The sequence below is a fragment of the Bos mutus genome, chromosome 16 (genome assembly GCF_027580195.1).
Source record: "Bos mutus isolate GX-2022 chromosome 16, NWIPB_WYAK_1.1, whole genome shotgun sequence".
NCBI classification, from domain to species: Eukaryota; Metazoa; Chordata; class Mammalia; order Artiodactyla; family Bovidae; genus Bos; species Bos mutus.
In genome coordinates, this window is record NC_091632.1 from 61,781,522 (window position 1) to 61,925,700 (window position 144,179).

Below are 144,179 nucleotides of genomic sequence, written 5' to 3' on the forward strand. Positions count from 1 at the left end.
GCCTCTGTGTAGCCCACTCACTTACCTTTCAGCTGTCAGTGTAAAAGACGCTTCCTCAAGGAAGCCTCCCTTGATTTCCCAGCTAAGTTAGGTCTGCCCCTCCTTTGGTCCAGCCTCTAGGTCTGAGTACCTCTTGGAAGTGGCCCTCATCACTTGTCCTCTGCCTCTCCTCCAAGGACAGGGCCTATGTTTATGTGCCTAGCAAAGTGCCAGATACACATTAGGTGTTCAAGAAACATTTGTGGACAAGTTTATGGTTGAAATAATGGGTTGGCTCCTTGATTCCATATCTCAATTGATTCATCTTAGTCTCTCGCGTCTGCTGCCGCCCACCTGTTCTCTTGCCTTTGTTCCCTTTCTGTGTATGAAACTAAGTCAACAGACAGAGAGGTGGGAAGCAAGGCTCCCTTCACTCCTTTTACTCAAAACTTGACAGTTTCCTTTGTTCTTGCCACTGAATGGGGCTGTTGACTTAGTGGGAGAGTCTGCTTCCTCACACGTGGGTCTTCCCCTTACCCAAGATATTTTACTTTATACAGCAGTACCAATAGACTGCAGAAATATGACAGGCAAGAGGTTAAGTAAGTCCCCTTCTCTCTTTGCAATCAATTTCATAGAAAATTGAAGGTTATGAAAAGTTTTCAGTAGTATAGGAAAATGCACTACATGTTCAAGTATTTTTATTAGCATTATGAGCTGAACTCTACTAATACATGCATATGCATACAGAAAAGATAGGTGAGTATCATAGTGAACATCTGTTATCTTTTTATTTGTTTATTTATTTGCTTGTTTGGCTGCACCAGATCTCGGTTGTGGCACACAGGATCTTTGTTGCAGCATGTGGAATCTAGTTTCCTGACCCGGGATCGAACCCAGACCCCCTACATGGGAGCTCAGAGTCTTAGCCACTGAACCACCAGGGAAGTCCCCATCTGTTACTTTTTTGATCAGTCTAGCATGCTCCCTTTTGGAAACAACCCAACTTCTTCCCCAGAGTTTGAGTTGTGAATTATGGGACCCTGCACGGGACAGGTATATGACAAGTTTATGAGAGTGGGACCAATCAGAGTCCTTTTCCAAGATGGATGGAGATGATGAAAAACAGGATCTCTCCCTTTCCCCAGAATTACCAGTTCAGAGAAAAATACATGTCTGGATGCCCAGCTTGCCATTAGGAGAAGAAAACCTATCCGAGAGAAAACCCAAGAAGAACTGAGAGAGAGAGAGAGGCTTGAATGTCAGCATCTAATGTTCTTTGGGCTGCTGGGTGGGATTCATGGCCTTCCTTTGTGAACTACACTATTGTGCTATCTATTTCCAGGGCTTTGTTGCTCCTGTTGAAAATCGTGGGATTTAATTTGATTTTTCCTCTGTTTCTCATTGCTTTTGATTTGGATAACATTCTGTAATGTGAATGTGTAATAATATATCATCCCTGTATTGATGGGCATTAACTAGGTTTCTAGTTGTTTCTCCACTATGATCACAATCAATTCTGCAAGAAGCACCATTGTGTATCAGTCCTTATATACTGACTACTCTATTTCTGTTTTAAAAAAAAAGATTCCCCAAAGTAAGGTTGCTGGGTCAAAGGGGACATAAATATATAATTATATTTTAATTATTTTTATATAATTAATTAAATACTGTTATATATATTTTATCTGAATATCTATATACACATATTAAGTAGACATTGTCAGATTGCTTTCTAAAATAGTTGTAACAATTCACATTTCCACTGTTAATTATAACATTATCTTTCTTCCCCACAGCCCTGCCAGCAATAGACATTGTTTTGGTCTTTTTAAACTTCTGCCAACTTGATGGATATGAATTGATATCTCATTACTATTTCAATTCACATTACCCCAACTTCTCACAAGGGTGCCCAATTCTCCTATTCTCTTGTTCCATAGATGTTCACAGACTTTAATGATTGCAGCTCTAATTGGTAAAAACACATAACTCTTCAAGCACCCTATTTTCAACTTCCCCTTGTCAGAGGAATCCCAGCTCCACAAGCCCTTACATTAGCCTGAAACCTCTTTCTCTCTCTAGCATTCAGAGCACATGCTTTTTCTTGCCTCCCGCTTTTGGTATCAGGCTGCCCATGATCAGAATTCAATGAGGGCAAAAGTCTGTGTCCGGTTCATGAGCAAAATGAAATCCTTCAGTTTATACTCAGGTGTCGGTGCACTACTAAAAGTGAATCACCCTGAATACTTAAAGTATCTGACCAACTAGGTACGGTTTGGAAACAGGCCTAGGAAGGCCTTGATCCAAACCATCTCACCCTCCACTCCTGCCCTCAGCTGAACATCCAGGTCACCTTTTTCCACTGCAACTTGAGAGCGGAGTCTATTTTGGTGGCCGGCAGAGCCCCAACTCCACCTCGATGACTCTGGCTCTGAGAATGCCTCTCAGCTTCAAATGTCTCTCTCTCTCTCTAGCACCTACCCCTCCTCCCTCCACCCCACCCTTCTCTCCTCAGCAGCCACGTGTGATGGAGAATTCACAGGAAAAGTGCAATCTGAGGTGATCAAAGGCTTCTCTGGTGGCTCAGCTGATAAGGAATTCACCTGCAATGTGGGAGACCTGGGTTCAATCCCAGACCTGGGTTCAAGCCCAGAAGCCAGCATCTCAGACGGCAGTGAACCTCAAGCTTCGATGCAGGCATGGCGTGGACAGTTACCCCAATCTGTGGGAAAGTTTAAAAGGTTTCAACTATCCTCTCTTTTCCTTTGCCCTTCTCTCTCTTCTCCCATCAACTGTCCCATTTAATCATCAAAGTCATGGAGAATCTTCTGAAATTTCTCACAAAATGATCCAAAGTGAAAGTGAAAGTTGCTCAGTCGTGTCCAACTCTTTGCGACCCCATGAACCACACAGTCCATGGAATTCTCCAGGCCAGAATACTTGAGTGGGTAGCCTTTCCCTTCTCCAGGGTATTTTCCCAACCTAGGGATCGAACCCAGGTCTCCTGCGCTGCAGGTGGATTCTTTATCAGCTGAGCTATCGGGAAGCCCAAAACCTATTGCCAACAGCCCTGGGTCAGATAGACACAAATAGTGAGTGCTGCTGCTGCTGCTAAGTCGCTTCAGTCATGTCAACTCTGTGCAACCCCATAGACGGCAGCCCACCATGCTCCCCCATCCCTGGGATTCTCCAGGCAAGAACACTGGAGTGGGTTGCCATTTCCTTCTCCAATGCATGAAAGTGTAAAGTGAAAGTGAAGTCGCTCAGTCGTGTCTGACTCTTAGTGACCCCATGGACTGCAGCCCACCAGGCTCCTCCATCCATGGGATTCACCCAAAAACAAACTAAGCACTTACAGACATCCTCTCACTTGATTCAGAAAACAAGCCCAGGAAGGAGCTGTCCTGTGTTGCCATTTCACTTGGGGAAGCAGAGTTTTAAACGCTTAAGTAACTTCCCTAAGCTCACAGGTAGTAAGCCATGTACCCTGGATTTGAACTTGCTTTTTTGGCCACTATGGCCCATTCTCATCTCTTCTCTGGCCTTTCTTCTTTTTGTTGTTGTTCTTTCTGTAGATAATCAGTCAGGAATTTCTCTCCTAGGTACCACTGCCTCTTGAATTGTAGCCCCCTGCTTAGGAATCCTCTCCAAAGGGGACTTCCCTGGTGGTCCAGTGGCTAAGAATCCACCTGCCAATGCAGGGGACATGGGTTTAATCACTGGGAAACTAAGATCCCATATGTCATGGAGCAAATAAGCCCAAGCGCCACAGCTAGAGAGTCTGTGCACCACAACTAGAGAGTCCACACGCTGCAGCAAAAGATCCCGCGTGATACAATGAAGGTCCCTTGTGCTGCGTAAGACCGAGGCAGCCAAATAAATAAACAGAAATGTTTTAAGTTTTAAAAAAAGAGAAAATCTTTTTCCTGCATTTCATATCTGAAATTCTCCATCTCCATTGACTAAGCCAGATTCCCTTCACCAAGTCAAGTGTGTTCTCTTTTCCTACCTGGCCCTCGGATTTCACCTCCTTTCATCCTCCCTTTTTCCCTGGGCTTCAGCCTGTCTGCCCTTTCTGACCGTACAACATGCTAAGCTCGGTGACTTTGCATTTCCTGTTCTTTCTACTTAGGACACTCTTTCTTGACTTTTGCATGACTTGTGCATTTTGTGTCACTCAGAACTGAACTCAACTGTTATCTTATAAAAGAGCATCCTTGCAACTTCCCTGATGGTCCAGTGGTTAAGACTCTATGCTTCCAAGGCAGGGGCGTGGGTTCGGTCCCTGGTCAGGGAACTAAGATCCCACATGCTATACGGTGTCGCCTAGCCAGGAGAAATATCAATAACCTCAGATATGCAGATGACACCACCCTTATGGCAGAAAGTGAAGAGGAACTAAAGAGCCTCCTGAGGAAAGTGAAGGAGGAGAGTGAAAAAGTTGGCTTAAAGCTCAACATTCAGAAAACGAAGATCATGGCATCTGGTCCCATCACTTCATGGCAAATAGATGGGGAAACAGTGGAAACACTGTCAGACTTTATTTTGGGGGGCTCCAAAATCACTGCAGATGGTGCCTGCAGTCATGAAATTAAAACGCTTACTCCTTGGAAGGAAAGTTTGACCAACCTAGATAGCATACTCAAAAGCAGAGACATTACTTTGCCAACAAAGGTCTGTCTAGTCAAGACTATGGTTTCTCCATTGGCCATGTATGGATGTGAGAGTTGGACTATGAAGAAAGCTGAGTGCCAAAGAATTGATGCTTTTGAACTGTGGTGTTGGAGAAGACTCTTGAGAGTCCCTTGGACTGCAAAGAGATCCAACCAGACCATTCTAAAGGAGATCAGTCCTGGGTGTTGTTTGGAAGGACTGATGCTAAAGCTGAAACTCCAGTACTTTGGCCACCTCATGCAAAGAGTTGACTCATTGGAAAAGACCCTGATGCTGGGAGGGATTAGGGGCAGGAAGAGAAGGGGACAACAGAGGATGAGATGGCTGGATGGCATTACCGACTCGATAGACATGAGTTTGAGTGAACTCCGGGAGTTGGTGATGGACAGGGAGGCCTGGGGTGCTGCCAGTTCATGGGGTCGCAAAGAGTCGGACACGACTGAGTTACTGAACTAAACTGAACTGAAAGATTAAAAAAAAAAAGGAGGTCATCCCTGAAGCCCGCTTGTTACTCTCTGTCACACTATCCTATTTTCTTTTCTTTTTTTTTTTTTAAATTTCTTTCCTTTCATAAACAACTGGAACTGTTTTATTGTTTTGCACACATGTTGATTGTTTATCTGTCTCCACTCAACTGTAAACTCCATGAGAATAAGTCTTTATCTGCCAGGTCACCACTGTTTCTCTTATAAGATGCACCAAGCACATAGAATATGTTCAACAGCTTTTGTTGGTTGACTGATAACCAGAATGCACCGTAGTGTCTTCCTCATTCTAACATCTCCACTGAAAAACATTCATCCTCCCAAATCTATATCCACCATTTCTTTCACAATTCGGACTAAGCTCACTTGTGAAGATCATCTTGAGGAGTCCCTCCTGGTGATACCTGTTCAATGTCTCTTTTATAAAAATCTACAGAAGCTCTGATTCCATGCTCACCACTTTCCCATGTGTCACTTTTCAGATGCCTTGCCATTTTCAGATGTCTTATACACCCTATTTCTTAGGGGTGCTCTTTCTCTAAATATTCCAAGAAGATGAAACATACTAGGTAGTTTTAAAGGAAAATATAGATGTAGCTATCAAAACAGTTTATTTATAGCTTTGAATGCTCTAATTTGCAATGTTTTAGTTTTCTATATGACATCACAAATTCCCACCAATTTATTGGTTTAAAACAAAACATCTCTTATTAGGCTACCATGGTTCTCAAGGCCACTCTTTTAATTCTGTAATTGATTTTCCACAGACTTGACATTTTCACATGGTTGTCTGTTGTTTTCGGTTTTCTTTACTTAAGCTGTTGTTTCTTGATGTTCACTCATTTCTTCCTGATGACATTTTAATGTTTTTCTATTGGTAGTCATGAACTTTTATTTATTGAAGATGCCTTATGACTTTTTTGTCATAGTTCCTTATCCCAGTTATGGGAGTTGCCTTTATTTGCTTTATCCCTGTCCCTTAACCTCCATGAGAGCTTGGGACCTTGCCGTACAAGCCCAGGTGTCAAAGGGTCCACATCCTCCTCCCAGCCTCTGCTACACTCCTTACACTTGGGGAACAACCCCTCCTTCCTTGTCAGACTTGTCCAGTGATGTCTGATTTCCTGTGCTGCCTACTATAGTCTAAGGCTGCATCTTCTGTATATAGCAAGAGCCTGCTGTGTCTACTTGCAGACCTAGTTTCCTGGCAACTGAGACTTTAGTCTGCTTAGTTTCAGTTTCAGCTGTTCTCAGGTAACCTCTCAAGGCTGAATTGAACACGTCAAATATGTAAAACAAAGGGAGGGGACAGTGACCCTTAAACTATCCCCAGCCAAAAATCTATGGCCAGTCATTTGATGAGTTTGGTGGTCACAACTCATTACAGATGGCCTTGAAATATGTTTAGTACAATTGTTTAACAAATTTGATTGTTGTTAAATTATTGTTGTCTAACAAATTTGATTGTTGTTAAACAAATTAAATAATTGTTTAACAAATAAACACAATGTTATTCTTGTGTCTATTGAATTATTTTAAATAGTTCTTTTTAATGCTCTCAATAGTGTTTCACTATGAGGGCTCTTTGTTTCTTTGAAGCTGGTATGTCTCAGTACTTTTTTTAATATAGACATTATCTAATAACTATAGAAAATGTAGGTTTTATGGAAATATCATAGGAAACTATGTAACTTCACTCTTATGAAGAGACTGTAAAGGGGGGAGTATATCTCAGAAGAGAGGGATGTACGATTCTCAGAGCAAACTCCACACTTAACAATTGTATTTACATAACTCCAGTGAAAGAAAGGAAGACCCCCACATGGGTGTATGGGGAGGAGGAATGCTCTACAATAGGTTTCCATTTTTAAAACATCATGTACCAAAGCTTAAAGTTACCAAGATCAAGACCAAAAGAGTGGTAGGAACTTCTAAATGTAGTTGCAGAATGGCTAGAGCCCATGGTGAAATTAGATTTCTAAGAAAGAAAGAAAAAAAAATAGGACTTCCAAGTCTGTGTCTAAAAAGGATGAAAAAACAGCATGCTTCAGTGAAAATCATGTGATATCAGCTGATAACAAAGAGAAATCATAATTATTCAACTCATTTTATTCACTTCTTCTTCAGAGAGAATGATTTTCAAAATTTTCAATAGCTAATGTAAAGTCGGAGTTCCAATACAGTATACTCTTCTACAATCTCTTCTTCCTTGGAGGTACTAAAAAGTAGTTACCTTAAATTAGTTCGGTTCTTGAGCTTAGAAATACTATATCCCAAAGTGCTAAAAAGCATTCAGATATGATATTAAATAGTTGCTAACTATATCATTGGGAATTTGTGAGGAATGGGAGAGTTACCAAAATCTAGAGACAAAAATTAGCCCAAATTTTAAAGATTTTTAAATGTTAGACTGGTAAAGATGATGATGTTCTCTAGGCAAGTTGATAATTTGTCTGATTTTGAAAAACATGATTCCACTGAAACAATATGGATTTTTAAAAGAACAAGTCATGTCAAACTCATAACATTTTTCCCTAAAAAGTTATTAACTTGATAGAATAATTCATTCATTTCATTCACAAATATTTATTGAGCCAGGTATTACATACCAAGAACTCTTCTAGGCAACCTAGCAGAACAAAACAGATTAATCCTTGTTTTAAAAAGCATGCTTTCTACTGGTGTGGCAGGCAAAAACTGAATCGATATGTCATATCTATTAATGATGATAAATGCTGTGGAGAAAAATAAAGCTGGGTAAGGGGTTAAACATAAAAGAAAGTGAAAGTTGCTCAGTCTTTATGACCCCATGGACTGTTGCCTGCCAGGCTCCTCTGTCCATGGAATTTTTCAGGCCAGAATACTGGAGTAGGTAGCCATTCCCTTCTCCAGGGGATTTTCCCAACATGAGAACTTCATTTTGATAAAAGCAAAATATTCAAACAGTGGCTCATAATATATATTAGGACAAGACGGTGAAATGTGAATTAATGATGTGATGCTCCTGGTTGAAGTTTTCAACCAACCTTGTCACACAGTTGTTGACACAGACAAAGAGGGATTGGTTGAAGAATACGCCTCAGACTATTTCTGGTCCAGTCCTGATCAACACTGCTATCTATGATTTGGATGGAGATATAGAAGGAGTTATATCAATGTGCAGTGCAACAAAGCTAGGAAGAAAACTGAACAAAACCAACAGAAAACCGAAAAAAGGGCAAAATAATGATATAAGACCTCTGAGAACTCACTCCCTTATAAGCACAGCAAGAATATAGGCAAAAATGGTCAAAATGAAAATTTTCAGAACTCTAGAAATTAACCAAAACCTTGCAATAATTTGAGAAATATTTGAGAAAAATAGCTGAATCTTGTTAGCAACAGTGTGCTCTGTGGCACTTTACCTTGCCATATTCTGAACCCCTTCTCCCCATTTATGCAATAGCCATGAAAACCAATAACTTTGCAATCATACTACAATGAAAACCAGCAGCCTAGCAGCCATTTGACTAAGTTAAATAATTTTGGGCTCCCCAAAGTCCTATCTCCAGAGAAATGTCACTATTTGACCTCTCTGGCAGTTTACTGGAAACCTCCACTCACAGGTGGAGAAGGCGATGGCACCCCACTCCAGTACCCTTGCCTGGAAAATCCCATGGACAGAGGAGCCTGGTGGGCTGCAGTCCTTGGGGTTGCTAAGAGTTGGACACGACTGAGCGACTTCACATTCACTTGCACTTTCCTGCATTGGAGAAGGAAATGGCAACCCACTCCAGTGTTCTTGTCTGGAGAATCCCAGGGACGAGGGAGCCTGGTGAGCTGCGGTCTATGGGGTCGCACAGAGTCAGACACGACTGAAGCGACTTAGGAGCAGCAGCAGCCACTCACAGGACTGATCTTTTTTTCCTTAATATTTTCCCTTTTTAAAAAATTATATGTTTTAGGTGTAAAGCATTATAGTTCTTCATCTATATACAGTACAGAGTGATCACCACCGCAAGTCTAGTGAACATCTATCATCATAGAGCTGACTCCTTTTACCCCTTTTGTCAACCCCCTAACCCCCTTCCCTTCTGGTAACCATTAACCTACTTTCTGTGTCTATGAGTATGTTTTGGTTTTATTTCATTTGTTCATTGGCTTTGCGGGTTGTTTTTTGCTTTTAGATTCTACATATGAGTGAAATCATATGATATTTGTCTTTCTCCACTGGACTTATTTCACAGAGCATAATAATCTTAATGTCTATCTATGTAGTTCATAGGCAGTATTTCATTCATTTTTATGTTTGAGAAGTGAAGGGTGAAAGTCGCTCAGTCACGTCTGACTCTTTGCGACCCCATGGACTGTATGGTCCATGGAATTCTCCAGGCCAGAATATTGGAGTGGGTAGCCTTTCCCTTCTCTGGAGGATCTTCCCAACCCAGGGATCGAACCCAGGTCTCCCACATTGCGGGTGGATTCTTTACCAGCTGAGCCAAGAGGGTGGGTATTTAATCTTCTTTGAATGCCTTGTAGAATTTGCCACTGAAGCTATCTAGGCCTGGGTTTTTGTTTGTTGCTAGTTTTTTGATGTGCTCCAATCTCCTTATTCCTGGAAGAGGAAATGGCAATTCACTCCAGTATTCTTGCCTGGAAAATCCTATGGACAGAGGAGCCTGGCAGACTACAGGCCATAAGGTCACAGAGTTGGACACAAATGAGCACGAGCAATTGCCTCTTTAGTATCCAGATTTTTGGCTTTCTATCAAGATTTTCTATTTCTTCATGATTCAGTCTTGGAAGACTGTATGTTTCCAGAAATTTATCCATTTCTTCTAGGTTGTCCAATTTGTTGACATATACTTGTACTAGTCTCTTATGATTTTTTTGTATTTCTGTGGATTCAGTTGTAATTTTCTCTCTTTCACTTTTGATGTTAATTACTTGAGCTCTCTTTGTTTTTTCTCTTGTTAACCTAGCTATTTTTTTTTATCAGTTTTGTTTCTCTTTTCAAAAAACAACTCCGTTTCATTGATCTTTTCTATTTTTTTAACCTGTCATTGATTTTTTTTTTTTCTTTTTACTTTGATCTTTATTATTTCCTTCCTTCTACTAACTTTGGACTCAGTTTTTTTTCTAGTTCTTTTAGGTGTAAAATTAGATTGCTTATTTGGGATTTTTCTTTCTTCTTGAGGTATGCCTGTTTGCTATGAACTTTCTTCTCAGAACCTCTTTTGCCATACATTTTGGTACGTCATGTTTCTGGTCTCACTTGCCTCTGATTTCTCCTTTGGTTTCTTTGAGGAACATTGTTTATTCAATAGCGTGTTGTTTAATCTCCATGTTTTTATAAGTTTTCCCTTTTTTTCCTTATGGTTGATTTCTAGTCATAACATCATGGTTGGAAAAGATGTTTGATGTAATTTCAGTCTTCTTAAATTTATTGAGACTTATTTTGTGACCTAAGTTGTGATCTATTCTGGAGAATGTTCCATGTGCTCTTGAAAAGAATGTGCATTCTGCCATTTTTTGGATAGAATGTTCTGCATATAAACCTAAGTTTATTTGGTTAATGTGATTGATCCACATCTTTATTATATATTTACCTTATCCAGTGAAATGTTTATTTATTTTTTATTATAAATTGGTGCTACTTCTTTTCAGGTTAAGGAAATCCCTTAATATCTCTTGTAGGGTTATTTTGATGTTGGTACACTCCTTTAGCTTTTGCGTACCTGGGAAACTCTCAGTTTCTTTGTGGATTCTGAATAACAACCTTAATGTGTAGAGAATTATTGGTTGGACGCTTTCTCCTCACAGCACTTTGAATATGTCATGCCTCTGTCTTCTGGTATGTAAATTTTCTGCTGAAAAATCTGCTACAGCTCTATGGGGTCTTTCTTATATGTAACCACTTGTGTTTTCTTTTACTGCCTTCAGGTTTCTCTCTTTATCCTTAACTTTTGCCATTTCAATTATAATATGTCTTGGTGTATCTCTTGGATTCATCTTATTCAGAAAGCCAGAAATCAGTAGGATGCCATATTCATGGTGTAGAAACAAAAAAAAAAAGATTTTCAAGAAAGAACTCTGTGTCAAGCAAAAATATCATTTAAAATTAAGTAGAAACTAAGCTATTTCTAGATACATAAAACATGAGAGAATCATTGCTATCAAACATGCCCTACAAAAAGTACTAATGGAGATCCTTCAGAATAAAATGAAAGTTTTTTTCATGTATGTTAAAAATGCACATGAAGAAATAAAGAGCACTGGTAAAAGCAGCTACATGCTGCTACTGCTAAGTCGCTTCAGTCAGTCCAACTCTGAAGGACCTCTTAGATGGCAGCCCTCCAGGCTCCCCCGTCCCTGGGATTCTCCAGGCAAGAACACTGGAGTGGGTTGCCATTTCCTTTTCCAATTCAGGAAAGTGAAAGTGAAAGTGAAGTCGTTCAGTTGTGTCCGACTCTTTGCAACGCCATGGAGTGTAGCCTACCAGGCTCCTCCATTCATGGGATTTTCCGGGCAAGAGTACCGGAAAGGGGTGCCATTGCCTTCTCTGAAAAGCAACTACATAAATAAATATAAAAGACAGTATAAGTGTAATTTTGCTTTGTAACTTTTTCTTTTAACTTATTTAAAAGATACCTGCATAGACCAATAATTAGAAAGCTATGTTGCAGGTTTACAATGTATAAGGCTTAATTTGTGTGACAATGATACCACAAAAGAGAGCTATTTAAGATCAAAGTTTAGGTATATTATTGAAAGTTAAGTTTGTAATAATTCAAATTAGGTTACTAGATTGTTATAAATTAAGATGCTAATTGTAATCCTGAAGGTAACCAATAAGAAAATAACAACTATAAATATATGAAATATATGTATATACAAGAGAATTAAATGGTGTAGTATAAAATGTCTAACAAAATATAAGGAAAAAAAAAATAAGGCATCAGTGGAGGAATAGAGGAACAAAAAAACTTATGACATGTGTAAAACAAAAACAAAAGGGAGATGTAAATCTTGCCTTATCAGTAATTATATTAAATGGAAAAGGATTAAATACTCCAATAACATGGCAGAAATTGGAAGAACAGATTTTTAAAAACATCATTTACCCATGCTGTCTACAGAAGACACAGTCAAGATTCAAAGACACAAACAGGTTGAAGGTTTAAAAACTGAAAAAGATACACGTTGTTTGAACAGCACCAAAATGCTATGGAATGCCTATCAGCCAAAACAGATGTTAAGGCAAAAGTTATTACTAGAGCTAAAGAGAGACTTTTTACAGTGACAAAGTGTCAATCTATCAAGGCACAATTATAATCACATAGGCAGTTAACAATAGAGCCCCAAAATATGTGAAGCAAAAGCTGGCAGAATTGAAGGAAGAAATAAATAATTCAACAGTAATAGGTGGGGCTTCAATCCCACTTTCAACAATGGATGAAACTAGACAGAAGATCATTGAGAAAACTGAAGACTTGAATAACACTATAAATCAACTAGGTCTAACAGATGTCTATAAAACACTCAAGCCAACAACAGAAGAATATACATTCTCCTTAAGTGTGCATGGGGCATTCTCCAAGATAGATAATGATAAGCCATAAAACAAGTCTCAATACATTTAAAAGGATATAAGTCATAAAAAGTATGTTCTCAAACCACATGAAACTAGAAATCAATAACAGAAAGAAATTTGGGGGATTCACTAATGTGATAATTAATTAAACAATACATTCCTAAATAACCAATGGATTTTTTAAAAATAAATCACAAGGGAAAATAAAGAATATTTTGAGTTGAATGAAATGAAAATACAACATACCAAAATTTATGTGTGCATGCTCAGTCACTGAATTGTGTTTGATTCTTTGAGTCCCCATGGACTGTAGCCTGCTAGGCTCCTCTATCCAAGGGATTCTCCAGGCAAGAATCATGGAGTGAGTTGCTATTTTCTCTTCCATGGGATCTTTCTGAACCAGAGATCAAACCTGCATCTTTTGCATTGGTAGGCAGATTGTTTACCGTTGAGTCACCTGGGAAGCTCACCCAAATTTATAACATATAGCAAAAGTGGTGCTTAGAGGGAACTATACAGCTATAAATATCCATTCTTTTAAAAAAGTAAGATCTCAAGTCAAAAAACTTTAATGAAAAGGAAAAAGAAGAACAACTAAACCCAAAGCTAGCAGAAGGCAGGAAATAATAAAGATTAAAGCAGAAATAAATAAAATAAAGACTAGGAAAATAATAAAGAAAATCACTGAACTAAAAGCTGGCTCTTTGAAAAGATTAATAAAAATTGCCAAACTTTCAGGTAGACTGACCAAGAAAAAAAAGTCTCAAATTACTAAAATCAGGAATGAAAGAAGTGACATTATTACTTACCTTATAGAAATAAAAAATACAAAGGAATATTATGAACAATTATATACCAACAACTTAGATTAAATAACTAGCATCCTAGAATGACATAACTACCAAAACTCATTCAAGAAGAAACAAATTTTCAATAGATATATAACAAGTTAAGAGATTGAATTAGTAATAAAAAAAAAAATCTTCCCACAAAAAAAAGAAAACTTGTCAAAAAGGCTTAGATGGGTTAATTAATAAATTCTATCAAAAATTTAAAGAAGAATTAACATCAATACTTCACAAACTCTTCCAAGACATAAAAAAGAGGTAACACTTCTCAACTTGTTCTACGAGATCAAAATTACCTTAATATAACAAAATTGGACAAATACATCTCAAGAAAAGTACACAGCAATCTCCCTTATGAATACAGATGCAAAAATTCTCAACACCATACTGACAGACATAATCCAGCAACATATAAATAGAATCAAATGCTATGGCCAGGAGGAATCCAGGAATTCAAAGTTGGTGCAACATATGAAAATGAAACTTTATTAGTAAAGTTAAAGGGAAAAAGGATGTGATTATCTCAATAGGCAAAATAGCCTTGAAAAAGAGTAAATTTGGAAGGTTCACACTTCAAGTTAATTTTAAATCTTACTACAAAGCTATAGCAATCAAGACAATGAGGCACCAGCACAAAGACAGACATGCAGACCAATGGAATACAACTGAGAGTACAGAAATAAACCTTTACACAAGTCAATAGATTTTGACAACAGTACCAAGTCAATTTAATAGAGAAAGAATAGTCTTCAACAAAGGGTGTAGGACAACTGGATATCATTTGGAAAGAATGAAGCTAACACACACTATATACAAAAATTAACTCAAAATAGATCTAAATGTAGGATAAGACTACAAAATTCTTAGAAGAAAACATAGGGCTAAATCTTGATGATCTCGTGTTGGGCAATGGTTTCTTATGTGACACCAAAATATATTCAACAAAAGAAATAATTTAGACATTGTGCTTCAAAGGATAGCATCAATAAAGTAAAAGCAACCAATGGAATAGGAGAACATATTTGCAAACCATGTGTCAGATGAAGGGCTCAGTGGTAAAGAATCCACCTGCCAATGCACTAGACATGGATTGATCCCTGATCCAGGAAGACCCCACATGTCAAGGAGTAACTAATTCCATATGCCACAACTATTGAGCCTGTGCTCTAGAGCCTGGGAGCCAAACCACTGAGCCCACATGCCACGATTACTGAAGTGTGTGCACCCTAGAGCCCATGCTCCACAACAAGAGAAGCCTGAGAAATCTGTGCACCTCAACTAGAGAGCTGCACTCAACTAGAGTGCACTCGCTGAAACTAGAGAAAAGCCCACACAGCAACAAAGACCCAGAACAGCCAAAGGTAAATAAATAAATATTTTTAAAAGAATATATAAAGAACTCTTACAATCAACAATAAAAGACAAACAATCCAATTAAAATGAACAAAGGATTTGAACAGATGTTTCTCCTAAGATAAGCATATAGCCAATAAGCAGATGAAAAAATATTCAACATCATTAGTCATTTCAGAAATGCAAATCAAAACCACAGTTATCACTTGACATCTACTAGAATGACTAAAATTTAAAAAAAAAAACAATAACAAGGATTGTTGAGGATGTGGAGAAATTGCAACCTTCATATGTTGCTAATGGGTTATACAGTGGAAAGACCATTTTGGAAAACAATGTTCAGTTCAGTTCAGTTCAGTCACTCAGTCGTGTCCGACTCTTTGAGACCCCATGAACTGGCAGCACACCAGGCCTCCCTGTCCATCGCCAACTCCCGGGGTTCACTCCAAATGTTATTAACAGTTATATGACCTAGCAATTCCACTCTTAGGTATTTACTCAAGAATACTGAAAACATATGCCCACACAAAAAAGTTTACATAAGTGTTCACAGCACATAACTCATAATAGCTAAAAAGTGGAAACAGCACAAATGTCCATCAATTGATGAATGGATAGTCAAAATGTGGTATATCCATCAATGAAGTATTATTCAGTTATAAAAAGAAGGGAAGAAACCTGATTGTGGTAATGATTGCACAATTTTGTGAATGACAGGGCATTCATTTTAAAAACCACTTGCACAGGTACAGATTAGGGCAATCTACTGTAGCAGAAGTTTATATGAGGAAATTCTGTGAGCTAACTGCTTAACACCCTTGAAAACAAGATGTTTCCCCTCATTTTGTTGCATTTACACATGCTATTTTTCTCTCTGAAGCATTCTTCATCCCCAACCAATACTCTATGTTCTTGGCGAACTGCTGCTTGTCCTCCAGAACTCATCCTACAAGACAGGTCTTCCTGAAAGTCTTCCCTGACTTCAATTCCATTCAGTATTTGATGAATATTGGGAATTTTCCTCTGGAGTTCCAAAGCAGTTTGCATTTACCTTGGTCACAGCCCCTATACACTCACAACTTGCTCAGGATCCCTTCCGAGCAGGGACTGTCTTATTCATTCTGTATGCACCGTTCCTAGCACATGGACTGACAAATAGTAGTTTTTCAATAAATGATTTTCAATCACTTAATGAGCCAACAGTGCTACTGAAACAATAAATAAAGGCGTTAACAAAACAAACTGATTGCATTTACAATATTAAGTGAAGGTGTAGTTTTCTGAACTCACTGTGCATTGACCAACCCATCAGATAGATTCCTACAAAAAGAGAAAGACAACGGCGAATAATGGAGGGCTCAAGGAATAACATAGAAGGTAAAACATAGGATTCTATCTCACATAAGGAAAAGATAAATCATTGGCATGTTGAGTCCAATAGGAGAAGCAAGGACTATGCACAGGCATGATGCCTGTCTTATTTGGCCATATATTTGGAAAAGTATTGGTATAAAAGACAGTAGGTTGATTCTAGGTTCTGAGATTGGGGGAACTACGACAGGGAGTTGAGGCAGTCATTAATAGAACCAGAGAGAAACATTATCTCAAAGCAAATTTCAGTTCAATAAATCAAAAAAAGATTTTTTAAAATTCCAAACGAGCTTCTTTGCAACTTCCCTGTCAGGCACACATAAAATTAATGGTAATAATAGTTGTTAAATAGTATTTATTCTGGAAGGCTTCCCAGGGGGGCACAGTGGTAAAGAATTTGCCTGGCAATCCTGGAGACATGGGTTTGATCCCTGGATCAGAAAGATCCGCTGGAGGAGGAAATGGTAACCCACTCCAGTATTCTTGCCTGGGAAATCCCATGGACAGAGGAGCCTGGTGGGTGACCGTCCATAGGGCAGCAAAGAATCAGATGCAACTGACCACACACATTTATTTTGGTGCCAGGCTCTGCATCAAATCCTTTACTTGTATTATATCATTTAATTCTAATAATTTGAGTAAAATACAACAAAAATCATTCTTACTGCTACTTTCTTTAAATAGATATTCGACAATGTCCATTTTAATATATTCTATAGAAGAAATCCCCCCAGAGGACAATAGTTTCTTTTTTAAATGGTTGAATATGCATGCACATTAATATTTTTCTAGTTTATTATTTTTTATTTTTGTATTGATTAGCTTTTTTGTTATTGCTATTATTCCTGAATTGAATGCTTTGGTTATTTTTTAATCTTTCATTTTCTGAAAAATAAATGCAAGTTAAAACTACAAAATTTTCTCTGAGTATGCATGCTTGCTTTGTGAGACTTTGAACAGTAGCCCACCAGGCTCCTCTGTCCATGGGATTCTCCAGGCAGGAATACTAGAGTGGGTTGCCATGCCCTCCTCCAGGGGAATCTTCCCAACCCAGGGATCAAACCTGCATCTCCTGCAGCTCCTGCATTGCAGGTGGATTCTTTACCCACTAAGCCATAGGTGCTTTGGTCATATCTCATTTGTTTTGATAATTGACCTTCTTATAGTTTATTTATAAGTAGTTTTGACTTACTTTCAAACTCAAGAACTTAGAAGGACATTTAAAATTTTTCAAATAGATTTCTATGCATGGATGTGACAATCATTTCTAATTATTTTTATCTTTAATGCATTGCACACAGAGAATGCAACTGGTATGATTTCATTCACTTTGGAATTTGTTTCTTCTATTTTCTCTGGGGCTCAGTATATGTTCTAATTGTTTTTAATATTCTTAAAAATAATATGTGTTCTCTATTGAATATCAAGTTTTACACAGATCTATTAACTATGTGTGTAATTTTAAATGGTACTATAGTATTACTTACTTTATATTTTTCATCTTATTTTTTGTCTATATCAGTTTCTTCTTGAATTTTTATTGGTTTTCTTTTGTATATTTTGATGTTGTTAGATGTTGATGCTAATGTCTTGTTTGCTTTTCAACACTTTTGGCTCTAAATGTCATTTTGTCTCATACTAATACTCTAATACTATCTTATTTAAATTTAATTTAAAATTTTTAAATAGTGTTATATATTCCAGCCTTGAAAAGAACAAAAAAGTATTTTCAGAGAAGTTGCCTTTTCACTCGAACTTTCCTCAGCTGCAGAATTTCCCTCCCCAGACACAAGTGTTATCAGTGTGTTAAATGTAAGTCAGTATTTGGGGAGGGTCTGGTTAGACATCTTGATTCAGCTTCCATCTGGATTCAGTCTCTGAATATTGTTCCAATGGGGGGAATGCAGCTAGAATATGTTCTCTTGCATCAGTCTAGAGTTGCAAACCCTAGAGAGGCCCCATGTGAGGCCCAAAGAGAATATATTGTGATCTTGTGGTTAGGGAAGCCCTTCCATATTGCTGGCCCTAGACTATTTTCTTCAATACTTGTTGGTCAGGTGGCAGAAAAGGGTGGTAGGTGCACAAGTGTTGCCATAGGTTTGAGCCTTGATTTACCTTGTCTTGAAGTTTTCAATTTTTTAGTTTTTCTGGCTACACTGGGTCTTTGTTGCTACGTGCAGACTTTCTCTAGTTGCAGCAGGCAGGGGATTCTCTCTAGTTTCAGTTCTCAAGCTTCTCATTGCGGTGTTTTCTCTTGTTGCAGAGCACAGCCTCTAGAGCACGTGGGCTTCTGTGGTTGTAGTGCACAGGCTTAGTTGCCCCGCAGCATGTGGGATCTTCCGGGACCAGGGATTGAACCTGTGTACCCTGCATTGGCAGGTGGATTCTTAACACTGGATCACCAGGGAAGACCCAATTTTTATATCTTGAAATACCCATGCGTGCAGGTCTTCTGACATTTTAAGACAGTATGATTCAATCAATTGATTGATCAATCAATCACCAGTGTTGGCTGATGCTTATTTGTCTTAATGTGGATAACCATTAGATACACAGCCAGTTCTTACCCTAGGGAGCTTAAAATTTAATTGGGGCTAAAAATACTTATGAAACAAGGAACAACACGAAGAACATAAAACTAAGTGTATGCCTCAGGGTGATCCTGTTGGTCTTAGTCCTCTTTGGACAGTTTATAGAATAGCCAGCTAACTAGAAAGCTAGACAGACATGTGCATGTGTGCTCAGTCACTCTCTTGTATCCAACTCTTTGTGATTCCATGGACAGCAGTCTGCCAGGCTCCTCTGTCCATAGGATTCTCCAGGCAAGAATATTGGAGTAGGTAGCCATTTCCTTCTCCAGGGAATCTTCCTGACCCAGGGATCAAACTGCCATCTCTTGTGTTTCCTACACTGCAGGCAGATTGTTTACCACTGCACCACCAGGAAAGTCCTCCAAACAGACATAGATATAGTTATATATATTCTTTATGTAACTTATAATTTATAGTGCTATAGAACTCATATATGTGCATATTTCTATATATATCTATTTCATAGAACTCTGATATATCTTTTTCTTCTTATATGAAATTCAAATTTTCTTTTTCTTGTATATATTTCAATATTTATTAATACTGGGGAAGTATAAATTATGTTAATGAAGAACATTCAAGAAATGGGATTAGCTCTTTAAATTTTAAATAGAACCACTATTTTTAAATGGAGCATTTATATCTTTAAATAGAGGATTATTTCCTGCTGGCCATTTCTTACACATAGTGTTTGAAAAACAGCCCCCCATATATAAATAGGTAATGGGACTCACACCCAAAGCACAATTTATGTTAACCGACCATGTACAGTTGCTGAATATTTTGTGCCACAGATGGAGAATTAACACTTCTCCCTTTCATTTAGCACTCTTTATCCCTCCCCCCTCACCCTGCCCCTGTCCTTTCTTAATCTTGTCCTGTCTTTTCTTTCTCTCTCCCACCCCACTATCCTTCTCCCGCCAGGTCTGATGAGTTCTTCCCAGCAAGCACTCTGCACAAACCCTCCTCTGTGGGCCTCTCTCCTGAGAAGTTAGGTGGCTGTGTCAGTGCCTCTGATGCCTATTTTTACACTCGTGTTTGTCCGGAGTCTGACGTGGTTTATCACAGTCTCTCCAAAGACCCATTGTTCAGCACTTCAAGAAGAATGTTGTTATATTGACTGCTAGTGCGTCAGCCCGGCTCTCTCTGGAGGAGCTCTTGGATGAAATTAGATAATTTCCATTAGAAGACCGTGCATTATTAGTCCCTGGTGCCAAACCGGAGAAGGAGCCAAGATGACTATTTCTGGCCAGGCTCACCTCAGGAAGGAACCTTCTCAGCTTTAATGGGATTTTGCTATTGTTGGTTGCCTTCTGTTTGACACCAGGCCAGCCCAGGGTTGGAAATTGTTTAGAAAGCTGCATGAAATATAATAGAACCCCAGCCATTTGCTGAGGCACATTCCTGCACAGTGTTTATTTTGAAGAAGGGAAAAAAATATATTGTCCTTGGCAGACAACAATAAAAAAAAAAAAAGCAGTAACTTGAATCTCTGACCATATGCTTCTTGTTGCCAGTTGTGTTTAAAAACTCCCTGCCGGTATCGGAGAATTTCACACTGAAGTGGTAAATCTCTTGTAATATTTATAAGCATCTTCATTACAGACCCAGGAAGATATTTAAAGTCATCAAGGCCTTCAAGGCTGAAGCTATTTTAAATGGGTGGGTGCTGAAGAGAAGATGGAAACTGAAAGAATATTCCAGAATATCCCAGTCTGGCCCCAGATGTGGACCCCCCCAAAAAAAAAAAATCCCTCCACCCTCCTATCTAGCCAAAACTTTTCACCCCCAACAGCTGTAGGAGCTGAGCCTTTCTGAACTGCTTGTGTTCTGAGCAGACTTAATCACTGAAGCATTAGAGGACAATAGGAATAAATGCCTCTTTAGTCTTGAGAACATTGTAAAAATCAACCTTTGATCACAATGGTAGGGAGTTTTGTTTGGCTTTATTTTTGTTTCCATTCTCAAAAAACTAGCTCACCATCACAGTTGAATTTGGAGAAACAGTTGTCTCTGTTTTGGCAGGACTATGCCATGAACTGTCTAATGATATTAAAGGTTGGACATTTTTAAATGAGATTAAAATCCCTAAACTGCTTTCTTACAAATTTACTCAGTGTCACACACTTAGCTTTCTTTAATGGTCCCATTCTTTTTGGGGTTGTGTGTGTGCGTGAAAATCGTAAACAGAATAAAACAAAAGAAAGGAAAAAAACCTAAGGTGGGGTTTCAATAGACAATTCTTGAAAAAGCAATTCAACTCCATTTATAAGAGTTCCTTGGTTGAGTTAAAATGCAGCTTCCCAAGACAGCTTAAAGATAAAATCTTCAAGTCTAGGAGCTGATTCCATCAAATGACATTTAGATGCCCTCAGACACGTTGCTTCCTTTCAAGTATTTGGCCTTAACCTTGACCTTTTCCTCTTTATTTAATAAATAATATGTCCAACAACATCTTGACCATCAACAACAATGGGAGAGAGGGGAAGCAGAGCTAATTAAAAAATACTCACCAAACCTGATCACCAAGTCAACTTCTGGCATAAATGTCACCCCTTTCCCATGAAATTTTTCATCAGAAATGCTGACCCATGGCCAAAACTGACTGAGGGGTGACAGATGGGCCCTTCACAAGGGAGAACTGGAGAGAAAATTTTCAAAGTACATGCAGTCAGTAAACAGACTCTGCTCTGGCCCTGCCTAGACAACGGGGTCCTGATTTCATCTGAGGGAGGCGGGTGAACCCATGGGCACCAGCAATGAGTTTCAAGCGGCGGGTAGAATTCTAAGACAACCCCCAAATTCCAGCCCCCGAGTGTGTATGTCCTATGCAATCCCCTCCCCTTGAGTAGGGACAGAACCTGTAAACGGGATGGGACGTCACTCTTTGACTAGTGTCCCTTATATAGAAAAGAAGAAGAGACTTTGCTGTTGTAACTGAGATCTCAAATCAGGTGAAAGTGAAAGTCACTCAGTCATGTCCGACTTTTTGTGACCCCATGGACTATAGAGTCCATGGAATTCTCCGGGCCAGAATACTGGAGTGAGTGGCCTTTCCCTTCTCCAGGGGATCTTCCCAACCCAGGGATCAAACTCAGGTCTCCCGCATTGCGGGCAGATTCTTTACCAGCTGAGCCACAAGGGAAGCCCAAGAATACTGGAGTGGGTAGCCTATCCCTTTTCCAGAGGATCTTCCCAACCCAGAAATTGAACCAGGGTCTCCTGCATTGCTGGCAGATTCTTTACCAACTGAGCTATGAGGGAAAGGGAGATTATCTTGAGCGGATCTGACTTACAAGGGGGATTGGGTCCTTCCCCAGGGGCATTCTCTTTCTGGCCTTGAAGCAGCAAACAGCTCTACTGTGAACTCCAGTGGTGAGGGGGCATTGTCCAGGCGCTGAGGAGCCCAACACCTGCACAGAATTGAATGCTCCCAATCCCAGGGACGGCGGAGCCTGGTGGGCTGCCGTCTACGGGGTTGCACAGAGTCGGACACGACTGAAGCAACTTAGCAGCAGCAGCAACAATCTGAATGAGACTGGAAGTGGATCTTCAGCTCCACAGGAGAATGCAGCAGGCTCATAGTCTGATTGCAGCCTTGTGAGAGCCTGAGCAGAGGACATAGCTAAGCAGTGTCCAAGCTCCTGACACATAGAAACTGTGAGATCAGAATGGTATTGGTTTAAGCCATTAAACTTGTACTAATTTTCTATGAAACCATAGATGACTAATACAAAAGCTCTACAGACAGCTTGACCAGTTTTGAAATGCTGGACACTCTACCTGAAGTCTGCTATTGCTACAGGCAGGTCATCTATATGTGTGTGCCTACAGTGGTCTGGAGGCTTTTCAGGATCCATGCCTGAGATCTCCCAGTACCTTCAGTTGGATATGACTGCCTTCCTGCAGTTCCAGAGGCTCTAAGGTACCATTCACTGGCCATTTGTTTTACTTAAGGCAACATCATGGACACTGGGGGAAATAACATATTTTGAGACCATACTAGGCTGGGTTTGAGTGCCTCTTTTGACATGTTTTAAGCCAGGTAACTCAGTCAAGTCATTTACACTTTTTGAGTCTCACATTTCTAAAATGCAGATGATAATATAACTTCCAGAGTTTTCATGAGAAGTAAACGAATTACCTGTATGAAACACCTGGCCCAGAGATTGGACTCTAGCATGTGCTAAATACGTTCATTTTCTTCAAGACTTAGCTTAAGATCTACCAGAAAGCTAGCTTTGATGTTGCCTCTGCTGCCTGCTAGTAAGTTACTTAACTGTACTCTGCTTCCACATTATCATGAATAAAATGAAAATAGCATTAGTACTTATTGGATACCATTATTGTAAGGATGTAAATAAAATAATCCATAAACAAATCACTTATCACCTGCATGGTACACAGTAATGTTAGTGTTTTTAATTATCATTCCCCTTCCACTTACCAAACTGGAATGCCTCACTTCCTTCTCCATGGTCTCATGAGCTTTGACTGGATTTCTAAGATAGCTCTTCTCATATTCTCAGATATGGGTATTGTAAGAAATTGTATGTATTTCTTTCTCTCCCAATTTACCTTTTGCTTTCAGGGGACAGGAGCCATGACTAATTCATCTCTGTAAGCCACTCAAAGCCTTGCCTCTTGCCTTCCAAATAGTAGATGGTCAAGAAGTATTGACTTGGGACTTCTCTGGTGGTCCAGAGGTTAAAACTTCGTCTTTCAATGCAGAGGTGTGGATTCAATCCTTGGTCGGGAAGCTAAGATCCCACATGTCTCATGGCCAGAAAACCAAACATAAAACAGAAGCAATACTGTAACAAATTCAATAAAGACTTTAAAAATGGTCCACAACAAAAAAATCTTTTAAAAAAGTACTGACTTGACCAAATTTTCAATTGACTTGGACAGAGCCAATACTAGATAAAAGCTAATTACAGAACCCAAGCAAAGTAGTGACCTTGTAGGCTCATTTGGTCCCTCCTGCTCGGGAGATCAAGTCAGCCAAGGTGAATGTGTCTCAAGCTTGGTGGAAAGATCCTCATGTATAGAGTTGGTATTATCGTTCATTAATTAATCCCTTGAACATTAATTTTCTCGGAATGTGTGTATCTAGTAGATGCTATATGCTCAAACACTCAGTTGCATCCGACTCTTTGTGACCCCCTGCAGAGGACCAGCCAGGCTCCTCTGTCCATGGGCATTCTCCAGGCAAGAATACTGGAGTGGGTTGCCATGCCCTCCTCCAGGGGATCTTTCCAACCCAGGGATCTAACACAGGTCTCCCACTTTGCAGGTGGATTCTTTACCATCTGAGCCACCAGGGAAGATAGAGCGGTACAAACCAAGAAGTAGATGACAGATTCCTTCTCTCAGAAAAGCTTCCTGATCTGTCAGCCAATACTATCCCCCTGGGCTTTGTAGGTGGCACTAGCGGTAAAGAACCTGCCAGCCAGTGCAGGAGTAAGAGATGGGGCTCAGTCCCTGGGGGTACAGTAAGTACTAATGCACCATCCCCCTTGACGGGGAGCTCTCTCTCGGCTCTCTCTAATATCCATCTCTCCTTGCTGAAATTCTGCCCACAGTCTCTGCTCTGAACTCAGGAGAGGGCCCGGAGGACAGCTGTTCCCCATCCTCAGCCACGTGACCCTCACATAGTTAAAGCCCATTACTGAGTCACCCCTCAGCTTTTGCCTCACTTAAGCTGTGCCTCTAAAGCAGGGATATTGATGACGACCTGACTGGTAGGGCGACTGTGAGAAATAACTCATTAAAATGGCTGCAGGGTGCAATGAAAAGGCCAGAGAACAGGGCCAAGCGGCTTCCCCCAGCACTCCATTCATTTTCAAGGGAAAACAATTCTAGATCAGAGCTATAAAAAGAACGCTGAAGATAAAGTGTACCTCTCTCCCCACCTCGCTATTTGTCTTCTATGAGGATCCGGGCACTTGCCAGGCCTCCTTTTCAGCCTTTGTCACAGAACAGTTCTCATCTGTTCTTTTATTCATGCTGGGCCCTTTTCATTGTCTCCTGCTCAGAAATGTGTGATAAGGATCTAGCTGACTGGCATTAGGAAACTCAGCTGTTCAACAAAGGAACCTGTCATTGTGCCCCAGGCACTTCAAAGCTCTCACAATATCTTATTTTAATTATTTGTTGTTTTTTTTTTAAAAGTTTGAACAATGTGTTTTGCATCCTAGATTGTCTGTGGGAAAATATATTTCTTGTTAGTTGGAGCCAGAGCTGCTGACAACTGCGAAAATAACTACACAGTAATTCATGCTAAAGTTTGTGAAAATACTTGAAATTCTTTTTTAAAGAATTAGAAGTATGCTTCTATTGTGTACCATAGTACTGATTAGACCTCATTGTGGGCATCAGTAGAAGCTAAGGATCTGGATGGCGCAACTAGATTATCCAGACTCAATATTAGCACATTTTTGCTAATATTAATTCAATGTGACTGTGTAGTATTATTGTAGAGGTAAAGACAGTGGAAGGAGCTTTCATTCTCATAAGAGGGGCCTGATGTGTCTACCAGACACTACAGTAACAGGGGCCTGATGACTGGGATGGACAGTGAGTATAAAGTTCAAGTGAATTTTAGACTTGAATTCCCAGCTCAGGCCTCACATTTCCACGCTTAACACTACAAAGGGCTATTTAACAGATCAAGTTAATCAAAACAAAACTGATAATACACTATGGACACCAGGAATTAGGAGGGAATACTGCAAATGGCAAGGAAGTATAAATTGAGAGGAAATGATAAAGTGGCTTATTGTGATCCATTCATAGAAGCAGAAGCAATAGCGCAAACTCAGCAAAAATGGTTATTCTGGACTTTTCTTCATCTCCAACACCACTCGTGGCCTTCTCCAGTGGCAGATGATTAAGACTCACTCTTCTAGGCCAGGTCCTGAACTGCAGTCAACAAGAGAGGTTCCTATCTTATTCAGACTGCTCACCAAGCATCTAACAAGGTGCTTTCATACTCACTATGTTCTGCATTAATGAGTCAATACATAAAAACTTAAGTCTAAGAGGCATCTTGAAAGGCACTCAGCATTGCTTTGTTTTGTTTTGGACACCAGTGGCAGGTATTTGATCCTATTTTTCTGTCCATGGTGTACCATCATCATCAGTCCTTGCAAGTCTCCTCTCTTATTTTACGTCTACTTTATTATTATTTCTTTCCTCTGCTCCTTCAGCCTGAATCCCATTTTTCTCTCTACCATAAGCACCCACCCCAGAGTATCTAATTTATGTTCTTAGTTATATGCATATTTATAAATATCATGATATTATTGTGTGTGTTTAATTTACACATAGTATTAGCTGTGTTATCTCATTATATTTCTTACTCTAGTCATGCAACAGTATCTTTTAAAGATCTACACATGTTGTTTTATGTATATACATGTTTTTAATTTTGACTGCTGCATTATATACCATTATTTTTGTATATCATCTTACATTTATCCAAGGGAATGGATATATGATTGCCTTTAACCCCTGCAATTTTAATCACTCTTCAGTTCAGTTCAGTCCAGTCACTCAGTCGTGTTCGACTCTTTGCGACCCCATGAATCACAGCACGCCAGGCCTCCCTGTCCATCACCAACTCCTGGAGTTCACTCAGACTCACGTCCATCGAGTCAGTGATGCCATCCAGCCATCTCATCCTCTGTCGTCCCCTTCTCCTCCTGCCCCCAATTCTCTTAGTAATAATCAATCCTTTCCCCATTTATTTTGTTGATAACTTATAATTTTAATATAATTTGAAACAAAGAAAGGTGAAAAGAATAGTACACAGAACTCCCATCAGTATACCCAAATTTACCAACTAATTACATTTTGTCCCATTTGCTTTCTCATTATCAATTTACCTATATTTATAAGTGTATTTTTTTGATCATTTAAGAGTAAGTTAGAGATATGATCAAGTCCATCTATCACTAAATTTATCTACTAAAAAGTCAATGGTCAAAAAATAAATCAAAGAGAATATCATGAAATACCTTAAGACAAATGAAAACTGAAAACACAGCACTCCAAATCTATGGAAGACACCAAAAGCAGTTCTAAAAAGGAAGTTTGGTGATACAGGCCTACCTCAATAAAGAAAAACCTCAAATAAACAATCTTGCTGCTGCTGCTGAGTCACTTCAGTCGTGTCCGACTCTGTGCAACCCCATAGACGGCAGCCCACTAGGATGCCCCATCCCTGGGATTCTCCAGGCAAGATTTACCATCTAAAGGAGTTAAAAAAAAATGTTCAAAGTCAATAGAAGGAAAGAAATAATAAAGATCAGAGAGGAAATAAATAGAAATTTTTACAAAACTATAAAAGATCAGTGAAATTGAAAACTGGGTTTTGGCAAAGATAAACAAAATTGATAAATCTTTTGCCATTTTATTGTCATGAAGTGCCTCTCTTATCTCTGACACTATGTCTCGCTTTGAAGTTTATTTTGCCTAATTTTAGTATAGCCATTCAAACTTTCTCATACTTTCGTTTGCCTCATATGTCACTGTCCATTCTTTAACTTTCAATCCATCTATTTTCTTATACTTAAGGTACCTCTCTTGAAGATAACAGACACTTTTAGTCTTGCTTTTTTTATCCACTCCTACAAACTTTGCCTATTTAGTTGGTCTATTTACATTTAGTTTAATTATTGCTGTGTAGGATTGAGGTCTACCATTTGCTCTTTGCTTTCTGTTTCTCCTATTTGTTGTTGTTGTTTTTTTTAATTTTATTTAATTAGAGGCTAATTACTTTACAATATTGTGGTGTTTTTTGCCATACATCGACATGAATCAGCCACAGGTGTACATGTGTTCCCCCATCCTGAACCTCCCTCCCACCTACCTCCCCACTCCATCCCTCAGGGTTGTCCCAGAGCACCAGCTTTGAGTCCCCTGCTTCATGCTTTGAACTCGCACTGGTCATCTGTTTTACATATGGTAATATACATGTTTCAATGCTATTCTCTCAAGTCATCCCAGCCTCATCTTCTCCCACATAGTCCAAGAGTCTGATCTTTACATCTGTGTCTCTTTACATCTGTGTCAACTCTGCTGTCTTGCATATAGGGTCATCATTACCGTCTTTCTAAATTCCATACATATGTGTTAATATACTATATTGGTGTTTCTCTTTCTGACTTACTTCACTCTGTATAATAGGCTCCAGTTTCATCCACCTCATTAGAACTGACTCAAATGCTAAAGCTGAAACTCCAGTACTTTGGCCGCCTCATGCGAAGAGTTGACTCATTGGAAAAGACTCTGATGCTGGGAGGGATTGGGGGCAGGAGGAGAAGGGGATGACAGAGGATGAGATGGCTGGATGGCATCACTGACTCGATGGACGTGAGTCTGAGTGAACTCGGGAGTTGGTGAGGGACAGGGAGGCCTGGCGTGCTGCGATTCATGGGGTCACAAAGAGTCAGACACGACTGAGCGACTGATCTGATCTGATCTGAATAGTCCATTGTGTATATCTCCCATTTGTCTTTTATTTTTCTGTGCTCTACCTTCTTTTGGTTAATTGAATATTTTTTACTATTCCATTCTTCCACTGGCTTTACCTCCTTGCACTTTTTTTTTTTTTTTGCTTTTGTTTTTGTTTAGTAGTTGTTTTAGGAATTCTTAACTAGTTACTTAGAGCTAATATTGTATGAAGTGTTAAAAAAAATCCTTGCCAACCGTATAGTTCCATTCATCCACTCCCCTTCAACCTTTATGCTATTATTTCATACATATTACAAGTCTACACCTTATAACCCTTATATATATTTTAAATTAAGAAAGAAAAAGTAGTTTTAATCCAAGTGCTGAATTCTTTATTTTTACTGCTAGATTTTTCATACTAAGACCTAAGAGAGCTGATATGTAGTTCTAGCCCAAGTCCAAAGGCCCAAGGACCTGGAGAACCAATAGTCTAAGTTCCAGTCCAAAAGCTGGCAGGCTCAAGACCCCAAAAGAGCTAATGTTTCAGTTTCAGTATGGAAAAGGCTGATGTCCCAGTTGAGCAGTCAGGCAGAAGGAATTCCTTCTTAGCCTTTTTGTTCTATTCAGGTCTTTAATTGGACGAGGCTCACCCACATTAGGGTGGGTAATCTGCTACTCAGTCTACCAATTCAAACATTAATCTAATTCAGAGACATCATCACAGATACATTCAGGATAATGTTTGACCAAATTTTTGGGTTCTGCATGGCTTGTCAAGTTGACACAAAAAATTAGTCATCACATCCTGTTTGTCCTACAGTTTCTCTCTTAGCTTCTGACATCCATCAACTTCCTCTCACTTCTCCAAGATTTGGCTCTAAATGGAAGCTGGCACCCTTTGCTAGTTGATCATCTTTTGTGGAAAAGAAAGCTTCCAAAGTATTATTTAAAAATAGTCAACTTATTTAGGAAACTCCAAATTTTAGGATTGTTCCAAGACATTTCTTTAAAAAGCATGGAAATCTCCTTAGCAGCTTTTTTTTTTTTTAACATTTCTCTGGTTTTGCTTCTTTACATTATTTTAGTCTATATGTGTGCTTAATCATGTCCAACTTAAAGAAATTTAAGAGGAAAACATGGGCTTGCTATCTACCAAGTTTTGTTTGATTATTTGCAATTTTATTTATGTTTTGTTTTTAATAAACAAGTGCTAATGGTTGAAATTCAATATATTAGCCATATAAGATATATGACAAGTTATGGGCCAAAAGAAGTCAACTATAGGAAGAGGAAGTTCTGAATAAGACAGTTAATGAGACTCACTGCATGATAAATATAGTACATTAAGCGATCTTTGAATCCCAGAGGAAAATTATATTATAGACTGAATGTTCTTGATGGTGCCTGATTTCCCCTTCCCCCGAGGAAGCATTCTTCAGCTCTTTTTCCTAATGGTTATCTCCAAAGCCCCAGTTAGAGAATGCTGCAGGGTCAGTGGAGAGGCGCAGAGTTTAAGCCTTCAAGTACTGAAATCGAGATAAATATGCCAAGCATCCAAGTGCTGTTAAAACCTCCAGAAAGGCTCTGGAGTGGTCTGTTTATTTCTCAGTATTTTTGAGTCAGTCCCTTGGTTCTCAAGGAAGAGGGAAGGACGTGAGAATTCCAGTGCACTATTATTCATTCTTCTGTCCTGTGGGGAGCAAGGCTCTGATCACTCTTGGAGAGGGAGGCAGACATAGGCTGGCTTACAGATTTCTTTCTTTCTTTTTTTACTGCCAGGTTAGGTGATCTCAGAAGAGGCAACTGGTTGCCAGGAATCACAGATTTTGTAAAAGCCAAAAGTCACACTGGAAATACTCTGATCACCTCTCAATTTACAGGAGAAAGAAACAGGCCCAGATGCAGTCAGTAGGTTGCTCCAGATCTTACAGTGGGAAAGGTGGACAAGAAGCCAAATGATCTGACTCCTGAATCAATGATTTTCCCATGACACTGAGACTTCACATGAATACCGATTTTTTAAATCTGCTTTCTTTAATGGTCTCATCTCTTCAATGGAGTATGGTACTCACCTTGACATTTTTTGAATGAATGAATGACTTTAACTCTCAGAGATAATACTTTCATTCGTATTGATTTCTATGGTTTTGCTTCTTTACATTATTTTAGCCTATGTGTGTGCTTAGTCGTGTCCAACTCCTTGCAACCCTATGGACTATAGCCTGCCAGGCTCCTCTGTCCGTGGTATTGTCCAGGCAAGAATACTGGAGTGGGTTGCCATTTCCTTTTCCAGAGGATCTTCCCAACCCAGGGATCAAATCCACAACTCTTGCATCTCCTGAATTGGCAGGCAAGTTTTTGGCCACTAATGCCACCTGGGAATGGAGAAGGCAATGGCACCCCACTCCAGTACTCTTGCCTGGAAAATCCCATGGACAGAGGAGCCTGGTAGGCTGCAGTCCATGGGGTCACTAAGAGTCAGAAACGACTGAGCGACTTCACTTTGACTTTTCACTTTCATGCACTGGAGAAGGAAATGGCAATCCACTCCAGTGTTCTTGCCTGGAGAATCCCAGGGACGGGGGAGCCTGGTGGGCTGCTGTCTCTGGGGTGGCACAGAGTCGGACATGACTGAAGTGACTTAGCAGCAGCAGCAGCAGCCACCTGGGAAGCCCTTATTATGGCCTATTTTAGGACAATTAGCATTTGCTTTTTTTCTTGACAAAAGAGTTTAAAAATCTGGGGTTGAAGGTAGGAATAGAAGCTGGACACAGGGAGACCCTTCTTTGCTTTCACTGCCCTGAATGACCCATGAGTGGGTGAGTGGGCTGCTTACTCACTTGTCAGTCCTTAAGCTTTTCCAAAACCACTACAATGTGTTAGGTCCTGGGTCAGGTTAGAAGCTGGGGGTACAGAACTGAAGTATATGGTTCAGGTAGCAGGTAAGTTGGATGTCACAGAGCTAGGAAGACACAGCCCAGCAAAATGTGAGTTTCCAGCCAGTGTGTTCAGTGCACAGGTGCTATGGGAGCAGAGGAGAGGTTGATCCAGCTGGACACAGGTCACGTCACACTGACATTCCTTATGTAGGGATATATTGCATCTTGGTTATCTGCTTTCCCTAACTCCCTGTGTAGTACCAGCTCAGGAGAGATGAAGAGAATTATCAAATGAATGAATGCATAAAGTATTTCAGGTTTTGTAAATGTAGAAGGTGCAAAGAATCCACTACTTTGCCTACACACACAGGTAGCAAAGCAGCCACAGATAAATCTGACCCAGACTTTTGTTTTGGCCCATGTCGTGATTTTTAGAAACTTGAACCACACTGTGTTTTAAAATATTGACATCTGACTTCTTTTCAAAAATCAGCAGAATATCTGACAACACTGTGCACTTATTCCAGAATGACTGGCTGGTTGGCGCTGGTAGAACCTATATTTTCCTACTGAGCATAAGCCTTGAGGTGGCCGTGTCCCCATTGGTCATTCTGTGTGGGCCTGTGCACCTCACCCGGACATCTACTCTCGCATTCTGGGTCTGGACATCCACAGGAGTGGAGATCAGTGTGGGGAACAGCAGGTGTACCCGAGGGAACCGGGGAAGGATTTCTGGAGTTCCAGGGACTCTCGGAAGTGCAGCATGTGAAGCTGGGGAGAGAGGGCTGGCCTGACGGGAGGCGATCCTTCCTGATACTCAAGGTGGGCGCTCCACCAAGGGGATGGCTGAAGACAAGGAGACCATGCCTCCAGTTTTCCTCCTGAAAAAGCAGATATTTTCTTTTGAGAAATTAAAAAATACATTTAGTAAGTCTTCTAAAAAGCAATAATCAGCTCACTACACGTTAGCATGAATACCATATTTTTAAAAACGATTATATCTCCCCTCCAAAATTTTAGTGCTAAGTGGCATTATCTTATATTTCTGCAAATATCTTTATGTTTTGCTTAACAGAAGACAGCTGGTGTTCATTTTTATATTCAGTCTACAGTGGTATACTGTTTTCATTGAAGTATATGAAGAAAATAAACACACAGAGATGAAATCAGAAAAGAGGAAAGTATTTTAATAGTCTTTTCATATAACTGTGGCTGTCCTTCTGTAAATGGAATATATGGCATCATGTCCTTTCCCAGGGAAGAATATGTTCATATGTAGGTTCCTTTTGCTGGGAAAGTGTCTCCCCACATCTAATCCTAACCACCACCACATCCTGCATTGCATGAGGCGGTTATCCTCCAGGGCTAGGCTGAAATGGTCTCTTGGGACCCTGAACTTCCCCTTGGTAATGTTCGTCACACTTGCAATTAGTTATTTGTGTCATTAGCTGCTTCGTGCCAGGCTTTCCCACTGTAGGGGAAGCTCCATTACTGACTGCAGCGCTGTGTCTGTTTTGTTGATGACTGTGTGGAGCCCATAGTAGGTGCTCAATAAGCATTTTATGAACGTCTTTAAGATGTCTTCCATGGGACTTCCCTGGTGGTCCCGTGGTTAAGACTTCACCTTCCAATGTAGGGATGAGGGTTCGATACCTGGTCAGGGAGCTAAGGTTCCACATGCCTCATGGCCAATAAACCAGGACATTTTTTAAAAAAAAGCAATATTGTAAAAAATTCAATAAAGACTTTAAAATGGTCCACATCAGTAAATTGACACAACCACTATTGAGAACAGTAAAAAACTAGGACTAAAACTACCACATGGGCCAGCAGTCCCGCTACTGGGCGTATACCCTGAGGGAACCGTAATACAAAAAGACACATGTACCTCAATGGTTATTGCAGCACTATTTACAGTAGTCAGAACATAGACGAAACCTAGATGTCCTTCGACAGATGACTGAATAAAGAAATTCTGGTACATATATACAATGAAATATTAATCGCCCATAAAAGGAATGAATTTGAGTCAGTTCTAGAGGACGGAGGAGCCTGGTAGGCTGCCGTCTACAGGGTGGCACAGAGTCAGACACGATTGAAGTGACTTAGCAGCAGCAGCAGCAGCTAGTGAAGTGGATGAACCAAGAGCCTGTTGTTACAGAGTGAAGTAAGTCAGAAAGAGAAAAGCAAATATCATATATTTACACATATATATGGAATCTAGAAAAACTGTATTGATGAACCTATTTGCAGGGTAAGAATAGAGACACAAACATAGAGAACAGCCTTGTGGAGAGGGTGGGATGAATTGAGAGAGTAGCCTTGAAGCATATACATTATCATATGTAAAATAGATAGCTAGTGGGAAGTTACTGTATAACACAGGAAGCTCAACCCAGTGGTCTGTGACAACCTAGAAGGGTGGGATGGGGTGGGAGGTGGGAGGGAGGTTCAAGAGGGAGAGGACATATGTAGACTTATGACTGATTCATGCTGTTGTATGGCCAAAACAACACTGTAAAGCAATTATCCTCCAATTAAAAAAATATTTAATGGTCCAAATTAAAAAAAAAAAACTCTCTCTGGCCTCTAACGCCTCATCATCTTTAGGGAGCCTATTCAGCGGGCAGCTAAGCAGGAGAAAGGCTTTCAATAAGCTGCTCCTAGCCTGCCCTCTCTCTAGATAACTACCCTGGCACTTCACATTTTCACACTGCTTAGAGAGACAGGCCTCACAGACGGGGAGCTCGTTGGACCGGGCCTAAACAAGCAATGCAGAAAGAACGTCTATGTATAGCTGAGTCATTTTGCTGTGCAGCAGAAACTAACACAACATTGTAAAGCAACCATACTCCAATAAAAATTAATTTAAGAAAAGAAAGAAAGAACTTATAAAGGCATTGACTGCTGTGCAAGAGGTGAGTTGAGGGTGGGAATCTGCTCCCTGGTGCAGACATGTGTCTGAGCAGGAGAGAAAGGCCCCAGGGGTGGACTAAGAACAAAGTGATTTCAGATGTGACCCCAAAATGCCATCCCAAGGTTTTCTATTGAGGTGCTTCTCTCATTTATTTATTTATTGGCCGTGGCCCCACAGGATTTAGTTCCAAGACCAGCGACTGAACCCACGGCCACTGCAGTGGAAGCATAGACTCTTAACCACTGGATGGGCAGGAAAGTCTCAAGCAGCTTTTCTCTTAAGTAACAAGCATTGAGGGTTAGCTAATTTTTATTAGGATCTTGATTTTCCTTAAAGATTCTCTAACATAAAAGTAAAACATTTGCAAACTGGAGTTCTGTGCATTCTCTGTAACAATTTTCTGCCCACACACCCTAGCAGACCACTCTGATAACCCCTGCCATAAAGTTCCCAGGGAGGCGCTGTGCAGTTCACAAAGTACTTTTACATACCTGCTATCAGATAGTCGTGTATACATGAGGCCTCAGTAGTATCATATGATGGATGGTGCGTTAGCATACTCATTCCTGTTTTATGGCTGTTTCAGTGAAGACCCACAAAGGTTAGGAAGCCTGGCCCCCAGTCACTCAATCAGCACAGCCAGCGCTGAGGTCTGAATAGGCAGTTTTCCTGGTCACCTTCCAGTTCCCTCTCGCCTATCTTATGGGGCTGAAGTTTTTCCAAGGGAACCAGATGACTTCCAGCAGGCTGGCGGACCTGAACTTTAGCACTTCAATGTAGGGCCACATCTGATCATTTCTGGTTATGATCCAAAGAAACAAAAACCTCTCCGAGGGTCAACAACATTGTCATGAACCTCCCTGAACCAGTTCCCTGACAGGGACACGGCATTTGGTGCCCCTGGTGATCCAGCTGGACACATCTCCTTGGGCACTTTGCACTTGTAGAGGTGGGGGTGGGGGTGGGGGTGGGGGGTGGGAGCATGTAGGAATCCTGCCACAGGCTGGTTTGGGGGGGCAAGGTCACTGCGAGAAACTAACTGGCTATGGGGGAAGGAGGCAGGAGCCAGGCCCCGTTTACAAAATCAGCCTTCAGGCTGTTGTCTGCAGCAGAGGAGATCTCAGGGGCGACCTCTTCCAGGCACAAAACAAAAGGGTGGAGGGGAGGAAGCAAGTGAGCTTGCTAATCTCAGTTGTTTATTTTTCCTCCCTCATTTCCTCCTGTGTTCCTCCAACCCAAATCCCCCAGCCTCTGGTTTCCCGCCCCTATCTGGTTAATAACCTCCCAGGGCAGCCTCCTCAGCAGCCCTCCTTGGCTCCCCCCTGTAATCTCTTCTCCAGGCTTTGCTGAGGCTGTATTTACCACCACACAGGATTTCCGTAGGTGATAACCGCAGGGCCTGGTGGCTCCGGGGCAGTCCCCCCTCCCCTCACGGGGGTCTATTTACGGCAGGGGAAGAATTCCAATCTCTCCCAAGAATATGATTGTCCTGAGGGGGTCTCACCTACACCAGTGGCTGATCCCGCCTCTTGGTAAGAGTCACTCATGCTCACACCCCTCCCTCCCTGACCTCCAAGTGTGTGGGGGCCCAAATGCAGAGACAGGAGAGAATGTTCAAAGGTGAATTGTCTGAGGCGAGTCGCTCACTCACAAAGATCACAGGCACAGGGTCTTGGGGCGGGACCTCCGAAAGTCTCCACCTCTTCCTCCTGGACTGGCCTTGTCAATCCAGGTCCCGCCGGAAGTGGGTATGCACCAGCCACCCCGCGTTCACTCATTTCAGGGCTGGTCGCTCAACACTCAGAGAAGTATCCACCTCCCAGGGTGGTTTGTTTTTAAACTTGGTATTGATGAGGAATGCACATGGGGTCACCAATTCAATGGTTTCACCATATGGACTTACTGAGGGAAGGAGCACCCAGATCAGAATATTGGCCGCACTCACAAGCCCTTCGCGATACCCCAACCTAGGCACTGCCACCTCCTTTCACTTCCAGCCCCCAGGACCACTGTCCTGACTCCTGACACCACAGATCCATTTTGCCTCCTGAGGTGTACACTGAAGAAGCTGGATTCCAGAGTTGCAGAGATAAGACTTTCGTTTTTCTCAGTCAACAGTATCTGGGAGGCAGGAGGCTTGTGGAGCCTGATCTGAGTGTTCTATTTTATTTTCAACTGTCAAGATCGCTAATTCCTTAACACCACATAACTGTGAGGAATTTTAGGGAAGGAGTTATCTTTAGTAAGAAACCCTGCAATGGGCAGCATGCCAAGTGTGGAGGAAAAGTGGAATGAGACAAGTTAGACGAAGGCGTTGCAAAGAGATAGGGACTGCGTGAAGCCGAGGCCTCCAGGGGCTTCAGGAAACGTGTTAACATTTTCACCAAAGGGAGAGAGAAAAGAATTCTAAACTCTCTCAACCACCTTCAGTCCATACTTGCCTCTTTCCACATTTTTCTCTATTTCTTGTTGTTGTTGTTCAGTCACTAAGTCATTTCTGACTCTTTGCAATCCCATTGACTGTAGCCCACCAGGCTCCCCTGTCTGTGGGATTTCCCGGGCAAGATAACCAGAGTGGGTTGCCAATTCCTGGGGACCTTCCCAACCCAGGGATCGAACCCATGTCTCTGGCATTGGCAAGTGGATTCTTTACCACTGACTCACCAGGGAAGCCCTCTGTATTTCTAGAGACACTATTTTAAGCAAAGCCATACCCCCTACCTCTTTACTTTAAACATGTGAAAACAGAAAGATAATATAAGCCACATATGTAATTGTGTGTGTGTGTGTGTGATAAAATACACATGACATAAAATTTACCATTAGTGATATTTAGTACATTCACAATATTGTGCAGCCATCACCACTACCTGGATCTAGAACCTTTATATCATCCTAAAAGGACACCTCACACTCATTAAGCTATCACTCTCCTTTCTCAAAACCATGTTCAGATGTTACCAAATAGGTGGCAATGTCTTAACTATATGTGTGTTGTCCAGGCCCTCCCCTACTCTTGTCAAAAAGAATGCTAATCTTCTTTCTTCATACAAGATCCACATAATATCATTTTAAATTTTCTGGTAGTCATGCCAAAAAGGTAAAAAAAAAAAGTGAAAATAATTTTACTAATTTATTAATAGCCAATCCATTTTTATGGCTGAGTATTTCATTGTATATATCTTCTTAATTCGTTCATCTGTTGATGGACATTTAGGTTGCTTCTGTTTACAGAAACATGGATGAACCTAGAGATGATCATGCTAAGTCAGAAAGAGAAAGACTAATATCATCTGATATCACTTATATGTGGAATCTAAAATATGACACAGAAGAATGTATCTATGAAACACAAACAGACTCACAGACATAGAGAACAGACTTGTGGTTGCCAAAGGGAGAGGGTAGGGAAGGATGGCTTGTGAGTTTGGAATTAGCAGATGCAAACTATTATATACAGGTGGATAAACAATAGGTCCTACTGTATAGAATAGGAAACACCACTCAATATCCTGTAATATTCATAATAAACCATTTAGCATATGAAAAAGATTATATATGTATACATATACATGTATAACTGAATCACTTTGCTATACAGCAGAAATTAACGCATACAGCTATACTTCAATAAAATAAATTTTAAAAAATAATTAATTTAATCCAATATTTCCAAACTGTTGTCATTTCAATGCATCATCATTATAAAAATGATTGCTGATCTATCTTGCACTCTTTTATTTGCACTAGGTATTTGAAATTGGGTGTGTATCTCTCATATATTGTACATCTCTGGGGGGACCAGCCATATTTCAGGAACCCCACATGGCTAATGGCTACCATGTTGGACAATGTGGCTCTACACAATTTGTAGAATGCTACCAAAATCCCAAATCATCTTTCTTAAAGGTGATTGTTAAATACTCAAACTTTTTTAAGGCTACAATTATGTTTTGAATATCAATTTACTTTCTCCCATTATGAAAAATAATACACCTGGAAACTAAGGAAATAAAAATTACCACTAAGCGCCAACACAAGAAAAACTATAATTGCTCTTTGGCACTCTGTACGTCATGATTTCTTTGTAGTTTTTTTCTCATTGTTTTGTGCACCACACAGCAGCATTACCACCACTTTGAGGCAGAAGCTCAAGGCCAACATAACCACTTACCAGAGGCAATTGTGCCACTCTCTCCAGGGTCATGAGGAGGTTGGTGAACTAGCTTGTGTCTAAGAGTCTCTCCAACCCAGACATGCCAGGGTAGTAGGATGCCATTCATCCCTGCCATTTAACAGACACACACGGACACACACACACACACACACACACGTCCCAGGCCTTTCCTTCTACCCCATAGAACAGCCTGCAAAGGAGCAAGAACATCATCAGTCAGCCTTGCTAACTTGCTGGGAAAACACAAGGATCTCAACAGAAGCACTTTTATTTAGCATTCATACTCAGAAAGAAGAAAACCTAGCAGAAACCAGACTCGGTATGCAAGAATGTAAAAATTTTTTTTTTTTTTTTTTTTGAGATTCCCAGAAGCTTCATGCCACAATGCCCCAAGCTGGGAAAAAACGTGCCATTTCATATGTTTATAACAACATCTGATTTAATATTATACAATTTTGCTTAGTCAAAACCAGAACAAATACCTTCAGATTTATTACATCCTTCTATTCAGTAACTTAAGTTATCATAGTTAATAATCCAACCATTTCAGAGCCCAAGAAAAAAAGCTTTCTAATTCTTTGGGATGAAAGATTCTGGAGATGCAGGTTTTTTTCATGGAGGATTTTAGGTTTTCAAGCTCTCAATGAAGCTTGAAATTCATCTTTTCCAGTTCACATGAAAAGAGTTTCCTCTGAAGCTTGGCTGGAAGGTAGAAAGAGAGGAAAACCAGTTGACAGACAGAATCTCTGTGGGCTTTTAGAGAATGTGGCAATTTCTCACCAGCATCTCTAACTCTTACCTTGTCTGGAAAAATAAAATAAACACAAAGAAACAAACACACAAAAAAACCCATACCAATGGCCCCATGTTCTTTACATTGGTAATGCTGTATTTTGGACTTCCTTCTTACTTCTTGATTCATTAAAAGGCACCAATTGATTTTTGCTTCGATTTGTTTTGTTCACACAGCTTGTAGGATCTTAGTTCCCTGACCAGGGATCAAACCTAGGCCAACTGTAGTGGAAATGCAGAGTCTTAACCACTGGACCACCAGGGAAGTCCCATCAATTGATTTTAAAAAAGAAGCAAATGCCACTCTCTCAAAACATCCTACCCTCGCCTTCACCCACGGTGTCTGAAAGTCCATTCTCTATGTCTGCTTCTCCATTCCTTCTCTGCAAATAGGTTCATCAGTACTATTTTTCTAGATTCCATGTATGTATTAATATATGTATTAATACACAATATTTGGGCTTTCCTGATGGCTCAGACAGTAAAGAATCTCCCTGCAATGCAGGAGACCTGGGTTCGATTCCTGGGACAGGATAATCCTTGGGAAAAGGGAATGGCTACCTGCTCCAGTACTCCTGCCTGGAGAATTCAATGGACAGAGGAGCCTGGCAGGCTATAGTCCATGGGGTCGCTAGGAGCTGGACATGACTGAGCGACTATCACTTTCACTGATACTTTATTCTGACTGTAAGGCCCACACAACAATTACCTTCCAAGTAAAAATAAATTTAAAATAAACAAAATAAAAAGAAGCAAATATGCTTACAAAGCACTCTTTCTCATTATTTCCTCATGCATACATTATCACACAGGCATTTGTTACACAATTTGTGCACAATTGCTCAGCCCCAAGCATTGCCCCTTCCTGCCCAATTGAACTGAATTGAGCTGAATGATGCAGGAGTTGACTCAGTTGCCTGAAGGTCCATCCAAGTTTTGCCTTCAGAGCTCTGCTGTCATTCAGGACACAGGTGGTCTCCCACTGCCTCCAGATGTGGGCGCTAGGGTCCTCAGAGAGCTGGGAGAAGCGTGTTTGGATCAGAATGAACCGATCACCCAATGTGGACATATCCGTGTTTTACCACAATGTATGCTAGTGAGTTCCATTTCTCAAAGAAAGCTAACATTTCTTTACACACCATTAGAGAGAATGACAACATTAGAGTGGGGAGAGAGAGGACTCAGTAATGAGGTAAGAGTTTAGAACAGTTTGAGGCCTTCCTAAAAAGGAGGATTCCTAGGTCCCACTGCAGACCCACCACATGGGAATATCAGAGTATCAGATACAGGAATAGCCACTTTGAACAAAATCATTAGGTGATTCACAAACCCACTACAATCTCCACACAACAGTCTTAAATTTCCCTTCATTAAGTCACAAGTGAATGTTTCAAATGTAGGATTAAACCAGATTCCACTTGAAGATACTTTGAATTCTTGCCAACAGATTTTTTAAATTTTTATTGGAGTATAGTTGATTTACAATGTTGTGTTAGTTTCAGGGATATAGTGAAGTGAATCAGTTATACACATACACTGCCAACAGATTTTTAGCAGCAAGTTGCCAAAGTCAAAAGCCTTGAGTTCTGTTCTAACCCACCACCTATAACATGTTACTTAACTTTTTCAAACCTCCTTGACATGAGTTATGCAACTAAGGGCAAGTGTGATTATAATACTGAAATAGCTTACGGAAGGCTTTCCCATCCATCCACCTCACTGGATCATCAGGAGGATCAAGTGGCATGCAGTGGATGAACTTGTTCTGCAGACTTCATGGCACCTGGCAAAGGCGGAGCACAATTAGTGTGTGGACACAGTTTTAGATCAAACATCTGATTTTTTTGAGGTCACATAAATCAGTCAGTCCTAAAGGAAATCAACCCTGAATATTCATTGAAAGGACTGATGCTGAAGCTGAAGTTCCAGTACTTTGGCCACCTGATGTGAAGAGCTGACTCATTGGAAAAGACCCTGATGCTGGAAAACATTGAGGGCAGGGGAAGAAGGGGGTGACAGATATTGAGATGGTTGGATGGCATCATCCACTCAATGGACATGAGTTTGAGCAAACTCCAGGAGATAGTGAGGGACAGGGAAGCCTGGCATGCTGTAGCCTATGGGGTTGAAAAGAGTTGTACATGAATGAGAGACTGAACCACAGATATCTGTTTTATTACTGAACAAAAAACAAAGCTAGCCTGGAGAATGTGCTTGAGGGATATAATATAGAAGTAATTAGACAACAATTTCTAATATAGACTCTCAGTAGAAAATTTATTCACCAAGCCTCAGGAAGCACTGGACAGCTACAGGCCTCTCCCATCTAGGGCAAGGTTTTTCTGCCAAGTTTACCACTTGGACCAAGGAGACTTCCCAGCAGTTTGAAGGTGGGCTGAGCCCAGGAAGAAAGAGGAAGGAGGAGGAGCAGAGTTCAGTTGCTACTCCCGAGTTTACCAGTCATTTTTCTCCTAAGAAGAAGGATGAGAGGAAATGGGAGGGGCCAAGACTAATTAATGCCTCTTCATTGGATGCATAAGAAATAAATATGAATACTCAAGCAGCCTGAGAGAAATTACTTTATCTGTCCCCAGATTCCTACCTGCCAATGCAGGAGATCCTGGTTTGATCCCTGGGTCAGGAAGATCCCCTGGAGGAGGAAACGGCAACCTACTCCAGGGTTCTTGCCTGGGAAATCCCATGGACAGAGGAGCCTGGTGGGCTACAATCCATGGGGTCACAAAAGAGTCAAACATAACTTAGGGACTAAACCACAACAGTGGTCAACCAGAAGGGGCACGGCACCTTCAGAGAGGGAATCAGCTCCCTACCACCACCACCAAACCAGCCACTGCTCCACTAGAGACCTTCCCCTGCAGGAAGTGTGGAGTTTTCCCCCGTAAGTTTCTGAGAAGGGTCAGTTAAGTACATTGTGTTTCTCAAGGCCTTTCTATATTCAAGATGAAAAATGTAGCTCTTCTTCAGTTTTCCATCTCAAATTATTTCAAGCTACATTGACCAACATAGCACATCAGAAGTTATGCATTAAAACCAACATATCTTAATTTATATCATAAAAGCATCCCAAATATAAGATGTTCTACACTTGAACTTACCCTTCTCAGTATCAAGTTACTAGTGAGTCCCAAGACCAAAATTTAATCCTCTTACAAGATCCAAAGAAGTTAAAGCCTGAAATTAAATTATCCCACTCTCAGTCAAGTTCAAAGACATTACATGTCAAATTCTTATTCTCTTTAGCTTCAGTAAGAAGAGTTCTTGATGTCCTGGGGTGTGGGGAGGAGAAGGTTGTGGCTCTGACAGCAGCTGTAGCCTGTGCTGGCTTTCCAGGAAGGGGCCTTAGAGTTTGGATTAATTCAACTCTAAGCCTCTCTTGTACCTCATTTTTTTTAATATTGTTTTTTATTTGGTGTAGAATACACATAAAACTTATGCTGTTAACAATTTCCAAGTATACAATTCAGTAGTATTATGTATTTTCACATTGTTGTGTAACCATCACCACCATTCCTCTCCAGAACTCTTTTCCTCTTGCAAACCTGAAGGCCCACACTCATTAAACAATAACCACCATCCTCTCTCCTCCAGCCCCTGACAATCACAACTCTTCTATCTCTATACATTTGATTATACTAGATACCTCGTATGAGTAGAATCATACAGCATTTGTCATTTTGTGACTGGCCTTTTTCACATAGCATAATGTCCTTAAGGTTCATCTGTGTTGTAGCACATGTCAGAATTATTTTCCTCTCTGAGGCTGAATCACCTTCCATTGTATGGATACAATTTGTTTATCCATTCATCTGTCGGTGGACATTTCATTTGTTTTCCACTCTTGGCTGCTACGAACTTGGGTGTACGTGCCTCAGTTTCTGTTGTTGGATTGGCACATATACACTATTGATACTATACTATACTAATAAACAATTGATGGGAACCTATTGTATAGCACAGGGAACTCTACTCAGTGCTCTGGGGTGTCCTAAATGGGAGGGAAATCCAAAGGGAGGGAATATATGCATATGTACGACTGATTCATTTTACTGTGCAGAAGAAGCTAGCACAACATTGTAAAGCAGCTGTGTGTGTGTGTGCTAAGTCGCTTTAGTCATGTCCGACTCTGCAACCCCATGGACTATAGCCTGCCACACTCCTCTGCCCATAGGATTCTCCAGGCAGGAATACTGGAGTGTGTTGCCATCTCCTCCAGCGGATCTTCCCAACCCAGGGATTGAACCCAAGCCTCTTAGGTCTCCTGCGTGGCAGGTGGGTTCTTTACCACTAGCGCCACCTGGTAAACAATTACACTGCAATAAAAAGTATTTTTTAAAAAGTGCCCCATGTGTGTTTTGACAAAGGCCATAGCAAATTGAGAAGGAAAGATTCTTCTCAAAGGACTCCTTTAAAGGAAGAAGGGTAAATGGTTTTATTTGAGGTGCTCATCAATCATTGCCAGGTGACTGTAATCCACAAAGAGGTTAATGATGGCACCATGTTTACTGTATCTGGGGGAGATGAACTCATCCCTATAAACAGTCTGCTCTCTCGGGGGTAGCATGTGAGACATTACCGCCTTAAACACATTTTCATGGTTCAGTATAAAAACATGATGAGAAAGGGCTTCTTAGAACAAGTATTTATTTTCTGCCTGAGAAGCTTGAAATGTGGATACTACTAATAAAGACCCACACTTCTAAACGTAGCGTAACAAAGAGTAAAAGTATTGGAGTCTTCCGACAGCTCATGTCCAGAACATTATCTGCAAATATACTCATTGCCAACTGAGATGATGCAAAACGTCAGACACGCATCTGTGGGAAGGCACCTCCTCCCACAGGAAGCAAGATGTTGGGGCAAGTGAGATTAATACAATTAAAACTTTAAAACACAGTCTGAAACAGGGAAATATGGTTGAGCAACACATGGCTGAGACTTGAGATCTGTATCTCCTTTCCTTTCAAAAGCCCTGCGAGCATAATGAGAGTACAGCTTTAAGAACTAAGATTCACCCCACCAGGCATTAATGGTGTCCAGAAACTATGTGAACAATCTGATTTGACATCCCCAAGACGTTAATATCTGTCCAACGCCAAACCCGAGGGGGAAACATGTTAATTTTCTCAACCTTCTGATAGCACGTATACAAGATCTCTGAGTCCCACAAAAGGCTCCAAATATATTCTCTAGGACTTCAACTGCCTTAAAATATAGGCTTGCATTTATCTTGGCCACATTAACGAGATCTGTTTGACCAATACATTTATATTTATGATGACTGAGGGCAGATTATGGTTGTTAAAATTTGTCCTTGGGACATGAAAACACTCCTCTGTCATTAATACATTCTGTAATATAAACTATGATGTCAGGTCAACGTAAAGGGTAAAAACGTTCCGAAAGTATGCACACATCATTTTTTAAAGCAATTGAGCCTAATGGAATAACAAAGGTCATCATAACAAACCATTACAGCCTTGGTCTTGGCAACTCTGGCCACAGAAGAATCTCCAAGAAACGATCATCATTCCTCCAATGTTATGGCATCCAGACGACAGGAATGGCTCGCAAATGAGTCATACGGGCTCAGATCCTCGGTAGCTATGTGAGCTCGGGACGATCAATTATTCATGTGTTTACAAAGAGCTTTCCCGGTTGATGTTAACCAGAGCTGCTTGCAAAGAAGAGCTCTCCAGCTGTCCTTGGTCGTCCTGGGCCTCCGACTAACAAGCCACTTTAATTGTTGGCAAGTCATCTGGAAGATGGTCCTCCCCTAGACCAAGTACATGCCATCACTTTGAGACTTTATTAGGTGTAAAAATATTAATCAGAAATAATTATGACAACAATACCTTATTTACAATACTCCCAGAAAAGCCCATAGAGGTTTGAACTTGACTTAGATCCCACCAAGCTCCATATGGACTAGAACCTTGACCATTGAAGACACAGGCAGAGAGAAGAGGGGCTTCCAAGGATGAAGAAGAATCAGGGGCTGTGGGCCTCATGAGGGAGGCAGAGGGAAGAACCATTTAAAATGCTGTAGGAGGGGGCTTTCCTGGTGATCCACTGGTTAAGACTCCACACTTCCACTGCAGGGAGTGTGGGTTCGAGCCTTGGTCAGAGAACTAAGATCCCGTGTGTTGCAAAGGGTGGCCAAATAAATAATTTTTAAAAATTAAACACAAAAAATTTTCAAAGCTAGTATAGTATTAAAAGTAAATACAATAAACTAAAATGCTCTCTAAAGGTAAAGGAGCATGACAGAGGATCACCAAGGGTGAAGAGATGAGATCTGCCAATAATCAAATATGAATGAACTTGACCCATCGAATAAAACCAGCCTTGCTGCTGCTGCTAAGTCGCTTCAGTCGTGTCTGACTCTGTGCGACCCCATAGACGGCAGCCCACTAGGCTCCTCTGTCCCCGGGATTCTCCAGGCAAGAACACTGGAGTGGGTTGCCATTTCCTTCTCCAATGCATAAAAGTGAGAAGTGAAAGTGAAGTCGCTCAGTCATGTCCGACTCTTAGGGACCCCATGGACTGGAGCCTACCAGGCTCCTCCGTCCACGGGATTTTCCAGGCAAGAGTACTAGAGTGGCGTGCCATTGCCTTCTCTGAAAACCAGCCTTGGAAGAAGTCAAATGGGAAGTCACTTCTCAGGTCCCTTTCTTCCTTAATACAGCTGACTGTCTGTCCGGGAAGACTAATAACGTGATTAAGGCAACTCCTCTTTCTGAGCTAGACCGTGGAGCGTGGGACCAGGTGGTCCCCTCGGTCCCCTGTCAGCTGTGTTTTGAGGGAGAGCAGGATCAGAGTCAAGGCTGTGGCCTGAGCCTTCTCCTCTGAAGACAATCCAGTCCATGCAGAAAAGGAATGCCTCAGGTACATTTTTATTATCCCAGTTCTAAGAACATCATGGTACTGAGCCAGATCCTTCCCCTTTCTTGAAACTGGGTAACTTGAGACACTATCATCACTCACTCATCCATTTCTAAGAAAGCGGTAGAAGCAAGTAATGTCTGTTCTTGCTGGTATGAGATCATAGTATAGAGTGAATGTGTATGTACAGTCGGGAGCACTAGCACCCCTGGGGTAATTCTGCTTAATGTGGTGGGAGGCAACTTTGGTTGAGCATAGTTGCCAAAGAAAAGTGAAGCTGGCGGACAAGGGATGGGGCCTCCCTGGCCCATGAAGCATGCTGGAGCCCTTGTGTTACATACTACTGTAAGACCAGGACTGGAGAGCCTGGGTTTCCGCCTCTCACTCTGATCCACTCCATCTAACCACGAAAACAGGTTTGGAAAATGAGTCCAAAGAAAGGAACTGCTTCTTCCTAAGGGCTTTGGCAGGAGAGCTGGTCTAAGACACCCTCTCCACTCCTCCCTTTAACGTTTTAGTCCAGTCCCATCCTTCTGGTCCAGTGAGAGAGGCCTCTTCCACGTGGCAGGGGCCCTTTATCGTCTTCCCTCTTCTAATGAACAACCTCTGGCTCAGCACAGACCTCATTTCTGGCTGGTCCTCCCTCTAGAGATCAGTGCAAAGCTTCCCAAAAGGTGACCAGAAATAGACCTCTGAGGAGGGCAGTGTTAAACCCAAACAGAATTCTTCACTGCAGTTCTCTCTGGCGCCCTGTACTGGCTGCTGGGCCTTTGGAAGAGGAGTGAGGCATGCCAGACTTCCCAAAGTTATTAGTCCAGGGAATTCATTTTTTAGTAGCTTCCCTGCAAGCTCCGACAGTAAAGAATCCGCTTGCAATGCAAGAGGCCTGGGTTCGATCTCTGAGTAGGGAAGATCCCCTGGAGAAGGGAATAGCTACCAACTCCAGTATTCTTGCCTGGAGAATTCCGTGGACAGAGGAGCCTAGAGGGCTGCAGTCCGTGGAGTGGCAGAGTCGAACACAACTGAGTGTCTAACACTGCAAGCAAACTTTCAGAACATCCCGGACCCAGTCAAACTTAGTGATGTGCGGTGTTAAGGTATCAACAGGCCTGAGAGTCACTCTGGCATCTTTGAGAGACTCCACAGTATCTGTTCTTGGCCACCATGGATTGCTTTGATTTGTCACTGAGTTCTGGGGGGTACCTGCCTACCGTCACTGCTGGTGACAGCCTCCAGATGGTTTTCCAAAGTCACACTTGGCTAAGTCAAGCTTGCCTGACCTTTTCACACAGTTCTAGCAAACCAGCAGCCCTCCCCCAAGGGCATCTCCTCAACCGTTAGGAGACGAGGAGTTTTTCGCATTGTCCGGCCTAATTTCCATCAGGCCCACCCTGATTTCTTTCTGCCCTTGTGTGTAAGTTGCTGTTTCTTGCTCCTATTTGTGATGATCTGACCTTTTCTGGGGAGTAGCTGGCAACGTGGCCCTTTAAGCAGCCTGCCTAGGCTTTTTCCCACACGGTCCTTTGCAGGGTCCCCAGCTGTTCTGTAATTCTCAGGCTGCACAGTGTGGCTGCAGAAGACACTGCCACCCAGAACGAAACACACACCGACAGTGGCTGCTTTTGTCTGACCGTGAAAGCCCATCGTCCACAGCTTTAAGGAGACCTCTCTGACGGTGTGCGATGGTCTCTACTCCTGACCCTCTATTTCAAGTCGAATTGTGTGCAAAGGTTCAGTCTCCAAAATAAACCAGACTTCAGTCCTGCCTTTGGCATTAACCAACTCATTAAATATAAAATAAACACAAGTAAATGGTTTTTAAATCTCACTGACAGAAAGCTTGGCAACGACTCTGAGATTCTAGAGGTCACTGGAACCTCTGTCTTAAAACTGGAATCTTCCTCACACTCTGAGGAGCAGGAGACTCTGCACAAATGAGGAGGGGGTTAGGGTACCCCTTCAATTGGAAGGCTGCCCTGCAATGCAAAGGACAGAGTCTGCATGAGTGTGGCCTTTGACACACACTGAGTCCCTTGGGAAGTGGCTGTTACTATTGAAAAGGGGTTAGAAGTTCCGGTCTAAGGCATTCACCTTGCCCTGAATACTATCTAGGGCCAGCCACCAAACCAACCTTGAGTTTCTCATCACTGTCTAAGTATTGGCTGCTCTCAACAGAACTGATAATCACATGGTTCCCTAAATCCTGTGTGCATTCTGCCATGGATTTCCAAGGTCCAATTAGTAATGCTACTTGCTGAATTCTTTCTGGGTTGGCCAGAAAGTTTGTTTGGGTTTTTCCATTGTATTGGCCAATCCAATATTTTTACTTTAATTTATCTGTAGTTTCAGCATAAAGTGAATTTATTGGGGAAGGTGATGGGCCAAGGATGACTGATTAATTATTTTAATTCCACTTCACTTCAAGCGTGGGGAAAACAAATTCCAATAATTCACCAACCAGAAAACATATATACGTGCACCTGTTACCTTATAACTTAACCTCAGAACTAGGCTAGGTTCCAACCATTACTAACCACTTGTATAAAACCAAAGTGAAACATACACGGCTTTAGGTTAAAAAGTATGTTTACATGACAGCCCTTCAAAGACGAGAGTATGCCTGAAGATGTTGTGTGTGTGTGTACGTGTGTGAGGTGACAGAATGATTGGTTTTGCCCATTCACATCTGTCAGCTTCAAAGTCTGACTTCTTGCCAAGAAGTGAGTACAACCTGAAACTAGTCAAAGCAGCTTCCATTTATTTACAGTTTAGAAACACATTTTTCATGACTTAGCTTCCTAATACAAAGAGCAAAATGGCAATGAAAGATAAACATCATCAGATACTAGAGTTATATAATTTGATGAGGAGAAAAATTAGATACTGGTTGTTAAGTGAATTGACATATGTTTTGCTTTTCTCCTTTGAAAGATTTTATTCAAAACCTGAAATAAAGTGGTTTATTTCAAATCACACAATCACATTTCTTCTCATCCATGGGTCTCAGGGCTTTTTCATCCTGGTTTTGAGGAGGAGCAACCAGTCTTGAGTTGATGGGACCAGCAAGATCCAGAAGGACCCCGTGACAGCACAGCCACGCTTTTAGGGCCAAGTTCCCACAGCAGAGAAGCAGAGAATACCTAGAGGTTATCTCAGTTTCTTTCAAAAAATTTTTTTTAGGCTAGAAAACTAAAACCTATCGGTCCGTTTCCCTCTTTTCAACAGCATGGCTGAGCTGTGACAATGCCACTAGGTGGCATCATGTCCCCTCCTGTCCATTTCTTTGGGCATCGTTTCCCAGGGTGACATCAACAGCATCTCAGACAACAGGAGGCAAGGGTGCCTCGCCTACTTAGTGTGACTGTTCCCTCTTGTATACTGGGAAAAGTTTGGTCTCACCAATGGGATATAGTTGATATTCTGTTCCATGGCAAGGAAGATTTTGTCTTCCATTCCTCCTACTCCATATCAGAGTCTGACAGCAATGCTGCTCTCTTGAGTTGATTTTCTTCCCTGACATCTCTGCTGTCTTGCCGCCCAGAGGCACAGTGTGCCCTGAAGGATCCATCAAATGCCATGGACACTAAGGTAATAGCGCCAGATCCAAAACGATCTAGGGGAAACCAACGTCTGAGTGTTTACTGAAGGCCAGGCTCTTTATACCCTTTTAAAAGCCTGTCTAGGACTTGAGGGGGAAAAGTGAAGTGACAGTCCAGCCTTATTTGGAGTGCTATTTAATTTCCATTGCATGCTGAGGAACGGGGTAAGAAAATATTCCAGAACATTTCTCTCGATCCCCCACCCTTTCTCTTCTCTCCTTTTCCCTAAGGCATAGCAGTAAGATGATGGAGGTTATGAGTAGGTGAATGGAGAAGAAGGAGAAAACATTATTCCACAATCATAGTTAAACAAGTGATTTTTAGAATCCTGCCTTATCATTTAGATGACTTACTGAAGTCCTATTAAGTTATCAAACCTTTCTTTGCTTTGTAGGCTGGGATGCTGGAAGCACTGGGACACAAGGAAGAAGTCCAGAGAAAGATGAAAAACTTGGAGATCACAGTTCTAAAGAAAATGCCGAAGAGTCAAATGCCCCATTTCAAAATACTGTGTTTCAAGTGTTGTCAGTTTTCAGGACATTTTTTTAAACGCATCTGCTATTCCAGGACATATGATTCCTATTCCTGGCCGAGCAGGTACACAGGGTCTCCCACGTGGATGGTCCCTGGGTTTTCCAGGACAAAATATTGTCCAAAGAGGGGTGATTTTCCGTATAACTTTCGTTCAGAAGGGTCACACAGGCGGTAACTGCAACAGGAAAAAGACCATAATGAGTCACAGCCAATCAGAAGGAAGAGCTCAAACGGTACGTGATCTGTTCTCAGCGGACGGATCCACACACAGGGCCGCCATGTTGCCCCGCTCCAGCGAGCGCGTTCCCTTCAAGAAGTCAGAACAGCGCCTCCTGGGATTGTGCCCAGTGCACAGACTACCAAAGTGTTACCAATGGCCACATTCCCACCTCTTTTCTCTTTGGAATGTCCCCTTTTTCGGCATTAAGGAATTAGGGACTCAGTATGCTTCAGTTCAGTTCAGTCGCTCAGTCGTGTCCGACTCTTTTCGACCCCATGAATCGCAGCACGGGCCAGGCCTCCCTGTCCATCACCAACTCCCGGAGTTCACTCAGACTCACGTCCATCGAGTCAGTGATGCCATCCAGCCATCTCATCCTCTGTCTTCCCTTCTCCTCCTGCCCCCAATCCCTCCCAGCATCAGAGTCTTTTCCAATGAGTCAACTGTTGACTCATTGGAGGTGGCCAAAGTACTGGAGTTTCAGCTTTAGCATCATTCCTTCCAAAGAAATCCCAGGGCTGATCTCCTTCAGAATGGACTGGTTGGATAGACATTACTTTATCACTTCCCTCGGCATCTCTCCTCCTGACTCCACATCTGTGATCAAAACCACAGCCTGAGCAGTCCGTCAGGGTGAGAGGCCTGGAGTCATCCTTTGCACTGGTTCCCTCCCTTTCCAGTGTGTTCATAGCTGCCAGGTCCTGAGGTTTTTCCTGTACCAAGTCTTTTGAATTTTCTCACTTTTTTCTTCCACTGTCAATAATCTCACTTTATGCATCCTCAGATAACTCTAATAACTCTTTTCTACCCCCCTGGCTTGGTGGCTCCTCTCTGGGCTCCCCTCCCCCAGTTCCCCAAGCACTAGAATTCTACCTTTTCTTCAAGGCCCAACTCCAAAGCCACATGTCCTAGGAAAGAAACTCAGGATCCCCGGGCTAGGAGCGGTCTCCCCATCCTGGATTTCCTCTGCTGCCCCTTGAACACACATGTGCTGTGTCCTGCACTGTTAGAGCATGTCTGCCTGTTCTACAAGACAGAGAGTCTGTGGAGAGCAGGAAATGTGACTAACTCCCTTGTATCACTCACACCCAAGGCTGGGCCCTGTATGTCACCGGTGACCCACAATCATCTGTTGAACAAATTAAACGTGTTGGTATAAAACCCTCTGTTAGGAGCAATATTCCTATCTTTGGAGCTTCCCCAGTGGCTCAACGGCAAAGAATTTGCCTGCAAGGCAGGAGAATCAGGTTGGATCCCTGGGTTGGAAAGATCCCCTGGAGGAGGAAACGGCAACCCACTCCAGTATTCTTGCCTGGGAAATTCCATGGCCAGAGGAGCCTGGCAGGCTACAGCCCATGGGATCACAAAAGAGTCGAACACGAATGAACAACTAAATGGAAACAACAAATTCACATCTTTTTCTGGCAAAAAATGCAAGAATCACCAGGAAAAGTGTACATGGGATGTGCATGAATAACATGGCAAGATTCTCCCCTCCCCCACCTCCACCAGGAGAAAGGTTTCCTTCTGTCTCTCATTTAATCTAACTCCAACTTTAATCATTTTTATAGCATTTTGATGGAAAGCACTTTTTCATTCTACTGTTTTCTGAGAAAAACAACCATTGCAACAACTCAGGTCTAATTTTGTTCTGCATATCAGAGGTGGCTAATGAGAAAATGGGGAGGGTGAAACCTCTAGCCTCTGCCCCCAGCTGCAGGCGCTATGTCTGTTCTGGTCATTGTTGTATGCCAGCAGCCTGGCACCTGGTACATTGAAGCCACTCGAAATGAGGTTGGTTGAGCCAACAAATAAATCAACAGGTGGATGGGAACCATGAGCCGCTGATCCAGCCGGTCCTGCCTGGCCAACAACATTCCCCTGCTCTGCAGTCAGGTCTGCACTGATGCTGGACCCTGGGGACCAGGCACGTCTCCTAGCCTGCCTCTCCAGTCTCAGCCTGCAATACCAGGGACATTTGGAGATGTGTCTGTCGGAGGGTGACTTCTTCAGGATGGAGGCAGATCGGGCACTTTATGACTCGGGATTTCTGCTTCTTGCAAGCTGGGTAGCCTGAAGCTCTGATTATCTCAGAGAGGGGATTGAGAGTCAGTTCTGTGCAAACACTGACAGTTTACAAAGAACATCACACAGATTATCTGTTAATCCCTACAATGTGCCTATGTGGGAATATGTATCGCCCCCACTTCACAGGGAGGTCTCAGAGGAGTAACAGACTTGCCCAGGATCTAAGTGGTCAGGCTCAGGCCAGAACTGAGGTCTGGCTCACTTCAGAGTCAGGACTTTTCCCACCAGGGATGTGACCCCTGGTCATCTTTGTACCTCCTGGGTACTACACACACACACATGAGAAGAGGTGAGGGGGTTAATATTTATTCTGCACAAACCTTCAGCCATGCATGGGTTTCCTTGCCCCTTGACATCACCACCCACACACACAGGTACTCCCCCTCCAGGTAATTTAGGAAGGGAGGACCCACAGGGGTTGCCACCCCTCCCAGCCCAGCCCCTTAACCTGCTCAGGGTTGGGCCAAGGAGTTGGTTTGTAGGCACGGCACCACCAAAAGCCCCCAGCTCTGTCCCACTGACGCTCCTGCTGACATTGTCGCCATTGATCTGTGGGGAGACTCGACAAACGAGATCAACAGCGACCCCTTGTGGGACTGAGGCAATATTGTCCACTGTCTGTGAATTCACATCCACACCAAGCTTTTTGTTCAAGAGACTGAAAACAAGGCATGATCTCATACATGGATCTTCCTTGATTTTTTTCTTCCAAATATACAAATTTTGCTTTTGCAGCTGATGATAGGATTGTGGTGCTGGTAACCCCATGGACTGTAGCCCACCAAGCTCCTCTATCCATGGGATTCTACAGGCAAGAATATGCGAGTGGGTTGCCATTTCCTTCTCCAGGGGATCTTCCCAACCCAGGGATGAAACCCAGGTCTCCTATTTTGCAGGCAGATTCTTTACCATCTGAGCCACCAGGGAAGCCCTGATGATGGGATTAATAAATTGCAAATCCATGTAAAATCACCTTTCTTGGGCTTCCCTGGTGGCTCAGTGGTTAAGAATCCACCTGCCAATGCAGGAGACACGGGTTGGATCCCTGGTCTGTGAAGATTCCACATGCCACAGAGCAATTAAGCCCATGCACCACAACTACTGAGCCTGTGCTCTAGAGCCCAGGAGCTGCAACTACTGAAGCCCGGTGCCCTAGAGCCTGTGCTCTGCAACAAGAGTAGCCACCACAGTGACAAGCCCAAGCATGGCAGCTAAAGAGTAGCCCCCACTCACCATAAGTAGAGAAAAGCCCTCATAGCAATGAAGACCCAGCACAGCCAAAAAATAAATAAAATCGCCTTTCTTAGTGAATTTTCTCTTCCAGTGAATATGAAACACACTACCACATTAATGGGAGACACACATTTTGTTTCACTTAAAACAAAGGTCTCCATCCTTAAGGGTGTGGTGTGAGTGGAAACTGTTACCTGTAAAGTGCTGCGGACTGGTGAGAGCTGCTTGCTTTACTCACTTATTGGTCAATGCCCAGACCATGGTTTGCAAGCAGGGTCTCTGATCACCACTGGGTCCCCACCGAGGGCACAGGATACTTCTGGGGACACCCAACTTGCTATGTGTATGAGCAGGTCAGGAATAAAACAGCACTGTGAAGACACCACAGACAGGAGGGACTGAAGGCCAAGCAGGTTGGGCTACCTTGCATTTAATGCAGCCTCAGAAAACGGAAAGAAGTGTCTCCAGGATTTTCCTTCTCTCAGAATGTGCCAAGCTCATAAGCGGAAACTATCAATAACCACAGTCTACATGGTCATTATGTATTTTATCATCTATTTTAAAAAGTAGTGTTTATTGCTTTATTCTAACCAAGGGGGAGCATAAACCAGGAGAGATATACAGTCCATGCGTGTGTGCTCACTCTCAGTTATGTCCAACTCTTTGCCACCCCGTGGACTGTAACCCTCCAGGCTCCTCTGTCCATGGGATTCTCCAGGCAAGAATACTGGAGTGGGTAGCTATTCCCTTCTCCAGGGGATCTTCCTGACCCAGGGATTGAACCCTGGTCTCCTGTGTGTCCTGCACTGGCAGGTGGATTCTTTACCACCAAGCCACTTACTCTTATTAGGTCCGTTTTTACAAATAAACTGAAACATCAAGCACATAACTGACTTGCCAAAGTCACACAATTACGGGGGCAGGGGAGGACAGAGCCTGGTGGGTGGGGGGAGCTGTCTCCTTCCATAGTATCACTCGCACCAAATCCTTCTGTCTTTACTTCAGCACAGCACAGCCTGACACAGGCAGAGAGCAGCAAATGTCATTGTCCAAGTCCTCCTGCATCTAACAAAACATATGTTTCGACAGAACGAACGAGGTGATTCTTCGTATTGAAAGGAACAATGACAGACCCACACCGCTCCTGTGGGATCAGCATGGGAGTCACTCTCCCTCCAGCAAGAAAATAATAATTCCTTCTTCATATTTTCCTGCCAGCAGACCAGCCTCCACTGTGAGTATTTCACAGACAAAGATTCCTCTGGGCCTGTGATCAGCAGCCATTCAACACTGGTCTCCCAGCTGAGAACCTGCCTTCCTGGAGCACTGCCCTGGGACACAGGGGACCCGGGAAGAGGGAAAGCAGAGCTCCCAGGTATCCTGCCCAGGAGGAAAGCCAGGGAGCAGAGAGGAGGCCCCCGAAACCACTTTGCTTCACTTCTTTGATTTATGTCAGGCGGCCCAGGCCTTTCTCTTCCCAATTTATGGCCATCTGTCCTGGGAGGGACATAAATTACGGCATCTATGGCAATTTAAATCTCAGTAAGATACAGGAGAAGACACCTAGGCTGGCTGTCCCGTCTCCTGGGGTATTAAGAGCAATTAGGGTGGACTGGTTGGGCTGCTGAGGGGCTGCAGGAGATCCAGAAGGCTGGGCTACTCCCAGGGGTCAATTTTCCTCCTTCTATAAACACAAGATCCCAGTGGAAGGAGGGGCACCAAAGATTCAGAGGACTGGCCCCAAAGACACTTTCTGAATCCAGAAGGAAAGGTACCAGGCACCAAGCACTGTTGGGAGGAGAGAACAAGATGATGTATACAAATGGATAACAGCCAATTTTCCAAATCATTTGGCTGGCTTCCACACAGAACCCATGGAGGTCTGTCCTGCTCCACTGACTTCATAGGGAGGAACAGCCAGGGCCTGAGCTAGAGAAGAGCCTGCTGATCAGCTGGCAGAACCAGGACTCTAACCCCATGATGGGGGGCTTTCCCCACCTGCCCTGCCCTCCTCCTCCACAGAGCTGCTCAGTGATCACAGAAAAGTGGGAAGATGGAAGATTTTCCAGTTTGTGCTAATAGTGAGTGAACCAGCACATTTGGAGGAATCACTAGTCCTTCACTGCAGCTTCTCTGACTCGCTCCCCTCCGGAGTGTCCGGTCATGTCTAATAAAGTCTCCTCTAACATTTCATTACTATCATCCTCAAACAGATGGGCTTCCCTGGTGTCTTGGACGGAAAGAATCTGTCTGCAATGCAGGAAAGGGAGTCTGTTTCATTCCATCTTTCACCAAGCTTGTTAGTCCAAGCTCTTTGGACCACCAGCCTCCTTTGATCAGCACCCATCCCTCTCTTGGGCTTCCCTGGTGACTCAGATGGTAAAGAATCAGCCTGCATTGCAAGGGACCTGGGTTCGACTCCTGAGTCAGGAAGATCCCCTGGAGGAGGGAATGGCCACCCACTCTAGTATTCTGGCCTGGAGAATTCCATGGACAGAGGAGCCTGGTGAGCTACAGTCCATGGAGACACAAAGAGTCAGACACGACTAAGCAACTACACTTTGATCATCAAACAGGCAGATGAGTTCAAAGAATTTTACAGAGAACATCCAATTGTCAGTCATTTGACCCAAAACATAACATTTTACTGTATTTCCTTTATCATATGTATTTATCCATCCATCAATCCATCGTCATTTTTTTTCCATTTCCAAGTAAGTCACAGATGTCAGCAAATTTCACCTTGAAACAGTTCAGCTGGAATATCATTTCCTAGGGTTAAAATTTCTTAACTATTTTTGAGGGATGATAAAATTTACATAGAGTGAAATGTATAAATCTTAGGTGTTCTATTAACATTTTGTTGTTATTCAGTTGCTAAGTCGTGTCCAACTCTTTTTTTTTCCTTCTTTTTTCTTTTTTTTTATTGAAGCATAGTTGATGTACAATATTATATGTTCCAGGTGTAGTGATCTATGATTTTTAAAGATAATACTCCATTTATAGTTATTATAAAATATTGGCTATGCTCCCTGTGTTGTACAATATATCCTTGTAGCTTATTTTTTTAACTTTTTATTTTGTATTGAAATATAGCCAATTAATGGGACTTCTCTGGTGGCTCAGATGGTAAAGAATCTGCTTGCTAAGCAGGAAACACAGGAGATTCAGGTTCGATCCCTGGGTTGGGAAGATCCCCTGGAGAAGGGAAGGCAATACACTCCAGTATTCTTGACTAAAGAGCTCCATGGACAGAGGAGCCTGGCAGGCTACAGTCTATAGGGTTGCAAAGAGTCAGACATGACTGAGTGAGTAAGCCACACATACACACACACACACACACACACACACACAGTCGATTAACAATGTTGTGATAGTTTCAGGTGTACAGCAGAGCGACTCAGCCATACATATACATGTATGATTTCTCCCCCAAACTCCCCTCCCATCCAGGTGTAGCCTCCTCTTTGAATGTTTCTGCAAATTTGCACTCAATGGTGGGGATCCAAGAAAAAGCAGCCATTTGCCCTTCACCTCAGTAATCTGGAATCTCCCCTCCCAACCTCCCTCCAACCCACCTCGTTTGACTCTGCTCCTGACCTCCCTCTCTGCCATGTGGCCTGGCCCTGGAATGACTGTCCACCTCGCTGTAGCCTGGTCTTGATGCAGGACGCTGGTCTCCATGGACCGCAGGTGCTGGCTTCATGCCTGGGGGCAACATGCTGTCTGGGACAGAGTCCCCACCCCCAGGCTTCAGCCTGCCAGGGAGGGGCCGATAGTAGTTTCTGGGTCAGCAGAATCAGCAGAGAGGGATGTATGTGTACACAGTCAGCCGTGTCTGACTCTTTGCAACCCCATGGACTGAAGCCAACCAGGCTCCTCTGACCATAGGATTCTCCCGGCAAGAATACTGGAGTGGGTAGCCATTCCCTTCTCCAGGCGATCTTCCTGACTCAGGGGTTGAACCCAGGTCTCCTGCATTGCAGGCAGATTCTTTACCATCTGAGCCACTAGGGAAACCCAGGAGAGGGATGAGTGCTGATTAAAGGAGACTGGTGGTCCAGAGAGCTTAGACCAATGAGCTCGGTGAAAGATGGAACGAAACAGACTCCCATTCCAGGGGAACAAATTTGGTCACACAAGTCCCAGTATAACCTCCTCTTAATGTGCTCTTCATGATGCCTTTTATGTCAGATGGCCAAAGTTCACTTCATTCCTTCCTCAAGTCTTCTGGGGCTTTGACTAAAGCAGAAGTTACCAACCACCCCCCCCCACTTCTTCCCTCTCCTCTTCTGCAAGTAATACCCAAGGATTCATGTCAGGGTCCAAGCTGAGGGCCTCGGAGGCTGAAGAAATGAGACCTGACACCTGACCTGTGATCCTGCATTCAAAATGGAAGACCAAGGAAGATGAGCATCACTTTGAGGGTTTCCACCATGTCCTGGCTCCAGATTTGGCAGAAAACAGCACAGAAGGGCATGGATCATAAATTGTTGTTTTAGCTAAAGTACTGCAGCTTGCTTATAGAAAGTTTAGAGCCTACATATCAGAATATATATTTCCCCATAATTCCATTACCAAAAGAGCACCTCCATTAATGTTTCATTTTACAGACTTCCAGCCTTTTAGCTACTCAGATTCATTTATATATTTTAAAAAGGAAAATCAAATTAAAAAGTCAATGCTATATATGCAGTTTTATAATCAGCTTTTTAAAATGAACATTATCGTAAATATTGGTCTATGCAATTTAAACTTATCTGTCACTGTCTTTCATTAAAAGAATTTTACTGTGAAACTTTTAAGATAAAGAAAAAAGTAGAAAAAAAATAATGCAATGAATCCCCACCTAATTATCACCCAGATTCTATTTATCAAGATTTGACATATTTTTCCATGTGTGCTTTTGCTAAAATAACAGCACACCCCAGGTATCACTTCACTTTACTCCTGCATGCTTCAACATGCTCCTCCAAAACAGTCGGGCCTTTCTTAAAGCACCGGAAAGCCCTTATCACACCTAATGAATTTGTGAGGTCACCTAATGGGAAGTCCATCGTAAAGTTGGTCAAAATACCTAAACCATATATTGTTGCTTTTTAACTGGTGTGCTCGGATCACAAATTCTAAATGAAAAGTAAAATTAGTTGTGCAAGTAGGCATTCTGATACCAAAGCACCCGGAATATTTCCTAAATTACCCAGTCACTAGTACCCTCTTCTGCTTCAAGAATACTCCCGCGTGGTGTTCTCCCTGCTTCTTCGAAGAGATATTAAATTGCATAGTCTTACCTCTTCAGGGTCTCCAGTGGCTCCTTCCTGCTCATGACGCCGGTGTCCGGGTCCACTGTGGTTAAAATGCACCTGCACACACACACACAGGGCATCATACACTGGAAAAAGCAGACACTCCCCCCCTTCTCCCCGCTTCTCGAGCAGCAGCGCGTTTGTCTCACCTGGAGCAAGCCATCACCCTTTTCAGTTCCACATCACCAATAAGAAGCTCATTCCATGAGTCCTGGGGCCAAAGCATATAAATCAGGTGAGCACTTTGGAGCCCCAGCCCTGACTCACCCCTGTAGGGGGGACATCACGGGATTTGACAGCTAAGCAGCCATTTCCATCAGTGACGGCTGGTTTTACATCATGCCTTCCTGTTTCCGCCCTCTGCCTTTGATCTGTCAATTCTTTCCCCTGAAATGAAACCCTCCCCTTCCTCTCACTTGTAAAACCGGAATTGAAACTCATCTCTGAAGAATAAATACTGTATGGTATCACTCATATGTGGAATCTAGAAAAATGGGACAGACAAATTTATTTGCAGAGAGATGCTGATGTAGAGAACACATATGGATACCAAGGGGGACGAGAGGGTGAAAGGAATTGGGAAATGGAGATGGACACATATACACTATTGATACTATGTATAAGGTAGATAGCTAATGAGAACCCGCACAGGGAACTCTACTCAATGCTCCTACACTGGAAGGAAATCCAAAAACAGAGGGGATATAGGTACAAATATTACTTTGCCAACAAAGGTCCGTCTAGTCAAGGCTATGGTTTTTCCAGTGGTCATGTATGGATGTGAGAGTTGGACTTTGAAGAAAGCTGAGTGATGAAGAATTGATGCTTTTGAACTGTGGTGTTGGAGAAGACTCTTGAGAGTCTCTTGGGCTGCAAGGAGATCCAACCAGTCCATCCTAAAGGAGCTCAGTTCTGAGTGTTCATTGAAAGGACTGATGATAAAGCTGAAACTCCAATGCTCTGGCCACCTGATGTGAAGAGCTGACTCATTTGAAAAGACTCTGATGATGGAAAAGATTGAAGGCGAGAGGAGAAGGGGATGACTGAGGATGAGATGATTGGATGGCATCACCGACTCAATGAACATGAGTTTAGGTAAACTCCAGGAGTTGATGATAGACAGGGAGGCCTGGTGTGCTGCAGTCCATGGAATCGCAAAGAGTCGGACACAACTGAGCAACTGAACTCAACTGATAGCTGATTCAATTTGGTATACGGAAGAAATTTACACAACATTGTAAAGCAACCTTACTCCAATAAAAATTTAAAAATAAAAATGAAATTCGTCTCCTTCAGGAAGCCTCCTTGACTAACCCTGCCTGACTGGAGGCTATAGGGAAGGCAAGGGTGGGGGCTGAGGCAGGCAGCAGGTGAAATAGAGGAGGGATTATGGAGAGGGGGGATTACTCTAGGTTGTAGGAGAGCTTTTCCTGCTCGCCTAAAATGGATTAAGACATCTCCCCTGGCTAGACAGGAACAAATCTAGAGGAGGCCAGTAACCTTACTTCCCTCTGCATCTCCAGAGGAGCATTTATTAATACAAAGCTCTCAGGCCCAGGAAGTTCCTCGGGCATTTGTCTACGGCCTGGGTCACTGGTGCCCACTTTAAGGACAAATCAGATAGATGGACTGTGCCCCTCAAATCCAGCAGGGGAGACAGCACATACACATAAGAAAAGTGAATGGTCAGTATTCCTTTTAAAAGGTCCAGAAAACCGGAGAGAAAGCATTACAAGACCGCACCCTTGTGCTGGTTGATCTGTGCAGGAAAGCCTGGTGCTGGTGGTTTAGAGAAGAGATTTTCAGGCTGCCCTGCTCTGGTCAGGGGAGGTTTTAAGGAAAAGGTGGAATCTGAATTGAGTCTTCCAGGGTGGAAACTTTGAGAGATACAAAAAAAAAGGGTGAGGGACTCGAGGCAATAATAAGAAGGACATCTGATTGTGGTCCTGACCATCTTACCCTCACAGGGAAGGGGCTGAAGACAAGAATCCAGAGTTAAAACAAACCCGCCCAGTCCTTTGTTGATCACAAGCCAGAAAGTTCCAGACCCAGAATTTTGACTCTGATAGTGTGCATTATTCTTCACATGTAAACTGCGGAGTTTCGTTTTTGCTTTTTTAATCATAAAATGAGTCTCTTGTATACCCATTCCAGTATTCTTGCCTGGAGAATACCATGGGCAGAGGAGCCTGCAGGCTACAGTCCATGGGGTTGCAAGACTTAGCAGGACTTAGCAACTAAACCGCTTGTATGTTTCACAACAGTCCAAAATGCTGGGCACCTCAGCTTAGAGTGCCCCAGCCTGTTCTGTGTACATTTCTCCACCAGGAGGCACTGTAGTCTTCCCCCAAAATATGCATCCTTCAGAATAATCTAATCAAGCATCAAAGACTCACACCTTAAAAAAAAAAAAAGTTAAGTCCAAGGAAAGGAGCAAGGAAGGCATAGTGTTACCTCTGCATAGACACCACAGCCTGAAATTACGATATTGGGCCTGAAGTTGGCTATTTTAACTTTCTTCTCTAGCCTGGAGTTGAGATCTGCCAATGATGCCTCAGAAAGGATCAAGAAAGGGCTGGCATCTGAGTATGGGATCTGAGGAGGAAAGAAGAATTGTTAGAGCATGACACACACAAAGGCATTTCTCAGAGGTCACAGGGGTCTGGTTCCTGGAACCTTCCACCCCTCCCTCACCCTACCTCCCCACGCAATCTTTCTAAGTATTTCTCTATTCCTTTTTATAGCAAAGTCACAGCAATTCAGAAGCTTTAAATAGCCTTGCAGATAACAGGAACTGCATGATGGAGTGAAGAAAACGGGGTCTCAGAATCTTAGAGCTTCCCCTTTTCTCATCCTCTGAACTCTCATATGTTGATTTTAATAAGGTGGTTGGGTTTGATGACCTCATTAGGTATGATAAAAAAATATCCACTGGTTCTATGGATATGTATTTTTCATGCAACCTGCAAATCAGCATTCAACATGGCTGTGGCAACGGTGCCACGAAGCCTTGTATGTTTCACTCTTAGGATGAATTCTTAAAGCCTTATTCCTTTAAGGGCCAGTCTGGTCATTTAAAATCTGTGGATCTCCATAGCCACACTCATTTGCCCAACTGAGATCTGACACAACATGGCAATCCCAGTATAAAAAGGCTGGATTCCTCATGAAATTACAGAGGGATTGGGAAAGATGCTGACCTAGAAGAGTTTTGAAGCCATGTTGGCACCAGAAGCTTCTGTAAATAGGAATTTTTGCTCTCAGGCAAAAATGCAAGAGTCCTCCAAATCAAGAAACACAGATGATGCTCCCAAGGGAAGGGCTTTATTTTTTTACCAATAGCTTATGGCAAAAGTAACAGCTTTTGTCATGAGAGATCACAAAAGATAAAAGATGAGAACTGAGCTCAGCAGATATGTGCCATGCTCTCCACTTCCAAGGAAGCCTGCCTTCCTGACCTGGTCCGTGGGTGAGAATGCGTCTTCTACTTGGTGAGAATTTCTCGGTTGCATGTGGGGTTCAAAGTGCACCAGCCTGTAGGGCTGTGTCTTCAGGAAGTTAGTTATCCACTGGGCCGCAGCCTCACCACAGTCTCTGCCCTCGATCTCCAAGCCGTGCACTCTGCAAGGGACAGGGACAAAGAACAGGCATGACTTTGACAACCTGGATACCCTGCCAATGCTGCACAGATCCAAAAGGTTGCACCTCGCTGTGACGTCGCTGTAATTCCTTCATTACCAGAAGACATCATTTTAGCCTGGCCCTTACTCTGAGCCACATGGAAACCCAAATAAAGACAGAAGTTCAATCCCTCTTTTCTGCATTTTTTTTATAGTTGATTTACAATATTGGGTTAATTTCAGGTGCACAATATATTGGCTCAGCTTTTTTTCAGATTATACTCCATTATAGGTTATTGTAAGATGTTGGATGTAATTCCCTGTGCTATAGAGTAAATCCTCATTGCTTATCTATTTTATAAACCTGAGATGCAGATGCAGTCTTATGATTCCTTGCCTGGAAGGAATGCAGGCAGAATAAAATGAGATCATGTGTTTGAAAAGAGAAGGAGTTCTCCAGAAGAAATCTAATGTATTAGTATAAAATAAAATTGCTGCAAAAATATGGTTCACTCAGTTGGACAGAAATCTTTATTAAAAGGCTGGTATAATGATAATAGGGGCTTCCTAGGTGGCTCAGTGGTAAAGAATCCACCTGCCAATGCAGGAGATGCAGAAGACCTGGGTTGGATCCCTGGGTTGGGAAGATCCCCTGGAGAAAAGAATGACAACCCATTCCAGTATTCTTGCCTGGAGAATCCCATGGACAGAGGAGCCCGGCGACGTACAGACCACGGGATCGCAGAATCAGACACAACTGAGCAACTAACCCTTCCTTCCATATTTCAGGTTTTTTAAAAGTTGAATAAATTTAAAGAAAAACATCAAGTAAGTAAGTAAGTGGTTTATAATTTAACGTAAATCATGATCATGTTTCAAAAATGCTGAAGTTTGGGAAAGAGGACAGAGTCAAGGGACCTATGTCTTCTATATGAAATGTCTACTTAGTTCCTCTGCCCATTTTTTAATTGGACTGTTTGCGTTTTTATCCTGTTGAGTTATTAACCCCTTACCAGATACATGTTTTGCAAATATTTCTTCTCATTTTGCTGAGAGTTTTCTTTTGTTGTGCAGAAGTTTTTTAGTTTGATGGAGTCCCATTTATTTATTTTTGCTTTTCTTGTTTGTGCTTCTCATGTCATATCTAAAAAATCTCTGCCAACCAGAGAAGCCCTTTCATCACATTGATTGATAGAAAATCTCTCCCAGATTTGGAAATTTCTTAGCTTTAAATAATCTTTCTCCCACCTTCTATTTCTCCTCTCCTGCTGCTGCTGCTGCTACTAAGTCACTTCAGTCGTGTCCGACTCTGTGCGACCCCATAGACGGAAGCCCACCAGGCTCCCCCGTCCCTGGGATTCTCCAGGCAAGAACACTGGAGTGGGTTGCCATTTCCTTCTCCAATGCATGAAAGTGAAAAGTGAAAGTGAAGTCGCTCAGTCGTGTCCAACTCTTAGGGACCCCATGGACTGCAGCCCACCAGGCTCCTCCATCCATGGGATTTTCCAGGCAAGAGTACTGGAGTGGGGTGCCATTGCCTCCTCCTCTCTTCTCCTATGGGAACTCCAATAATTCACAAATTGTTTCTTTTAATGATATCCCCATAGACCGCGTAGGTTTTATTCACTCTTTTTGTTGTTCTCTTCTGACCAGATAATTTCAAAGATCCTGTGTTTATTCTCACAGATTCTTTCCTTCGCTTGATCCATTCAACTGTTGATGCACTCCACTGCATTTTTAATTTCATTCATTTTATTCTTCCCCTCCAGAATTTGTTTGGTTCTTTTTTTTGTTTATGATTTCTACCTCTTTAACTTCTCATTTTGTCCACTTATCGTTTCCATGATTTAATCAAATTGTCTTTCTATGTTTTCCTATATATCATTGAGAGTCTTTAAAACAGCTATTTTCAGTTAATTGGGCACATCACAGATATCCATGTCTTTGAAATAGATTAGTGAAAAATTATTACGATTCTTTGGCGATATAATGTTTTAATGATTTTTTTGCATTCCTTAGAGTTTTATGTTGCTGGCTTTGCATCTGAAGTAGCAGTCACCTCCTCCAGTCTTTACCAACTGTTTTCCAGAGAGAAACACCTTGCCTCAGTCCTGGTGGGTATTCTGAGACTTTCTCAGGCCTTCTCCGGATACACCTACTCCATGCTTCTTGCTCTCTTATATGGCAGGATTCTTAAGCTTGTATGCTTTCTCTCAGTCCTGAAACCCATGAGACCAAATGCTGTCAGATTCCCTTTCTCCCTTCAAAAGTGGCACTAACGCTTATGTTTGTGGGCTTTCCTGGGCCTGCAGATTTAAGCTACCTACCTGTACCTGCTCACTGTATGTACTGTCTGCCAAAGTGTGCTGGAAGTGCATACCGGGAGCCAGCCAGAGTTGGGGGTGATGTGGGTGAGGTATACTAAGAGCTGGGGGTACCTAGGGGGCCAATTGGGGGTGTCAATTGAAAAAATGCACAACATGAGGGCTGCGAGTTCAGTTTAATTTGGGGACTTACTGAGGACTATGGCCCAGGAGACAGCCTCCCAGATAGCTCTGAGGAAATGTTCCATAGAGGTGGGAGGAGGTCTGCTCCTTTGTGATTTTGGTGACAGAGCATTTGCGCGATCAAGCACACATCTTAGTAGAAGGTTGCTGCAAGTCACAAGGGGCAGAGTTTATTGCCTTTTTTAGGTATGAGAAGATACGAGAATTTGGGCTCATAAAACTTCTGAAAACATCTATCTGAAGCTGTGAAAACAAGTGTAGTGACTATGATCATGAACTTTGGAAAGTTTTGGCCCTCCAAACGCATCACAAATCTTTAGGAAAGTGAGCTGAAGTTACAGCTCCTTCACAAGATAATAGCCTGGGTTGCTAAAGGAAATCTAAGTTCAAAGCATTTTTGGCATCTTTCATCTATAGCATGTCTAAGCCTCCTTATTTTGCAATTTCCCAACATGCCCTTGTGTAGTCTTTGGGGGAATGGACCAAAAGCCTGTATGGGACCAGGAAAAGCTTCCATGTGATTCCAAGTGAACCAATAGTTAAATGAAAAATGGTTAACCACAAGAAATTATGGGTAAATATCTCACCCTAGCAGGCAAGCAGGAACCAGATGATGGAGAAACATGAAATACACAGTGCAATAGGCATATTAAAAAATCTGCCTCAGACAATCAAAAATACAAATTAAATCATAAGAAATTACCGTTTTTTCTCACAAAAATGGCAAAAGATTTCTTAACATAATGGTCAAAAAGAAATGAGACACATATACTTATAAACTGCTGGTAAATATATACCTGGTATAACCACTCTGCAAAATGATTTAGCAGTATATACGTATATATGTATGTATATACATACAAATGCATGTATATACTCTCTATGTCTACAGGAGGGCTTCTCTGGTGACCCAACGGTAAAGAGTCCACCTGACAATGCAGAAGACACAGATCTGGGAAGATCTTATATGCTGCAGAGCAGCTAAGTCCATGCACCACAGCGACTGAGCCAGCCCTCTAGAGCTTGGGAGCTGCAACTACCGTAGCCCGCATGCCCTTGAGCCCATGCTCTGCAACAGAAGCCACCGCAATGAAAAGCCCGCGCACCACAACTAGAGTAGTCCCTGCTCACCACAACTAGATAAAGTCCACGCAACGAAGACCTAGCACAGCCAAATAAATAAATCAAAGTCTACAGGAGTCATACTCTTGTTGTTGGTGAAACCACTGCTAAAAATTTTCCCCTAAGGACATAATAAAAGATATGAACAGACATTTATGCCAAGTTATTCATCACATTCTTCTTCATACCTAGAAAAAAACTGAAAACAATCCAAATGTTTAATCTTGGGGACTTGTCAAAAGGCATTCAAAGACATTCATGGGATGAAATATCACACCAACATGAAAATGGTATGTTTGAAGACTTTTTTTAACAATCTGAAAAATACTCAACATGTCCACTTAAGTATGTGAATCATATTCAAGACAGTCTTCTGTACTATTTCAATGGTTTTTAAAGTATTAACGATTAAAGACAGAAAGAAGATACATCAAAATACGAATTATGGTTGTCTCAGAAGGGTTTTCTTTTTTTTGGTATTTTCCAATTTTAAACAATGAATATGTATAACTTTTATAATCAGAAAAACCACCAAAATGTTGTTGAGTCACTAAGTCATGTCTGATTGTTTGCAAACCCATGAATTGTAGCCGCCAGCCTCATTCTATCCATGGGATTTTCCAGGCAAGAATACGGGAGTGGGTTGCATTTCCTACTCCAGGGGATCTTCCTGACCCAGGGATTGAACTCGAGTCTCCCGTATTAGCAGGCAGATTCTTCACTGCTGAGCCACAGGGGAAGCCCCAAATTAAAATTAAACATTATATTTACAATTCTGATATTATGGAAATTATACTAATTTTGCATTTTATGAGTTTTGGGGGTTTTTAGAATTTTTTAGGTAACCTCATTTTCTTTCCAGTCAAGTAACTACATTTTTTTGATGTTTATTATTCTCTATAATAAGCTGTGGACTAATTTAGCATTCATGTTGCATTTTAATTCAAAATGCAGACATTATTACAACAGTATAATCAGATCACATTTTGGCTTTCCCATAATAAGATTTAAAAAAACCCAACTCTAGACATGATTTCTTAAGACAGAGCCACTTTTCCTGGAATAATTGCCCCCTTGTCCTTCTGATGTTAAGGAAAGAGCCTCTGTATAGAGCAGCCTCCTGGCTGAATATCTACTCTCACTATTACAGGGACCCCTACGCATCTGCAGGTCAGATCACTCTTCTGATCACAGACATTCTTTTCTATTCTGGAAGTTCCTTTCATTAGGACTAAATATCATGGGTCATATAGCCATTTGTGACTCCTTCCATAACTCAAATTTGGAAAGTTCCCAGTCTTTCCAAGCAACACAGAGATGATCCTAAGGTAATACATGGATCTAACCTCACCTCTTCTAGGATCCTCTCTCCACTCCTTCTGCCCCGATTTGCATCCTTTATCCTCTGGTGATGTTATGTCAATATGCCTTTGTTCCCATAGTTTACTGCTAAAGACATTTTTTTCTCTGTCCCACATTGACGCATATTTTTCTGAAGTTGCCCCCTTTCCCACCTTCTTTTAGATCATCAGCATGTTGAGAACTTGACCCTACATATGGTACATTTGCAATCAATAGTCAATTACTGATAACATTTCTCTGAATTCCCTCCACAGCCCACAATTTGCCAAAACTGTACGAAGAAATATTCACTCCAAGATTAAGATCTATCCTTTCCTTACCTGCACCTGTGCACCACATTTGTGGTGGGTGTCTTGACGGGCAGCTGCAGGTCTTTGGTGTAGGCTGCACTGAGGGTCAGCGTGTCACCCTCACAGGTCAGGGAAATCAGGACCAGGCGGGGTTCCTGTCGAGCTGTAACCATATTCCCCTCCTTGTTGATCACAAGCCAAAACCTGCCATTTTCAAAACACAAGATATTCACGGACCACCATGACAGACAGCCCATCTCTGGGGGGGCTTCAGGGGTGCACCATCATCTTTGATTTCCTCACTGTAAGCCTCGTGTGTCTGTGCATCTGTCTGTCCTAAACATCAGTTCATCAGTCCAGCAAGACCGAATCTGTCAGTTCATTTCATAGTGTTTAATAATCACTCATGCATCGAACAAAATATCTGCAGAACATTCTGAGCTCCTTGATGGCACAAAAATCAAAGAAGTTATATCTTCCTCTCAATTGCCTTAAGTAGATGATATCTCAGAGAAAGACGAGGAAGCATGGTGCCTGGCACCAGGAGGCATTCCTGCTGATGGAAACAAGACACTGCAGTATTGTCCACAGACTGTGGAGTCGAGCTGAACAGCAATCAATGCCACTTACACTTCGCCAAATCCACTCCCACCTTTCAAAAAAAAGTTAGCTGTGACTTCTGCAATTTATCAAAAGGGCTATTGTTAATGTGGACAATATTCTTTTCTGGCTCAGTACTCAGGGTCTAGAGGTACTTCCCAGAACAAACTGAAATAGAGAAAGAAGAGCAAAAGAAGAACTGTTTCCAGGAAAAAAAAAAAATGATGCATTTGCATAGAGGGCGCTTCAGCTATCCAGGAAGCTAGACACACTAACATTTTGGTCATTTCTATTCATACTGAACGGAAAGACCCTGATGCTGGGAAAGACAGAAGGCCGGAGGAGAAGGGGACAACAGAGGATGAGATAGTTGGATGGCATCACCGACTTAATGGACATGAGTTTGAGTCAACTCCGGGAGTTGGTAATGGACAGGGAGGCCTGGCGTGCTACAGTCCATGGGGTCACAAAGAGTTAGACATGACTGAGTGACTGAACTGAACTGAAGATTCACACTGAGTGGAATGATTATGACTGGAGTCAGCTTGTGTTTCTTTTTTTCTTTTTCATGTATCTTTTTTTTGGCCATTCATATTTTTTTATTTTTCATTTTCTTAATTTTTATAATGTTGTGCTGGTTTCTGCCATGTGAGTGAGTGAGTGAGTGAAGGCGCTCAGTCGTGTCCAACTCTTTGCGACCCCGTGGACTGTAGCCCACCAGGCTCCTCCGTCCATGGGATTCTCCAGGCAGGAATACTGGAGTGGGTTGCCATTTCCTTCTCCAGGGGATCTTCCTGACCCAAGGATCGAACCCAGGTCTCTCGCATTGCAGGAAGACTCTTTAACTTCTGAGCCACCAGGGGTTTCTGCCATACAACAGTGCAAATCAGCTGTAATTATACACACATCCCGTCCCTCCAGAGCCTCACTCCCTTCCTGCCATCCCATCCCTCCAGTTTATCACAGAGTGCCTGACTGGGTTCCCCATGCCACACAGCGACTTCTCACCAGCTATCCATCTTACACCTGATAGTATATATACACTGATGCTACTTCTCCATTTGTCCCACTCTCTCCCTCCCCTGAGATCCACAGACAGAAGTAAAAAATATGGCAGATACTCAAGATCACCACCTCCAGCAGGTGGCTGAGTTGCTCAGCCCTGCTAAAAAATAAACTTCGTGTAAGTCCTGTCCTAAAGGAACTTCCTCTTAGCAGTTCTTCATCCTGGACACAGATAGTTCTATCCTGTCCCAGATCCCTAGTACCAGCATTTGAATATTCTTTCTGCTAATCCTTCCTTGTAACAGTGATAGTCTTGTATTTCTAAAATACAAATCTAATCATGTCACCCTCATACAAAGTTCCCCATAGTTCCAGTTTTTAGAATAAATCTCACTCTTCTGCAAGACCTTTTACAATCCAGCTGCCCTTCCAGTCATTCTCACCGTCTGTGATCTCACATATGCCAGCCTTTCTTTTCCTTTTCAATTTTTTCACTGTGGTAAAATACACACAGCATAAAATATCCAGCATATTCTTAGGTATATACCCAGAAGAACTAAAAGCAAGGACTCAAATAGGTACTTGCGCACCAATGTTCACTGCAGCATTATTCACGATGCCAAAAGTAAACACAGTGTAAATCTCCAACAACAGAGAATGGACATGAAAAAAATAGGGTCTTAGACACGACTGAGCGACTTCACTTTCACTTTTCACTTTCATGCATTGGAGAAGGAAATGGCAACCCACTCCAGTGTTCTTGCCTGGAGAATCCCAGGGATAGGGGAGCCTGGTGGGCTGCCGTCTATGGGGTCGCACAGAGTCGGATATGACTGAAGCGACTTAGCAGCAGCAACAGCAGCAACCATATTTAAGCACAGAATTCAGTGGCATTAAATAATTTCACAATGTCGTGCAACCATCACCACTATCTATTTCCAGAACCTTTTCATCATCCCAAACAGATACTCTGTATCCATGAAGCAATAATTACCTATTTCATTCCCATCTGGCCCCTGCCCCTGGCTATCTCTAGTTCACTTTCCCTCTCTGTGAATTTGCCTATTCTAGATATTTCATATAACTGGAACGATATAGTGTTTGTCTTTTTGTATCTGGCTTATTTCACTTAACATGATGTTTTCAAGATCTATGCTGTAGCATGGATCAGAACATCATTCCTGGGTAAATAATAGAGTGTGTATAGACCACATTTTCAGTTCCAGCTAGGAAGTCCTTCCACCCGTTCCTTCCTCTGGCTTCCCTGGCACTTGTCATATTGAGTCAATTATCATCTAGGACTGCAAGCCTGTGTTTGCTTTTCTTTATCACATTTTCTGATGCGATGGTAACAAAAACAGCTCACCTTTCCACTACCTCATGAATTACCCTCTGGGCAGCCAGAAGAGGGAAATGTACAGCCTGCATCTGTCCTGCCTGTTCCCTGCAGAAACTGAGGGCTGGTCTGGGAGGGAGTCTGAAGGGCTGGTCTGGGAGGGAGTCTGAAGTGCAGCCTTACAGTGGGGCTGAAGCCAGACCCAGAGGAGGACAAAGCTGCTTGCTTGGGGCCCTGGCCATCTTCGCTGAACCCCAGGAATTCACACAGGTCATGACCACCCAGGTAGAATAAAACCACTGTTTACAAAGCACCAGCATGCTAAAGGAAACAGGAACCATGATTCCACTCAGGGTGGTGTGGCTCTGAATCTCAGGGTTTTTTTTGTTGTTGTTGTTGTTGTTGTTGACTCATAAAAGAGTGCATGAGAGAATTAGAGAAAATAACATAAGCAATAGCACTTTTTAAGCTGCAAGAAGCTCAAGCTTTAACTGCTGTTATTACGATTATGTGCTCCACCTTGGTGTGCTCCTTGAAGGCTGGGCTCCATGGCTCCTTGTGTCCCCAAGTTCTCAAGAGATAATTGCTAAAAATAGAGTGGCCAGGACTAAGCCTGTGAAGCTCGCGTTTCCCGCTAGACTACGTTGAAGTTTGCTCGCGCACCGGCAAACACCTGGGGACAGATGAGAAGATGCCGCACTTACTCTGGAGCGCAAGCCCTGAGAGAGCCGGTGGGAGGTGGAAATACAGCTATATCCCGAAGGCGGGTCGGGACCCTGGGTCTGCCGTTGGGAGGTGATGGCCGCCTTTTCTCTATTTCCTTGCCTGCCTCCGTCACCCACCTCGCCATATCCCATTTTGTAAGGGAAAGATCCTGCAGGCCTCCTCCGCTCCCGCTGGCGTTCCGAGCCCATCCCGCGCTGTTCCCGCGCCCAGCCCTACCTGTCCCGCAGGTGGCCGCTGCGCAGCCCCAGGGCCGTGCACTCGGCTGCGTCCACCGACACCCCCTTGCAGGACTTGATCGGGTAGATCCACAGCTCGCTCACCGTGCCCACCTGCTGCAGCCGCCCGCGCCGCCGGGACCGCGCGCGGCGCCAGGCGACGGCTCCCAGCGCCACAGCGGCCAGTCCCAGGGCGGCCACCCCCAGCCAGCGGGGCCCGGGCGGCGCGGGGAGGCCCGGGCGGGCCAGAGCCGAGGAGCCGGCGGCGCCCATGACCCAGCGATCGCTGGCGCGGCGGGGCCCACCAGGGACGTGCCAACTTGAGCCCGGCGGGAGCGCGCCCGCCGCCCGGGGCTGCTGGGGGAGGTGCGGTCCTTGGCCGAGAGTCCAAAGGAAGGACGACTTCTGAACCCCTTTCCGGCCGATCGGAATGTCGCGTCCTTCTCCCGAGGGGTGGCCCGGGGGATCTGAGGGTGGGAGGTGGGAGCACCTCCCACCGCCTCCTCCACTTCCGCCGCCTACGGCTGCAAAGCGAGGTACCCTCCCGCATGATCGCTACAAGGGACCATTTTATTTACGTATTTGTGGGTTGTTTATTTAACCTAAATTTTTTTTTAAAGTTCGCAGTACTCATCAGGCAGCCGGCAGATCCCTTTCTTGGTAATAGGGAGCAACTGGCACCCGGTGGCCTTCGCAGGGTGCCCGGCTGCCTTCAGCCACTCTCCTCATCTACGGCTGCTGGGGCCGGGGAGCTTTGGGCGGGTGGGAATCTGAGGGCGAGACACGCGACCAGGGTCTCGGGACCTGAAAGCCCAGGTATTCAGGGCCGCAGCCCGCAGCTCCGAACAGCAAAGCCGAGCGGAGACTGCCCTCTATAGGACTGCACACTTGGTTGGCTCCTCCAGGCACAAAGCCTCAGAGATGCAGCTGCATTTGCCAGGAACCCCGGCTACGACAGAGGATACTGGCACAAGGTCCCGAGGCTTCTTCAAGGCAGCAGGGGATGTCCTCGATAATCCTTTCGAATTGTGGTGCGGAAGACTCTTGAGAGTCCCTTGGACAGCAAGAACAAACCAGTCAATCCCAAAGGAAATCACGGGTGAATATTCATTGGAAGGACTGATGCTGAAGCTGAAGCTCCAATACTTTGGCCACCTGATGCGGAAGAGCTGACTCACTGGAAGAGACCCTGATGCTGGGAAAGATTTAAGGCAGGAGAAGGGGCAGCAGAGGATGAGATGGTTGGATGGCATCACTCACTCAATGGACATGAATTTGAGCAAACTCAGGGAGATGGTGAAGGATGGGGAAGCCTGGCGTGCTGCAGTCCATGGGGTCACAAAGAGTGGGACACGACTTAGCAACTGAACAATAACAACAAATCCTTGTAAGGCACTGACGTCAGGCTCTTGTCACAAAATCAGGCCATGTTTGGGATTTTCCTGGTGGCTCAGTGCTAGTGCAGGGGACATGGGTTCCATCCCTGGTAGGGGAACTAAGATCCCACATGCAGCAGGGGCAACTAAACCGGGGCGCTGCAGCTAGAGAGAAGTCCACACGCTGCAGTAAAGAGCCTGTATGCTGAAACTAAGACCAAACGCAGCCAAAAATAAATAAATAGATAAGTAATTTTTAAAAGAAATACCAAAGAAAAAGTACAATTGAGAATCACATTTATTCAATATATTCAATGATATTCAAGAAACCACAAAATTATAGGTGAGTTCATTCATTCACATGTTACATCAGTGAGAATTCTTGTTCAGTTTTACCAGAATAGTTCAAAAATTACTTGCATCTAAAAAAAAACAAAACAACAAAACAGGTTCATGATTCCTTCCTCCTATTGTTATTCTCAAAATTCCTTTTGTTTTCAAATCCCATTCTCTTCTTTATCATACTTGGAATTTGTACTGTTTGTCCCTGTCAGTTACAATTACTTTTACATGGCTTAAAAGAGGCATAATCAAAAAAGAAACAAAGTCTGCAGAATAATTTCCATTTCAAATACAACGCAGTTCCATAATGGTGGGGACAAAACCACATGAGCAAAACTCAACAGGACTCAATGGCATTGTAAAACCCAATAAGATGGATTTGTGTGTTAACGTGTTAAGGCACTCTGGAAATCTTTTTTTTCCCATTTTTCCTAAAATACACAACAATACATAATAAAATATAAACATTCAGAAGAAAACTGTAGCTTTTCAGTTGATTCTTTCAACTTTCTTTATTCATCAGTATTAACATCAGAGACTGAAGAAGTGTAATAGCTACCATCACATTCCAAATAATTTTATGGACAATTGTATTTATTTTAAAAGTCTTCATTACCTAAAATCTATATGCGTTCTTATTCCCAAATCACCTTTAATACTTTCCTTGTATTAACTCAGAACATTTGTAACTCCAAAAAGAGGTTCATTTCCAGGATGAAATTACCGGCTGGGTAATAAGGATTTGCCCAGATAGTGGTGCTGCTGCGGTCATAAAAGTGCTGATCAATCCCTCTCAGATGCTGAAATCTGAATAAATTGTAAGAATCTCTGATTATTTTTTTTCTCTTACCAGTCATAAATAATTCAAACATGTACAAACCAGTGACTTATTAAGGTTAAAATGCAGGAAATATAAAGTATGTCCTGTACCAAATGACCCTGGCAAAGGCCAGAGCCAAGGATCTTTCTCACATAACAAGTTGGAGGCGGGTGGGAAGAATTGTTTTGATAGCAATTGGTCAAAATGCTGAAAAAATGCCTATACCCCACAAGTCAATAATTCCACTTTAGAAATCTAACTTATAGAAAAATAATCTTACAATGCTCTGCATACAACAGTGTGTATGTACTCAGTCACTCAGTCCTATCCAAGTCTTTGCTACCCCAGGGACTGTAGCCCACCAGGCTCCTCGGTCCATGTGATTCTCCAGACAAGAATACGGGAGTGGGCTGCCATTCCCTTCTCCAGGGGATCTTCCCGACCCAGGGATTGAACCCGCATCTCTGTGTCTTCTGCATTGGCAGGTGGATTCTTTACCACTGAGCTACCTGGGAAGCCACAATTGTGTCTACTAGACTTTCACTGGTAACAAAGTTGGATTATAGCCTGAGTGTCAAATAATATAAAGTGGTCTTTACAAAGTGTCATGTAACATTAGGAAGCCATCAAAAATGACCTTTGAACAGGTTGGAGGACTATAAATATGATACATAGTTTACAATTCCTAGATACATATTTATAAGCTCATAATTCATAGATATACATGTATATGTGTGACATGTGGTATGTGGACAGGAAATGCTGCCTGCCCTTTCAGTAAACAAAAAATGTTGCCCACCAACCCAGTTTTACAAGAATCATGCCATCAGTCCTTGCAGCTGCCCAAGGAAGGTGTGCCCTGAGGGCAATTCAGGATGGCGAAAAAGAGCATTCTGTGCTTTAGATACTGGCCCTAGATAGGTAAGATGCATATCTAAGGAATCATTTCAATGAGCTCAGATTCCTGCATCTTCTCAAACATAGAAAAGTCTAAAATCATTAACTTGAGATTTCTATTCTTTGTGATTAGCAGTAATCCTTGGATTACTGACTCCTCCATGTGTCTGACTCCTCCCTTACCTCTTTGGAGCAGTTCCTCGGAGCTATCTGAGAGGCTGTCTCCCAGGTTATAGTCCTCAGTAAGATCCTCCAATAAGACTTCACTCACAACTTTTAGGCTGTGCATTTTTCTTTAGTCAACAGATACATATTTGTATATATAAATTATATACAAAAAATACATGCATTATATATGATATATATGATTCTATCATACAGATCATGATATATCATATAGATCATGGCTACCTTAAACAAACGACAAAAAAAAATTTATAAACAGTAACAATGGGCGATTTTTTCTTCTACATTTCTGATGTCTTCAACATTTGCTGTGATGATCATGAATTGCATTTATAATGGAACAGATAAACTTCTATATAATAGTATTTTAAAAGGACCAAAAAAACCAACTCAAATAACCCTTGTGCAAGTAGTAACAGCTACTTTTTTTAATGACTTTAATCAACCTGTTGGAAAAAGGAGACCCTCCAGAATCAGAAACCATAGTAGGCTCACCATCAAAGTAAAGGAGCAAGGTTATTGTTTTTAAAGCCCAACAGAAATGCCCACCAGAGAGGAAGCCCTTGGTGCCCTTGAGGGGTAGGCAGTAGGGATGACTAGATACCGTGTTCCCCAGGTGGGACTCTGAGGGGCTGACACTTAACCCTCTTCAAGTGGAAGCATGTTCAGAGCAAAGAAGCAGGAGACAGCCATCAGGAAGCACTCGGGGTCTGTGCAGGGGAGCGGTGATGAAAAAGCTAGAAGGGAACTTAGGACCAAAGGTCAAACAGCACCTGTGGCATGCTTGCAACCTGGGCTCTCCATATGCCTCTCTGCACCTGTGACCTCCACCCCACTTAAGTCACATGCTGTCACACCTGCCTGACCTTTCCTCTCTTGCCCACTTCCAGTCCATCCCACACACAGCTCTTAGAAAGACCTTCCAAAAGCACCGTTTTTTAACATAATTATTTATTTGGCTGTCAGGCCTTAGTTGCGGCTGCTGCTGCTAAGTCACTTCAGTCGTGTCTGACTGTGTGCAACCCCATAGACGGCAGCCCACCAGGCTCCCCCGTCCCTGGGATTCTTTAGGCAAGAACATTGGAGTGGGTTGCCATTTCCTTCTTCAATGCATGAAAGTGAAAAGTGAAAGTGAAGTCGCTCAGTCGTGTCTGACTCTTAGTGACTCCATGGACTGCAGCCTACCAGGTTCCTGCGTCCATGGGATTTTCCAGGCAAGAGTACTGGAGTGGGGTGCCATTGCCTTCCCCGTTAGTTGCGGCAGGCAGGATATTTCATAGGAGCTCTCGGATTCTGTAGTTGTAGCACGTGGGCTCAGTTCAGATCTGCAGCTTGTGGGATCTTAGTTCCCTGTCCATGGATAGAACTTCCCCTGCATTGCAGAGCAGATGTTTAACCACTGGACCACCAGGGAATTCCCTTAAGAAGCTTTAACAGGCTTCATGTGTCCTCTTAGTTGACCTGAATCTTTGTTCATTGCCCTTTGAAATGCTGATTATCACATCTACCTCATGGAGACCCTACAAGGACTGGAAAAGGTAACATGTTATCTTAGGCTCTCTAACACAAGGTCTCCTGGGAGTGGAGACAACTGGAAACAGCTGGATGTGAGCAAAACATGGGTGTTCCTTGCTTCAAACCACTGCAACATAAAAGGATCTGATTCTGAGGGGGTTTGAGACTGAGCAACACAGTGGAGTATCCGCCAGAGGGCAGATAGAATGGAAACCACCATTACAGAAAGCTATCCAAACTCACCACTTGGATCACAGCCTTGTCTAACTCATGAAACTGTGAGCCATGCCACGTAGAGTTCTGACAAAATGTGGTCCACGGGAGAAGGAAATGGCAAACCACCTCAGTATTCTTGCCTTGAGAACCCCATGAACAGTATGAAAAGGCAAAAAGATAGGACACTGAAAGATGAACTTCCCTGGTCGGTAGGTGCCCAATATGCTACTGGAGATGAGTAGAGAAATAAATCCATAAAGAATGAAGAAGCTGAGCCAAAGCAGAAACAATGCCCAGTTGTGGAACTGTGGATGTGACTGGTGATGGAAGTAAAGCCTGATGCTGTAAAGAACAATATTGCACAGGAACCTGGAATGTTAGGTCCATGAATCAAGGTAAATTGGAAGTGGTCAAACAGGAGATGGCAAGAGTGAACATTGACATTTTAGGAATCAGTGAACTCAAATGGACTGGAATGGGTGAATTTAATTCAGATGACCATTATATCTACTACTGTGGGCAAGAATCCCTTAGAAGAAATAGAGTAGCCCTCACGGTCAACAAAAGAGTCTGAAATGCAGTACTTGGATGCAGTCTCAAAAACGAAAAAAGGATCTCTGTTTGTTTCCAAGGCAAACCATTCAATAGTAATCCAAATCTATACCCCAAGCACCAATGCTGAAAAAGCTGAAGTTGAATGATTATGTGAAGACCTACAAGACCTTCTAGAACTAACACCCAAAAAGATGACCTTTATATCACAGGGGACTGGGAAGAAAAAGTAGGAAGTCAAGAAACACCTGGTGTAAGCGTCAAATTTGGCCTTGGAACACAGAATGAAGCAGGGCAAAGGCTAATAGAGTTTTGCCAAGAGAACACACTGGTCATGGCAAACACCCTCTTCCAACAACACAAGAGAAGACTCTACACATGGACATCACATCACCAGATGGTCAATACCAAAATCAGGTTGATTATATTCTTTGCAGCCAAAGATGGAGAAGCTCTATACAGTCAGCAAAAATAAAACCAGGAGCTGACTGTGTCTCAGATCATGAATTCCTTATTGCCAAATTCAGACTTAAATTGAAGAAAGTAGGGAAAACCACTAGACCATTCAGGTAGGACCTAAATCAAATCCTTTAAGATTATACAGTGAAAGTGACAAATAGATTCATGGGATTAGATCTGATGGATAGAATGTCTGAAGAACTATGGACAGAGGTTTGTAACATTATATAGGAAGCAGTGATCAAAACCATCCCCAAGAAGAAATGCAAAAAAGGCAAAATGGTTGTCTGAGGAGGCCTTACAAATAGCTGAGAAAAGAAGAGACGTGAAACTCAAAGGAGAAAAGGAAAGATATACCCATTTGAATGCAGAGTTCCAAAGAAAATCAAGAAGAGATAAGAAAGCCTTCTTCAGTGATCAGTGCGGAAAAAAAATGGAGGAGAACAATAGAATGGGCAAGACTAGAGATCGCTTCAAGAAAATTAGAGATACCAAGGGAACATTTCATGCAAAGATGTGCACAATAAAGGACAGAAACAGTATGGACCTAACAGAAGCAGAAGATACTAAGAAATATGCTGTGTTTACTTCTCAGTAAGTTGCTCAGTCATGTCCAAAACTCTTTGCAACCCCATGCACTGTAGCCTGACACGTTCCTCTATCCATGGGATTCTCCAGGCAAGAATACTAGAGTGGGTTGCCATTTCCTCCTCCAGGGGCTCTTCCCAACCCAGGGATCAAACCCAGGTCTTCCACACTGTAGGCAGACTCTTTACTGTCTGAGCCACTAGGGAAGTCACATATTAAGAAGAGGTAGCAAGAATACACAGAACAAAACAGATTTTAATGACCCAGATAACCATGATGGTGTGATCACTCATCTAGAGCCAGACATCCTGGAATGTGAAGTCAACTGGGCCTTAGGAAGCATCACTACGAACAAAGCCAGTGAAGGTGATAGAATTCTAGCTGAGCTATTACAAATCGTAAAAGATGATGCTATGAAAGTGCTGCACTCAATATGCCAGCAAATTTGGAAAACTCAGCAGTGGCCACAGGACTGGAAAAGGTCAGTTTTCGTTTCAATCCCTAAGTAAGGTAATGCTAAAGAATGTTCAAACTACCGCACAATTGCACTCACCTGACACACTAGCAAATACTCAAAATTCTCCAAGCTAGGCTTCAACAGTGCGTGAACTGAGAACTTCCACATGTTCAAGCTGAATTTAGAAAGGGCAGAGGAACCAGAGATCAAATTGCAAACATCTATTGGATCATAGAACAAACAAGAGAATTCCAAAAAACATCTACTTCTGCTTTATTGACTATGACAAAGCCTTTGACTGTGGGGATCACAACAAACTGTGGAAAATTCTTCAAGAGATAGGAATACCAGACCATCTTATCTGCCTCCTGAGAAATTTGTATGCAGGTCAAGAAGCAACAGTTAGAACCAGATATGGAACAACGGACTGGTTCCAAATTGGGAAAGGAGTATGTAAAGGCTGTGTATTTTCACCTTGCTTATTTAAATTATATGCAGAGTACATCATGCCAAATGCTGAACTGGATGAAGCCCAAGCTGGAATCAAGACTGCAGGGAGAAATATCAATAACCTCAGATATGCAGTTGACACCACCCTTAGGGCAGAAAGCAAAGAGGAACTAAAAAGCAGCCTCTTGATAAAAGTGAAAGAGGAGAGTGAAAAAGCTGGCTTAAAACTCAACATTCAAAAGATCATGGCATCTGATCCCATCACTTCATGGCAAATAGATAGGGAAACAATGAAAATAGTGACAGACTTATTTTCTTGGGCTCCAAAATCACTGCAGATGGTGACTGCAGTCATGAAATTAAAAGATGCCTGCTCCTTGGAAGAAAAGCTATGATAAACCTAGACAGCATATTAAAAAGCAGAGACATTACTTTGCCAACAAAGGTCCGTCTAGTCAAAGCTATGGTTTTTCCAGTAGTCATGTATGGATGTGAGAGGTGGACTGTAAAGAAAGCTGAGTGCCGAAGAATTGATGCTTTTGAACTGTGGTGTTGGAGAAGACTCTTGAGAGTCCCTTGGACTGCAAGGAGACCCAACCAGTCCATCCTAAAGGAAATCAGTCCTGGGTGTTCATTGGCAGGACTGATGCTGAAGCTGAAACTCCAGTACTTTGGCCACCTGATGTGAAGAGCTGACTCATTTGAAAAGACACTGATGCTGGGAAAGATTGAGGGCAGGAGGAGAAGGGGAAGACAGAGGATGAGATGGTTGGATGGCATCTCCGACTCAATGGACATGGGTTTGGGTGAACTTCGGGAGTTGGTGATGGACGTGGAGGCCTGGGGTGCTACAGTCCATGGGGTCACAAAGAGTCGGACAAGACTGAGCGACTGAACTGAACCGAACTGATATCATAACTAAGAGTTTGATGCTGCAACAAAGATCGAAGATGTCTCATGCCACAACTAAGACCCAGCACAATCAAATACAATTTTTTCATTAAAAAAAAAAAGACTTTAAAATGTTATAAGAGGTTTTATGATCTCAGAGGTTTTAAATGTGGGGAAAACAGGCATTGTAGAACTGAAGAAATATGTAACATGTATGTATAATATCATATGAAAGATGCAATATGGTTATGTACATGCCTGACCATCATCAGTAGAAGTTTCTTTTTTGTCCAGCCTCTAGCATCTTTACATTCACTATGGCATCTGACACTGGGCCTTACATGGAGGACTTGTTGCAGTGATGACAAGAAAGATCATAGCTCTTATTTATGGATCACTTTTCAGGCAATGCTGCAACTTCATACGAATTACTCTCAAAATAACCTTTATTGGTTGTTTGTGCGACTATTATTCCCACTTTGCAGATAAGGGCACTGAGGCTAAGAGGCATTAAACAACTCAGCCAAGGTGGGAAAGGGGGCTGCTAGGGTTACACATCCAAATCTACTTAAGGCTCAGTCCAGATGGTCTTGCCATGGGTCCTGAAGGATGGGCAGGCCAGAAGGTGAGAAAGCCAGGCCAGGATAAGAAAGAAAGCTACTCAAGAGTTTTGGAGATGAAGTGACTTTAAAATCTGGGTTCTGGATATTGTGAGGAGAGTTACTTATAAACTTCAATTTGAAGTCTTCTGACTGACTTCCCCATTCCTATAATTTAGGGGGTAGGCATTTTGCTCTAGGAGTCTGAATTTTATTTGACCTGATGAACTCAAGGTTAGAACACCATTTTATTCCATGAGATTCAGAATCCAGGCACCCTGCCCTGTTGCACTGACTTTTTTCAAACTTTATATCATATTTTTAAACTACATTTGATAAAAACCATTTGATTAAACACATTTTCCCCAAGTTGACTTTGAATAGTCCATGTATTTCCCCTTCACTTTTCTATCAGAGACAGAAAAAACAAATATAAAATTCTGGAGAATCGTTCACTTACTTATTCCTTCATGATATTCCCCAAAAAACCAGGACCCAAACCTGTCTTTCTGCCGGGGCTCCTGCATCCACATTGTATAACTGGCTGGGGAAGTGGGAGGGAGGAGGAACACTGATTGCTGAAGGGAATAAAAATAAAGGTCAGGGGCCCCCCTGGTGGTCCAGTGGTTAAGACTCCACACTCCCAGTACAGGGGGTGGGGGTTCAATCCCTGGTCAGGGAACTAGATCCCACATGCCGCAATGAAAGATCCTGCAGGCTGCAACAGAGATCAAAGAAGATCCTGCTTGCTGCAACTAAGATCTGGCACAGCCAGATAAATAAATAAATATTTTTAAAAAGAAAAGTTGTTCAAAACAAATAAATAAAGGGCATTTTCCAGCTCCAAATACAAGAACAGAAACTGCTCATTCTCCCAGGAGTTACAGCAGCAGAACAGAAAAACATCTCCATACAAGAAAATGTGGCCCTGGCTTCAAGGCACTGCACTCCTGAAGCAAAGACTGCCCTTTACCTGGTGGTTCTGTCACTGCACCATCTGGTACACGGGGTCACCAACTTTCAGGCTTCCAATTTTTTCCACCGAGTAATAGATTCCAAACAGTGGGGACGACTTGTAAATTGACTTCTCAGAAGGATCACACAGGCGGTAACTGAAAGAAGCAAAAATTCACCCTCAGGCACAAGAAGGGACTAATCTAGGCGCTCTCAACGGAATTCAGCTTCCATGCTCAGCTTCTCTATAAATAACGAGCAAACCTTTTCTAAAATGTGGACAGAGAAATCTGGGTAAGTCAAACGGCAAATAAATCTGGTTTTTCTAGAATATCCTGAGAGTCTAAACAATTTTTCTACGGCTTCAGTTTGAAGTCCCAATGAAAAACTTGTATGTGTCACTTAAAATACTTTGCATGCATACCTTCAGCTTCACACACATGGGAAATCAGCGCTCATACAATCTCACAGAGGACCTGCCCTGAACTCCAGGCTTTCTGCCCCTCCACGGTTATAAGTCCAAGCCTGGGATCTTTGAAAAAACTGAAGACAGAGGCAGGTGGAATGGGCTGTCACTGAGGTTAATTTTTTTAAAGGCTTGTCTAAAGAAAAAATAATCAGTTCACTGGGTCTTAAAAATAAAAAACAAAATAGAATTGCCAATCTGAAGGCTTTAAGAAGTAATCTCCTCTGGAACTTAAATCCATTAGAAACACACAAAAAACAGAGGAAAGGGAAACAGAATAGAATACAACTTCCAGAAAAAGTTAATTTAAGTTTAAAAATACATTCTATATTGAGAACAAAAGTCGGCCAAAACTCTGTAAGTAACAAAACAACCTAACACAAAAGAAGCTCTTGAATAAACAAACTCAGATAACTCATTTCATTCCCCTTTTCAACTATTTCATTATACAACTCAATTATTCTCATCCTCCTGCTACTGATTCTAAAAAATAAATGAGAGTTGCAAACAAGGTCTTAATTTGGAAATAGATGTGTAAAGGTTATTAAAAACTGAAGTCAGAGAGATGAAAATTTCAAAATGTGGAATCATGCAATTGAAAATTTGTCCAAAACTCTATAAGAGTCATGTAGAAAAAAAAAAAAAAGAGGCAACAAATACTCACTGACATTAATAACAGACACAAAGAACCAGAAGGCACGAAGGTGCCCAGACAGAGCACCTGTAGCCACAAGTACTTTGAGGCTGGGGATAATATAAAAATACACCAGACACATAGACGTTCTACCTCTTCAGGGTTTCGAGTGGCTCCTTCCTGTCAATCACTCCAGTATCTGGGTCCACCGTGGTCATAATGCACCTGTCACACAATAATGAAGGGTCAGGGCACAGTTAAGAACCAGCGACCCTGCCAGGCACCAGAGGTCCAGGCTCACAAGAATCCTTACCTGGGGCAAGCCAAAATCTTTTTCATTTCTACATTGCCAATGAGAAGTTCATCCCAAGTGTCCTAGGAGAAAAGGAGATGGTATCTTTTAAATTAAGGCTCCATCCAGCCTTATTCCAGTTTATTCTTCGGCTGGTCCTATGTAGCTGAAGAACAGAGTACAAGAGGATGCCGCAAAGTACCCCAGAAAGGACTCAAAGGAAGGAGGGTGTGGGATGCAGTTTTTTTTTTTTTTTTTGGCTGCATCATGCAGCACCTAAAATCTTAGTTCCCCAACCAGGGATCAAGCCCTCGCCCCCTGTCCTAGAAGCATGGGTTGTTAAGCACTGGATGGACAAGGAAGTTTCAGGACGCAGTTCTTGATGGGGCCTCAGAAGCCTTCCTCTGTCAGCACAACAAAATACATCTCCAGGGGCTAGTTTGCCATGAGAACCCTCAAGCAACTCCAGGTAAAGTTAATGATGTATAATGAGAAGTGGAAAGCTTACATGACTGCCCACTCTTTCCTTTTGCTAAGCTGCAATGGAAGCCAAGTTACAATCTGATGCTTCTTTGATGAGTGGGACATGGCCCAAGAGAAGTTGGTTCTAAGATGCACCCATTCAGCACTGCCGTTGGTCCTGACCAGCCTCAGCCAACCTCCCTGCCTTGTTTTCCCAATCTTAAACCGTGGTAGATCCGGCCGATGTCTGCCTTGGGATTTTCTTCAAACCTCATGACTGGGGGAGGAATTAATATGGTCCCAATTTTACACAAAGATACAGAGGCAGAGAAAGTTTACAAAATATTTTCAGGGTCACAGCAGCTAGGTTTGAAAACTTTTCTGATTCTGAAGGAGGGCTTTTAACCACCCAGCTTTTAACTATCCCCATGTCTATACCACCTGGTATAGGTCTGTCTAGTCAAAACTGTGGTTTTTCCAGTGGACGTGTGTGGATGTGAGAGTTGAACTATAAAGAAAGCTGAGCGCCAAAAAATTGATGCTTTTGAACTGTGGTGTTGGAGAAGACTCTTGAGAGTCCCTTGGACTGCAAGGAGATCCAACCAGTCCATCCTAAAGGAAATCAGTCCTGAATATTCATTGGAAGGACTGATGCTGAAGGTGAAACTCCAATACTTTGGCCACTCGATGCAAAGAACTGACTAATTGGAAAAGACCCTGATGCTGGGAAAGATTGAAGGCCAGAGGAGAAGGGGATGACAGAGGATGAGATGGTTGGGTGGCATCACCGGCTCAGTGGACATGAGTTTGAGTAAACTCTGGGAGTTGGTGATGGACAGGGAAGCCTGGGGTGCTGCAGTCCATGGGGTCGCAAAGAGTTTAACACAACTGAGTGACCTAACTGAACTGAAGATTCACACTGAGTGGAATGATTATGACAGGAGTCAGCTTGTGTTTCTTTTTTTCTTTTGCATGTATAATTTTTTTGGCGGTTCATATTTGGGAGTTGGTGATGGACAGGGAGGCCTGGCATGCTGCAGTCCATGGGATCACAAAGAGTTGGACACAACTGACTGACTGAACTGAACTGATACCACCTGGAGTAGAAAATGGTTAGCCACTCCAGTATTCCTGCATGGAGAATTTTCCATGGACAGAGAAGCCTGGTGGACTACAGATCACAGGATTGCAGAATCAGACACAACTGGGCATGCACATACATCTATATACCTACCTATCTGTACACACTTACACAAGTATACATACATACATATAAACACATAAATATGGAGGTTGTATTAATTACAGTATATATACATATACGAAAGTGAAAGTCACTCAGTCGTGTCTGACTCTTTGCAAGCCCATGGACTATACACAGTCCATGGAATTCTCCAGGCCAGAATACTAGATATGTAGCTTTTCCCTTCTCCAGGGGATCTTCCCAACCCAGGGATCGAACCCAGGTTTCCCGAATTGCAGGAGGATTCTTTACCAGCTGAGCCACAAGGTAAGCCCATAAACAAACATATATATACACATACATATATGCATTCACACACACACACACACACACACATATATATGAGCAGAATATGTTACAGGCCTTTCTTGCTAACAGGAAAGCCATCTGTAAAGCCTGAATTTCACAAGCCAATCCTTTGTCAAGGCCCCAAGGGAGACATGGGGGGCATCAGGGGACAGGGCCTCACTCTAGGCTCCCTACACCAAGAGTGTCTATAACTAGATGTGTTAGGGGAAGCACACTGACTGAAGTCGCCCACCCTGGCCAGGCACCATAGTAATCATTTGCATGAGTTGTTTTATGACAGGAGGTCCTGGTAAGGAACACAAAACTAATAAGCCACTACCAACCGGAAGAGTTCAAGAAAGGTCAAAAGGAGACACCGCATGTCCGAGCATCTCCCAGAATCCTCCTCTCTGGCATCCATCTTGGCTGAACAAGGCGTGCACCACTAGGAAGGACTCTGAGTCAGAATGATTGGCTAAAGACAACCCGGAAACTAATCCCGTCACCATAAAACCCAGACTGTGAGCCATGTGCAATGTGCCTTAAAAATTTGTTTCCTGATCTCATACCAAGTGAGCTTTTGGAGATCATGGGTCTGAGGATTTGGTGAGAAATCCAGCCTCCAAGTGAGGCAGTGGGGCATCCAGTCCTCTCAGCTGGTGGCTCACTGCCCTGGAGACAGGAGAGGAGACCAGTCTGCCCCTGCAGGAGGCAGGGCAGAGGGGGGAAGGGGGCCTCGCAGGTAACGTCCCCCCTCCCCTGCTGATGGCCAGGCTGTGATCACACTAGGGACCTCTTTCAGGGAATACTAGACCACCCCTTCCCCACCCCGGGCCTACTGGGGAGACTTAGCAAATGCACAAAGAAGTCCAGTGCCCACTGGGTCTTCCCAACTGGGAAATCTCTGCGGGGTATGACTGAGGTGAGGGGGCTTCTGTGGATGCCTGGGGTTCCCAACTGTCATTTATGAAACTCTGTGATGTAAGAAATGAAGTGTTTCCTGCCATATCAAAGAACAAGGATGTCACAGCCACAGCCCTCCAAATGTGAATTCCTGAGCCCAGAGGCGCCCAGGAGAAACAATACCTGCCATCAGGCAGTCATCAGCCACTCCCTCGCTCAGCATTCAGCAGCTGGGAAGAGCAGGAGGTGGGGCAAGGGGGAGGGGATTGGGATGGGAGACTGGGAGGTGAGAAACGCAGGATGCTGGCCCCGGAGAGCCGAGATGCATTTGAAAGGAATGATTTCAGTGAACCCAGAATCTTGTATCTTCCCATATGCAGAAAAAAGGATAAATTCCTTAACTTGAGGTATCTGTGTGTGTGTGTGTGTGTGTGTGTGTGTATGTGTTAGTCGTTCAGTCTTGTCTGACTCTTTGCAACCCCATGGACTGTAGCCCACCAGGCTTCTCTGTCCATGGGATTCTCCAGGCAAGAATACTGGAGTGGGTTGCCATTTCCTCCTGCAGGGGATCTTCCCAACCCAGGGATCGAATTGTCCCTTATGTCCCCTGCACCGGCAGGTGGGTTCCTTACTGTTATGGCCACCTGAGATACCTGGTCTCCCTTAATTAACAATAATTTTTCCATGTTCAGACTACCTGACATTTATCGAAAACTTCTATACAACCTGAACACACACCTCCCACCCTCCCCCACCCCCACCCCTGTCTCCTAGGGGCAGTTCCCTCAGGGTCACTTGAAATGCTGTCTCTGGGGTCTGAAGTCCTAAAAATTCCCACCGAATAAAACATAACTCTCTGCTCCTAGGTTGTGACTATTTTTTAAGTCAACAGTGGAAATAAACTCTGAGTTTCAAACAACTAATTGAGGGACGAAAAGGCAAGGCCACATCATATAAAATCCTTTGTTGCTGTTGTTCAGTCGCTAAGTCAAGTCATGTAAAATGGAATCTCTAGAGTCTAGCCAGGACTTTTGACGAGCAATGTTCAAATGCAACACTGCAAGACGGTCATAGAGCCTGGCTCGCCTCCTGAAGAACCGTGACCTCCCAGAGGGTGTGACCAATAACACAACTCCTGTATCTGGAAGTGACGGGTCTCTGGCGCCCGGGCCTGGAAGGAGCTAACAAGAGCAGACGCACTTCGCCACACGAGGGCGCTGCGGGCAGAGGCATGCAAGCCCATCGGGCAGCCAGTGCAGAACCCTGCCAGCTCTCCTCAGCTTCCCAAGTACCTCTCCGTTCCATTTCTTTTTACAAGTGCTGATGAATTTCATATAGCAAAGCCACATAGCTGTGTAAAGCCGACCTCATGATTATCATATAAAGCGAGAAGCCTGAAATTTTCAGTTAGATTTCCTAGTTTACAAGACATTTAATCTGCTCTTAACGGGCTTCCCAGGTGACTCAGTGGTAAAGAGACACAGGTTCAGGCCCTGGATGCGGAAGATCCCCTGGAGAAAGAAATGGCAACCCACTCCAGTATTCTTGCCTGGAGAAATCCCATGGACAGAGGAGCCCGGCGGGCTACAGTCCATGGGGTCACAAAGAACTGGACACGACTGAGTGACTGCTGCTGCTGCTGTTAAGTCGCTTCAGTCGTGTCCGACTCTTTGCAACCCCATAGACGGCAGCCCACCAGGCTCCCCCGTCCCTGAGATTCTCCAGGCAAGAACACTGGAGTGGGTTGCCATTTCCTTCTCCAATGCATGAAAGTGAAAAGTGAAAGTGAAGACGCTCAGTCGTGTCCGACTCTTAGCGACCCCATGGCTGCAGCCTTCCAGGCTCCTCCATCCGTGGGATTTTCCAGGCAAGAGTACTGGAGTGGGGTGCCATCGCCTTCTCCGACTGAGTGACTACACAGAGCAGAAGAGGAGCTGAAGCTCTCTAGACTCTAGCTTCACATACTTCTGCCCCTCTTTCTCAGCCCCTCAAAGTCTCTGTGGCAAATAGTTCAAGTTACTGAGATGCAATCAAAAAATAAAGGTATAGGGAGATCCTCTTAAGTAAAGGCAGTAACACCATCGACAACTTCTTGAGGAACATGAATGTCTGACTGCTCCTCCATCCAGAACTTGTGTCTCCCTTGTGCTCATCATGTTGGCTTTTCTAAATCAGGACTAATTTCCCTGAGGTCCTTCGAGGTCCCCTAGCAAAGTGGGGATGTCATAAAAGTTCCCTGGAGGAGAACAGAGACCCCTATTTGAAAGGCATGCCATAAAGTGATGAGGGGAGCCCCTGTAGTCAACCAAATGCATACAACACCAAGAGTGAACCCTAAGGCCAGCTATGGACTTTGGGTGATTATGATGTCAGTATAGATTCATCCTTGGCTAAAAAATGCCAAGTGAGTGATGCTGATAGCAGGGGAGGCTACATCTGGGGGGCTAGAAATAGATGGGAAATGGTCACTGAGATAAGAAGCACTGGTCAATTTTATTATTTTATTTAAATATTTATTTGTATATTTATTTATTTGGCTGTGTAGGGTCCCAGCTGCAGCACTCAAGATCTTCTTTGTATCATGGGAGATCTTTCGTTGCGGCTCACAGACGCTCTAGTTGTGGCACACGGGATCAGTTGTTCCAGGGCATGTAAGGATCTTAGTTCCCCAACCAGGGATCCAACCCGTGTCCCCTGCATTGCAAGGCGGATTCCTAACCACTGGACCACCAGGGAAGTCCCAGTTTTATTATTTTTTAAACTTCATTGCTCCACATTCCCAGAATTCAAGCATACCACACCAGCCCAAAGGAAACTGCTTTTTAACAAATCTGCTTAATATTCTGAATTACACAGAAAAAGTACAAAGTGCCTTGGGTCCCAAAGAGTAAATGTTGCGCAATGCATCCTCCTATTGCTGTATGATTTTGCAATAAATAATGGCCTGAATTTTTGCACTATGCTTAGGTTTGCTGTATGTTTATTATTAGTTGGTCTATGAAATATTTAAGTGCATTATCATTTTACATTAATATTTAACAGAGTCCCGCTAACTGGAAGGGTTATAGATGGTGCCAGGTAGACAGGTGAGTACATCAGGCCCTTAACTCTTGGGCTTTTTAATTTAAAGGAGAATAAATCAACCCCATTAGCATCATTTTATAGTAAAGATTTTCTTAATATGCATTTCCAAAGGACTCTTCTATTCAAATAAGAATACTCTTCCTTATGTACTATTTCTGTAAGCCTATCACAATGCAGGAAAAAAACAACAAATGGACTTTAGAGTACAAGGTCACTTAACATTTTTTAAACTGAAAAAAGCAAGGCTCCACCCACTCAAATTGCCTAAGCAAATATAATTTGGCTTACATCAGCTTGGTTCAGTTTGACAAGTTAGAGGTGAGCCAAAAATTCTTAGTTGGCAAGTTACAGGAAAGCAAAGATTCTTGAGCCAGGAATGGGAGTATCTTTTCTTCTTCCTCTGGTTCAAGATCTTATACTAAAACTAATATCTTTAGTGGAGACAAATCAAGAAAAATTGTATTCCCTAAAAGAAAGTGTCTCAGCAAAGAATGGGCCAGTTTTACAGGAGTCCTGTGCAAGAATTTTTGCTTCATGGACTAATTTCTGATCCGTCTTCAGCATTATCAATACTGAGTCTCATTTCATTCTGTATTTAACAAGTATCTAATGACTCTGAACTTCTGCACCCTCTATTCATCAGCACAGAAAAACAGAACAGGGAGAAATAGGCGGGTTTACTGGGAATGTCTCTGGAAAGGCTTGAGCCTCAAGCTCTGGACCCTTTTGAGACCCTGCACTTAATCTTGGTTTTGTTATTTTCTTTTCATAAAGAGCCCCCTCAAATTGTATCCATTCAGGTGACACCAAATCTGGGTTATTCCTGGGGGAGAAACCAAGTCTCTTCCATCAGGCGGCTGATGCCCAGAGCATGTCAGCACTCCTGTTTCTCCCACCCCCTCTGTCACCCTTGCCCCCCCCCCCGCCTCCTAAATCAGCACTTTCCTGGGCACTGTTTGCACAAGAGTCACCCGGGATGGTGCTGCCCACACAGTCACGGGCCTGATCGTAATTCTGACCCAGGTTTCAGGTAAGGCGGGCTGATCGCCCTCTGGGGACGAAGCATGGCACGGATGTTTCTGCCTCAGTTTCCCTAACTTTCCAAGCACTTTCTAGAGAGCTGCCCAGGGTAAAATCGTGCAGCTCGCAGTATCATGCAGTTTGGTCATATTTGTTGGGTCTGTGAAAATAATAATTACTTCCTCATTCAAAATCATTACCAACTCTTCCTTATCCACAATATAAAATCTAAACTCCTGGGACTTCTCTGGTAGTCTAGTGGTTATGAGTCCACCTTGTGATGCAGAGGACACGGGTTCAATCTCTGGTTCTGGGAACTAAGATCCACATGCTATGGGGCAACTAAGCCTGTGTGCTACAACTAGAGAAAGCCCTTGGCCGCAATGAAGATCTAGTGCTGCCCAAAAAAAAGATTTTTTACTTTATAAAAAATAAAATTCAACCTCCTCAGCATGGTGGCCTCTAGCAAGCTCCAGGTCCAGCCACCTCATACCACTTCTCCTCTACCTGCAGCGTCCCTGTGATTCTGAAATGACCCCAGGCACCCTTGATGTAACAGCCTGTGCTGCTTTTAGGCCTTCTAACTGGTGGCCTCCTTTACCCACCGTGACCCTTGCTCCCCGTCACCAGCACACACAACAACACACTTCACAGCACAGCTCCTGGGTAGCTTGATCTGACCCCTCTCTGCTCCCACTCCTCCCTTCTCCAGGCAGGTGTAGGCACTTCTAAGCATCCTTGGCCCCTGATAAGTACGTGCATTAAAGCTCTCCTCATGCTGGCCTGCCATTGCCTCCCAGCCATTCCTCCCCTATCAGGAAATTCTGAAGGGCAGGGTCTGTATCTTTTCATCGCTGTATCCAAGATTCTTATTATGGGCCACAGTGCCAGTCAATTAAAAAAAATCATTTTTAATTAAAAAATTTAATTAAAATCAATAAAAATTTTTTTAACAAATGTAGAGAGGGATTCAAGATATTAGATAACAAACAACAGGATAATATCAACAAGTAGACAACTTCTGTATACCCTAGTTATTGCTTTTATTATCAAATGAAGTATCTTCATGTACGAGGATTATACTAGCCTCCATGCAAAGGTTTATCCTAAAGAACAACATTTACCAGCAAATGGGGCACATTTTACTCACACAGAAGGATGCGGGGATCAACCAAGGGAGCAAAGAATTGAGAAGGTACTTAAGATCCTCTAAAAATTAGCTTCTTGGGATCTCTCGATTGGAATCAACATCTCCACTCCTCAGAAGCTGGAGCTGTAAGTCCTGGGTTCTAATCCAAAGCCACTACTTCCATGCCTAACAAGTTGTGTAACACCTGCAAGCTTCTGTTCCCTTATAAAAAGGAGAAAATAGTATAGACTTCACAGCACTGTCCTAAGGAACAAATAGAGTAATTTGCATGACGCCATCCATTGATTCTGTGTCTGGTACCCAGTAAACAATGAACGAATGGTTGCTGTTATTTCCAGTGCTTATAAAGTTAAGCTTTATAATACAATCCTGATGTTTAATAGGATTCCTAGTACTTGTTATTACAGAGCAACATACAACTATATATATTTCACATACAAGTCACAGGTACAAAGAGCTGATGTGGTTGTCCTTTTAGGGCTAAAAGGGGTGAGTCTTTGTAGGGTGAAAATTTCTAGTTTCAACCACATAGCAGAGCATATGAGTCCTCTGGGAGATAATTCAGGCCACAGAGTGACATGTCTCCAGGTTGTGGTTTACAAGTAATCTCCTGTATCCTCCTGGCCTCCACTCTGGGGTCTGGAGCTTTCAGAAGTCTCAAATCTTTCAGCGCTCCTGGATGGTACAGGTACATTTTTTTTTTCCGTGTAGCTATCTCTGAGCTGTGGTTATCAATACACTCTAGCCTAGTTCCATTGTTGTTGTTTAGTTGCTCAATCTGACTCTTTGCAACCCCATGGACTGTAGCCTACCAGGCTTCTCTGTCCAAGTAATTTCCCAGGCAAGAGAGTTGTAATTTTTTTCTCCAGGGGATCTTCCCCACCCAGAGATGAAACCTGCCTCTCCTGAGTTGCAGGCGAATTCTTTATTGCTGACCCACCAGAAAAGTCCCAGTCTAGACCCAGTCTTGCTAGTTTGGGAGTTCCAATTGCTGGCTTTGGGGCCTGAGCAGTAAAGGGTGAGCAGCGCCCCCCGGAGGCCAGCGAGGAGATAGCGGCAGCAATAAGTGAACCACTCCACGCAAGACGCAGGCGAATCTCTCAAACCACCAACCTGGCCATCCTCAGAGAGTCCGACTTGGCGCTGACCCGGGGGCACCTCTAGACATTATGCATAAAAGCAGAGAGCCGCTTACCTCCTCAAAAGCACTGCAGCCTGTCACCACGATATTTGGCCTGAAATTGTTTATTTTCACTTTCTTCTCCATCCTGGTATTCAGATCGGCCAGGGAGGCTTCCGACAGGATCATGACGGGGCTGCAGTCCGGGTAGGCCACCTGCGCCAAGGACACAGCACCGTCAGGCCTCGCTGCCCGTGGAACGGGCTCAGCCCAGCCGCCAAGCTAGGTGAAGCCCAGAAGCCGACCCACCAGAGTGCAGAAGGGGTGAGCTGTGTTCAGGAGGGAGAGGTGACTCCACGGGCTTGGAAACGGCCGGATCAGCGCCGGAGCAGGGTTCCTGCCCCCAGCCCCCACCCCCACCCCGGGGGCGCAGATGGGGCTCCCTGTCCACACACAGAAAGCAGCAGGGCCAATGCTACCCTGCAGCCCCATTTCTTGCTCCTCACTCCCGCCCAGGAGCCTCTGCCACATCACCACCACCATCACCAGACAGGGGAAGGGTCTGCTGCCAATCAGCTCTGCTCTAGCCCTGGTTTCCTTTAGTTGCGCCATTCACTCCTGTGCATTTAGTAAGCACCACCTATGCATCAGACACTGTTCTAGGAGGGGAAATAGCGTGAATACAGCAGATAAAACCACCTGCATTCAAGGAGCTTATAGTTCAGGGATCGTGGGGAGAGACACCCCGAGATGGATTTTGAGCCTCATCTCACTGCAGAATCAAAGCCTTTGGTTTGGGGGCTGTAGCTGACTCAGGGGAGGTGAGGTGCCTTTTAAACACCAGAAATGATCACACCTCACTGACTGTGAAGGGTGGACTTGGATAAACTCTGCTTCTGTGATTTTAGAAGACCTGGATTTAGAAAACCTCATGGGGTCACACAGAGTCAGACACGACTGAAGTGACGTAGCAGCAGCAGCATGGACAGGGGAGCCTGATGGGCTACAGTCCATGGGGTCACAAAGAGTTGGACACGACTGAATGACTGAGTACATAAGCACATAAACCTCACTTTGGCCTGCCAGCTCATCTTCTCTGTCCTCGACACCTGTCCAGGTAGCGCCCTCAGAAGCCCCCTGGGTCACCCCTTAGTTCTGTTCAGTTCAGTCGCTCAGTCGTGTCCTGCTCCTTGCAACCCCACGGACTGCAGCACACCAGGCTTCCCTGTCCCATCACCAGCTCCCGGAGCTTGCTCAAACTCATGTCCAGCAAGTTGGTGATGCCATCCAAGCATCTCATCCTCTGTCATCCCCTTCTCCTCCTGCCTTCAACCTTTCCCAGCATCAGGGGCTTTTCCAATGAGTCAGTTCTTCGAATCAGGTGGCCAAAGGATTGGAGCTTCAGCTTCAGCATCAGTCCTTCCTAACTGGAGCCCCAAAGGAGGCTCTTTGTGGGCCCAGAAGGAAACCGGAAGGGAAGGGCAGCTCCCCGCAAGCTCACCTGGTAATTCTTGTCCAAAGAAGGGAAAATTTCATTTGACGCTCTTGCCTTCATGTTCTTTTCAAACTGAACCAGCCTGAACGCGTCCGTTTTCAAGAAGCTGGTGAACCACTGAGCAGCCTCGTCGCCACAGTCCCTGCCCTGGATGTCAAGACCAAACACCCTGGAAAGGTCACAGAGAGCAGGGGGTTTACATTCGTACCTCAACACACTGAGTGGTGGGGTCAAGGTGGAAGAGCTGGGCTGCTGGGATCTGACTATCCTGGGAGACGGTGAGTGGTCCGTGGGCCAAAACTGGGCAGAAGCAGAGCGGGAGGGAGCAGGGAAGAACCCGTAAGATGCTCACAACTCATGCAGTTACAAGCTGAAATACCAATTTTGTTTCAAGAGGCTGGGCTGGAGCCTGATGCTCAGCTTCGGGATGCCTAGGCTGCTGGTCCACAGACCACACTTTGAGTCACAAGGATTTAGGATGCTTCAGAAAGGGAGAGGGACCATGGTGTGGTAGAAACGCCCTGAACTTGGAGTCTGGTAGACCTGGTTCAAACTGGAACTCTACCCTCTCTAATCTTATGACTTTCAGCAAATCATTAAACTCCTCTGACCTTCTGTCTCAGTTACAAATTGGAAATAATAATATATTACCTGCTTCACAAGGTGGACACAGGTTCCACCAGATAATGAAGTAGTCTTCAAGGATTTTTTTGCTTGAGCAGCCTCAAAAGATAAAAGCTATATACCTCCCCCCCTAAAAAAAGCTATGTACCCCTCACAGAATTGCAAGTTGACATGTAAACTTTTCTTCTTTTTTTTTTAACTGAAATATAGTTGATTGACAATATTGTGTTAGTTTCAGATATAAATGATTGAGTTATATATATACTTTTCCAGGTTATTTTCCACTACAAGTTACACAAGACATTGACTATAGTTCCCTGTTTTATGGGCTTTCCAAGTAGCCATAAAGAATCCACCTGCCAATGCAGGAATTCAATCCCTGGGTAAGGAAGATCCCCTGGAGGAGGAAATGGCAACCCAATTCAGTATTGTCACCTGGATAAGTCCATAGACAGAGAAGCCTGATGGGCTACGGTCCAGGGGGTCACGAAGAGTCAGACATGACTGAGCAGGCATGCACTGTGCGTGTCCCTGTTTTATACAGCAAATCCTTGTTGCTTATCTATTTTATGTATTGTAGTTCATATCTGTTCATCTCAGGCTCTTAATTTTTCCCTCTCTCCTTCACTTTCCCCTTGGGAAACAATAAGTTTGTTTTCTATGTCTGTGTTTCTGTTTCTGTTTTGTATATAGATTCATTTGTATTATATGTTAGATTTCACATATATGTGATAGCATATAATATTTGTCTTCCTCTGTCTGCAGTTCACGGGGTCACAGAGTCAGACACAACTGAGCGACTGAACTGTCTGACTTATTTTACTTAGTATGATTTTCTCTAGGTCCATCTGTATTTTTTATAAGTTTAATTTATTATGAAAGATTAAATTTCCATTGAATTGTAAATATTAACATTTAAAGTAAAATTACATCATAATTTATATGTCATATCTTAATATTATAAATACATATAAATTATATTAAAATAAAATAAAATTATGCTTTTAAAAGCATGCAATGGAATTCAAATGCCAGGGAAGTTTGATAGCTATTTTTAAAAACTATTTTTAATAATACATGATTAAGTCCTGGGTGTTCATTGGAAGGACTGATGTTGAAGCTGAAACTCCAATACTTTGGCCACCTGATGGGAAGAGCTGATTCATTTGAAAAGACCCTGATGCTGGGAAAGATTGAGGGCAGGAGGAGAAGGGGACGACAGAGGATGAGATGGTTGGATGGCATCTCCAACTCAATGGACATGGGTTTGGGTGGACTCCGGGAGTTGGTGATGGACAGGGAGGCCTGGCGTGCTGTGGTTCAGGGGGTCACAGAGTCGGACATGATTGAGCAACTGAACTGAACTGAACTGAACTGAAGGACTTCTTTTCTGGCCCACATTTTAAAAATTATTTTCAAATTTTTTCCCAGTCTAGGACTCCCCCAGTGGTCCAGTGGTTAAGATGCCATGCTTCTGCTGTAGGAGGCATGGGTTCCAACCCCGGTTGAGAAAGTTTCACATGCTACCTGGGGCAGCCAAAGGGAAAAAAAATGTTTTCCTAGTTTTATTGAAACATAATTGACATACAGCACTGCATAAGTTCAGGGTATAGAGCATAACGACTTGACTTACATGTATTGTGAAATGATTACAAGTTTAGTTAGCAGTCCTCATCTCATATTTTTTTTAAGGTCTTTTTTTCTTATGATGAGAACTCTTAGGATTCACTGTCTTCACAGATGGAATGAAAGAAGTCGATTTATAATAATTCCACTCATCCTTTGAATCGTTCTATGATCTTTGGCATTTAGTAATCATTCATTAAAAGTGTTTTTAATAATTTATCAGCAACAATTTGACTAGACAGGCCTTCATTTTAGCGTAAGACAAAGACTTTGAATCACCATCTTGTGCAATGACTTTACTCCCATCATTAGAAAGATTCTCCTTTAGCAATACCAGTATTCTTTTATTGTCTTGGCCCCACAGGTTTTTCCCTCCCAGGGCTGTGCTCTCTACCAAGACAAGGGATGGGCAAGCCTTTCCTCTGTGCCAAGGAGAGGTGGAGAAGAGAATTTGCCCCCTGCAGGTAATATCACAGCTGGAGAGAGAACCTATAAGATTCAAGGATCTGGAAACTGACTCCCTTAAAGGGATCCCAGCCCTCACATACCACGGGAGGTGTCTGCTTCCCTGTGAGTGCCTCCTCCAGTCTGAAGGCCCCTGGGGTGATGGATGTGAGGGAATCCGAGATGGACCGTGAGATGCTCCCCGAGGCCCACACCTTGTCTAATGGCTAGACTCACCCCACCTACTGTCAAATCTCCATGCAGTTCTTCTGAAGTTTCTTGGACCTTTGCCTTCTCTCTAAACGCTCTTCTTGGAGCCACTGTTCGGACTCTGACTAACCCCTGCTCCAACCCCATGGTCCTCTCATGATCCTCTCCCTCACCGCCTTCAGCCTTTCCCCTAAAACTCTCCTCCACCAGTTTACTACTCTGTACAGATCTGCTCCCCGGGCTGAGTGCTTCCTTCAACCCCCTTCAGGACAGCCCTCCTGCGTAAGTGCACACACTTCCACCCACTCCGGTGAGCCTAGTGCGGGCTCTTTGAGAAGCAGAGAGCACCCAGCAGGTCAGGGGAAGACTGATTATCCAGTGCCCCTGAAAGTTACCCCCAACTGATCCTTCCTCCCTCCCCTCCCTGCTGCAGACTCTACCCTTCTGTCATCCCACCTCCTGCAATTCTCTCCGAATTTTATGAAAAGTTCACTTTCTTCCATATTTCTAAATGAAATGTTCTATCATCACCACCCCACAGAAAAGAACCGCATCTCCCTGAGTGAGCATAACAGAACTACATTAGTTAGTAATCTAATTTAGTTCAGGGTTGAAGGTAAACAACTCTGAATATTTATCGGAAGGACTGATGCTGAAGCTGAAGCCCCAATACTTTGGTCACTTGATGCAAAGAGCCAACTCGTTTGAAAAGACTCTGATGCTGGGAAAGGTTGAAGGCAGGAGGAAAAGGGGACAACAGAGGATGAGATGGTTGGATGGCATCCCTGACTCAATGGACATGAGTTTGAGCAAACTCTGGGAGATAGTGAAAGACAGGGAAGCCTGGCATGCTGCAGTCCATGGGGTCACACAGAGTTGGACACGACTGAGCGACTGAACAACAACAAGGTTAGTGATCTACTAATTCATAAAGCAAAATAACTCACTAAAAATATTTGAGAAGACATAAAAGCTTGAATGGAGTTTTACAAAGAAAATCTAGGTAGTTTTACTGGAAAGTTTCACCAATAATAAAGGATAAAAACTATCAAATGTAAATGGAAAAAAATTTTAATTGTTGTCACTTAAAATAGGACAAAGAGATCAGATGTCTAGGACTCAATCTAACAAGAGATGTACAATTCTATTATAGAGAAAATTATGAAATTTTGTTAAAGAAATAAAATAAGACACAAATAAGGGAGAAAAGATAACACATTCATGGATAGAGAGGCTATGGACAATAAAGATGATAACTATGTGAGACATCATTTATTTAAGGGCCTGCTATGAATCAGGCACTCTTGAAATAAATAAATAAATTCATTTCAATTTGCCCTAAATGGAGCCTCAAATTCAGTGCAATTCCAATCAAAATCCTAAAAGGATTTTACATGGAATTTGACAAGTTGATTCTAAAATTTGTAGGAAGAAATTCCCTGGCAGTCCAGAGGTTGGGACTCTGCACTTCTACTACAGTGGGAATGGGTTCGATCCCTGCTTGGAGAACCAAGATCCTGCCTTCCACACAGTGAGGCCAAAAAAATAAAATAAAAACAGTAACAATGTCCCATCGATTAAAAAATAAAAGTGTGAAGTCCAAGGATAGTCCAGACACTTGGAATATAAAATAATGAGACTCATCTTACTTTATATCAAGATATAAAGTTAAAGAAATTAAGACAGTGACAGATAGGATCAGGAATGGGTACAGAATCCAGTGCAAAGGAGAGAGAGCTCAGAAAATAACTGACACTTCCTAAAGAAGCAAGTGGCTCAGTGGTAAAGAAGCAGGAGATGCAGATTCAATCCCTGGGTAGGGAAGATCCCCTGGACACGGAAATAGCAACCCACTCCAGTATTCTTGCCTGGAAAATCCCATGGACAAAGAAGCCTGGCGGGCTGCAGTCCATGGGATTGCAAGAGTCAGACATTACTTTTGCAACAGCAAAAGATCTTAAGATGCCACAATGCAGGTGGCATTATAGATCACTGGGAAACAAATGATTGTTCAATAAAATACTGGAACACTTGATAACTGTATAAGAAAATCAAATTGAATTTCTACCTCAAATCACCATCAAAAATCAACAATAAAAAAATAAATAAATAAACTTTAGATGCAAAAACATAAGTAAGAAAGGCAAAACTTCAATAGTTTTAGAAAAAGAATAGTAGGAGAATTTTTTATAACTTTGGAATAGAGTATATTTCTTAAGACACATAAAAAAGGGCTAATTCCCCCTCAAAAGGTTAATTACTTTGAATATCATAAAATTTTAAATGTCTATTTTTCAGAAGATACCATAAAAAAGATTTAAAAAATCACAAAGCAGGATTTTGCATCTCTTAAAATTGACCAAAGATTTGTATAGATCCAACCTAAAGAACTCCCCATCAATAGGGAAAACTTGGGCATGAAACATAAAAAATAATTTCATAGACAAAAAGAACACAAGGAACCAACAACTATAAAGAAAAAATATTTAGCCTCCAGATTTTAATGGAATGCCTAGAAATGCAAATTAAAACCACAAAGAGATACCACCTAATTCATTTTAAAGATACTTGCAGAATTAAAAATATAAGAAAAGCCAGATGATGAGGACTGGTAACAAATCTAATTGATGAGGACATGAGGCAATTAACCCTTACTCTGATGAGGTATAAATTGGTACAATTTTGGGAACCGATTAGATATTTCCTTATCAAAATTAACATGCAGATACCCAATGACTCAGTAATTCTACTCCTAAGCTCATGCTCTAAAGAATTAAAGATATGTACAAAAACGTTCTTAGGACATTTTTCATATTAGAAAAAAAACTGCAAAATGACATGAGTTAATGGAGAAGAGCAGCAAGAAGTTATAGCAAAGTCATACAATGGAAACTACACAGCAGTGAAAAAACTCAACTATAGCTTCCTGCCACAAGCCACAGATGAACCTTATAACGTTGAAAAGAACAGGCAGCTACAGAAGAATACATATTGCATAATGACATTTTATAAACTTGAAGCAAAACTTAACCATATATTATCTAGGAGCACATCCATATATAAAAAGGAGAGTAGCAGGAACCAGGAGAAAAAGAAATTCGGGACCCTGGTTTCTCTGAGGGGCAGGACATCATGAAGGTACTTGAAATAAATCCATTCATGTTGTATTTCCTAAGTTGGGTATGGTGCTACAGGTGTTTGTTTCAGTATTATGTTTTATAACTTACATATACTTTATGTGGGGCTTCCCTGATAGCTCAGTTGGTAAAGAATCCGCCTGCAATGCAGGAAGGAGACCCTGGTTCCATTTCTGGGTCGGGAAGATCCGCTGGAGAAGGGTTAGGTTACCCACTCCAGTATTCTTGGGCTTCCCTTGTGGCTCAGCTGGTAAAGAATCCACCTGCAATGCTGGAGACTTGGGTTCAAATCCCTGGGTTGGGAAGATCCCCTGGAGAAGGGAAAGGCTACCCACTCCATTATTCAGGCCTGGAGAATTCCACGGACTGTGTAGTCCATGGGTCACAAAGAGTCGGACATGACTGAGCGACTTTCATTTCCATACTTTATGTAGATTCCTCACATATCAAATATTTAATTATATGATATTGTCAGTGGTCAATATATCTCATAATGGAATGAAACCCAGCTGGAGAAATTTCTTCTTCAAAGCAAACTATTACTTTAGTTATAAAGAAAAAAAAAAAAAAAACTTCTGTTGGACTGTCCAGGTTTTAAGTAATTTCTTTCTCACACCTGAAAATACGTTTGGACTTTTTAGACATCAATCGTTCATAAATCATGATAATTAAGAAGCCCTACTGCTCTACAATCACTCTCAAAAAATAAAACAACACCACATAAGGTGAACAGGGAAAGCTGGTTAAAGAAACTAACAATGAAAGTTAATCAAATCCACGACACTGCATCCCCATCCCTATGGTTCTGTTAAGGAATCTCCTTTACTTTTTCTGAGCTTGGTCTCCTCATTTGTAAAGTGTACTGATATCTGCCTCATAAACTTACTGAGATAATTAACTGAAATACTGTAGTCAATGAATGATTGCTTCAGGCTTTCAAAACTCTAGAACCTGGAGTGATGGTTTTCAGTTCAGACACTTAGCTAATAAAAGCACACCATGAGGGTACAGGGAGCATTCCAAGACTCTCCAATTTCCACATGCTGAGAATTCTCAGGTGGTTACAAAGGGAGCACCCATGACAAGTGTCTAAACCTCTAGGAAATGCCCTGCTAGCACAGGATAAGACCTTGAAAAGTCATGCAACTGATGGCCCTGCAAGGGTCCCACAGACTGAAAGGAAGCCCAGGCTTGAGGTGCATGTCTGGCCAGAGGTCAAATCTCATACCTCCTGATGCCTTAGTCTCAATCTCAGACCTCAGGGGCCACAAGAGTCAGCAGGAAAAGCCTCAGCATCCATATCATTCAACCCAGAGATACAGGCGGGAACATCTCCACTAATGAATGCCCTTGTCTGCCTGGCAATTCTGAATAGAAGTCCCTGCTACTTGAACAAAAGGAGACAAACCCTAAAGACTGGCCCTCTGTATCCTCTCTATATTCGTATTACTTTTTCTATTTTTGATGCTTTGATATCTTGGGACTTGGTGACGCTGAAGGAACTCCCCCTTCCAGGGCTAACCAATTCAGAGAGATAGTGAAACACTGGGCTTTCATATGCAAACCAGCCAATCCAAAGTCCTCACTCCAACCACCTCCCCCGTGGCATTTTACACCCTGGTCACCTTCCCCTGCTCTAATCACCAGTGTCAGATACCAGACAACCAAGGACAGCCCCTGTGCCCCAGGGCCAATTTTCCCAGAGCCTGCAGAAACCAGAATAAAGAGTCTTGCAGTTTCCTCTGCCCTCTCTGCCTCCTGGCAGACCCCGGTATTTCCCCATGTGGTCCTGCATGGCATGGGCCTCTGGTTTCTAGGCATGTGTGAATATTAAAAAAAACATCATGACAGTCATTTCTGTGTCTGCATGTCTTGCCGTATCTGATGAAAGCAAATCTAAATATCCTTAATGCAGTATTCTATTTCACTGTGTGATCTATTTCTATTTCACAAATGTGATCAAGCACTCACACTTGACCACTGGCTTGATCCCCAAATAGACTAGACTTCTCTTAAATATTTCCTTTACCAGTTTCATCATCTACTGTACAAAGTGTAGCAAAGTGGAGCACAGGGAAGAGCCTAAATAGAAATGAGTCCTGGCACAGGTCCCCGGAGCCCCAGAGCAGAGCACCTGCAGTCATGGAGCTTGTTTGAAGAAAGCAGTTTGGTCGGCAAAACCAGCTGGTCCATGCCTGGAGCCCTGAGGATCAGGCAATCGTCCTCATAGGTGATGGAGACCAGCACAAGCTGAGGTTCCTGCCGGCCAGTCACCATGTGTCCATCTTCCTTTATCACCAGCCAAAACCTGCCAAGAAACAAACAAGGGCACACTCAGAAAAGCCTTTGCCACCCACTCCAAAGCTCCCCTCTAGCTTTCTATTTCATCAAAACCCTCCCTCTCGGGGACTTCCCTGGTGGTCCAGAGGCTGAGACTTCAAGCTCCTAATGCAAAAGACCTGGGTTCGATCCCTAGTCAGGGAACTAGATCCCACACGCCGCAACTAAGAGTTTGCATGCAGCAACTAAAGATTCCAGGTGCCGCAACTAAGACTCGGAGCAACCAAATAAACATTAAAAAAAGAAAAAAAAACCTCCCTCTGCCCCCACTCAGGACCCAGCAATTTCTAGACAATATCCAAGTCTAGCCAAATTCTTTTGGTCCAAGAGATGGTGCTACCCCCGACCCCAAAAGGAGTTTGTTTGGTACAAAGAACCCTGGGAAAGAGCATCTGGCCAATGTATGAAAATCCCCAGTCCCCAAAATCCTGGTGAGGCTGGTGTAGGGACCTCCTCTGCTGCTAGGGCTCATACATTGCTCACTTTGGGACTGTGTTTTGGTCAAAGACTTCCCTGGTTAAAGCAAAAGGTCTTCCAAGTCTTTCTGCTGTGGAACAAGAGGGAACTGACTAAATGACTACTGGTCCAGGTGGACTGAAACTCTAGACAAAGGTCTTAAATGTGTGTGACTCCAACGGATGCAAACCAGCCTCTGCTGGGTTTAACTTGCTGGGACATGTGGACCTTGATCAGGAAACCCGTAAACAGCCTTTCTTCTTCATGCACACGTTAAAACTTATATAAAGTTATAAACCAATGCCATGTCTGTATGTGTGTACTCAGTCACTCGGTTGTGTCCAATTCTTTGAGACCCCATGGACCATTTTTAAAAAGAAAGAAAATGTGGTATATCTATATGACAGAATATTATTTAACCATAAAAAGAAGGAAATTCTGCAATTTTTAGACAACATGGATGAAACTTGAGGGTATTAATAGTAAGTGAAGTAAGTCAGACAGAGAAAGATAAATACTGCATAATCTCCCTTGTAAATGAAATTTAATAAGCTAGGAATTGCTGGAAACAGAAAGTAGGGCACCTCCCTGGTGGTCCGGTGGCTAAGACTCCACGTTCCCCATGTGAGGGGCCCAGGTTTGCTCACTGGTGGGGGAACCGGATCCCACATGCCGCAACCAAGACCTGGTGCAGTAAATATTTTACAAAGAAAGTAACGGAGAGGAGACTGGTGGCTGCCGTGGGGTGGGGGAAATATGTGACCACCTTCAGGCAGTCAAAGGGTACAAACTTCGAGCTCCAAGGGGAAAAAAATGTCTGTAATGTACATTATGACATCTCTAGTTAATAATACTGTATTTACACTTGAAAATTGTTAAGAGAGAAAAATCTCAAATGCTCTCATGATAACAACAGTGATACAATGGAAATTATGTGCGGTGAAGGATGTGCTCATTAGCCTTATTACGGAAATCATTTCACAATATATGTGCGGATCTAATCATCATGTTGTACACCTGAAACTTACTCAATGTTATATTTGAGTTATCTCAGTAAAGCTGGAGAAAAAAAAATGACTTACGCAATTCATGTGTTAGATAAGAACTCATCCTCTGGACAGTCCCCACCCCCCACCCCACCTTCTGTTCGGCTCAGCTTTCACACTCTGTGTATCACATCCAGGGAGAGAGTGGGGTGCAGAGTGAGCTGAAGAATGGAATGTTAGGCTGGGTATGCTCTTATCTATAGTAATGCATATACTGACATTTTGGGTTATACCACACACACGAGTCGATTCCTCCGTGTGCCGCCCCTAGGGAAAATGAGTTTCAACGTCACTGTTTCAGACAGAACAAGAGCAATGGGTGAGGAACTCTGCAGACTCGGATGAGTGAACCACCACTGAAAGCTGACGCCTCCCACACGTGAGCAGGATAAAAAAGATAGCCCCTGCTGGAATGAGGGAGACATTTCAAAATATGCCTGGAGCCAGCTGGAATGGTGAGATAACCTGGTGAGCCAGGTCTCTGCCCTCTCTGACTCTGGCAGGGAGTCTTCTCTCTGGAACCTCCCCTTCAGACAACCCATCCCTGTTCAAGTGCTGGATAACTTGCCTCCAAGCCGGCAGACACAGTCTGGGTCCTGAGCCCAGGTCCCCGGCACTCGTGCCGGTGCGAGGGTACGGCGGTGGCAGTGGCGGTGGTGCCGGAGCAAAGGCATTTGGGAACCGCTGTGGCTCCTCTCCCGGGAGCTGAGGATGCTGGGCAGTGCTAGGTCCCTGACCCTCTGAGGGGGCCTCCTTGTTTTTTTCCCCAGGCATCTTTGGCTTTCAGGGTTCCCTAGCCCGTTCACCTGCAGGGTGAGAGTGAGTTCTGGGACCCAGGGCTTTTCTGCCTACCTTGTCACAGCCCTGTGATGCTGGGAAAGATTGAGGGCAGGAGGAGAAGGGGGCGACAGAGGCTGAAATGATTGGATGGCATCAATGACTCAATGGACATGAGTCTGAGCAAACTCCAGGGGATGGTGAAAGACAGGGAAGCCTGGCGTGCTACAGTCCATGGGGTTGCAAAGAGTCGGGCACCATTTAGCAGCTGAACAACAACAATTCCCTCAGGGCTGGGCCGTATTCCTTGTTTCCAGCTTCATCCTTGGGCACAGAGTCCTGGGTGGCCCTGCTCTGATGAACCCCACCAAAGCCTGCACCTGAACTTCCAACATGGCCCACCCTGCTCTGAAACGAGCCTCCCTCTGAGAGCCCCACATGACCAGGCTTATCCAGACAGGAGTCACACACCCCACGGACCATTATTTCTAAAAATCAGCCCTTCCCTGGGCCAAGTCTGACCTCCCATCTTTCTCCCCACTTGAAACCCTGCACTCTGGTTCTCAAGCCTCACCCCCAGCTTATTGTATAATCACCTGGGTGTTAATCGCTGGGAGGGGGCAGAAGTGGTGGCTGGAAGTCCTGTGCTAACCTGCAATGGTTGGGGCAAGAGGCAACTTGCAAGCAGCCTGACCCTGGGACAAGACAACAGGTGGGGGGTGGCGGGGGGGAGGGGTGTATGCAAAGTGCCATCGGCAACACACACCAGCCACCCCTATCACCCTGTAACTGGAGGGATGCTATTTTTCACCTCTTGCACACAAATAATGACCTCTGCTCTGCCAGATGAGAAAGAAAGGATCTGTCTGCAGTGTGGATTTGATCATGACCCACTTTTCCTCACCTGCAACCCTGAAAGCCAGCACCTTTGTTTTACACAGAAAACACGAGTGTGTGGCATGAAGAGCATTGCAGAGCCCAGAACTAAGTCTCCAAAGGAACAGCGATGCCCTGAACAACCCACAGCAGTGTTCAGGGAGCAGAGTGCCAGACAGATGAAAAGTGTCATTTCTAAATGAACAGACTGGCCTGGGAAGTGGGAAGGACTGAGCCAGCAAAGGAAGGAAAACAGGAGCCCCACCACAGAGAGCTGGAGGGTAAAGGAAGGAGGGAAGGACACTTGGGATAATGAACTTAGGGGACTCAGGTCTCCAAGACGGAATAGTCTGTGCAGAAGAAATGAAGGGCTGGCTTCATAAAGGGCTGGGGTGGATTTATCAATGGGTGAGACATTCGGCCAAGGAGGACAGCCCAGAATCTGTGCCAAACAGCCAGAGTCAGCATTTTTCTGGACAGTCTTGAAACCAGCTCAAAGCTCAGGGTGCTCAGGTCCAGCGTTCACAGACACGTTAAAGGCTTTGACTAGAACAGCTCTAGAAATTGAAGTCCCAGAGCACTTAGAGAGGAAGTGCTCAGTGTCTGAGAACAGTTCCAAAGACACGGGTTCAAAATGGAAATAAATCAAGGTGGCTTTTTCCTGCCTTCTAGACTCTTTGTAATTTCATGATGGAAATCTCAAGTCGGGAGAATAACAGCATTATAGCAGATTTCTTTCCAGTTTGTTTTCCAGTTTCAGTTATCGCTTAATAAATAAAATATAGATTAGACAGGGACTTGGAGATCATCAAATTCAACCTCTTTAGCCAATGAAAAACAGGCTCAGAAGAGGTTAAATGACTTCTCTGGAGGTCTCCTGAGACTTGCTGTGATCCTTGCCCTTGTAAATTACATACTGGCTTCATAGCAAGGGCATGAGTGTTGCCCTCAGAGATATCAGTTCAAATCCCTTCAGCATATAGTGGTCTTGTTGTGATAGATGGGCTCTAGGTTAGATAGTTACAACTGGCCTCCTGTTTGCATTTCACAGGGGCCCAAAGAAGTGGGCTTCAGGCTGGATACTTACAACTGTTAGCATTTTCTAAGACAAGAGATAGGTGGGCTCCTCCTCACTAAAAGGGCTGCCTACACCCTATCTCTCCACATTGCTAATAACAAACTTTGTATCGGCATTTACAATTTCTGCCTCTGTGATAAATGCGTTTTTCACTGGGGGCAAAGATCCAGGGGAAAAATAGCTTCTAGCCTCTAGCCCTTGCTGGCCTGGTGGCTAAGATTCCTGATTCTCATCCAGGCTATCCAGGTTCAATTCCTGGGCTGGGAATTAAGATCTCACTTCACTGCCACCTCACCAAGATCACTGTGATCTTGGGTCAGATACTCATCCTTTCTGATGCCATTTCCTTATTTGCTAAGTGGACACAATATCTAGCCCACAAGATTGCTGGATCCTTGGGGCTGGTGCACTGGGACGACCCAGAGGGATGGTGTGGGGAGGGAGGAGGGAGGAGGATTCAGGATGGGGAACACATGTATACTAATTAAATAATTAAAAAAAAAAAAAAAGAAACATGAAGTTTAAATTATATTATCTGTTGAAAGGTCTTAGTTCAGTGTCTGCTGAGAATCAACCACTGAATAAAAGTATTCCATCGCTTTTCCCTGCCTCACCCAGTCTCCACACCACACTATCCCATCTCAAGCATATATTGTTCAAAACAAGGGAACGCTCATACAGTTCCATCTATTTTCGGACGTCCACGGAGGCAGAAAATATTCTTTTTCCATGGAAGCCAGAATCACAGCAAAGTAGTGGCAACATGCAGTGGGAAACAATAGTTCTTCCTGATGAAAAGCGGACGCAGAGGCAAGCACTGACTCTCTGTGAAATAGCATCAGTGCTTCATGTGAAGAAGAAGGGTGCAGATGTGCAGCATGAGAATGTATGTCTTCACTCTGGCTCAAGTCTTCCCAGAAATCAGGAGGCTTTTCTAATCCATCACACTTTAATCAGCTCAGATTCTTCTTAATGGTCCCAGAGAAAACCCTCTAATGATAGCATCAGAATCACCTAGGGAGACTTTAACACCTGAGAAATGGAGTATTTGCTGCCGTATCAGCAAATATGGATGTCAACAGGCGTGCTAAGTCACTTCAATCCTGTCCGACTCTTTGTGACCCTATGGACTGTAGTGCACCAGGCTCCTCTGTCCATGGGATTCTCCAGCCAAGAATATTGGAGTGGGTTGTCTGCCTTTTCTAGGGGATCTTCCCAACCCAGGAATGAAACCCGTATCTCTTACATCCCCTGTATTGGCAGGCGGGTTCTTTACCAGTCAGCAGCAATTTCAGCCCTCCGTTGTAAGCTGGTGAGCCCTAAGGGAACTCAGGAAGAATACCTGCCATGCAGCAACTCCCTTTGTGAGCCCTGAGGAACTCAGGGTCTAAAAATAGGATGCTGGCCCCAGATAGTCAGTCAGTCAGTCATTTCAGTCGCTCAGTCGTGTCCGACTCTTTGCGACTCCATGAATCGCAGCACGCCAGGCCTCCCTGTCCATCACCAACTCCCAGAGTTCACTCAGACTCATGTCCATCGAGTCAGTGATGCCACCCAGCCATCTCATCCTCTGTCATCCCCTTCTCCTCCTGCCCTCAATCCCTCCCAGTATCAGAGTCTTTTCCAATGAGTCAACTCTTTGCATGAGGTGGCCAAAGTACTGGAGTTTCAGCTTTAGCATCATTCCTTCAAAAGAAATTCCAGGGATGATCTCCTTCAGAATGGACTGGTTGGATCTCCTTGCAGTCCAAAGGACTCTCAAGAGTCTTCTCCAACACCACAGTTCAAAGGCATCAATTCTTCGATGCTCAGCCTTCTTCACAGTCCAACTCTCACATCCATACATGACCACAGGAAAAACCATAGCCTTGACTAGAGGGACCTTTGTTGGCAAAGTAATGTCTCTGCTTTTGAATATGCTATCTAGGTTGGTCATAACTTTCCTTCCAAGGAGTAAGCGTCTTTTAATTTCATGGCTGCAGTCACCATCTGCAGTGATTTTGGAGCCCAGAAAAATAAAGTCTGACACTGTTTCCACTCTTTCCCCATCTATTTCCCATGAAGTGATGGGACCAGATGCCATGATCTTTGTTTTCTGAATGTTGAGCTTTAAGCCAACTTTTTCACTCTCCACTTTCACTTTCATCAAGAGGCTCTTTAGTTCTCTTCACTTTCTGCCATAAGGGTGGTGTCATCTGCATACCTGAGGTTATTCCTATTTCTCCCAGCAATCTTGATTCCAGCTTGTGTTTCTTCCAGCCCAGTGTGTCTCATGATGTACTCTGCATATAAGTTAAATAAGCAGGGTGACAATATACAGCCTTGATGTATTCCTTTTCCTATTTGGAAACAGTCTGTTGTTCCATGTCCAGTTCTAACTGTTGCTTCCTGACCGGCATACAGATTTATCAAGAGGCAGGTCAGGTGGTCTGGTATTCTCATCTCTTGAAGAATTTCCCACAGTTGATTGTAATCCACACAGTCAAAGGCTTTGGCATAGTCAATAAAGCAGAAATAGATATTTTTCTGGAACTCTCTTGCTTTTTCCATGATCCAGCGGATGTTGGCAATTTGATCTCTGGTTCCTCTGCCTTTTCTAAAACCAGCTTGAACATCAAGAAGTTCACGGTTCACATATTGCTGAAGCCTGCCTTGGAGAATTTTGAGCATTACTTTACTAGCATGTGAGATGAGTGCAATTGTGCGGTAGTTTGAGCATTCTTTGGCATGGCCTTTCTTTGGGATTGGAATGAAAACTGACCTTTTCCAGTCCTGTGGCCACTGCTGAGTTTTCCAAATTTTCTGGCAGACTGAGTGCAGCACTTTCACAGCATCATCTTTCAGGATTTGAAATATCTCAACTGGAATTCCATCACTTCCACTAGCTTTGTTCATAGTGATGCTTTCTAAGGTCCACTTGACTTCACATTCCAGGATGTCTGGCTCTAGATGAGTGATTACACCATTGTGATTATCTGGGTCCTTGCCGGGAGCCAGCACAGGAGTCCCCACCCATGACAAGGTCATGCGGGAGAGTTCTGGTGGGCAAGGCAGCCAGAACTCGAGGGCTGCCCATCTGGGCCTGCCTGAGCGTCTACCCCAAAATCAGAATCTGTCTGTTTTACTTTCACCAACTCCTCTGACATTCACGGGGGCTATCCCCAATCACTTTTCTCTGTAAGAAAATTAACTTAGAGCTGTAGTTAATAATTCTCCTGGGCGTAATAGGAGTGTTTCAATTCAAACCCCTCTGATGACTTTCTAGCTTGCCTGACAGGTTTGTTCAGATTCACAGCCTCCCAACCACGAGAGGCACAGGAAACTTAAGATATTCTAACAATGCAGAGCTCCTCCGAGAGTTAAAATTGTTAGAATAGAACTAGTAGAGGATTTCTTTGTTGAGCTAATGCTTGCTGCCAAGTTTCCATATCCCTTACCTACTGTGTCCCTGGGAGTGTATTGATTAATATAGTTGGTGTATAGAAATGTAAGTAGTAGCTTTAATGTTTGTAACCTTGGACCCTTGAGTTAATTCTTTTCATGTTATAACCCATCACACTTTTGCCCTATAGGAATGCAACTTTATCTAATGCTTTCGGAGGGTGGTGCCTGACTTTAGAATAATCACCTTTAGAGAAAAATAAGTTTTCTGAAGAAGGGGTCATAAAATGTTAACAGGCCTCCTGGCCAGAAAATGATGTAAATCACCTAAAACTTTTGCATATAAGTTTGCAGAAAGAAAGCCTGGCTTCGATAAGGATCAAGGACTGCTGACCTTGCATGACTCTACTCCTTCCCCCATTATCCTCTATGTACCACTTAGGTATAAAAACTACTTTGGAAAATAAAGTGCAGGCCTTGCTCACTGAAGCTTGGTCTCCCCATGTCGTTCTTTCTCTTTCCTTTTCCTTTTCAGGCTGATCCCCTGGAGTGCAGGGGCTCTCTGCGTTCACTTTCCTGCCTGGGCTTCTAAGACCCACTCGAGAAGGTGCCTAAGGTGGGGCACCTTCCGCGATTCAAGAGGGCGCCTGTGGCCTACGTGAACAGACCAAGTCCCGTGCTGGGGCTTTACTGGCTTTCTGCGTAAACCAAGGAATATCAGCCTCTTTTCTCTCCTCTATTTTCTTAACTGCAAAATTCTTTCCTTATCTCTATCTCTTTATCTATCCTTTTAATCGCCGACACGGTCCTCTGGAAGGAATCCCTGGATCCAAGCGGGGCAGCACCCCAGTAAGTCGTGAAGATCTTTTTTGTACAGTTCTTCTGTGTATTCTTGCCAGCTCTTCTTAATATCTTCTGCTTCTGTTAGGTCCATACCATTTCTGTCCTTTATCGAGCCCATCTTTGCATGAAATGTTCCCTTGGTATCTCTAATTTTCTTGAAGAGATCTCTAGTCTTTCCCATTCTGTTGTTTTCCTCTATTTCTTTGTATTGGTCGCTGAGGAAGGCTTTCTTATCTCTTCTTGCTATTCTTTGGAACTCTGCATTCAGATGCTTATATCTTTCCTTTTCTCCTTTGCTTTTTGCTTCTCTTCTTTTCACAGCTATTTGTAAGGCCTCCCCAGACAGCCATTTTGCTCTTTTGCATTTCTTTTCCATGGGGATGGTCTTGACCCTGTCTCCTGTACAATGTCACGAACCTCATTCCATAGTTCATCAGGCACTCTATCTATCAGATCTGGGCCATTAAATCTATTTCTCACTTCCACTGTATAATCATAAAGGATTTGATTTAGGTCATACCTGAATGGTCTAATGGTTTTCCCTACTTTCTTCAATTTAAGTCTGAATTTGGCAATAAGGAGTTCATGATCTGAGCCACAATCAGCTCCTGGTCTTGTTTTTGTTGACTGTATGGAGCTTCTCCATCTTTGGCTGCAAAGAATATAATCAATCTAATTTCGGTGTTGACCATCTGGTGATGTCCATGTGTAGAGTCGTCTCTTGTGTTGTTGGAAGAGGGTGTTTGCTATGACCAGTGCATTTTCTTGGCAAAACTCTATTAGTCTTTGCCCTGCTTCATTCTGTATTCCAAGGCCAAATTTGCATGTTACTCCAGGTGTTTCTTGACTTCCTGCTTTTGCATTCCAGTCCCCTATAATGAAAAGGACACTTTTTTTGGCTGTTAGTTCTAAAAGGTCTTGTAGGTCTTCATAGAACCGTTCAACTTCAGCTCTTCAGCATTACTGGTTGGGGCATAGACTTGGATTACTGTGATATTGAATGATTTGCCTTGGAAACGAACAGAGATCATTCTGTCGTTTTTGAGATTGCATCCAAGTACTGCATTTAGGACTCTTTTGTTGACCATGATGGCCACTCCATTTCTTCTGAGGGATTCCTGCCCGCAGTAGTAGATATAATGGTCATCTGAGTTAAATTCACCCATTCCAGTCCATTTCAGTTCGCTGATTCCTAGAATGTCGACATTCACTCTTGCCATCTCTTGTTTGACCACTTCCAATTTGCCTTGATTCATGGACCTGACATTCCAGGTTCCTATGCAGTATTGCTCTTTACAGCGTCGGACCTTGCTTCTATCACCAGTCACATCCGCAGCTGGGTATTCTTTTTGCTTTGGCTCCATCCCTTCATTCTTTCTGGAGTTATTTCTCCACTGATCTCCAGTAGTATATTGGGCACCTACTGACCTGGGGAGTTCCTCTTTCAGTATCCTATCATTTTGCCTTTTCATACTGTTCATGGGATAGGTATGGTGCATATCAGATGAATGATTTCAGTGAGCTCAGACTCTTGCATCTTCCCATAATAGAAAAGTGCTAAATTCTTTAACTTGGGATATCTAGTTTTTTTTTTAATTTACAAAAAACTTTTGACAATCAGACTGACTACCTGCCCTTTGTTGCAAAACTCCTATATAACCTGGCTCCTCTCTTCTGCCTCTTCAAACCAGTTCTCTCAAGGTCACTTGAGATGCTATCTCCCAGGTTTGAAGTCCTAAAAATTCCCACCAAATAGAACTCAACTTAGAACTCAACACAGTTCTCAACTTGTAGGTTGTGACTATGTTTTAAGTCGACACACCCCACATGAGCTTGTTTCACTCCTATTCCATAGGCCTGGGCAGTCTTAAAAAACTTTCCAGGGATTTCCCTGGTGGTACAGTGGATAGGAATCTACCTGCCAATGCAGGGGCCAAGGGTTCATTCCATCTTTGTCCAGGAAGATTCCACAGGGTGCGGAGCCACTGAAGTCCATGTGCCACAACTGCTGAGCCTGCACACCCAGAGCCTGTGCTCCTCAAGAGAAGACACCGCAATGGGAACCCTTCGTACAGCAAGGAAGAGCAGGCCCGCTCACCATAACTAGAGAAAGCGTGTACAGGAATGAAGAGCCAGCACAACCAAAAATAAATAACTCTCCAGGATTAGAAATCTGGGGTGAATGGGATGGAAAATCCCCTGTGAGCTTCATACAACACTTTTCTAAAACAACCTGAAGTTTTTCCATGCCATGGGAGCCCACATTTCTTTAAGGGAAGAGCAGTCTTCAGCAAAGAGAATACACGTGTCCCAGGAGTGAACTCAGGACAGCAGACATCCTCCGCTAGAAGGCTCCCGCAATGACCAATTTGCAAACCTCCCTCCTCTAGACACAGGACCACAGCTAATCCATCCCAGCCAGACAGCAAAGCATCTTCATCCTAAGGAAGCAAAAAAGGAGGTTCCATTCTTCCTTGATCACTCTTTCTAGGGTTTGGAATCCTTCCCTGTCTCAACTACCAATTGGCACATGCCAGGGGTCTGGCCATCTACCTCTACAAGGATTAAACCATGTGTTGCTGCAACTGCTGACTTTCAACACCCCCTGAAAGGAGTTCAGGGTGGAGAGCGGAAATGAGGCACTGTGTGCTCTGGGAAAATCTGAGAAGACAGATCCTCAGATGGTTAGACATTATCAGGAGCCAATTTTGTGAGCCCAATTTTTGTATCTCCTCATATTTGGAAAAGCACTAAAATCCTTGAAGGTGATGACTGTTCCTCACGACTAGCAAAGCTTCACGAGACTAGCAGAAATCTTCTGGAAAAATACGTGCTTGATTGCATGTATACCCCCTTCCCCAAATCACATGCATATTGACCTTTCCCCCTGCCTCTTTGGAACAGTTTCTCAGAGCTATCTGAGGGTCTGGCTCCTAGGAGGCAGTCCTCATTTGGCCCCTAGTAACACTCACGTTGTGCTTTTTTTTTTTTTTAAGTTGACACCTGTCAAGATGGCCTTCCCCTTATGCAGCTGCACCATTCTGTGTCCACAAGTATGTCTGTGGGCTCACCTCTGGGGGTAGAAAAACAACATGGCACCTTTTCTGAGGGAGGAGGATGAAATTCTGATGTGTCAGGTCCTCTGTAGGTAAGGACTTTACCTAAAGTTCTTCACTGAGGACCACTCTGCCTCTGGGGAAGGGGACACGGTCCACCTGCCATCTCCTCTCCCCAACAGAAGACTGCCCTCTGCTCATTACGTATTATAGCGGGTCAGGGCCCCAACCTCCAGCATGTCTCAGGAACCTTCCCCGGGGATTAGAAATGGTGAGGGACCAGCCCTGGCAAGGCCAAAGCCAGTGTGCTTGCACAAGACTTGGTTTCAGCATTGCTCCCGTCTACCCACTAGTGCCAAGAACATTTTATTTTTCTACTATTGTGTTCATACGAAGAATCAGAAAATTTAGAACAGCAGCCTTGGAGATAAGCAATCAGACCCCATGTTTTTATAAAGCCTCTCCTCCAGGGAGGGGCAGAGACTTTGTAAGCAAGCAGGACCTTGTGGGGCTTTCCCAGGACAGTCCCTCCCCACTCTCTGCTTTAGGTCCTCTCTGAAGTACTTTGTTGTTGTTCAGTGGCTAAGTCCAGACTCTTTGCAAACCCATGGACTACAACACGCCTAGATAACAGTATTTGATACATATTTCCTGGGCTGTTTTATAGATATGAAACCCCTCACCAAATGGAAGATGTTAACTACTAGATGACCATGAGTACACAGCTCCAAGCCTCCTGGAGCCTAAGGAATAATAACATTAACTCCTGTGACACCCCCATGTTACTTCACTGTAAGCCAGTCAAGAGAATTGTGCAGGATCTTATTTCTGACCCTGCGATACCCCTCACCTGGCTTTAAAAATGCTTTGTCAAGGGACTTCCCTGGTGGTTCAGTGGCTGGGACTCTGCGATCCCAGTGCAGGGCCGGGGTTTGATCTCTGGTCAGGGAGCTGGATCCCATGTGCTGCAACTAGTAGCTCACAGGTCACAAGCAGAGATCCCAGCACAGACCAACCAATAAAGATTTTTAAAAAGCTTCGTCAAAACCTTTCCAGGAGAGGTTTCAGAGAGGCCTGCGACACCAGTCTTCTTGCATGGTCCTGCAATAAAGATTTCTCCACTCCAAACTCCAGCCTTGTGGGTTGTTTGGCCTCACTGAGCCCTCCAGGCACAAAAACTTGCAGCTAACAGCTTGCCTCCACTACCTTTCCAAATCTGAACCAGACACGAACTTGACCTTTCTATCTACAAGATCAGAGACAACCCAGGAAACCCAAGCAGCAAACCTCTATTGTCCTTTCTTGGGACAAGCCCCAGCTCCCCCAACCCACCCCCTCCCCGGCAGGTCCCACGCTGTCCCTGCGCCCGGCGCTACCTGTCCCGCAGGTGGCCGCTGCGCAGCCCCAGGGCCGTGCACTCGGCCGCGTCCACCGACACCCCTTTGCAGGATTTGATCGGGTAGATCCACAGCTCGCTCACCGTGCCCACCTGCTGCAGCCGCCGGCGCCGACCGGGCCGCGCGCGGCGCCAGGCGACGGCCCCCAGCGCCACTGCGGCCAGTCCCAGGGCGGCCACCCCCAGCCAGCGGGGCCCGGGCGGCGCGGGGAGGCCCAAGCGGGCCAGAGCCGAGGAGCCGGCGGCGCCCATGACCCAGCGATCGCGGGCGCGGGCGGGGGCTTGAGCGCACACGGGGCAGCGTCTGGAGTGAGGAGGGCGCCGGGGCGCTCAGGGCTCCAAGCGAGAGGGCGGAGCCAGGGTTTGTCCAGTCAGGCGCTCTGGCACCCTTTACGCGCGGCGCGCCGAGGAGGCGGGACTGGCTGTGCGCAAGGAGGGGAGGCCTAACTGAGGCGCCGAGGATCCGGCAGTAACCGAGGGACATGAGACAGAGAGCGGGCCGGGATGTTCAGACGCCCCTGGGGGAGGCAGGGATCGGGAAACCGAAGCCGTAGGCCTGGCTGCCCACTCTCTCTCTCCGAACGGTCACTTTGGCTTTATTGCTCTCTCTTCCTGGTGGCCTGCGACGCAACCCCTCACCCGCCCACACTCCACCGCTCTCCACTGCCTCTTGGCTTCCTGCACGGCCCACTTAACTGCGTGTTTGGAGCCCAGCGAAAGGGCTCGAACAGAGAAAGCCGACGTCGAAGGGACCATTTTAAACGTTTAGCAGCTCCTACTGGCTAATGGCTCTGATAACTGCAGAACTTTGGGCCCATAACCCGCTCGGTGGAAACGTCTATGCTCTGGATAAACTCCACCATGGCTTCTTGCTGCATAAGGCTAAGCCCCGAGGATGACCCCAGCCTCAAATGCCTACCTGAGAAAACTCACTGTTGCCAGAAGATTTCAGTGTTTTGTTCCTGCCAACATCTGAGGACTGGCCCCTCGATCCTCACCTCCCTTCCTTGTTACAGACCTTTGCTCTTGGCCTCCTTAATCAATAGAAACCAGTAAGAAGCAGAGGGGAGGCAAGACATTCAGGCAGGCTATGTTGGAACTTGAGCTCCAGCACCAGGAAGCAAAAACAAGTAACAGATTCCCTTGCTTGCTCCCTGAGACGGTGAGGGTGCGGGGTAGGGGGTTGCTGATTCCTCATGTGGGGTGAGGGCAGGGGTGGATCCAGGGGTAGGGCTGGAGGGGTAGCTTAAGTGGGTTGCCCACCCCCTTGGTGGTCCTAGGTGCAGGGTGCAGAGCAGTGCAAAAGCAGACCCCTTCTTTTGCTGGGTTTGGGGTCTTTTTGTATCTTCTTGTTCATAATTTTCCCCCACTGCACATGCACACAGCTATTTTTAGTCCCTTGTAGTTTCTTTGTATTTTGTTACTGCAGGAGACCTTTGTCCAGCTGCAAGCATTGCAGCAAAAGGTCCCAGGTGCCAACCTGTCTCACTTTTAGAGCCCTTACTCAAAAGGCTTCACCATTGTGAATCCTCCTTCTGTCCCTTCCAGATGTGTATGAATCTCCTACAACTCAGAAGCGTCTTTCGCAAGGGCCTGAGAACCATACCTTTGAACTGTAATCAGTACTGCTGGCCCAACTCCATCTCATTGCCCCCGTCCTTGTCAGTTTCACCTGAGACCCCCTTCCTCTCATTCACCCTTTAAAACCCAGTCAACTCTGCATTCATGGGGATGGAGTTCAGTTCTTTCCCCTCAGTTCACTTCAGTTCAGTCGCTCAGTTGTGTCTGACTCTTTGCAACCCCATGGACTGCAGCACCCCAGGCCTTCACTGTTTCCATTGTTTCCCCATCTATTTGCCATGAAGTGATGGGACCAGATGCCATGATCTTAGTTTTCTGAATGTTGAGTTTTAAGCCAACTTTTTCACTCTCCTCTTTCACTTTCATCAAGAGGCTCTAGTTCTTCTTTGCTTTCTGCCATAAGGGTGGTGTCATCTGCATACCTGAGGTTCTTTATTCCAGCTTGTGCTTCATCCAGCCCAGCGTTTCTCATGATGTACTCTGCATATAATTTAAATAAGCAGGGTAACAATATACAGCCTTGACATACTCCTTTCCCGATTTGGAACCAGTCTGTTGTTCCATGTCCAGTTCTAACTGTTGCTTCCTGACCTGCATACAGATTTCTCAAGAGGCAGGTCAGGTGGTCTGGTATTCCCATCTCTTGAAGAATTTTCCACAAGTTTGGTGTGATCCACACAGTCAAAGGCTTTGGCATGGTCAGTAAAGCAGAAGTAGATGTTTCCCTACTGGTCCCATAAAATTCCTTTTTACTGCTTTAACTGAACTCCAGGTCTCTTACTCCTTACCAGCTCTAGTCACACAAGCTCTTGGGTAAACAGTGGATTTTCTTAGAGAAGTTAAGGTTTGAGGTCATTTGTTTATTTTTCAAAGATTGTCCTTTAACCTGCTGCCAGGTTCTGAAGAGTTACCAGCAGGCCACCTCCCACCATCAGGATTGGTCATTCACAGGAGAAGAGGGCTGCCCTCCAGGCTGGGAGGAGAGCAGAGGAGGGCAGGGTGCAGAGGAGCCAAGCTCCCTTCCAGGGTTCCTCCTGCAAAGTGAAAGCCAAAATCTCCCTGTAAACAGACCCTGTTGGCAACTCCAGGCCAGTGCACTCTCTCTCTTCAAAGAGCACATATTCTCATCATGCTCAGAGACCAAGACTTGGATTTCTTTGTCTAATGTGGTGTTGTGAATGAGGTGTGTGTTTAAACTTGCACCTGGTCCCCTTCACTTCTCCAGATACCGGACCCCACAAGTCTACCATCAACACGAGGTCCTTATGAACCCATCCTCCACACTGCCCTTGAGCTCCCGGACATGAGAAACTGTCTTGTTGATTAAGCATCTGTTCCTTTCCACACACAGTTACTCCTCATTCACCCTAGATTGGCCCTGGGGATTTAATATTTAGAAGAAGCTGCCCCACAGTCCGGGAGCTTACAGAGCCCCTGGAAGACAGACTGGGAGGATATTGTCAGAGGGCAGGCAAGGTCAGGGTGCAATGCAAGTGAACAGAAGAAGCAAAAGAAATCTCAGGGCAAGTCGTGTCTTCAGAGGAAGGTGCTTTTCAGCTGAGACTTGAACAAAAAGTGCAAGCTTTTGTTCAAGCTTTGGAGAGTGACCCGAGAGGGGATTCTGGGCCAAAGGAGCAGCCCCTGCAACGTGGAGAAACTGAAGGAACAAGAGCATATGGCATGTTTGAACAGCCACTAGAAATCCTACCTGTGTCCTCAGCCAGGGAGTTTAGGTAGAACAGGTGGGCGGGGCCACACCACAATGCACCAGTCTAATCTTAACGCGGAGACGCCTCAGGATTCAGAACAGCAGTGAGGCGAGATCAGGCTCCGGTGTTTGAAGGTCTCTCTGGCTTCTCTGGGAAGGAAAAGTGCCAAAGGTGGTTAAATGAGAGGTGCCCTAGTTCAGGCTGAAATAATCCCAAATCAGGGAAAAACAATAATGGAGATGGAGATGGGGGGTGGGGGACTCCTTGGCAGTCCTGTGACTTAGGGTTCTGTGCTTCTACTGACTGGAGCCTGGATTCCACCCCCTCATCAGGGAACTAAGATCCCACAAGCCTCGCTGTGTGGCAAAAACAAAAAAAGTTGGCAACGAGGCTGTGGATAGGAGAGATAGACAGGCAGCAATTAGCAAGAGGTGGAGACAGATGGATCACTGAGATTGAGGGAGAGGGGTCCATGGTGACTCCCAGCTCTCTGGTGTAGCTGTCTGAGTGTGGGTGGGAGGTGACATTCTTCAAGATAAAGAATTCCAGAAAAGCTCATATGGGGAGAAAGATGATGAGCTCTGTTGGGATTAGTGAGTGTGAGTAATATGTGGAACATCAAAGGAGAAATAGTTACCTGAACAGGTAACTTGACCTTTCTGTGCTTCCATCTCCTCATCTGTAAAATGATGACTCGAGATCTCTGAGATATCAGCTCGAAATTCTGTATTTACAAGATCCATACTGGCTGGCATCAGTTCCAACAGCCAAATAAGTGAGGAACTTTGCCATGATGAGCACCAAGTCTCTGCTACCCTCACCCACCATCACCTGGCACCTAGGCTACCCCAACTACCATTTCACCAGAGCTCAGTGTTGGGGTGATTTCAGGGACCAAGGATATTCCTTAGTAGTAATGTGTACACTACCAGCCCTAGTATATTCATTGCTATAATTTATGAGAAGCAATGGAAGGTTGAGGATCTATTCATCTTATTGCTTATTTGCTTTTCTTTTCCCTTTTGATTTGGAAGATTGCCTTGTCTATCTTTTCCTTGTCGATTTATAAGAGACTTTCGTAAGTTTAGAAAAACACCCTTTTATCATATGTGACTCAGTTGTTGACTTTTCCCCTAATTTGTCAGTTTAGGGGCAACTTCTGCTTACTGAGACATCACTGTCTGCCTCAAGGCATTGATACCTCTAAATAAAACTTAGTTGATTAGAGTACCAAGCCAGGAAACAGAGAAAAAGTCTAAAAAACAAATATTGCTCTTGCTTCAGTTCAGTTCAGTTCAGTTCAGTCGCTCAGTAGTGTCCGACTCTTTGCGACCCCATGAATCGCAGCACACCAGGCCTCCCTGTCCATCACCAACTCCCGGAGTTCACCCAAACTCATGTGCATCGAGTCGGTGATGCCATCCAGCCATCTCATCCTCTGTCATCCCCTTCTCCTCCTGTCCCCAATCCCTCCCAGCATCAGGGTCTTTTCCAATGAGTCAGCTCTTCCTATGAGGTGGCCAAAGTACTGGAGTTTCAGCCTCAGCATCAGTCCTTACAATGAACACCCAGGACTGGTCTCCTTTAGGATGGACTGGTTGGATCTCCTTGCAGTCCAAGGGACTCTCAAGAATCTTCTCCAACACCACAGTTCAAAAGCATCAATTCTTCGGTGCTCAGCTTTCTTCACAGTCCAACTCTCACATTCATACATGACCACAGGAAAAACCATAGCCTTGACTAGACGGACCTTTGTTGGCAAAGTAATGTCTCTGCTTTTTAATGTGCTGTCTAGGTCGGTCATAACTTTCCTTCCAAGGAGTAAGCGTCTTTTAATTTCATGGCTGCAGTCACCACCTGCAGTGATTTTGGAGCCCCCCAAAATAAAGTCTCACACTGTTTCCACTGTTTCCTCATCTATTTCCCATGAAGTGATGGGACTGGATGCCATGATCTTTTTCTGAATGTTGAGCTTTAAGCCAACTTTTTCACTCTCCACTTTCACTTTCATCAAGAGGCTTTTTAGTTCCTCTTCACTTTCTGCCATAAGGGTGGTGTCATCTGCATATCTGAGGTTATTGATATTTCTCCCACAATCTTGATTCCAGCTTGAGCTTCTTCCAGCCCAGCGTTTCTCATGATGTACTCTGGATAGAAGTTAAATAAGCAGGGTGACATTTATAGCCTTGACGTACTCCTTTTCCTATTTGGAACCAGTCTGTTGTTCCATGTCCAGTTCTAACTGTTTCTTCCTGACCTGCATATAGGTTTCTCAAGAGTTAGGTCAGGTGGTCTGGTATTCTCATCTCTTGAAGAATTTTCCATAGTTTATTGTGATCCACACAGTCAAAGGCTTTGGCATAGTCAATAAAGCAGAAATAGACATTTTTCTGGAACTCTCTTGCTTTTTCGATGATCCAGCAGATGTTGGGAATTTGATCTCTGGTTCCTCTGCCTTTTCTAAAACCAGCTTGAACATCTGGAAGTTCACAGTTCACGTATTGCTGAAGCCTGGCTTGAAGAATTTTGAGCATTACTTTACTAGCATGTGAGATGAGTGCAATTGTGCGGTAGTTTGAGCATTCTTTGGCATTGCCTTTCTTTGGGATTGGAATGAAAACTGACCTTTTCCAGTCCTGTGGCCACTGCTGAGTTTTCCAAATTTGTTTTTGCTTACCCAGGCCTTTATCAGGAGTGTGGGTCCCCACCAGCAACAGAATTATTAATTAGGGCCACTCAGCAGTGTATCTCTCTTAGGCAGATGTACACATTAGATTATCAGAAAGCAATGATAATCAGCCTTCAACTCACATAAGAAGTCTTGTGAGTCACAGGGGCTAAAATATTTTTCAGTTCAATTCAGTTCAGTCGCTTAGTCATGTCCGACTCTTTGCGACCCCATGAATCACAGCACGCCAGGCCTCCCTGTCCATCACCAACTCCCGGAGTTCACTCAGACTCAAGTCCATCGAGTCAGTTATGCCATCCAGCCATCTCATCCTCTGTCGTCCCCTTTTCCTCCTGCCCCCAATCCCTCCCAGTATCAGAGTCTTTTCCAATGAGTCAACTCTTCGCATGAGGTGGCCAAAGTACTGGAGTTTCAGCTTTAGCATCATTCCTTCCAAAGAAATCCCAGGGATGATCTCCTTTAGAATGGACTGGTTGGATCTCCTTGCAGTCCAAGGGACTCTCAAGAGTCTTCTCCAACACCACAGTTCAAAGGCATCAATTCTTCGGTGCTCAGCCTTCTTCACAGTCCAACTCTCACATCCATACATGACCACAGGAAAAACCATAGCCTTAACTAGACAGACCTTTGTTGGCAAAGTAATGTCTCTGCTTTTGAATATGCTATCTAGGTCGGTCATAACTTTCCTTCCAAGGAGTAAGCGTCTTTTAATTTCATGGCTGCAGTCACCATCTGCAGTGATTTTGGAGCCCCCAAAAATAAAGTCTGACACTGTTTCCACTGTTTCCCCATCTATTTCCCATGAAGTGATGGAACCAGATGCCATGATCTTTGTTTTCTGAATGTTGAGCTTTAAGCCAACTTTTTCACTCTCCACTTTCACTTTCATCAAGAGGCTTTTTAGTTCCTCTTCACTTTCTGCCATAAGGGTGCTGTCATCTGCATATCTGAGGTTATTGATATTTCTCCCGGCAATCTTGATTCCAGCTTGTGTTTCTTCCAGCCCAGCGTTTCTCATGATGTACTCTGCATATAAGTTAAATAAGCAGGGTGACAATATACAGCCTTGACGTACTCCTTTCCCGATTTGGAAACAGTCTGTTGTTCCATGTCCAGTTCTAACTGTTTCTTCCTGACCTGCATACAGGTTTCTCAAGAGGCAGATCAGGTGGTCTGGTATTCCCATCTCTTTCAGAATTTTCCACAGTTTATTGTGATCCACACAGTCAAAGGCTTTGGCATAGTCAAGAAAGCAGAAATAGATGATTTTCTGGAACTGTCTTGCTTTTTCGATGATCCAGTGGATGTTGGCAATTTGATCTCTGGTTCCTCTGCCTTTTCTAAAACCAGCTTGAACATCTGGAAGTTCACGGTTCACATATTGCTGAAGCCTGGCTTGAAGAATTTTGAACATTACTTTACTAGCATGTGAGAGGGGTGCAACTGTGCGGTAGTTTGAGCATTCTTTGGCATTGCCCTTCTTTGGGATAGGAATGAAAACTGACCTTTTCCAGTCCTGTGACCACTGCTGTGTTTTCCAAATTTTCTGGCATATTGAGTGCAGCACTTTCACAGCATCATCTTTCAGGATTTGAAATGGCTCAACTGGAATTCCATCACCTCCACTAGCTTTGTTCATAGTGATGCTTTCTAAGGCCCACTTGACTTCACATTCCAGGATGTCTGGCTCTAGGTCAGTGATCACACCATCGTGATTATCTGTGTCGTGAAGATCTTTTTGTACAGTTCTTCTGTGTATTCTTGCCACCTCTTCTGAATATCTTCTGCTTCTGTTAGGTCCATACCATTTCTGTCCTTTGTCGAGCCCACCAGCTCTAAATCTCAACGGTCTGGCAAAGTAAAAGTTTATTTTTCACTCATATCCCAATTCAAGGCAGATGGACAATGGAACCAGTAACTCATTGACCTGGGCTTCTTCTAGGTGGTTGCTCTCCCCTCTATTCAGTTAATGAGAGGAGAAAGCAAGCAATGCTCTTGTGTGGGAGGTTTCATAGTGGGTTGATCTAGGAAGTGGTGCAAATACTTCTAATCTCAGAGAGACAGCAGTGAGCAGTCCTGAAGAGAGATTGTGGTTCCCTGCCCAGGAATTGAACCCGGGTGGCCTGGATCAAAACCAGGAATCCTAGCCACCACACCACCAGGGGATAGATGTCAGAAGCAAAGAGGTCCTGGCTCTTTCCTCCATTTGAGATCAAGAATGTTTCAAAGAGGCAAAAACTCTAACAAACAGGTACAAAGTTTATTATTAGAGATACAGCATAACTTGTGGGAGAGCACACAGAGAAGAAGTTTGTTTATTTAAGACAGAAGGAAGACAGAAATAGAACCCAGAGAGAAAGGGTATGGGCATGCTCTCTAAGGAGGAGGAGTGCAGTAAGTCAGAAACTAGACAGAAATACACACTCAGAAAGGAGCGAGAGCGTCCTGAATGAGGAACACAGTTTAGAGGTGATTTAAATCACGACATAGGACAGTCCTTCTCCACTGTTTCCCCCATCTATTTCCCATGAAGTGATGGGACCAGATGCCATGATCTTTGTTTTCTGAATGTTGAGCTTTAAGCCAACTTTTCCTCTCCACTTTCACTTTCATCAAGAGGCTTTTTAGTTCCTCTTCACTTTCTGCCATAAGGGTGGTGTCATCTGCATATCTGAGGTTATTGATATTTCTCGGCAATCTTCACGGTTCACATATTGCTGAAGCCTGGCTTGAAGAATTTTGAACATTACTTTACTAGCATGTGAGAGGGGTGCAACTGTGCGGTAGTTTGAGCATTCTTTGGCATTGCCCTTCTTTGGGATAGGAATGAAAACTGACCTTTTCCAGTCCTGTGACCACTGCTGTGTTTTCCAAATTTTCTGGCATATTGAGTGCAGCACTTTCACAGCATCATCTTTCAGGATTTGAAATGGCTCAACTGGAATTCCATCACCTCCACTAGCTTTGTTCATAGTGATGCTTTCTAAGGCCCACTTGACTTCACATTCCAGGATGTCTGGCTCTAGGTCAGTGATCACACCATCGTGATTATCTGTGTCGTGAAGATCTTTTTGTACAGTTCTTCTGTGTATTCTTGCCACCTCTTCTGAATATCTTCTGCTTCTGTTAGGTCCATACCATTTCTGTCCTTTGTCGAGCCCACCAGCTCTAAATCTCAACGGTCTGGCAAAGTAAAAGTTTATTTTTTCACTCATATCCCAATTCAAGGCAGATGGACAATGGAACCAGTAACTCATTGACCTGGGCTTCTTCTAGGTGGTTGCTCTCCCCTCTATTCAGTTAATGAGAGGAGAAAGCAAGCAATGCTCTTGTGTGGGAGGTTTCATAGTGGGTTGATCTAGGAAGTGGTGCAAATACTTCTAATCTCAGAGAGACAGCAGTGAGCAGTCCTGAAGAGAGATTGTGGTTCCCTGCCCAGGAATTGAACCCGGGTGGCCTGGATCAAAACCAGGAATCCTAGCCACCACACCACCAGGGGATAGATGTCAGAAGCAAAGAGGTCCTGGCTCTTTCCTCCATTTGAGATCAAGAATGTTTCAAAGAGGCAAAAACTCTAACAAACAGGTACAAAGTTTATTATTAGAGATACAGCATAACTTGTGGGAGAGCACACAGAGAAGAAGTTTGTTTATTTAAGACAGAAGGAAGACAGAAATAGAACCCAGAGAGAAAGGGTATGGGCATGCTCTCTAAGGAGGAGGAGTGCAGTAAGTCAGAAACTAGACAGAAATACACACTCAGAAAGGAGCGAGAGCGTCCTGAATGAGGAACACAGTTTAGAGGTGATTTAAATCACGTACGTAGGACAGTCCTTCTGGCTTCAGTTCAGTTCAGTTCAGTTCAGTCGCTCAGTTGTGTCCGACTCTTTGCGACCCCATGAATCGCAGCACGCCAGGCCTCCCTGTCCATCACCAACTCCCGGAGTTCACCCAAACCCACGTCCATCGAGTCGGTGATGCCATCCAGCCATCTCATCCTCTGTCGTCCCCTTTTCCTCCTGCCCCCAATCCCTCCCAGCATCAGAGTCTTTTCCAATGAGTCAACTCTTCGCATGAGGTGGCCAAAGTACTGGAGTTTCAGCTTTAGCATCAGTCCTTCCAAAGAACACCCAGGACCGATCTCCTGTAGAATGGACTGGTTGGATCTCCTTGCAGTCCAAGGGACTCTCAGGAGTCTTCTCCAACACCACAGTTCAAAAGCATCAATTCTTCGGTGCTCAGCTTTCTTCACAGTCCAACTCTCACATCCATACATGACCACAGGAAAAACCATAGCCTTGACTACACGGACCTTTGTTGTTTGGCCAATTATCTTGTTTTTTTTTTTTTTCACACCTGACTGGTCCTAGGACCCTTCCTAATATGCGTGGGCAACTTTTTTTTTTTACTAAGATGAATTCCACTTCAGAAGTCTGTGGATACATGTCCAAACTTATTATGGGATGGCATCCCTTCTTTTTTGACTCCCCAAGGAGCCTTCCTGTGCAAGGGCAAAAAGGAAAGTTTTCCTTGACCTCAGGAGTAGTCATCTTCATTTTACTCTTTACTTCAGCAGAGCTCAGCTTCTGCCACTTGCTTTGACCTTGGGGTGTCTGGGTGAGAACAAAGCTTCAGTTTTACTCCACTTGACAAATACCAGCTGTCCAACCCAGAGGCCCATCTATACCTCACTTCTACTCACATCCAGAAGCCAGAACCCAGTCCCACAGCCACATGGGCAGAGAGGTAGAGAGACTAGAGAGCATGCAGGCTGTTGGAGACAGGAGGAAATGTCATCTTTCTGTTCCCAGCAAAACAGAGGGACTTTGGAATTGAGGATGGTAGTGAGCTCTACCACTGCTGGTGCCACCTCCATAGTCCCTTTCTGAGAAAAGCCCCCTTGGGGTTATTTCCATACAAATGTGTCCTGTGGGTTGAAGGAGTCACCTGTACCACCCTGATCACAAAACCAGAAGTAACAATAAGGGAATCAACCATCTATGAAGTGACTTGACCCAAAACCTTATTTAATAAGAAAAATCCATATTGTATAGCAACAAAGTGACCCAACCAGATCTTCTGAGAAGTTGGAATTGGGAGACGCACACAGGAAAGGAGGCTCACTGAACGGTTACCAGCGATGCCGTGTTTTCCCCCGGTGATTTCTCTGGCTCGTGACTTTGCTCACATCCTCCTCCCTCGGCCTCCCTGCCTCACTCTGACTAGATGGCCTGGCCTCTGAATTCACAGCAGTGGAAGGCATCAGACACGGCTCCCTCAATCCAGCCCCTAAGGGTACAAACTCTCAAGCCACCCACTTGTCCACCTTCTCCTTTCCCTCCTGTTCGGTGGGTTGCAGGTCTCCCCTGCTACCAGTGGGCTTCCCTTATGGCTCAGCTGGTAAAGAATCTTCCTGCATTGCAGGAGACCTGGGTTTGACGTCTGGGTTGGGAAGATTCCCCGGAGAAAGGAAAGGCATTCTGGCCTGGAGAATTCCATGGACTAAAGAGTGGGACACAATTGAGTGACTTTCGCTTTCTTCCTTCCCGCTGCCGAAGGCACATTCAGCCTCTGTGCATGGGATCCTGCTTCTACCCTGGGATCTACGGACTCTCCAACCAGCACATTGTCATCTTTCTCTATGGAACTTTTAGCCTGTTCTCACTGACTTAGTTCCTTCCATTATTTAAACACACTAAGAATACTGAAGTATTTTTCATCTTTTAAAGACCTTTCCTGATCTACCTTCTCTCCTTGTCTTTACAATCACACCTTTAAATGAGCTCTTTAGTCACCATCTATAAACACTTTCTCATTCCTCACTTATTACCACCCCCCCCGCAGCACAATATGGTTTCCATCCTCATGTCCTGGATTGCTGCTCACCAAGAACTTGTGCACCCCAAGAACATTCCTGTCTTTTCCCTTAGTTGAACTTAACCCTGGTGACCACTTGCCCTTTTTTATTTCAACTTATGTGCATTCATGCTAAGTAATTCAGTCATGTCCCACTCTTTGCGACCCCATGAACCAGGCTCCTCTGTCCATGGGATTCTCCAGGCAAGAATATTGGAGTGGGTTGCCATGCCCTCCTCCAGAGGATCTTTCTGACCCAGGGATCGAACCCACATCTCTTATGTCTCCTGCATTGGCAGGTGGCTTCCTTACCACTGAGTCACCAGGGAAGCCATCTGATAATGTACAAATATTTCAAACCTATATTGGGACTTCCCTGGTGATCCAGTGGCTAACTCCAAGCTCCCATTGCAGGGGGCTAAGTTTCAGTCCCTGGTCAGGAAACTAGATTCTACATGCTACAACCAAATAAATAAAATAAATGAATAGATATTTAAAATTATTTAGTGAAATAACAGGAAGATTTAGAATTAACTACAGAGATAATATAGAAGTAAACATTCATTACATTCATTACTATATGAATGTTAAATATAGGCATGATTTTGTATATTTGATATCATAAGAATTTGTAGCACTTAAGAGAGATTACTATATTAGAGAATAGTTGGGAATTTTGAAGAGTCCAATTTAAATTAAATTATGTAATTGATTCAGATTTTTTAATGATAAATGTCATAACTAAAAAAATTCTAGGCTTGTAAACAGTGTTGGGACATTTAAGGGAACCTAGGAATTTTCTTATTTATAAGAAATATAATTTCTGAATTTATTACATTACAAGAGCTATTGAAATGCATTGGAATGCCTGTTAGTCAAACAATGAAGTACTTAAACAGAAAAACAGTAAGTTAAAGAATGCGATTCAAAAGGCCAAACATTAATCAAAGATCTCCTTAAAAAAGTGATTGTAACAAAAAAGAAAGAAGAAGCAGCAGCTATGTAAAGTGAGCTTAAAACTATAAGGAGATTTTATTTTGAAAATTGAGTAAATAAAATCCTAATTAAATACATAAGATAGCCTCTTTGGGGCCTCTGGTTCCTTGTACAAAATATATATATGTATGGTAGGTGTTTGTGACACTCCAGGGTCACTATCTTATATGTAAATTTTGGTGTCATTAAGAATCTGAGTTAAAATATCCATAATAGTAATGGTAACAATCACCTTGCATTTTACAGTACTTTACAATTTATGGAGTAAGTTGGCATTCAGTGAGGTGGGGGCTGAAGTTTGAGAGAAGGCAGTTAAGTTGCCCTGTGGAGGCAGGAGGAAGGGGTGGATGATCGGGAGACAGCTGAGTGTCCATCTATAAAGTCCCCACAGAGAGGAGGGAGCAAGGATCACCATGGCCCAGAATCTTCCTTATAGCCCTTTGAAGCAGAACCTCTGATTTTTCAGTGTCCAAGGGCTGACTGGACTCAGGGAAGAGGCTGATGATGAAAGCACTCTGCTATTTTATCTACTCCCGAAAAGAACTAGCTCTGCAGGCCCACAAGTTTGTGCCTCTGCGTGACTAACACTCTTCGTCCTCCCAATGGGGACTGAGCTGGGAGAACAGCCCTCACAGGTTTACTTGTGTGTCAGTCAGGCGCCTCCTTCAGGCTGCGCGGAGGAAACACATCCAGATTGCGTTCCAGTTGGGGGCAAGGTAGGGTGGGGCGTTGTGGTAGAGACACCCTTGGAAGTTATGCCTCAGTTGGCAAACGTGTATCCCAGAACTTTTAGAGGCTGAGAGCTCAGAAATCCCCGAGAACGAGTCCAGTGAGAGGAGAGCAGCTTTCATTCCCGCCCTGCTGTGGGCTAGACGCTGGTCGCCAGTCTTTAGTAATGAGTAGTCTCAGATCTCAAGGGGTCCAGAGCCTTCCAAGGATAAACATCGGTAAACAGGGAATTAGGTTCAAGGGGAGAATTAAATGAGGGGAGGAGAGTCTTGGAACCCACTGGACACCAGCACAGACCTGCTGAAGCCAGCCTGATCAGAAACATTTCGCTAAATGAAGACAGGGTGAAGGAAGAAGGTGACAGAGAGCAGGGCATTTTGAGGAGCTAAATTCATCAAAGTAGAAGGCCAAGGCTGGAGGTAGAGAGAGGACTGGGAAGACAGACCAGCCCAAGTAGAAAACAATTTACACTGTGTGTAAGGGAATGTGGACTTTATCCGGAAGATATAAACAATGAGTAACATCATTTACTCAAAGAGACACTTGGTGGCTGGATACATGGGAGAGAGGAAAAGTTTTCAGCTTGTACACACATTTATACCCTTTGCATTTTGAACAGTAAAAATGATGACTTATTCAAAAAATTAAAAAATAAAACCATTTTTAAATGTATTTTAAATTATCCTACTTACAACAAATCTAGCTTTGTCCAGGCCTTGGGTGAGCAAAACCTAACCCTATCAGTTTCTAATCTATGAGGTGTTTTCAACATTTTACATTCCGTCAGAGACACAGCCCACCTGTGGGTAGATTCCAATGCCCAAGATGCATAGATAAATAATTATAATATAAGCAAAATGATTGTTATCTTAGAGATATGGGCTTAGAACTTTGAAAGCAGAGATTGGGGGTGGGCTTTTACTATGCCTGTAGGCTTCAGGACGTATCCTGTAAATGGGGTTTTGGTAGCAGGTAGCATGGAAACTGGAGGTTTGGTTTTTTTTAAGGATTATTATTATTACTTATTTACTTATTTGGCTGCTTCAGGTCTTTGTTGCGGCATTGGAGATCTTTAGTTGCGGAATGTGAGAACTAGTTCCCTGACCAGGGATTGAACCCATGTCTCTGCATTTGGCAAGTGCGGATTCCTATCCACTGTACCACCAGAGAAGTAAGAAATACGCTTTTCTGAAAAGGCCCGAAATGCTCTTGGAGGAAGAGAGTTTGGTATGATGATCAGGACACTATGGGAAATAGTAGGAAGTAAGGCCAGTAGGCTGGATGAGGCTAAATTGTGCAGGCTTCATATGTTGTACTGGGGAGTATGGATTTCTTTCCTAAAATATTCAAATACACCCTCATGGACATTGGTACTCCAGAAGCTGGTGAGTAGGTACCTTTAAGATAATTGTTTTTTCCAAATAACAGAAAAAAAATGAAAAGAATTTTTTCTACTTTGTGTTTTCCTCTCAGATTTTTTAATGAATCTCCTAGTTTCCCCTGGTTAATATAAGAAATTTTTAAAAATCAGTGTAAAAAGTAAATATAATGGGAAACCTCGGAAGCAAGTGAATAAACTTGTTCTTTTTCTTCCTTGTCAAATATTTTCATAGTTGTGATTTTTAGATTTTATATAAGATTTTCTGTTACCAAGACTGTTCTTTGTTTATATGTCAGGATTAACTAATATCAGTGCTTTTCATCTTTTCCACGGAAATCAAAGCTTCCTGACGGTTTGCAGGCCCAAACTCTTGCCCACCGCTTGATTTCTTTGGCTTCTACAATTGGTTTTGGTTTTGGTTTTTTCAATAGGAAGTTTCTGGCTTGTCTTGGAAATCCAAAATAACTGGTAATGTGTGGTCTATATTCTGCATGACAATAATCAGTAGTACCTGACTGGAGCCTGTTCTTTGTAGGCGTCGCCCCCCCTCTCACCATGTAGCACCCCAGTTCCAGCCTGCCCTGAGTTCCACTCTGAGCCTTTGGGCTTGCCCTGGGTCTATAGGGCAATTGCTCTAAATTTCCACCAGAAGGCGCCACGATCAGCGTTTGGGCGAGGAGGGCGGGGAGGAAGTGCTGGGAGCTGGTTCCACAGGCGGGAAAGGAAGTCCTCCTTTCCTTCCTGGAGAGAAGTCCTAATGCACAGCTTCCCTTGACCCAGCTCAGTGAAAAGTCAGGACCAAGAGCTACTTGCAAACCACATGCTTTGAAATAAAAGGTGGAGAAACAAAGCACACTTTCTATTACTCCTGACACTTGAGTACTACTTTGCAGTCAATACAACTCTATTAAAGACACCTTGTTACTCCGTCCTCTGAGCAGTCCTCTGTCAGAAATAGGGTACATTGTCCACTCCTGTACCAGTGACACAGGATCCCGTGTCTCGCCTAAGAGCACCTAGCCAGCAAGAAAGAGGCAGGAGCCCCACCACAGCTGCTTCCTCACACTTTCCCTTTGATGGAGAGACAAAGACCCCGGAAGAAGGCAGGACACCAAGAATCTGTAGCTGAAGGAAGGAAGCAAGGACTGGGCAGACCTGAGAAAGAAGCTGAGATGTGTCTGTCATGGCCGACTTCCTCACTGTGAGATTGGCCTTCCATCGCTGGGCTTGGGTGCTACCTGTGTATCTTGGGCACAGTGGAATCTCAGTTTATATTTGGTGAATAAATAGATGATCAAAGGAACTCACTGGGTCTCTTCCTATACCGGAAGGGCACTGATATCCCTTTGATGTCGAAGGCAAAGCTGGAGGGGGTTGGGCCAATGACCCTGAGGGCCAGGGACCATCTCTCCATCTCTTCTCTGGACAATCTGGTCCTGGGTGTCCCCCAGGCTCCTGTAATGGCCATGACCATTCATCTTGGAGAGTTTGATTCTAAGGATGTTATCAGCTAGGTTGCAGATTCCTGCTTCCTCTCTCAGTTTTCAATTGCTTTTTTTGTGTTTGTTTTCTTTGGCTGCTGCAGGGAGATTTGCTTTTCATCTGAGCAGCATGTGCTCTGCTTGGAGTGAAGGATGAAGTTATAGCAGGATATGGTTGTCTGGGAAGGGAAGAGAATCTCCTTGCTTGGGGTTGTCCTTGCCCAAACACAGCTGCTCTGCTCTACAGTAAGTGCTTGTTGCCATGTCTCTCCAAAGTTCCTTTCTCCCAATAAATATGCAAGATGTCTCCTCACTCACAACTGGTCACACAATAACCTATTTGCCAGGCTCCCTTTCATTCTACTTTTTTTTTTAATTTAACCTGCCAAAGTCTTGAACACTTTAGTGTGAGTCATATGCTCAGTCATGTCCGACTCTTTGCAACCCCATGGACTCCCTGCAACCTCGCCAGGCTTCTTTGTCCATGGGATTCTCCAGGCAAGAATACTGGAGTGGGCTTGCCATTTCCTCTTCCAGAAGACTTTTCTGGCCCAGAGATTGAACCCAAGTCTTCTGTGTCTCCTGCATTGCAGACAGATTCTTTACCGCTGAGCCACAGGAGGAGCCCAAACACCTTTAGGGAGTATGACCAGAAAATAATGACATAGGTATGATCTACTATACAACACTTGAGCTGCAAGTATTGTCAGTTTCTCTTTCGAAACTAAGGTGCAACTCACATATCATGCAGTTCAGTAGGCTTTAGTAATATAATCATCACCTCTAACTCACTCCAGAACATTTACATCACCACAGCAAGAAACCCCATACCTGTCAGGAGTCAGTTCCAACTTCCTCCCCGGCTCCCTCTCCCTTGACAACCACTAATCTGCTGTCTACATGGATTTGCTTGTTCCGCATATTTCATGTAAATGAAATCATATAGCGTGTGACTTTTTGTGTTTGCTGTCTTTCACTTAGTGTAATGTTCTCACGGTTCATCCACACTGCAGCCTGTGTCAGCCCTTCATTCCTTTTTTTCTTTTTTTAAAAATAATTTTATTTATCTCTTTTTGGCTGTGCCGGGTCTTCACTGATGCTCAGTCTCTTCTGTAGTTGTGGTGAGCAGGGGTTGCTCACAAGTTGCAGCGTGCAGACTTCTCACTACGGTGGCTCCTCTCGTTGTGGAGCACAGGCGCGAGGGCACGTGGACTTCTGTAGCTACGGTTCCTGGGCTCTAGAGCACAGGCTCAACAGTTGTGGCACATGGACTCAGTTGCTCCACGGCATATGGCACATGGGATCTTCCCAGATAAGAGATTGAACTCGTGTCTCCTGCATTGGAAGGGAGATTTTTTACGGCTGAACCACCAGGGAAGCCCCCTTTTTCCTTTTTTTTGGCCATGCCACTCAGCAAGTGGGATCTTAGTTCCCTGACCTGAAATCAAACTCATGCCCCCTGGATGGGAAGTGAGGAATCTTAACCACTGGATCACCAGGAATTCTCCATTCCTTCTTGTATAAATGTATGTACTACATTTTGTTTATCTATGCGTAACTTTTCACTTTGGGCTGTTATTAATAATGCTTCTTTGAATATTCCTGCACAAATTTTGTGAGACATTTTCAATTCACTTGTGTATATATTGAGATGGAATTGGGAGAGTCATATGGTAATTATAGTTTGACTTTTTGAAGGACTACTAGACCATTTTCCACAGTGGCTGTATCATTTTACATTCCCCACCGGTGATATATAAATTTACCTTCCACTTTTCCCCAGTTTTCTTGAGATATAACTGACTGTAACATTTTATTAAAGTGTACAACATAATGTTTGATATGTGTATATTGTCAAGTACATTTAGTTACCATCCATCACCTCACATAGTTACTTTTTTTTTTTTCTTGTGGTGAGAACTTTTAAGATCTACTTTCTTAGCAACTTCCAAAATACAATACAGTATTGGTTTTTTAACCTTTTTTAAATTGGAGGATAATTGCTTTACAATGTTGTGGTGGTCTCTGCCATACCTCAGCTCGAATAGTCATAATTTATATATATATATATATATATATATATATATATATATATCTCCCTTCCCTCTGGGCCTCCCTCTCCCTACTATTTCACCCCTCCAGATCATTGCAGAATGCCAGGCTGGGCTCCCTGTGCCATACAGTAGCTTCCTGCCAGCTAGCTGTTTTACACATGGTAGCATATGCATGTCAAAGCTACTTTCTCAGTTTGTCCTACCTTCTCCCTCCCCTGCTGTGTCTACCAGACCATCCTCTACATCTGCATCTCCATTTCTTCTTTGTTATGTGGTTCATCAGTATTATTTTTCTAGATTCCATATATATGCATTAAGATACAATATTTTTCTTTTTCTGACATACAGTATTGTTAACTATAGTTACCATCCAGTACATTATATCCCCAGACTTATTTATCTTATGACTGGAAGTTTGTATTTTTTTAACATTTGTTTTCATTTATTTATTTGGTTGTGCTGAGCCTTAGTTGCAGCTCATGGGATCCAGTTCTCTGTTCAGGGATTGAACCTGGGCCCCTTGCGCTGGGAACTCAGAGTCTCATCCATTGGATCACCAGGGAAGTCCCAGAAGTTGTACTTTTTAACCATTTTCATTCTTACCTCTTATTGTCCAATACCCCTTTCATTCTTAAACAAAACCATTAAGGGACTGTCTAGACAATCTTAGGTAAACTTTTGTTGTCAAAGAGATTAAACAAAGCCAGACACCAGTTAAAATGGTAAGGACAGATTTTAATCCATAATAGATGTTGCAATAAGGCAGAGTCCAACCTGAACTGAATCCAGCTTTGATCTGTACGGAGGTGACTGGGAATTGTAAGAGGAGACTGAGAAAGGAGGGAAGAGAGTGAGCTTGGTCTCGGAAGAGTCATAGAAGTGAAAAACTACAAAAAAGTGAGCTTAGTCTGTGTGACAGTCATTGGGTTGCCCACTGTCTCCCTCCCACAGAGGCTGGGACACGGAGGTTGTATCTTTAGATGTTGGCTGGAACGAACAGTGAATTCTTTCTTTCAGTAGCCTTGAGTTTCTCAGCCAGGCACGTGAATGGGGAGATAGGTTCACGCTTGCTATTTAGCCTTGAGCTGTTAGAAACTATGTTTTGGTTTTTGCTTCAGTCTTTACAGGCCAAGGTTAAGGTCTCATCAAGTTAGAGGAGCCTGGCTAGAGTCTGATCAAAAAGAGAATGAAGAAATGAGAGAGGATCTTTCTCTATTCGTGTTCCCCTTAAAGTGTGCAATGAAACTTAACACTGATATCATCACTGAAAGTGAAGTCGCTCAGTCGTGTCCGACTCTTTGTAACCCCATGGACCATAGCCCACCAGGCTCCTCCATCCATGGGATTTTCCAGGCAAGAGTACTGAAGTGGGTTGCCATTTCCTTCTCCAGGGATCTTCCCCACCCAGGGACTGAACCCAGGTCTTCAGCATTGCAGGCAGATGCTTTACCATCTGAGCCACAAGGGAAGCCGATGTCATTGCTAACTTTTGTTAAAATGGGCTCAATGCATCCTGCTATAGAAATTCCATCAACTTAATAGACAGCTCATATACAGCACAGCTTATCCATTGAGAAGTAGCCAGAGTTGTGTGTTTTCATGGACGTGGAATGAGAGGACAGAACTGAAATGTTAACACTGTGGGTAAGGTGTCCATCGGAGATCATCCTGGATGTGAGAAACACAACAGGAAGTACATCTGCCTGAACGATGTGCCAAAACACTGACAGGAGGAGTCCTCGCTGATTTTAGGTTAAAACTTCTGACAAAGGAGCTTTGGAGAATGAATGTTCTTGGGCAGAGAATGCTACTTTAAAACTAACTCCACAATTGCTACCTTTGAAAGAATCTTTCATGACAAGCAGAAAGACAAATAAACTCTCACTTTGGACAACAGCCTCTGACAGCTTGAAACTGTGTATCTCACTCTCTCTCTCAGAATGAGAGTAGAGAACCAGTAGGTTTAGTAAAGTGTCCCCTCCACCCCAGCCCATCCCTGCATGAATCTCTTTTAGTCCTGTCTGTGCATCACAATCTTTAATATTGATATGCATGAATTATGATTGAACATTTATTATATTGGACTTCCCAGGTGGCTCCGTGGGTAAAGAATCTGCCTGCAATGCAGGAGATGAAGGAGACACCGGTTCGATTCCCAGGTTGGGAAGATCCCCTGGTGGAGGGCATGGCAACCCATTCTAGTATTCTTGCCTGGAGAATCCCATGGCCAGAGGAGCCTGGCGGGCTACAGTCCATAGGGTTGCAAAGATTCAGACACGACTGAAGCTACTAAGCATGCACGCATGTGTTTATTATATGCAAGATTCAGTAGGGTTACAAAATGAATTTAGAGGTATTCTTCTCCCTGGAAATTTAGAATCAAGTGTGTAAAATAAATGCATAAATAAAGTAATAAATAAAATACAAGGTGAAAATCAGTAAAGTTATGTAGGAGTTTGGAATCTAGTGATTCAAGTGTTAGTCTCTAAGACATGTCCAACTCTTTGCAAACCCGTGGACTGTAGCCCACTGGGCTCCTCTGTTCATGGAATTCTTCAGGCAAGAATACTGGAGCAGGTAGCCATTCCCTTCTCCAGGGGATCTTCCCAACCCAGGGATCAAATCCAGGTCTCCTGCATTGCAGGCAGATTCTTTACCATCTGGGCTACCAGAGAAGCCCCTAGTAATTCAAGGGGAGGAGAAATAACTTCTGGCTAGAGTTGAAAGAGAGTCCTTCCTTGTTGAAAAAGGCAAAAAAGTACCCGTGTGTGTGTGTGTGTGTGTGTGTGTGTGTGTGTTTGGCTGCACCACATAACTTATAGGATCTTAGTTTCCCAACCAGGGATTGAACCTTGGCCATTAGCAGTGAAAGCAGAGTCCTCACCACTGGGCCACCAGGGAATTCCCCTCTAAAGCATCCTTTTGAATGGAGGACTCACCATAATACTAGCTATTTAGAGAAGTTTAAAAAGGAAATGCGAAATCCCATAATCAAATTTGGGGTGACTGCTGCTAGAGGAAGAGAGGATTTGTACACATGTCACACCTAGGGGTATTTCCTCTCTTTTGTGGCTTGAATAATTCTTTTTTAAGGCCTAAAACCTACCTTTTGTCCAGTTGTTCCCCTAGTTAAAAGTTTCATAATGACAAATGCTTGATCTCATATCCTACATTTTTCCTAGTCTATTTACACTGCTTCTAGATAATTTCTTTCAGTTCAAAGTATTTATGACTTGTTTTTTTCTTTTTTTAACATTTTTAATTGGAGGATAATAGCTTTACAATTTTACGTTGGTTTCTGCCATACAACAATGTGAATCAGCCGTAAGTATTCATACGGCTTGTGAACCTCCTTTGTGAACCTCCCTTGTGAACCTCCTTCCCACCTTACGGCTTGTTTTAATATTGAAGAACAATGAAGAAAGGACCAGCTTTCCCCAATTATATGCATAGGAATGTGTGTGCTTTTGGATACTTATATTCTGTGGGGAAGGTCTTGTGGATTTCAAGTGTTAAAGAGGGAACTCATAAAGCTAGAGACTAGAACTTTTCTAGCTAGTTATTAGGATACTATTTTTAAAGATTTCAGGACTCAAAGGACTCAAAATATAAGCATCAAAATCTCCCCACACTGGCTGTTTTTGTCAAGACTGATTGAACGGTTTGTGGGGTCATGCCACAGAGTGGGTTAATTAGCAGAAGATACTCCAAAATCACTGCAGATGGTGACTGCAGCCATGAAATTAAAAGATGCTTACTCCTTAGAAGAAAAGTTATGACCAACCTAGATAGCATATTGAAAAGCAGAGACATTACTTTGCCAACAAAGGTGCATCTAGTCAGGCTATGGTTTTTCCAGTGGTCATGTATGGATGTGAGAGTTGGACTGTGAAGAAGGCTGAGCACCAAAGAACTGATGCTTTTGAACTGTGGTGTTGGAGAAGACTCTTGAGAGTCCCTTGGACTGCAAGGAGATCCAACCAGTCCATTCTGAAGGAGATCAGCCCTGGGATTTCTTTGGAAGGAATGATGCTAAAGCTGAAACTCCAGTACTTTGGCCACCTCATGCAAAGAGTTGACTCATTGGAAAAGACTCTGATGCTGGGAGGGATTGGGGGCAGGAGGAGAAGGGGATGACAGAGGATGAGATGGCTGGATGGCATCACTGAGTCGATGGACGTGAGTCTAAGTGAACTCAGGGAGTTGGTGATGGACAAGGAGGCCTGGCGTGCTGTGATTCATGGGGTCGCAAAGAGTCGGACATGACTGAGTGACTGATCTCTCTCTCTCTCTCTCTCACCTCTCAGCCGCACTTCAATGCTCCAAGTCCTTCTCAGATTTTTCCTTAGGAATATTTTTCTTCTGTATTTTTGCACTAGTGGTAAATAACCCACCTGCCAATGCAGGAGACGTGAGAGACAGTGGTTCAATCCCTGGGTCAGGAAGATCCCCTAGAGGAGAGCATGGCAACCCACTCCAGTATTCTTGCCTGGAGAATCCTCATGGACAAAGGAGCCTGGCAGGCTATAGTCCATAGTGTTGCACAGAGTTGGACACGACTGAAGCGACTTACCACGTGTGCGCATTTTCTTTAATCTGCAGAACTCTTCTGTCTCTCTCTCATCCAGTTCTCTGATGATATAAGCAATGGTATATTCATTCTGGGGGATGACATGTTCAATGGCATTTACACACCTATTGATTATCTTAATAGCTTCATCCAAAGGAACAAAGGAAGTCTGCAGTGAAGCCAGTTCCAGCAGTAGTTCTTTGGCATAATTCCTCTTCAGTTTAGCCAACTGTTCCCCACCTCTGGCTAAACCAGTCAGTTTATAACTGTCAGTTCTTTCAGGGTGAAAGAACTGTATTCTTTCAAATACTGGCAAAAGAACACCCTGCTACATTATCTTTCTTTGCTTTAATCTTCACTTGGGTTTTATTTACATTTTGGATAACTGTGATGCTGAAGTCCACACGTTTTGTGTGGACATATGTTTTCACTTTTTTTAGGGTATATACTTGTGAGTGAAATTGCTGGGTCATGTGGCAACTCCACGTGTAACATTCCAAGGAGTCACCAAACTGTTTTGTATAGTGTCTGTACCATTTTGCATTCCCACCAAAAATGTATGAGGGTTTCTATTTCTCCATGTTTTCAACAATATTTGTTATTATCTACCTTTTTGGTTATAGCCATTGGTGGGTCTGACGTAATATCTCATTGTGGGGACTCTATTCAATGTTTTGTAATGACTCTTGCCTAGAAAATCCCATGGACGGAGGAGCCTGGTAGGCTGCAGTCCATGGGGTCGTGAAGAGTCGGACGCTACTGAACGACTTCACTTTCACTTTTTGTTTTCACACATTGGAGAAGGAAATGGCAACCCACTCCAGTGTTCTTGCCTGGAGAATCCCAGGGACAGGGAAGCCTGGTGGGCTGCCATCTGTGGGGTCGCACAGAGTCAGACACGACTGAAGCGACTTAGCAGCAGTAGCAGCACATTGGAAAAGAATCTAAAAGTGGAGTGGCTCAGGTGGTAAAGAATCTCCCTATAATGCAGGAGACCCAGCTTCAATCCCTGGGTCAGGAAGATCCCCTGGAGAAGGAAATGGTAACCCACTCCAATATTCCTGCCTGGAGAATTCCATGGACAAAGCCTAGTGAGCTACAGTCTAAGGGGTCACAAAGAGTAGGACACGACTGAGCACACATGTATATAAATAGCAAATTGCCCCAGCATCATTTATCAAGCAATGCATCCTTTTTACAGGGGTTGAAAAATGCCTCCATCATCACATAAACAGTAGCTCCAAGGAAATGTGTCCCTTTGCTGCTGCTGCTAAGTCGCTTCAGTCGTGACCGACTCTGTGCGACCCCATAGACGGCAGCCCACCAGGCTCTCCTGTCCCTGGGATTCTCCAGGCGAAAACAATGGAGTCGGTTATGTGTCCCCTTAGTCTTCGGTTTTTCATGCAGTGTGGCGCACCACAGTGTCACATCATTTGGAAAATACCTTGCAAAGATTTTTCTCAAAGAGATAGTTGGAAACCTCCTAAATAAGTGATAATAATAGATTATGGTGCAGGCCACACAATCACTTCCCACAATGCTGCTGAAGACTTGACCTAGAGTGATCGGGCAAAAGCCCACTCTAGTTTCTTTGGCTCGTGGAATTACCAATGTTTTTCATTTTCCTTTTTTCTTCCATTCAAATCTTCAGTGACTAAAATATTCAGAAGACAATAAATGTTAATAAAACAAAAGCCCTTTCAAGAATTTAAATCCTTGACAGTTTAAAAGAACTCATGCACAGTACGTCTGGGTCCAGCACACAGAGTTATGCTGGGTTCAACAGCTGCTGGAGTTGTTGGTGCCAAAGTCCACATGGCAGGCTCCCCAAGGGACATCCTCTCTTAGACCCTTGAGGCCCTCCCATCCTGACCCATCAAACCCTACTTCCAACAGCTGGCTCTCCCCTCCCTCCTCCTCTTGAGACAACACCAGGGGAAGCATCCCTTAATTGCATAACACAGGCAATGGGGTGGGAAGAAAGCAGGACACACCTTTCTCCAGGGAGCAGGGAGTCCACACACTCTCCTCTCCGTGAGGGCCAGCTGTTTTGGAAGCCACACAAAGGAGCTTCTACCTGAGCTTGGGGAGAACCAACATGGCGACCCAGATACCCTCCAATGAGAAGGTGCTGGTGGGGAGGGGGCTGTAGACTGTAAAGACCACTTGCATATCCAGCATAAGGTATGTGGGAGGGTGGGGAAGAAAGGGTACAGGGCAGAAAGGGTGGTTCAGTCTCCATCTGGAAAGAACATGTGACCAAGAAGGTGGGGTTTGGATTTATGGGAATTAAGCAGTCTCGTGTAGGACTTTGCACACTCTTGAGGCCTTTCCGCCTCCACTTCCTTGTTTAAATAATGGAGACAGTAATATCTATATCATTAGCACAAGTTCATGTCCCTGACATACAGTGAGGTCAAACACACCAAAATGTCCGAGTTTGGAGCAGAGAAAGGTTTATTGTGGGGCCATGTAAGGAGAAGGGTAGCTCATGCTCTAAAACGCCCCAAGCTTCTCAAAGGGTTTCTGCAAAGCATTTTTTAAAAAACTCAGGTGAGGGCAGGGATCACAGGGTATGTGATCAGATCCTGCACATTTGGCTGGTGATGAGGGAACAGGGTGGAGTCACAGGAGTTAACATTATCAGTCCTGGGGCTGTGTACTCGTGGTCCTCATGTAGTTAGCATCTTCCATTTGGTGGGGGTTTTCGCATCTGAGAAACAAGTCGGGAAATGTGCATCAAATACTGTTCTCTTCAGAGAGGAGCTAAAGCCGAGGATAAGCGGGAAGATGTGTCCTGGGAGGCCCATAATGTTGTGCTTGGTTATAAGATCATTAAGTAACACAGTGATATTAAGCACCCAGCAGGGCCTGGACTTTACTGAGTCGCATGTGTTCCTTCCCTCCACACGGCCCTCCTCACATGCATGCACACAAACAACCCTCCCTGCCCTCCCTCCCACCCCCAGGCCTGGAATGTGCCTTAAGCAAACCCGGTGCCAGCAGAGACCAGCAGGAAGAGTGTACACTGAGTCCCTGTCTCCCTTTGGGAGGCCAAGGGCAGGGACTGGGCCAGTCATGTGACTGCCCAGGCTCCAAGGTAAAAAAAAAGACCACAGCAGTGCAGGAAATACTGTGGCTGCAGCAGAAAAACCTAGGGCTGGTTTGTGTATATTGTATTTCTGGCCCAGCACATAGGCATTGTACAAATTAAACAAACAAACGGCCCTTTCGGCCTTGAGCTCAAAAGACTTTTGCCATTCTTCTGTTTCTTTCCCCCCAGATGGTACTTCCCCTGTTGTTGGGGCCAGAAGCCAGAGAATTTTTCAATTCCTCTCCTCTCCATCCACCCTGGCAAGTCCTGCCACTTCTGTTTTCTAAAAATGCACTTATCAAATCTAGAAAAAGGGTACTGATGAATCTATTTGCAGGGCAGGAATAAAGACGAAGATGTAGAGAATGAACGTGTGACACAGAGCCGGAAGAGGAGTGTGGGATGAATTGGGAGAGTGGCATTGACGTAAAGACACTGCCTTGCGCAGCAATAGAGATGAAGCCAGGTAGAGACTTGTAGATACAATGGGGAAAGGAGAGGGAGGGACAAATGACTTGAAAGAGCAACATTGAAACATACATTACCATATGTAAAGTAGATAGCCAGTGGGAATTTGCAGTGTGAGGAAGGGAGCTCAAACCTGGTGCTCTGGGACGACCTAGAGGGGTGGGATGGGGTGGGAGGTGGGAGGGAGGTTCAAGAGGGAGAGGACAGAGGTCCACCGATGGCTGACTCAGGCTGAGGTGTGGTAGAAACTAACACGATATTGTAGAGCAATCATCCTCCAATTACAAATAAAATAAGTAAAAGAATAAGAAACAATTCATTAAAAAAACAATAGATAGCTAGTGGGAAGCTGCTGCACAGCACAGGGAGCTTAGCTCGGTGCTCTGTGAGGATGTGGGGGGACGGGGACCCGGGAAGACCGAGAGAGAGGATGTATGGACACATACAGCTGATTCACTTTGCTGTGCAGCAGAAAGTAACACAACATTGTAAAGCAATTAATTAAACACATACACACAAAAGAAAAAAATTAAAAAAAAAAAAAATGGGACTCCGGTGAGCACTGTCCTTCCAGGACCCTGATCACAGGCTCTGTCTGCAGAACAACCCAGAAGCCCCATCAGGGCAGGGTCCACCCAGGCCCAGTCAGTCCCCATGGTAGCTAAGTGGGGGCTTGAGGGTGGGGTCTTTCCAAACCATGGATCCCACCACCGCCCCCCACCCCCTCTGAGGACCAGCCCCTCCACTCACCCTCTCTGCTGAGGCCCAGGGGGCCCTTGGCTGCCTGCCTGTCACCTCTCCCCGGAACTCCCCTCCCACGCTCTCCCTTTCTGGGTGCTCCAGTCATACTGGCTTCCCTTTCTCTGAGTCCCCTACCTCCTGCAGGCTGCCCTGCTTCTTTCAGCTTTGCAAAGCTTTCTCCCTGGTGGGGACCCCTGCCCCAAGGCTGCCCTGCCCTCCTACAGGCCTGGCTGCCCACCCTCTCAAGGTCCCTCACTTCCTTCTCTCGTAGCAGTTGTACACTCATTTGTTTTTCCCTTTGGTCTGTCCCCCCAAGGATGCAAGGGGCAGACACTCGAACTTGGTTACTTGCAGGCTCTCCTATCTCAGTGTCCGGCCCAGAGTAGGTGTGAAGGTAATGCTTAGTGGACAGCTGAGTGACTGAATACGTGAAAGACGGAAGAAACTGATCAATGAATGACAGCAGACAGCCAAGCGCCCTTCTCTGACTCTCTAAGGGGCAATGCCTTGGCGGCATGGGGAGAAGTCCCAGGCAGACGCCCACACACCTGACCTCAGGCTGGCTTAGAGCCCCAGGAATTCCCATGGGAACCTTGACTACTGAGCCTTGGTGAGAACTCAGGATCAGATGCTCCAGCACCCCCTCTCCAGGCTGTCTGCACTCCCTGTCTCCTTGTCCCCTCATCAGCAAAGCCTCATTGAACTCCTCCTGTGCACCAGGCATCTTCAAGGCACTGAGGATGCAGCCGGGAAGCAAACAGCCCCAGTTCTCATGGAGCTTGACTCAAGTGCGGGAAGGGAGACCCCCTAAAGAGGGAGCAGCTGAGAGTGAAGCAAATGCCTTTTGGGATGGCCCGGAGCAGGGCTCTGGGATGGAGGTGACACCCTCTGATGGCGGTGGGGGAGGGAGAGAGATCAGGCAAGTCTGTCACCATCTCTGCTTTGGTATTTTCATCTGTGAAATGGGCTGATGACAGTCCCTCCTCATAGGGACTTTATCACAGAAGTCAGGTCCCACCCTCATCTGTTCAAAGCCAGCAGCCGTGCCTTCTGTCACTAAGAACCCTGCAGGATGTCTCCATCACCAGCTCCATGGCCCCCAGCCCTCACCTCCCTGAATTCATCCACTCCTATCGCACCCCCACCTCCCTCTGGGCGTCCTGCTGCTCGTGAGTCACGCCGGGCAGCGCATTGAGCAAACTCCACTCCCTTCCAGGTCATAGCTAGGGCAGGGCCGTGACCAGAGCCCTGAACTGAAACTCAGGGTCTCACCCTCCCCGCCACTCATGCAGAGTCCACACGCTCAGGGTGACGG

At 43.7% G+C, this 144,179-nt stretch overlaps 2 protein-coding genes, 1 non-coding gene and 1 pseudogene across 3 annotated transcripts; all 4 read right to left on the minus strand.

Moving 5' to 3' along the window:
• Positions 1-37,070: 37,070 nt before the first annotated feature.
• On the minus strand, positions 37,071-37,188 carry LOC138991304 (U6atac minor spliceosomal RNA; annotated as a pseudogene).
• Positions 37,189-39,293: 2,105 nt separating this feature from the next.
• On the minus strand, positions 39,294-39,366 carry TRNAG-UCC (transfer RNA glycine (anticodon UCC)). Its single transcript has one exon. It is a non-coding gene; the product is annotated as a tRNA-Gly (tRNA).
• A 9,390-nt stretch (positions 39,367-48,756) lies between these two features.
• On the minus strand, positions 48,757-72,203 carry MTARC1 (mitochondrial amidoxime reducing component 1). The gene is made up of 7 exons (XM_070385493.1): positions 71,769-72,203; positions 67,916-68,089; positions 62,443-62,605; positions 61,439-61,579; positions 59,134-59,195; positions 58,970-59,041; positions 48,757-50,312 (listed from the first exon to the last, which is right to left on the minus strand). Exons 1-7 carry the CDS (start codon positions 72,038-72,040, stop codon positions 50,183-50,185), a joined length of 1,014 nt encoding a protein of 337 aa, XP_070241594.1. The 5' UTR covers positions 72,041-72,203; the 3' UTR covers positions 48,757-50,182.
• Positions 72,204-73,423: 1,220 nt separating this feature from the next.
• MTARC2 (mitochondrial amidoxime reducing component 2) lies at positions 73,424-115,851 on the minus strand. The gene is made up of 8 exons (XM_005905556.3): positions 115,497-115,851; positions 102,402-102,575; positions 94,233-94,395; positions 92,807-92,947; positions 83,483-83,544; positions 83,323-83,394; positions 82,089-82,227; positions 73,424-74,292 (listed from the first exon to the last, which is right to left on the minus strand). Exons 1-7 carry the CDS (start codon positions 115,766-115,768, stop codon positions 82,101-82,103), a joined length of 1,011 nt encoding a protein of 336 aa, XP_005905618.2. The 5' UTR covers positions 115,769-115,851; the 3' UTR covers positions 73,424-74,292; positions 82,089-82,100.
• Positions 115,852-144,179: the final 28,328 nt, after the last annotated feature.

Bases quoted from the DNA above. Each gene is read 5' to 3' on its own strand.
- MTARC1 (XM_070385493.1), bottom strand. From the start codon at position 72,040: ATGGGCGCCGCCGGCTCCTCGGCTCTGGCCCGCCCGGGCCTCCCCGCG. The intron at 61,580-62,442 runs GTCAGGAAGGCA...TTTCCTCCTCAG, and splicing joins CATTCTCACCCACGGACCAG to ATCCCATACTCAGATGCCAG. The intron at 50,313-58,969 runs GTAAGACTATGC...TTCCTGTTGCAG, and splicing joins CCACTGGAGACCCTGAAGAG to TTACCGCCTGTGTGACCCTT.
- MTARC2 (XM_005905556.3), bottom strand. From the start codon at position 115,768: ATGGGCGCCGCCGGCTCCTCGGCTCTGGCCCGCTTGGGCCTCCCCGCG. The intron at 92,948-94,232 runs GTGAGCTTGCGG...TCCTTGGCGCAG, and splicing joins CTTTGGACAAGAATTACCAG to GTGGCCTACCCGGACTGCAG. The intron at 83,545-92,806 runs GTAAGCGGCTCT...CTTTTCTCCTAG, and splicing joins GCTGCAGTGCTTTTGAGGAG to GACACTTGGGATGAACTTCT.